At 42.7% G+C, this 144,179-nt stretch overlaps 2 protein-coding genes across 2 annotated transcripts; one reads left to right on the top strand and one right to left on the bottom strand.

Annotated features, from left to right (window-relative positions):
• Nucleotides 1-92,734: 92,734 nt before the first annotated feature.
• Nucleotides 92,735-111,696, top strand: LOC115467992 (A-kinase-interacting protein 1-like). The gene is made up of 5 exons (XM_030199499.1): nucleotides 92,735-92,765; nucleotides 99,260-99,433; nucleotides 104,533-104,613; nucleotides 109,474-109,596; nucleotides 111,061-111,696. Exons 2-5 carry the CDS (start codon nucleotides 99,260-99,262, stop codon nucleotides 111,217-111,219), a joined length of 537 nt encoding a protein of 178 aa, XP_030055359.1. The 5' UTR covers nucleotides 92,735-92,765; the 3' UTR covers nucleotides 111,220-111,696.
• Nucleotides 111,697-111,832: 136 nt separating this feature from the next.
• C4H11orf16 (chromosome 4 C11orf16 homolog) lies at nucleotides 111,833-143,925 on the bottom strand. Its single transcript, XM_030199498.1, has 9 exons — nucleotides 143,865-143,925; nucleotides 139,897-140,084; nucleotides 136,280-136,430; nucleotides 134,492-134,720; nucleotides 130,427-131,131; nucleotides 127,787-127,971; nucleotides 116,592-116,764; nucleotides 114,574-114,823; nucleotides 111,833-112,593 (listed from the first exon to the last, which is right to left on the bottom strand). Exons 2-9 carry the CDS (start codon nucleotides 140,064-140,066, stop codon nucleotides 112,468-112,470), a joined length of 1,989 nt encoding a protein of 662 aa, XP_030055358.1. The 5' UTR covers nucleotides 140,067-140,084; nucleotides 143,865-143,925; the 3' UTR covers nucleotides 111,833-112,467.
• Nucleotides 143,926-144,179: the final 254 nt, after the last annotated feature.

Below are 144,179 nucleotides of genomic sequence, written 5' to 3'. Positions count from 1 at the left end.
ATGCCCCCAGGTACACATCTCACCATTACTCCCTTATCTTGTCTGCTGAGCCCCCCAAAACCCACCCCAAACCCACTACCCCCAACTGTACACCACTATAATAGCCCTTACGGGTGAAGGGAGCACCTATATGTGGGTACAGTGGGTTTCTGGTGAGATTTGGAGGGCTCACAGTTTCCTCTACAAGTGTAACAGGTAGGGGGGAGATATGGGCCTGGGTCCACCTGTCTGCATTGCACTGCACCCACCACTAGACTACTCCAGGAACCTGCATGCTGTTCTAATGGACCTGAGTATAACATCCAAGGCTGGCAAGTAATGTTTTTAATCACATATTTTAAGGGTGGGAGGGAGTTAGTGACCACTGGGGGAATAAGGGGAAGTCATCCCTGATTCCTGCCGGTGGTCATCTGGTCATTTAGGGTACCTTTTTGTGCCTTATTCATTATAAAAAACAGGCCTAGCTCAAAACATCTTAGTTTTAGTCCTGGACGGTTTTGTTTTGTTCCATTATGGTTGAAAAACGTCCAAGTGTTAGGAAAGCCCAGATCCCACCCTTAACATGCCCCTGACATGCCCCCTTGTGATTTGAACACACTTCTGATGGACTTCATAGAAAAACATCTAAAAATTGGTTTTGTGAGAAAAAGGTCCAAATGCAGATTTATACCAGTTTTTGGACGTTTTTCTCTTTTGAAAATGAGCTCCAAAGTCTTACACTCAAGTATTCCATCTTACCTCTCAGCCTTTATTTCTCCCTACACCCACACTAGAGTTCTCCATTCAGCCCTCTCCTCATGACTGGCTTTGCCCCCTGTACATTGTTCCTGCCTTGAATTAACCCCCCCCCCCAATTCTGCTTTTTACTGCACTGCCCCTGCCCCTCTGGAATGCTCTTCCAACAGATCTCCAATCTGAACAGCCTTATTCTCATTTCAGATCCCTTCTGAAAACGTATTTATTTTGCCAAGCTTTTCCCTATTCTTGCCCCTACTATCTGCTGTACTATCTGCCCTGGAAGAATGCTATGCTACTTTATTTGCTATGTTAAACTTTGTCTTTCTACCTCTATCCTTTAACATAAAAGTGAGTTCTTTTTCATTTTGATTGGTTGTTTTATTGTACACTACTCTCATTTGTAATGAAAGGCGATATATCAAATTCAAATATACTAAGCTAAGCTCTCAGATTTGTGGCATACCTAACTTATATGGCACCTGGGCGGAGCACCCTCTCCCACGGACATCTTGCACATCCCCCTGGGCAGCACACATACCCTCCTCCAAGCAAGGGGGTGTGCGGAGCAGGCTTGCGGCTGTTGGCTCTGCCAGTCCCCTGTCCCCTCTGACATCAACTTCCTGTTTTGGGGCAGGGGACTGGCAAAGCCGACAGCTGTACACTATACTCTGTGCACCCCCTTGCTGCTGGCACCCAGGGTGGACTGCCCCTACCGCCCCACCCTAGGTATGCTAGAGGGCTTACCAGACACAACTTGAACCTAACATAAATATTGTTATCTTTTTCACTTACTAAATAAAAACATTTGACATAACCAGAATGCTTAAATGTCAAAGACCCAGTCATCTTTATCACCTCGTGTTGCACACTTGAACAATTTCACTCAAAAGGAATTTTGCTGGGAAACCAGAAACAGCCCAATAATGGGCCTAGTGACAAAAAGAAAATCGGATGGGTTTCAAATTTCTCCCTGGGTCCCAGCATTCCTAACACTGGCCCTATCAGGAGAAGGCTATTCCATAACAAAATAAAGCTAGCTAGCAGAGAATCTGCACCATGCTTCAGCTGTAGCTGTTGGTGTGAAAGGAGGTGCGTTACTTGGAGGCATCAGAACTGTTTCAGGCCCAGGGTATAGTGGTCCTTCTTCAAGATTCATGTGTGTAAGTACTTCTACCTTTCCACCCTTTCTATATTATCTAAAATACCAGATGTAGCTATAATCAAATAAAGAAGTCATCCTCAATATCTTTATTTCTAGAGTTTTGTGTACTGCATCAATCAGTTCTTCCCTCCCTCTCTTTATTCCTCAAGATAACACGAAGGACAAGAAGTAAGAAGAGGCTTCTCTCATTTAACATTTAGGGGGGAAATGCTTAATATCTCTAGCCACAAGAATGGCATTAGACTCAGTTCTTCAGAGGACTATCTAACCCAGTTCCTGCATAAAACATTCAGAATTTCAGATACAGAACAGAACAAGCAGACCCCTCTGTCATAGAGTCTCTCTTTCACATTTCAAATGGCGCCAGCCTGATGGGCTGATGATCAGAAGTAAATGCAGGCGCTAGAGGCTATTAGCGCCATACTGGCGCCTGCATTTGCTACTGCCCCATGATCAGAGCCCCCGAGGGCTTTTAGCGCAAGTAGCATGCAAATACATGCTAAACATATTCCTCCCCAATGATCAGTGAGCTGCACGCCAAACATTGGTGCGCTATCTGCGGCAAACCCTAAGCCAGCTCGGAGCTGGCATTAGGGTTTGCAGACCATTGGGGAGGAATGGTGAGCCCTGTCCAGCATGCATTTGCATTCTAGCAGGCCCCCCATTCCCCCCAATACAGCCCCCCACAGAAGCAGGAACCCTGACCCCCAACCCCAAGCCGGCAATACGGGGGCTGAAGGTCTGGCAGACCTCCAGTCCCGACCCCCCCCCCCAACACAAGTTCATGGGGGACTGGAGGTCCACTGGGCCTCCAGCTCCTGTCAATGGCTTGGGGTGGGGGTTCAGTGGGGGCACTAGGCCACCAGGACCTTGTTATATGGGGTCTGGTGGTCCCATGGACCTCCAGCCCCTGTGTTTGACAGGTCTGGGCTTTTGACAGCCCGGACCTGTCAAACTAGCGCGGGAGGATTCAGGCACAATCCTCCTGCATTTTACTCTATAATCAGAGATAATAGCGCTATTTTTAGAGCGCTATTTGGAACAGCGCAGGGCTTTTGATCATCTGGGCATGAATTTTAATGTAAGGGCATTTAGATCTAGCCAGTACAAAGGAATATACTTGCCTAATCTTATAACATGGTAGTAGGTTAATTCCAACTGGTGACATGTCGGCCAGTGCCAACTTGATTCTGACCAGAATCCAAAATATGGAGGCATGTGAGAAGGAGACTGGATGAGAGGAAATGTCTTTCAGTTCTATTGATGTGAACAATAGTCTTTAATATTCTTTAATATAGATGAAAATGTTACTGTTATCTCCTAAAGGGAGAGTTTCAGACTCCAAAAATATTATTAGAATAATTTTTTTATTTATTGCATTTGTATCCTAAAATTTCCCACCCATTTGCAGGCTCAATCTGGCTTACACAGTACTGTAACGGCGTTCGCCAATTCCGGTATAAACAGTTACACAGTGATGTTGTGGTAGAATAAGGTTCATGTGGAACAAACATATTAGGGAATTGTACAGAGGAAGAGTTTTGTTATGTCCGTTATGTGCTTTGGATTCATGGAGGGGCATAATCGACCAGAAATGCCTATCTCCATGGGCGTTAATCTCCGAGAACGGGTCCGTGAAGGGGCGGAGTGAACCGTATTTTTAAAAAAAAATAGACGCCCATGCTTTATTCGCCAAGGTGTGAGCTGGGCGTTTTTGCTTTTCACCGATAATGGAAAATGAAATCGCCCAGCTCAAAAACGAATAAATGCAAGGCATTTGTTCGTGGGAGGGGCCAGGATTCATAGTGCACTGGTCCCCCTCACATGCCAGGACACCAACCGGGCACCCTAGGGGGCACTTTTACAAAAACAAAAAAAAAGGTAAAAGAGCTCCCAGGTGCATAGCACCCTTCCCTTGGGTGTTGAGCCCCCCAAATCCCCCTCAAAACCCACTGCCCACAAGTCTACACCAGTACTATAGCCCTAAGCGGTGAAGGGGGGCACCTACATGTGGGTACAGGGGGTTTGGGGGGGTTGGACGACTAGTAGCATTAAGCAGCACAATTGTAACAGGTAGGGGGGGGATGGGCCTGGGTCCACCTGCCTGACGTCCACTGCACCCCCTAACAACTGTTCCAGGGACCTGCATACTGCTGCTTGGGAGGAGGGTATGACATTTGAGGGTGAAAGTAAAAAGTTGTGAAACATCATTTGTTGTGGTGGGAGGGGGTTAGTGACCACTGGGGGAGTCAGGGGAGGTCATCCCCGACTCCCTCTGGGGGTCATCTGGTCATTTAGGGCACTTTTTGGGGCCTTATTCGTCAAAAAACAGGGTCCAGGAAAAGTGCCCTAAATTCTAGCTACAAACGCATCCATTATCGGCGAAGGGCGCCCATCTCTGTTCGGGTGATAACCACGCCCCAGTTCCGCCTTCACCACGCCTCCGACACTCCCCCGTCAACTTTGTCCGCATCCGCGACGGAGTGCAGTTGAAAGCGTCCAAAGTTCGGCTTTCGATTATGCCGCTTTATTTGTTTTTGTGAGAAGAACGCCCATCTCCCGATTTAGGTCGGAACTTGGGCGTTATTCTCGTTCGATTATAAGCAGGATAGTGTTTCAGGGTTCAGGTATTTAAGTAGGGTCGGTAGGGTATGCCTGTTTGAACAGGTAAGTTTTTAGTGATTTCCGGAAGTTTAGGTGGTTATACGTTGTTTTCATGGCTTTAGGTAGTGCGTTCCATAGTTGTGTGCTTATGTAGGAAAAGCTGGATGCATAAGTTGATTTGTATTTGAGTCCTTTGCAGCTTGGGTAGTGGAGGTTTAGATAATTCCTGCTATGGGCCCAGTCTGATGGACATCAAGGTCATCTAAAATGGTATCGGCCTAGTCGGTGCTAAGCACCAACTAACTTGGACAAATTTATCAATATATTTCTGCTATAAGGTATCTGTGGAAAGGAGCTTACTAAATCAGGCCCCTCTCCTTTTCAGGAACAGGCTGAGCAAGTCCTGATATTCAACCACTGCATACCTGGATCTGTAGTCCTGCCTTCCTTAAAGAAACAGTAACTACAAGATCATAGATGCAACGAGAGAAAACCAGGACTAACTCAACCTCTCCCTGATGACATGGAGCCCACTGGTATCCTTACGGCAAAAAGTATGCAAAACAGTGCCAGGCTGCTTCTTCCAATGAGGAGTCTATGGCATTGTGTGCTTCCTTCTTTTACAGGTAGTCATTAACCCCCTAATTCTACATATAGCGCCCAAACTGTGCACGCAATTTAGTTACTTAATGAGCCAATTAATGCCAATAATTGGGTGCTAACAATCAATTATCAGAGTTAATTGGCAAAAATTAGAATTTATGTGTACATCTTTTTAGTCACTATTCTATAAACATGTGTGTGTACATTTTTCCGTGCAGATCTGAAAAGGGGCACAGCCATGGGAGGGGCATAGGTGGGTCAGGGTCTTTTCTAGGATTTGTGTGCAGTGTAATAGAATTTGGGAGATTTGCACCTAATTTAGACACAGGGATTTAAACCAGGGTTCAGTTGGTGTAAATCCTTGTGCCTAAAATTCAATTTTGAGCACCGTTTATATAATTGAGTCCTAAAAGTATAACTTGAATTAAAATGAAAAAGGATTTGGAGTAGAATTCCACTCTATAGCAGCAACTAAAATCATAGATGCAAACATAATACTGTCCCCATTTAAGTTAGTCCACCAATGAGATTGAAACCAATTTTAAACTAATTGTAAAGGTATTTCTAACGTAAATGAAAACTTTTCATTTAAACAGGTTTCAAATTCATTTGGTGAAGAAAGTTAAATGAACACTGTTCTACACTATAGTGTAATTGTGAGCAGTGGATGGTCCCATGCATGATGCAAAATCAAAAAGTATATTTCTGTTAGAATGTTCACCTGAACCCACAGCAGGTTCCTTCACAAGTGAGTGTAGACATACAATCTCCAGCTAAGTAACTGAATGTGGCCAGGCAGTTTGCCACATCCCTATACTTCATGTTGTAGAATTATGGCATAAATAATATTTAATACACACTGAACATCTATAGCGAGGGGGAAAATCTAATTTTCAGGTAGAATGTTCTGTTGTTACTTATATTTACTTGGTGGAGTTAAATTTATTTTCTGGACAAACTTGACAATAAACTGATTTGTAAAAAGTGTTTTTTCCATTCCTTTCCAATGTCTTTCCTAGGCCAGGTATCATTAAGTAGTGTTCATAATTCACGTGTTCCCCCACCTATTCTGACCTCATCCTCCCCCAGACTGCTCTTACAAAGTCCAGGAATTAACAAACTCCATAATCAGAAGGACTCGCTGGGATATAAGAAGATAGTTTATTTCAATCTTACTAATAGCAATACAGGCAAATCAGGTATTCGTATGGTTTGAACAGCAGTCCACGTCACGTCTGTCACCCTCCTTCTCTTGTAGCCTTCCTTCTGTTGTCTGCACTAATACCCTTCTGACTCCCATTTTTATACTATTTCACCCTATTCATTTCAATGGACCCTAGCTTTGTCACCAGGGTTCTTGGACCTTATCAGTTGATCAAAATGACTTCACATACTATCAAGCTCTAAGTATAAACAAGATATGCTCAGAGCGCATCTTATTAGATGACTTTGCATTTTCCCCAAACTTTCCCTAGCCCCCTCCTTTGGATGTTCTCACCCGGGGTGCAGCTGACCCAGTACTATCTCTACATAACCATGGCAATCTTGCTCATGACGTCTTGTAGGTGCCAGTCTCAGGATTGTTTATAGAGTAGATTGCCCCCACCCTTGCCAGCTCTCAATGACCTCATCTCAGCACTTGCCACAGTGAAATGTAACTGTGTCAAAGCTAGCTCTCTTTTGTATCAGAGATGATTTTGATTTTAAGAAGCCTATCTCTTATTATGAGATATTGGCCTGTATTTTACTGAGAGCAAGGGCTAACATAACTCTTCAGTAGGCACTATCATTCGGTTTCAGAACTCTTTTCTGGTTTTATCATCATTAAACAGAGGCAGGTTCTGGTCAGTTTCTTCCCACAGTAAGTGTACAAGACCCCCAACTCCAAATCATGATGAGGAGCTCAAAGGAAATATACTTGCTGATTCTATCAAACAGAACACTTGTTGATACTTATCTGCACTGATAATGCCCACTCATTTATACATGGAAAAGGGCCCTTTACTAAGGTCTATGCTACTCCCGGTGAAGGACACATATGGCCCTAGACCCACTCTGCCTGAAAATCTTTAAAACATTATACATACAGCAGAAAACTGTAAAAATGTGTTATTCAAGAACACCTAGAAGTTATAGTCCATGTGAGAGATCATTTGTTAATTGCTCTAATAGAGTATGAAAGGGAGAACATGACCAGAATTGAGGTCATGTCTTCTTTCTGCACCTAGTCTGCCTCCACTGCATTCAAATCTCGCTCATGAAAATGCATTGTGGATATCCTGAAAACCTGACTGGCCGGGGTGCCTCCAGGACCAGGTTTGGGAACCACTGCCATATGTGCTGTTTAGCAATAAAGAAGTGCAGGCAATGAAACACGAATACCTCTGAATAAACCAGGCATGCTGAAAATGCTTTCGTTTATGGAAAACCTCATCTTTGGTTAATAATTTTGGAATATGATAACTATGTAGGATGCAAATGTTTTCCTAGAAGAACATATTTTTACATTAAGAGCACATAGGGGAACACCGTCTACAGCAATGGATGTTGTCCAAGACTGAGCTCTTTACAGTAGGGACACTTTGCCTCACCACCTGTTTTCTAGCTCTCAGGAAACCACAGTGAAGCAAAAGCTCTCTGCAGTGACCAGTCACAGAATTAAACAAAAGAAATTGTTTGTGAAAGGTGATTAAATTTAACAATACAGAGAGGTTGGCTTGCTGGCTCAGGTGAAAAATGCAATGCACTGTCTTAAATGAAAGTCTCTGGTTTAATTCCCAAGTTCAAACATCCACTGCTTCATTTAGCTGAAGGTAGAGATGCCTGATTCCACAAAACTACATATGCATGGTGGCCATTAACTAGCAAAGCCACCCAAGGGTTTATTTTTATTATTTTTTTATATTTGATGCAGTTAACATCCTAACCAAAATGAGCAGTTTTATAAAACTTTGGCATATTTTGGAGTTGGTGCAAAAGCCGACAGAGAAATATATGAGTATTCCCATTCTGCAATGGGAAGCAGGTGTATATTTATTTATTGGGATTTATTAACCACCTTTATGAAGAGATTCACTCAAGGCGGTGTACAGCAGGTACAGTTTTACATAAAACTTACAATTTTGTTATCAGCATAACAATAGTAAAATAACCAAGACTAAACATAAATATAATAAATGAAGTAAACTTGAAAACAGTAAATTGAAACCTAATAACAGAACTAACAATATATATTTTTGGTCCATCCAAATCACACCCCCTTGAAATCTCTGCATCCCGGACATCTACACATGTAAACAGTGACTTTCCAATCTATGCATATAAATATGTTTTTAATGTGTGGATGCCTCTAAAGTAACCTCATAAATCTCTTAGCATTGGAGAATACATCCAGTATTAATACCTAATGAACAATATAACTAATTATATTTTAAACAGGTCCTTTGCATGTGATTAACACTGCCACTGGAGAATGCGCATGTCAATAGAGCAGGTTAACAAGCTTTGTACATGAACATTAACTAACAACCATATCAACAAATGCAATTAATATGGGTGTTCATACTAATCACCATTAGTACACATCACATAAACATTTAATCACACTGGGCACTAATATTCAGTTCAATTAGCTGAAGTGTCTCAAATTTATTGGTAGCCGATATACAGAAAATTCATCACCTCACTGAATTCATTCCAACTATGATACCACTTCATGATAAAGAACACTTCCCAACTTACAAGGGTTGAATAAACACTGCTAAATTACACATTTTTGCATGGAATTGTTCAGCAACAACCTGAGTTTCTCCTTCAGTCTTTAAACATTTAAAGATCCTTGCTCTCTCTGAAATGGTCATTTACAGAGTAATATAGTAAAAGAAAATAACATAATACATTATAGCAGATAAAGGCCTGCATGGTTGTGTGTGTGCATACGTGTGTGTGTGTGTCCTACACCTTTTTAAGTTCTATCACCGTTTTCATCCCCACCACCTCCTGTGGAAGAGCATTCCAGGAATTCACCACCCTTTCCATGAAAAAGTATTTCCTGTTATTGCTTTTCAGTCCCCCCACCCCCACTTGCAGCTTCATTTCATGTCCTCTAGCTCTATAGGAAGCAATTCTACAAATGGGTGCCTCTATTTAAATGCCACAATGCCATGCAGTGGGAACATATTCTGTAATGGCACTGCGGTATCCACATTCTGTTATAGAATACAATAATATAACCTGCTATCAGCACACCTTACATTTAAGGTACCTGCAGTTAGATCAGCCATAAACCTGCTATAACTGTAGGCTCCCAAAGGCGGGACAAGCGTGCATAACTTACTATAAATGGCAGCCCCACACATGCCCCTCCCGGGCTCAACCAACCCCTTGAAAACCAATCCCTTTATTTACATGCTATCCCCTGGATTTTATATAGGTCACCAAAAATTGGGCACCCAAATTTGAGCAGAGATGCCAGATCCATGTGCAACCTGATTAATTAATGAGCCATTAACAATCAATGATTGGTTAAATGGCACTTATTTGGGTTTATGTGTGGATCTGCCCTTGGCCCTATTCAATAAAATGTGCACCTATTTTTATAGGACACAACTCAAAAGGGGGTGTGGCCATGGGAAGGGCATGAGTGGGTCAAGGGCATTCCCAGAAAATTAGGTGTACTGTTTTAGAATATGGCAGTGGTTCTGGTTCTGGAGGCACCCCAACCAGTCAGGTTTTCAGGATATCCACAATGAATATTCATGAGATATATTTGCATGCAGTAGAGACAGTGCATGCAAATCTCTCTCATGATTATTCATTGTGAGTATCCTGAAAACCTGACTGGGACCAGGTTTGGTAACCACTGGAATAGGTAATTTATGTGCCCAACTGCCATTAATCGCGTACCAGCATTTACATCAGGTCTTAGCAGGTGTAACTGCGGTGCCCAAATTTAGGCACAAGATCTGTGCTAAACTAGTATTCTATAAAGGGTGCTCCATGTAAAGCACTTGTTGTAGAATACTAGTTTACTGCAGATCTTCCCAGTACCCAATGTTGGGTGTCATATTTCGAATCCCCCCTATGCCAGTTACATGCGTGCTTTTACAGAATAGCACTTAGTTGTTTTGCTGCCACTTATAGATGCTGGTTTCTGTACATTTACTAATTATAAGCACCCTGTTATAGAATTACCCATATGTTTGTTCATTTCTATATTTCAAGCATTTAAATGCTTGTATCATATCTCCCCTATCCCTCCTCTCCTCCAGGCCATATTCTTCTCATACCATTTTGGTTGCTTTCCTCTGAACCACTTTGAGTCTTTCTAAGTTTTTGACAAGATAATGGTGTCCTAAACTGAACACGGTACTCCAAGTGTGATTCCACCAACGACTTATAGAGGAGCGTTATCAAGTAGCAGTGTGGGAAACACTGAACCAAGACTAATGAAAAGTCACCACAGGCTATGGAGAAGGACAGCAAGCAAGAACAACTTTAAAGTTGTAGCTCAGACACACTTTAGATATTTCCATTTTCTTGCAGAAGCCAAAAACTTCAAAGCAATTAGAAGATGAACATGAATAACAAATACTAAACCACAAAGGTCAAGCTTGTACAACATCTAAAGGTTGTCCTATGTTGGCAGCGTTCTTACTCCTCAAGCCCTCCTCCTCATTCTTGGTAATGTACAATCAGTGTCACTTCAGTTCTTGCAAAACATACTGCTTATTTTAGAAGTGCAATTTAGATATTTAGATTGCAAAAATGTCTAAGGGGCAAAGTTATCAACATGGCACTGCTAGAATGAGGCATTATGACATCACAATGTCAGCTCTGGTTACCAGACACTGAAACTCTTCATACTATGGGGGGAAGTTATCAAAGTGGGTTACCTTTATGACGTGTTATTTTACTCCTAACATGTTATTTCAGCACAGGTCCTATTTTATGCAATGAGACCTAGTTACTAATCACTGGGGTTAATAGTAGAATAATACTTCTTAATGGTAGCCCACATTGATAACTTCTCCCCTTAACGAAAAAGAAATGTCTCTAGAAATCAAAATTACTGCTATATGTAAAAAAGTGAGACAAGTGTAGGGCAATCAAACCATTGTGACATCACTGATAAGGCTGGCTCTTAGGCATTGGTGGAATAAGGCATTATGACATTACAATATCAGCTCTGGTTACCAGATACTGAAACTCTTCATACTAAGGGGGGAAGTTATCAAGGTGGGCTACCTTTAAGACGTGCTATTTTAACACTAACTCGTGTTATTTCAGCACAGGTCCTATTTTATATAATGAGACCTAGTTACTAATAACTGGGGTTAATAGTAGAATGACACATATTAACAGTAGCCCCTAAATCTCAATGTTACAAAGCTAGGATATACAAGTCTGAAGTTCAAAAATGTGCATTTAGCAAGGTGGCATGGTCTGCACTTGTTTTGAGTGGGCCTAAAAAAATAAAAATGTATTCCTAATTTCAAAAGGAGAATGCACGTGTCCAAAAAGATTAGCACTGGGAAGTCTAGGTTTCAGAAAAGTGCTTGTATTGGGCAGCCGTCCACTGGAGGGATTAGAGAAGGTAATTCCCTTAATCCCCCAGTGGTTCATGTTCTCCCCACCCCCAAAAAAGGGAAAGGATACTGGGCTCTGTGACAGCTTCAGAAAAAAATATGCATTTATCATTTTAAAACGCCCAACATAAATATGTATGTTCTGGTACATACACATGTATGTTGCTATTTCATACTTCTAAGTGCTTGTGTTGATCCTACTGACATTTTAAACATTTATGGTTATAAAATGGATGCACCCACCATGGGTAACCTGCACATAAATGTCCATTTCACAGTGCATTTATAGAACAGGATCTATGCCAGCAGATCCTGTTCTAAAATACTAGTGAAACATAAGACAATTTTCTGATTTGTATATCCTTCCTAAAATGTTGCTCCGTACATATATCAAAGGGGATCCAAGCTACATAAAAGCCTAGTGAAGCCCTCATAAACTGGCCTCATTTGTAGTTTCTTTGAGCTGCCTTCTGTCTTTCAGATGTTCAGACCACTTCAGATTTTTAGATAAGCGGAATATAAATCGTTTCAATTGGGGTTGGGTTGGTTATTTTGTACCTACATATCATATTTTTGTAGTAGTTTGAACATGTGAGGGGGTATATAGAACACCCTTAAGAAGGATCCCTCACATTCTGCGAGCCACCTTAAAACCCTTAGCCACGCCCAGGGAGGAAGTGAGATGGGAGGGGTGGAGCCGAAACAAAAAACTATAAAAGGCAGGTACAGAGTGGGGTTTAGAAGGCCCAGCAGGAAGGAGCGAAGGCTACTGCATATACCTTCACCAAATGCCTGTGAACCGGAACCACAACAGCCAGGTAGGCCAAGTTTAACTTGGACCTTGTAGCTTTGCATGTTGGATCCAGCCTGAGGCAGACTGGCCAGTGGAGGAGTGGCCTAGTGGTTAGGGTGGTGGACTTTGGTCCTGGGGAACTGAGGAACTGAGTTCAATTCCCACTTCAGGCACAGGCAGCTCCTTGTGACTGTGGGCAAGTCACGTAACCCTCCATTGCCCCATGTAAGCCGCATTGAGCCTGCCATGAGTGGGAAAGCGCGGGGTACAAATAAAAATAAATAAAATAAATGTTAAGAACTGTACTGATAATTCTGGGAAGCCAGCCCAAAGCCAAGAGAAAGTATGGCTTTACCAAGAGACTATAATGCATGCAGTGGTCCTTCAGGGGCAGGACAAGGAGGACATTCTTCTGTTAGTTTAAAACAATTTTTATTGATGACATTTCCAAACATACAAATCCAACATTGTAAATAATATGGACAAATTTCGTTTGATTTAGACCAACATCATCATCAATTTTTCAAACTTTTGTATGTAATCTGATAATAAAGTTATCAAAAACAGCATCCATTAGTTCCCAACGCAATATAACATCCTATCACATCCCTTAACAAATCTACAGAACATTAGATGGTGATTCTCAACATGAATTAAGATGCCCCCTCCCCTCCTCGTCCATTATCCCGTTTAACTTATTGTACTTCTTCCCTCCCCCCCCCCCCCCTTTTCCCCCCCTCCCCCCCTTTGAAGCATCAGTTTCTTAGTCACAGGGATGTAAGGCCACCTTTTTTATGTTACAGAGTTTGTCATGTAGGAATGCGAGGGTCCCCCAACCTGTTAATAATATTGCTACGGGCGCGGGGCGCAAGGGCCTGTAAATAGTTTTTCCAAGTAAGATACAATTCTTTTTGTCTTTTGAATCGCAAAGCGACAGCTCGGACTTCCATCAACAATAAGGCATGAAGTCTATTACGCCATTGCCAGTATGTCGGAGGCTCCTGTGTAACCCAATTGACCAGTATGCATTTTTTCCCCACTAAACAGGCCTTATATATCAACAAATTATGGTGGACAGCACCAGCCCCCAACATGTCGTCCATCCCCAATAGGGCATGTTCCGGTTTCAGCGAAATGCTCTTATGTTCCAAGTATCCTAAAAACCCAAATATTTTAGTCCAGAACTGCTGGATCTCCCGGCACTCCCACAGAGCATGGTAATATGTACATGGCGCACTTCCACATCTCCCACAAGTTGGTTCTCCCACCCCTCCCATTTTGAAAAGCCGTGATTTAGATGTATAGGCCCTAAAAATCACCCTTCCTTGACATTCTCTTAATTCTGCGCTATCTATTCGTCTAGGGATCTGTCGTAAACAACTCAGCAACATATGTGATGTCACCTCCCTTCCAAGGTCTGCTGACCATTTCAGTAGAAGATGGCTCATAGTTTGATGTATCTTATGTTGTAAAAGCCTTTTGTGAAGGAGTGATATTGATACTGCTTCCTCAGTAGGCATTTCATACAATTGATCTATTTTATTGGGCACATCCGCAACAAGAAATTGTTTGGGAATCCCTACTACATAGTGAGAGATCTGTTGATATGCGAAGGCATCCATCCACGATATTTCTCCTATCCCCAATGACTCCACCCCTTTCAGCCTACCTGTAGAGTCTACCAGGTCTTGTATAATTTTAAGCCCTTTTTGCTTCCAAATTTTAAATCTAAAATTATCCATTCCTGGAAGGAAGTCTCCATTCCCCACTATAGGTAGTAATCCACTCTGATGTGCATCAAACGCCCATTGGCGGCTCAATTCTCTCCACACCAATCTAAGTGGTCTAACCAACAGACTGCTCTTTATATGTTTTGGCAGTGAGGACTGTTTGGCCTGCAGCACATAATGTAAATGCAGCGGGTGAACCCACCTCTCCTCCACTGCTCGCGGTGTGTGGTAAGACGTCTCCTTGAGCCAGTCCCCCACATGTCTCAATACCCCCACTCCTCCTCTTTCCCAAGAATCCAACATATTTTGCCAATTTATCTGCGGCCGTTTATGATTCCAAAAAAACTTTGAGAGCATGCTCATCAGTTTCCTCCAATCTTTTTTTAAAAGAAATAGTGGTAAGACCTGAAAGCAATACAGCCACTTCGGGAAGAGTATCATATTGAATAAAGAAATGCGGCCTAGCAAGGATAGCGGTAAGTTAGTCCATCTGTCTAATAGGCGCTTTGTAAACTCAAACAATTTAGCTATATTCATCTGGTATAGTTTGGAAGGATCCCCAGGCAGTTGTATCCCTAAATATTTAAATGAATTGTTTGCGCGTTTTAGTGGGCATGTTAACTGAGACCACTCTGTTTCTGTCAAATTTATCAATTGAATCTCAGATTTGTCCAGATTAAGACCAAAACCTGAAAAGTCACCAAATTCTTTCAAAGTCTCTAGGACCACTGGTAAGGATATATTAGGTTGTGTGAGGATAACTAACAAATCATCCGCAAAGGCAGATATCTTAAAATGCTCGAGTCCTATATGTACCCCCTGTATCTCTGGTGATTCCAAAATATCCCGAATTAGAGGGTCTATCACCAGCACAAACAGAAGTGGAGACAAAGGGCACCCCTGTCTAGTGCCTCTAGCTACCTCAAATCGTCCGGATGTCAGTCCATTTGTCATCACCTCCGCCATGGGGCCATTATACAATGATTTAATGGCCTTCCCAAAAAAACCATTGATCCCATATGCTTCCAATACTCCAAACATAAAGTCCCATCGCACTCGGTCGAATGCTTTATGTGCATCGAAACTGATCAATATGGACGGGTCTTTACTCAATGTTATGTGTTCCAATGCTAACAAAATTTTTCTCAGATTTTTTGTTACTGAGCGGCCTCGCACAAACCCCACCTGTGGATCCAACACCAAGTGGGGCAAAAATCTAGCTAGTCTATTTGACAGAATCTTAGCAAACAGTTTAGCTTCATAAGCTATTAAAGAGATAGGTCGATAAGATTCTGTTTGAGTTGGGTCTCTTCCCGGCTTCAATAACACAATTATTTGCGCCGTTTTCAGCGAGTTTGGGAGTTCACCTCTTTCTACATACAGTGGTGGAAATAAGTATTTGATCCCTTGCTGATTTTGTAAGTTTGCCCACTGACAAAGACATGAGCAGCCCATAATTGAAGGGTAGGTTATTGGTAACAGTGAGAGATAGCACATCACAAATTAAATCCGGAAAATCACATTGTGGAAAGTATATGAATTTATTTGCATTCTGCAGAGGGAAATAAGTATTTAATCCCTCTGGCAAACAAGACCTAATACTTGGTGGCAAAACCCTTGTTGGCAAGCACAGCGGTCAGACGTCTTCTGTAGTTGATGATGAGGTTTGCACACATGTCAGGAGGAATTTTGGTCCACTCCTCTTTGCAGATCATCTCTAAATCATTAAGAGTTCTGGGCTGTCGCTTGGCAACTCGCAGCTTCAGCTCCCTCCATAAGTTTTCAATGGGATTAAGGTCTGGTGACTGGCTAGGCCACTCCATGACCCTAATGTGCTTCTTCCTGAGCCACTCCTTTGTTGCCTTGGCTGTATGTTTTGGGTCATTGTCGTGCTGGAAGACCCAGCCACGACCCATTTTTAAGGCCCTGGCGGAGGGAAGGAGGTTGTCACTCAGAATTGTACGGTACATGGCCCCATCCATTCTCCCATTGATGCGGTGAAGTAGTCCTGTGCCCTTAGCAGAGAAACACCCCCAAAACATAACATTTCCACCTCCATGCTTGACAGTGGGGACGGTGTTCTTTGGGTCATAGGCAGCATTTCTCTTCCTCCAAACACGGCGAGTTGAGTTCATGCCAAAGAGCTCAATTTTTGTCTCATCTGACCACAGCACCTTCTCCCAATCACTCTCGGCATCATCCAGGTGTTCACTGGCAAACTTCAGACGGGCCGTCACATGTGCCTTCCGGAGCAGGGGGACCTTGCGGGCACTGCAGGATTGCAATCCGTTATGTCGTAATGTGTTACCAATGGTTTTCGTGGTGACAGTGGTCCCAGCTGCCTTGAGATCATTGACAAGTTCCCCCCTTGTAGTTGTAGGCTGATTTCTAACCTTCCTCATGATCAAGGATACCCCACGAGGTGAGATTTTGCGTGGAGCCCCAGATCTTTGTCGATTGACAGTCATTTTGTACTTCTTCCATTTTCTTACTATGGCACCAACAGTTGTCTCCTTCTCGCCCAGCGTCTTACTGATGGTTTTGTAGCCCATTCCAGCCTTGTGCAGGTGTATGATCTTGTCCCTGACATCCTTAGACAGCTCCTTGCTCTTGGCCATTTTGTAGAGGTTAGAGTCTGACTGATTCACTGAGTCTGTGGACAGGTGTCTTTCATACAGGTGACCATTGCCGACAGCTGTCTGTCATGCAGGTAACGAGTTGATTTGGAGCATCTACCTGGTCTGTAGGGGCCAGATCTCTTACTGGTTGGTGGGGGATCAAATACTTATTTCCCTCTGCAGAATGCAAATAAATTCATATACTTTCCACAATGTGATTTTCCGGATTTAATTTGTGATGTGCTATCTCTCACTGTTACCAATAACCTACCCTTCAATTATGGGCTGCTCATGTCTTTGTCAGTGGGCAAACTTACAAAATCAGCAAGGGATCAAATACTTATTTCCACCACTGTATTTGTTAAAGACCTTAGTTACACATGTCCCAACATCTTCAATTAAAATTTTGTATACCTCTGAGGTGAAACCATCCACTCCTGGCGATTTATAGAGTGGACTATCCCGTATACACCATTGGACTTCCTCCTCCGTTATGGCTGCATTTAAAATGTCTTGTTGATGGCTTTTGAGCTGTGGGAGTACCTGTCCCCCTAAATATGAAGTTGCCTCCAGTCCCTCATCCTCTGGTTGAGAATACAAAAGATGTCAGGAAGTATTTCTTCACAGAGAGGGTGGTGGACGCTTGGAATGCCCTCCCGCGGGAGGTGGTGGAGATGAAAACGGTAACGGAGTTCAAACATGCATGGGATATGCATAGAGGAATACTGTGCAGAAGGAATGGATCCTCAGTAGCTTAGCTGAAATTGGGTGGCGGAGCAGTTGGGGGGAAGAGGGGGAGGTGGTTGGGAGGCGAGGATAGGGGAGGGCAGACTTATACGGTCTGTACCAGAGCCGCTGATGGGAGGCGGGACTGGTGGTTGGGCTGGGCAGACTTGTATGGTCTGTGCCCTGAAGGGGACAGGTACAAATTCAAGGTAAGGTATACACTTATAGGTTTCTCGTTGGGCAGACTGGATGGACCGTGCAGGTCTTTTTCTGCCGTCATCTACTATGTTACTATGTTACTATGTTACAAGCGGGTGTAAAATTCTTCAAATACTCTATTAATATCCTCATTAGTATGAAATCTAACCCCTTTCTCATCCTGAATTTGTGTTACCCATCTCCTCCCCCCCACCTGGCAAACCAATCTCACTAAAAGTTTCCCTTGCTTGTTAGCATGTTGGTACAGCTGGTATTTATAATACATCAAAGACTTTTGTGTGTGAGAGTGAATCAATTGGTTGAGTTCTACCTGCGTCAGCAGCAATAGTTTCTTATGGGCATTGGATTGCGTTCCACCATATAGTTGTCGAAGCATTCGCACCCTTTTCTCTAATCGTGCCAACTCGGCTTCTCTCATTCTCTTTTTGTGGGTAGAGTATGATATTATATGCCCCCTCAGTACGGCTTTAGCTGCCTCCCAAAAAAGTATTGGGTCTAATTCATAGCTTTCTCTATTAAATTCCCCATACTCCCTCCATCTATCTTTCAGAAATATATGAAATTGGGAATCATAATATAAAGCTCTTGAGAACCTCCAATAATATGGTCCCTTTGGTTCAGCTTCCCATTTCAAGGTCACCGATATCATTGCATGATCAGACACCAGGGTGGGACCAATCTCTGCCTTCTCCAGTAGAGTCGCCGTGCGTTGTGATATTAACAGATAATCTATACGTGACTGAGTGCCATGGGCTCTTGATAAATGGGTATAATCACGGTCCCCTGGATGTAGTAGGCGCCAGGAGTCCAACAGCTCCAGCTCCGAACACACCCACGGCACTCCCCTGGAATAATTCACCGGTCTTATCCGGGAGGGGCCAGTGCTATCCACCAGGGGATCAAATACTTGGTTAAAATCTCCTCCGATTATTATCGGCATCTGGTCAAAGCTTTGTACATGTTTTAGGAGTGTCTGAAAAATTTTTTTGTCATACTGGTTTGGAGCGTATATATTAACCAGTAACAATGGCCTATTGTTTAATGTAATATGTTGAATAATATATCTACCTTGGGAGTCCTGAATCTTTCTGTGCTTCACACACTGTACCCCTTTCCTAAATAAGATGACTACCCCCGCTTTTTTGTTTGAAGTTGGGCTATCAACTAGGTCCCCCACCCACCAGCGGCACAGTTTTTTATGTTCATCTGCATTCAAATGCGTTTCTTGTAACATGACTATCTGTGCCTTGTGTCTATTCAGCGCTTGTAAGATCTTTGATCGTTTGATGGGTGATGATATTCTCCCCACATTCCATGATAGTATCTTAACCATAATTGGTTCTATGAAAGCTCAGTATGTTAACTCTCATTAAACACAATTTTTCTGGAAGGCGGGAGCATCCCAGCTTACCCCCGTCCCCAGCTATTAGGTGACTCCCTCCAATCCCCGTATTCATATCCATATCTTCACAATGTGATCCTCTGTGTTGACCTTTCAGCTTTCCCCTCCCACCCTGCCCCTGATCCCAAACCCTCCTCCCTCCCTCCCCCCCCGAATACCCCATTTTCCCCTGTCCTAGTCCCATTCCCCCCATGTAGTTCTTATAGAACCGGTCACGTATAGGTACCCCACCCCCTCCCTTACTAGTTTGATTATAGGCCCCGATTATGACTATATTCTCAGTTATATTACCACTCTTATTGCAATGTACCTTGTACAGCAGTCGGATAATACAAGACAAGAATGTTGAGCAGTTAGTGAGACAGAGCCTTCTATTAGGCCGTCTTTAATCTAAAGTCTCAAGTCGCCATCTCTTAAGTCTCATGTCACGAATACTCCATCCGTCCAATTTCTTCATCTTCACCAGGCTATTATTAATCAACTGTTATTCTCACATTTTCTGAAACTCTCCTGCATTTCCATCAGCGCTCTCAGCGTATGTCGAATCTTCCATCTAGCTTTATAGCTCGCTCCGCTTTTCATTTCTTATAAGGTCCCTTTGTTGATATACAGTCTTGTTAGCCACATCTTCCAGTCATGGCGTTAACTGCCATGTGCTGTTTCATTTCGTTGCTTTAATTGGCAGCGTTTTCAGAAAATCTTTGGCTTTCTCCACTGTCTCATAAGTATGTTCCCCGCCATCATAAAAAATCCGTAGTTTGGCCGGATATATCTAAAAGAACTTAATTTTACGTTCATATAACTCCGCACATATTGGAGCAAAAGCCCGCCTCGCCGTCGCCACACTGATTGAATAGTCCTGGAAACATAAAATTTTTCTACCTTCATATTGCAATGGCTGACCTGCTCGAATAGCTCTCAGAATCGCCTGCGTGTGGCCATATTGTAAAAGTTTCATAATTATCACTCTGGGTTTGTCACTTGATTGCCGGCGAGACCCCAACCTGTGCGCCCGCTCAATTCGCAGTGGATCCTGCAAGTTGTTTAGTCGTAGCGTCTCCGTGAGCCAGCGTTCCAGAAAACCCACCAGTTCTGCATCTTTTAAATTTTCCGGTAACCCAACAAGTCTTAAATTGTTCCTCCTTGCTCGATTTTCTAAATCGTCTAACTTGTGCTCTAGGTCTTGCACCTTCTTTTGAAGCTCCGCTCTATGCTCCTCAGACTCCTGCATGCGATCTTCAATGTCGCTGATTCGCTGCTGCATGTGGTCGAGGTCTAGATTAAATCCATCTAATCGCTCATGGGCAGCTTCCGCCCGGTCATATAAAGCCTGCAGTTTGTTATCTAAAGCTGCTTCCACTGCCGCCGTAACCTCCGCGGTGATCTCGGCGGTCCACGCGGAGCACACCGAGGAGTCCGCCATGTTGGGATCTAGGGCGTTACCCTTTTCCTTCTCTTTCTTTTGAATTCTTGAGGCCATTCCACAGCGAGCTGTCGAGTAAAAGGTCTTGTCTCGTGCTCTCTACCCTCGGATGTATTACAAGAGGTATTCTCTGTGCTTAACTCATTTTGGGTGCCAATTTTGCTGATAAATATACAAGGAAGTGTGGGAGCTCCGCTTTTCAGCGACTGCTCTCCACCATGGTACCACGTGACCTCTTCGGACATTCTTCTGTTAAAAGACTAGTTTTTTATTGGAATTCTCCTTCCCTTGTGAATTCAACAGGACCCCCTTTTCAACACTTTTCTAGGCATATTCTACAATGCAGTACATGTAAATTGTAACACATGTAGTTGAAAAGGGGGCATGGCCATGGGTGTGGAATGGGCAGGTTGTAGGCGTTCCATAAACTATGCGCACTATTATGAAATACACCTGAGCTACGCCTAACTTAGGCACAGGTATTTAGGCCTGGTTTTAGGTGGCCTAAATGTGTGCATCTAAATTTTAGTTGCAAGAATGGCACGTAGGCATATTCTATGTAGTTTATAGAATCACGCTAACCATGTGGTTTTTCAGTACTGATTTTTAAAGTACCATTTATAGAATTTGGCCCAAATTGTTTTAACAAGCAAACAAACTAATTAACTAAATACAAGCAGATACCCCTGATGGTGTGGATAACATGAGTAGGGATCTAGTGAAGCTTGAGGAATGGTTCAGAATTTGGCAGCTATGATTTAATGCTAAAAAAATGCAGGGTCATGCATTTGGGCTGCAAAACCCAAAACAGAAGTAAAGTATAGGGGGTGAAGTTCTGTGCATGAAAGAAGAGCAGGACCTGCAAATAATTTTTATCTGATGATCTTAAGGTGGCTAAACAGGTATAAAAGGTGACAGTGAAATCAGAAAGCTATTTTGGTGCATAGGGAGAGGAATGGCCAGCAGGAAAATGGATAGTACCTTTGTGTAAATCTCTAATAAGACCTCATTTAGAGAACTGTGTACAATTCCGGAGACTACACCTTCTGAAAAATATAAACAGGATGAAGTCAGTCCAGAGGGTGGCCACTAAAATGGTCAGTGGCAGGGCCGGTCAAACCCGGTAAGCGGGGTAAGCGCCGCAGGGGGAGCCTGCTTTCAAGGGCTCCACTGCAGCGCCATACTGCGCCGCTCTTGGTGCTTTAAATCTTTAATTTACCTCTGTTCCAGCAGCGGCATCATTTGAAAGCCCTGCCCCGTCTCTAGCTTTCCCTCCCTTCGTGAGTTCATTCCGTAGTCCCGCCTTCTGATGCAGTGGCGTTCCTGGGGGGGGGGGCGGTAGGTGTGGTCCGCCCCGGGTGCACGCCGCTGGGGGGGTGCCGCGTGCGCCTGTCCTCTGTTGTTCCATGCTTTTTCTCTGCCCCGGAACAGGTTACTTCCTGTTCTGGGGCAGAGAAGAAGCATGGAACAACGGAGGACAGGCGCACGCGGCACCCCCCCCCCCCAGCGGCGTGCACCCGGGGGGGTTTCTTCGCGGGGGTGTCCTTTCACCAGGGGGGGCACTGCACCCGGGGGGCGGGGCGCATCGGCGATCCACCCCGGGTGTCAGCCCCCCTAGGAACACCACTGTTCTGATGTCATTTCCTCAAGGGCGGGACTTCGGAACAAACTCACGAAGGGAGGGAAGGCTAGAGACGGGGCAGGGCTTTCAAATGATGCGGCTGCTGGAACGGAGGTAAATTAAAGATTTAAAGCACCAAGGGCGGCGCGGTATGGCGGGGGATGGGGCGGAGACTCGCTGGACAGGGGCAGGGTGGGAGAAGAGAGAAAGGAGATGCTGGTGGGAGCACGCACGGGCGCCAACTCAGTCTGCAGGGGGGTGCCAGAGACCCTAGGACCGGCCCTGGTCAGTGGTCTTCATCAGAGAGTAAACTATGAGAACAGATTTAAATATCTCAATATATATATTTAGGAAGAAAGGCTTGAGATATTTGAATACCTTTGTGGCATAAATGCTGAAGAGGTGAGTCTCTGTCAATTGAAAGGAAGCTCTGGAATGAGGGGGCATAGAATGATATTGCAAAGTGATAGAAGTAATCTAAGGAAATACGTCTTTACAGGAAGAGTGATGAATTCATGGCATGGCCTCCTGGTGGAGGTGGTGAAGATGAAGATTGTATCTGAATTCAAGACAGAGTGGGACAAGCATGTAGGATCTCTAAAGAAGAAGAGGGGATAGTGGACAGTATGGATAGGTAAACTTGATGGGCCATGTGGTCTTTATCTGCCCTGATTTTCTCTGTTTCTAAGTATGTACAGTTCACTTTAAGTACCACATCTTCATGAGTCTGTGATAGAAGCACAAGGAAATGCAATGGATTTCTGTGAAAAGAAACCCATAATGATTAAAATTTTGGTCTTATCAGATGAAGAACAATTTAAATAAGAAAATAGTTCCTCTGTAATTTTGGGCTTGGTGCGCCAAAAAATCTCATGACTATTCACTGAGACTATTCTGAAAACCAGATGTGGTGGTGGTGACCCTTAAGGCAAATAACCAAAAGAAGCACCTGGAGTCTTCAACAGTGGGACACAGTTTCTTTAATCATATAACTTGAACATCAATTCTTTCCTTAGTGACCCGACACAGGCTGTGTTTTGGTGCACAGCACCTGCGTCAGGGGTCAATAGGTTGTGACATCTAAGAAACAATGGAACTTACTCGAAGATAACAAGTTGAATGAATTGTCCCACTCAGTACGATAAAATATACTTGATCGATCAGTAGAGTTAGAGCAAAGGTGATCCCTTCTTGCTCTGGTTCATGAGTCAAACAGTTTGACCCCTGACGCAGGTGCTGTGCGCAGAAACACGGACCATGTCGAGTCACTAAGGAAAGAATTGATGTTCAAGTTACATGATTAAAGAAACTGTGTCCTGATTTTCAAGGCTCCTGGTGCTTCTTTTTGCTATTTGAACTTTGTTCTTTACTTGGACCCTCTCTGTGGTGTTTTGGTGACCCTTAAGGACCAGGGTTTCCAGAAGCAAAGCCTAAATCCAGGGAGAAAATAAATGATGTTCAAACCTAGGGGTCTGTTTACGAAACAGCACTAGCAACAGTCCATGTGCTAGTGCTGACACGACCCATTTACGGCCCATGCAAAGTGAATTGGCCGTGTCAGCACTAGCGCATGGACAGACGCTAGCACTGCTTAATAAACCGGAGCGCTAATTTCTCAGTTTCTGCATATATAACTTTATATTTTACCATTATAAGACCTCAGTGAACATTTCATCCTTTTGAATGAGTGAAGTCAGTAATGCTTTTTAAATAGCTCTGTGGAGAAAACAAGACAATAGCCACACGAAGCATGCAAAATTCCCCAAGATAGAACCTTCTTTTTCTAGTATTCCACTTAGATTTCAGCTTTCAGTTTTCTTAACTACAGATCCAAGAGATGACTTCTGATGCACTGGAAGCAGTTTGAATTTTTTTGTGACACAATTGTTGGGCACAGGGCAGACTGACAGGGATTTGAGCCCTTGGGCAACAAGGGTCAGGGGCCCCTAATCTATATTAATAATTCTCAGCTCAAACATTCTGAAGCTCACTCTGTGGCAGGGAAACCCTGGAGCCCTGCACTTAGGCTGTCACCACTCACTCTCACTGATAGACCCACCCACAGCCACGCCCCTTCCGCACATAATTTGCTACCTCAACGTTCTAATGAAGCTGCAACTTCCGGTTTGTGAGGTGCCAGAGATCGGAATTTAGCCCCATTACTGTTTGCCCCGCCCTCGCGTCAAACATGATGATGTCGAGGGCGGAGCTATGACACTTGACCAATCGCATCACTCCACCCTCAACGTCATCACGTTTGACGCGAGGGCGGGGCAAACATCGATCTACTACGTGAGGACGAACGGAGGGAGTGAGCCAGGCAGGCTGTAGGTCACAGGCAGCGAGGGAGCCAGCCAGCCACTCTGTACGTCGCGAGGCGGGTCGCAGGCCGGGGCGGGGCAGGGCACCCACGACCACTCTGAAGCACGGAGGGTAAGTCCAGCAACAAGGGGAGGGGGATGGGAACGAAAGCGCCTTGCTAGCGCCCGTTTCATTGGCCTCAGAAACGGGCCTTTCTTACTAGTCACCTATTAAAAGGGATTAAACTATGTGGAGGCTAGGGGAGAGTGGGCCCCCTACTGGTGTGGACTCTCAGGCACTGCCCTATTGTCCCTATGGTCAGTCCGCCCCAAGTTGGGCAAATATTTTTGCTAAGACACAGCCCTGCTTTGGGAACTGTGCAATTCAAGTCATTCATCACAAGACTCTGGCTTACATGCATGTTGGTGCGTTTACTCAAAAGTAGGAAATACTTAAGAACATAAGAATAGCCATACTGGGTCAGACCAATGATCCATCTAGCCAAGTATCCTGCTTCCAACAGTGACCAATCCAGGTCACAAGTACCTGGTAGAAACCCAATTAGTAGCAGTGTTCCATGCTACCAATCCCGGGGTAAGCAGTGGCATCCCCCATGTCCATCTCAATAACAGGCTATGGACCTTTCCTCCAGGAACTTGTCCAACTTTAGGAAAGAGTATCACAGGGGCATAGCCAGACCTCAAGGTGGGAGGGAGCCAGAGCCCAAACTGGGAGAGGCTCATTTTGTTCCACTGCCCCGCCGCTGCCCCCCCTCTGCCGCTCTGCCACTTCCCACCCACTGCCGCAGCTGTACATATCTTGGCTGGCGGGGGTCCCCAACTCCCACCAGCTAAAGCACCGCCGCCGCAAATACCTTGGCTGGCAGAGGTCCCCAACCTCCGCCAGCTGAAGCCTTCGTCATATTGCCTGCCCTGCTCTCTCTTCCCCTTATCTCCGGCACGCTTGTTTTAATGAAATTGAGCATGTTATATCTTTCTCCTTTTTTTCCTGAAATGTCTACTCTTAATTGGATTGACTTAGGGAAAAAGTCACACTTTTTAAAAGCCCAGCAACTTCTTCCTGCTCCTTTAGGCTTTTAATTAAATCAGAACCAAACCCAGGCTGAGAAGATCCGAGAGAAGAGGTCATTTTTCTTGTACGTGAACACTATTTTGCTTTGTGCTTTGGGAACTTAAAGATTGGGGTTTAAAGGAGAAATTGTAGGTTAGTGATAGGCAAAATAAAATATAAAACGCAAATTTTATCAACTAATCTCCAAAGTCTTGTAAAGTAATTTGAAATATCAATTAAAAAAAATAAAAACTTTGTACCACAGCATTAACAGATAGAATCTAGCAGGCACTGCAGGATCTAGTTTAGTATTAAAGGGGAATAAAAAGAGAGAGAGAGAGAGAGAGAGAGAGAGAGAGAGGCTAGAGTAGCAGACTTGGTGGAGCTGAGGGAAACAGAGAGGTACATAGAAGATACCTACAAGGATGTTGTAGAGAAGTCTCACCTCCAGCTGGTAGCCCCTGTGCTACCTTGGAGGAGGGAGGTGTCTTAGAAGGAGAGCATCACCCTGGTGAAGTAGGAAGTACTCCTGTAGCCAGGACCTGCCCATCAGGGGATGTACTATCCTCTTGCACTGAGGATATGTCTCCAAGTGCTGCCCAGGAAGGAAAGGTTAGGACAGCTGTTGTAGTTGGTGATTCGATCATTAGGCATATAGATAGCTGGGTGGCTGGTGGACGTGAGGATCGCTTGGTGACTTGCCTGCCTGGTGCGAAGGTAGCGGACCTCACACGTCACCTAGATAGGATTTTAGATAGTGCTGGGGAGGAGTTGGCTGTCTTGGTACATGTGGGTACCAATGACCTAGGAAAATGTAGGAGAGTGGTTCTGGAAGCCAAAATTAGGCTCTTAGGTAGAAAGCTCAAATCCAGAACCTCTAGGGTAGCATTTTCTGAAATGCTACCCATTCCACGTGCAGGGCCCAAGAGACAGGCAGAGCTCTGGAGTCTCAATGTGTGGATGAGACGATGCTGCAGGGAGGAGGGTTTTAGATTTGTTAGCAACTGGGCAACATTCTGGGGAAGTGAGAGCCTATTCCGAAAGGATGGGCTCCACCTTAACCAGGGTGGGACCAGGCTGCTGGCATCAGCATTTTAAAAGGAGATGGAGCAGCTTTTAAACTAGAAATGGGGGGAAGGCTGACAGTTGCTCAAAAGCGCATGGTTCGGGATAAGGTATCTTTCAAAGATATCACCAAAACAGGGAAGATAGGGTATCCTGACAGTAAGGTTGCAAAAGAGACTGTAGTAGATCAGGAGTCCTTAAATAAAAATAAAAATCAGACAAAAGATTGCAAATTAATACTGTCAAGTACTAAGCATGATGTAAATAGGAACAACAAACATAGTTTGAAATGTCTATATGCGAATGCCAGGAGCCTAAGAAATAAGATGGGAGAGTTAGAATATATTGCACTAAATGAAAAATTAGATATAATAGGCATCTCTGAGACCTGGTGGAAGGAGGATAACCAGTGGGACACTGTCATACGGAGTACAAATTATATCATAGTGATAGGGTGGATCAAATTGGTGGCGGGGTAGTATTGTATATTAACGAGAGCCTTGAATCAAATAGATTGAAAATTCTGCAGGAAACAAAACACTTCTTGGAATCACTGTGGATTGAAATTCCATGTTTAAAGGGGAAAAGGATAGTGATAGGAGTGTACTACCGTCCGCTTGGCCAGGATGAACAGACGGATGCAGAAATGTTAAAGGAAATTAGGGACGCAAACAAACTGGGCAACACAATAATAATGGGTGATTTCAATTACCCTGATATTGACTGGGTAAATGTAACTTCGGGGCACGCTAGGGAGGTAAAATTCCTTGATGAAATCAAGGACTGCTTTATGGAGCAGCTGGTACAGGAGCCGACGAGAGAAGGAAAAATTCTAGACCTAGTCCTTAGTGGAGTGCATGATCTGGTATGGGAGGTAATGGTGCTGGGGCCGCTTGATAACAGTGATCATAATATGATCGGATTTGATATTAGCTTTGAAGTAAGTATACATAGGAAATCAAATACGTTATCATTTAACTTTACAAAAGGAGACTATGATAAAATGAGAAGAACGGTGAAAAAAAACTTAGAGGAGCGGCTGCGAGGGTCAAAAATTTACATCAAGCGTGGATGCTGTTCAAAAACACCATCCTGGAAGCCCAGGCCAAATATATTCCGCGTATTAAAAAAGGAGGACGGAAGACCAAACGACAGCCGGCAAGGTTAAAAAGTGAGGTGAAGGAAGCTATTAGAGCTAAAAGAAAATCCTTCAGAAAATGGAAGAAGGAATCGACTGAAAATAATAAGAAACAGCATAAGGAATGTCAAGTCAAATGCAAAGCGCTGATAACGAAGGCTAACAGGGACTTTGAAAAAAAGATTGCGTTGGAGGCAAAAACACATAGTAAAATTTTTTTAGGTATATTAAAAGCAGGAAGCTGGCAAAAGAATTGGTTGGACCGCTAGATGACCGAGGAGTAAACGGGGCGATCAGGGAAGACAAAGCCATAGCAAAGAGATTAAATGAATTCTTTGCTTCGGTCTTCATCGAGGAAGATTTGGGTGGGATACCGGTGCCGGAAATGGTATTCAAAGCTGATGAGTCGGAGAAGCTTAATGAATTCTTTGTAAACCTGGAGGATGTAATGGGGCAGGTCTACAAACTGGAAGATTGGAGAGTGGCCAATGTAATACCGCTTTTTAAAAAAGGTTCCAGAGGAGATCTGGCAAATTATAGACCGGTGAGTCTCATTTCGGTGCCATGCAAAATGGTAGAGACTATTATTAAGAACAAAATTACAGAGCATATTCAAAAGCATGGATTAATGAGACAAAGTCAACATGGATTTAGTGAAGGGAAATCTTGCCTCACCAATCTACTACATTTCTTTGAAGGGGTGAACAAACATGTGGATAAAGGTGAGCCGGTTGATATTGTGTATCTGAATTTTCAGAAGGCGTTTGACAAAGTACCTCATGAAAGACTCCAGAGGAAATTGGAGAGTCATGGGATAGGAGGTAGTGTTCTATTGTGGATTAAAAACTGGTTAAAAGATAGAAAACAGAGAGTAGGGTTAAATGGTCAGTATTCTCAATGGAGAAGGGTAGTTAGTGGGATTCCCCAGGGGTCTGTGCTGGGACCGCTTCTTTTTAACATATTTATAAATGACCTAGAGAGTAACTAGTCATTTAGAGTAACTAGTGAGGTAATTAAATTTGCTGATGACACAAAGTTATTTGAAGTCGTTAAATCGCAGGAGGATTGTGAAAAATTACAAGAGGAACTTACGAGACTGGGAGACTGGGCATCTAAATGGCAGATGACGTTTAATGTGAGCAAGTGCAAAGTGATGCATGTGGGAAAGAGGAACCCGAATTATAGCTACGTCATGCAAGGTTCCATGTTAGGAGTCACAGACCAAGAAAGGGATCTAGGTGTCGTTGTTGATGATATGTTGAAACCTTCTGCTCAAGTGTTCTGCTGCGGCTAAGAAAGCAAATAGAATGTTAGGTATTATTAGGAAAGGAATGGAAAACAAAAATGAGGATGTTATAATGCTTTTGTATCGCTCCATGGTGCGACCGCACCTCGAATATTGTGTTCAATTCTGGTCGCCGCATCTCAAAAAAGATATAGTGGAATTAGAAAAGGTGCAGAGAAGGGTGACGAAAATGATAAAGGGGACGGGACGACTTCCCTAAGATGAAAGGCTAAAGCGGCTAGGGCTCTTCAGCTTGGAGAAAAGGTGGCTGAGGGGAGATATGATGGAGGTCTATAAAATAATGAGTGAACGGGTAGATGTGAAACATCTGTTTATGCTTTCCAAAAATACTAGGACTAGGGGCCATGTGATGAAGCTACAATGTAGTAAATTTAAAATGAATCGCAGAAAGGTTTTCTTCACTCAACGTGTAATTAAACTCTGGAATTCGTTGCCAGAGACTGTGGTAGGGGCGGTTAGCTTAATGGAATTTTAAAAAGGTTTGGACGGCTTCCTAAAGGAAAAGTCCATAGACCATTATTAAATAGACGGGGAAAATCCACTATTTCTGGGATAAGCAGTATAAAATGTTTTGTACTTTTTTGGGATCTTGCTAGGTTTTTGTGACCTGGATTGGCTACTGTTGGAAACAGGATGCTGGACTTGATAGACCTTTGGTCTTTCCTAGTATGGCAATACTTATGTACTTATGTATGTAGCATGAGCCTTCATTCACAACTCCATGTAGAGTTTGGCTCCTATTTCATATTTTTTCCCAACTCCCAACAGACAAATTTGAGATAGCCCACAGGCAGTGTGACTCTACTAATAATTGCATCTACACCAGATGATCAAAAATTAGGCGAGGTCAGAATGAAACCTTCTGAGGGCAATTCTATAAGGGGGTGTCCACATTTAGGCACCTAGAGGCACCTATGTAGCAGTAGCATACCCAGCTGTCTGTTAATTTTTTTTTTTTTGGGGGGGGGGGGGTTAAGGGGTGTACTGGGGGGGGGTATGCATTTCCTCTCTGCTCTTTTCTCACCTCCCCTAGAAATGTTAAAAATCATATATTTGATGGCAGGGATGTCCAAGCCCTGCCAACCAAAGAGATCCACTGCCCAAGCCTTCTCTATGCTACCTTATTAGCAAGAAAGTCAGCAACATGCATACTGCTGTCGTAAAAATGACCTTACTGCTTGGGAAAAAAACCCATAAGGATGCTTTAAGGTCACTTTTCACCACAGCATAATAAAAGGACCCCTTTGTTCTGTACATATTCTGTGACAAAGATAAACATCCCAGCTTTCTAAGTTGTGATCTGAATCCTGGGGTTAGGTTCTTATGCATACTTTATAAACCTCCAGGGATCTGTCCATAAACAGAGCCACGAAACAAAATGTCAGACACAATAAATACTGTATTTATAGCCCAGATACTTGTTTGAAGGGGCCCAGTTGTCACTGAAGGGACTAGCATGATTGCACTTCTCAGTGGACAAGAGGAAATGGTCTTCCAGGGCTCAAGAATGCAACCACATGTGATGATCACCTCAGTGCATTATTTATTTTAATATATCCAATTAGAGTCCATCCTGTAATCTGTATCCTACATTCTACGGTAGCATTTTAGACTTGCAAGAACCATAAAGGGATACATTTCGTTTGTTTAGATGTTATGCTCTTCTTCCTAGGAGAAAGGGAAAGAGGGTGCCCTTTGTCCTCTTTTTCTGTTTGTCCCAGAGTTTGTTAATTAAGCATTATGTCTAATTGATGACACTGGGTGCAATAATCCAAATTCTCTGCTTTGGGGTAAATTATATGAGTAATTTTTACCCCCAGTATTTGTAGTAATGATCAAAGCAAGCCCAAATGGGCATTTTTGCTTTGATTATTGCCTAAGAATTTGCCCCTGCTTCTTCTAGGGACTGTTTTTGTCCACTAAAACCAATATGTATCATTCTCATGTCATGTATACCCTAGAGGAAAGAAGGGAGATATGAAACAGACGTTTAAATACTTGAAAGGTATTAATATAGAAACAAATATTTTCCAGAGAAGGGGAAATGGTAAAACTAAAGGGCATGAATTGAAGTTACGGGGTGGTAGACTTAAGAATAATATCAGGACATTCTTTTTCATGGAGAGGGTGGTCAATGTCTGGAATGCCATCCCGAGGGAGGTGGTAGAAACAAAAACAGTGACAGAATTCAAAACGGCATGGGATGAACACAAAGGATCTCTAATTAGAAAATGAATGGTACAAAAAAAAACCCCAAAACTGACATGGCTGCATGTATGTCAATGTGTCAAGTGGCGACGCCAGCTATGAAGAACTAAGGCCGGTGTCAGGCAGACTTGTACGGTCCAGTTTAGGATGTGCTGGAAAGGGCTTCAATGGCAACATCAGTAGCTGGACTGTGAGAACAGTGTTGAGCAGATTTTTATGGACTCTGTCCCGCAAATGACAAGACAAATTCAAATAGACTGGAGTGGGCTTCAACGGCAACTCCAGTAATTGGAACATAAAAACAGTGCTGGGTGGACTTCTAACAGTCTATGTCCCAGAAACATCAAGAAAGACAATAATCAAGTATTTTATATCACATTCATTGTTGACTTAATCATAAACTGATAATGAGCGTGACTACTGGGCAGACTAGATGGACCATTCAGGTCTTTATCTGCCTCATTTAACTATGCTACTTGGGGCTCATTTTTGAAACAGCAAAGCGTCTAAAAAGTGGCATAATGCAGCATTTGGACGGTTTTCTCACAAAAACATCCAAATCAGTATTTTCAAAACCTATTTTTAGATATTTTTTTCTATGAAGTCCATCAGAAGTGTGTTCAAATCACAAGGGGGCATGTCAGGGGCGTTTCAAAGGTGACATTAGGCGTCCCTAACAATTGGACATTTTACAGCCATAATGGAAGAAAACAAAAACATCCAGGACTAAAGACATATTGGTCTAGGCGTGTTTTCGGAATGAATAAGGCACAAAAAGATGCCCTAAATGACCAGGTGACCACTGGAGGGAATCACGGGTGACCACCCCAATACCCCCTAGTGGTCACTGACCCAATCCTACCCCCAAAAAATGTGAATAAAAATATGACTTACTATCCTCTATGACAGCTGCAGATGTTAAAGTAAAGTCTATTAGAGCAGCATGCAGGTCCCTGGAGTAGTGTAGTAGTCGGTGCAGTACACAGTGGGGGACCCAGATCCCTATCTCTCTCTACCTGTCACACTTGTGACCTCTCGTAAGGTAACCAAAACCCTACTGTACCCACATACAGGTGTCCCTTTCACCCATAAGACCTATTATAGTGGTGTACAGTGGGGGACAGTGAGTTTTGGGTGGGTTTTGGAGGGCTCGGGGGACAAGATACGGGAACAAAGGTGAGATGTGTACCTGGGAGCATTTTTATGAAGTGCACAGAAGTGCCCTCTAGGGTGCCCCATTGCATCCTGGGATGTCTGGGGGACCAGTCTACTAAAAATGTTGGGTTCTTCTACATCCCAATTGCATGAATCTCTACATTTTGCACTTATTCATTTTTTTTAAATAGACAAAAACCAAAATGTCCAAAGCACAAAACTTTCTTCAAAACAGTATTTTTGAAAAAAAAGATAAAACTTTTTTTTTTTGAAAATGACATTCTTTCCCATTTGGATTTTGGACATTTTGTGTAAAACATCCAAAATCAGACTTAGATGTCATATCGAAAATGCCCTTACTACTACTTTTCATTTCTAAAGCGCTACTAGACGTACACAGCGCTGTACACTTGAACATGAAGAGACAGTCCCTGCTCGACAGAGCTTACAATCTAATTAGGACAAACAGGACAAACAAGAGATAAGGGAATATTAAAGCGGGGATGATAAAATAAGGGTTCTGAACAAGTGAATAAGGGTTAGGAGTTAAAAGCAGCATCGAAAAGGTGGGCTTTTAGCTTAGATATGAAGACGGCCAGAGATGGAGCTTGACGTATCGGCTCAGGAAGTCTATTCCAGGCATATGGTGCAGCAAGATAAAAGGAGCGGAGTCTGGCGTTAGCAGTGGAGGAGAAGGGAGCAGATAAGAGAGATTTACCCAGTGAACGGAGTTCCCGGGGAGGAATGTAGGGAGAGATGAGAGTGGAGAGGTACTGAGGAGCTGCAGAGTGAATGCACTTATAGGTAAATAAGAGGAGTTTGAACTGTATGCGGAAACGGATAGGAAGCCAGTGAAGTGACTTGAGGAGAGGGCTAATATGAGCATAAAGACACTGGCGGAATATTAGTCGTGCAGCAGAATTTTGAACAGGTTGAAGAGGAGAGCGATGGCTAAGTGGGAGGCCTGTGAGAAGCCCTTCCACATTACTATTGCTCAAAGGTGACACCTAATGGCTGGAATCAGGGGCTCCTGGCCCAAGACCATTGCTCCACAGAGCAGATGTTTAAGAAAGAGAGAGATGGAAACTAGGGAGACATAATCTCAGGTACCAGATGTCTGCACTGGCTCTGATTGGGCTGGAAGCAGGAGAAAAGTGCTGGGCCACCCCCTCCCCCCCCCAAAAAAAAAAGAAAAACAGGTTTAAAAATTACATTTCTCTCACTAGTACTGAACATTAGCAAGTCTGGTGGCCTGTGACCCCTCACACTTGTATTTTAATTCAAACATGATAATAGTTATGATTTATAGAGCACTATGAGTGAAGACAAAATGCTAATATGAGTCAATTCCACTGTCCCTGCTTGAGTCACTGACACTCTGAGCATGGCTATGAAGAGGTTCAGTGACCTGCCCAAGGTCAAACAGTGACAGATGACTGGATGATGCAAACCAGAGTCGTACCGATCACAGCCCCGTGTCTTAAACATGCTTTCTCAATGTAGTATTATGCAGACAAACTAATTGTTAGTCTAGGCCTTGCCTTCCTAGCAAGGCTGCCTATGTACAAATGTCTCAGAGCTTACTTTTATAGTAACTGATTTGACTCAAGGCTTCTATCTTCCACAACAAAAAGAATGTATTCCAACATATTCAAGGACCAAAGCAATGTACACATTCACAGAGGAAATCAAACACCAGAAATGGCATTGCAGCACTAGTCACTCCACCTTCCGAATCTGTCAGTTTCCATCTTTAATTAATTTCATTTCGTTTAAATTCAAAACACTTATATTCTCCTTTTAACTTGATGGAGCTGAAACATACACTCTGCAGAAGAAAACATCAAACAAGAAAACAGAACTAACTTGTCTTTTGGTTCAGAGTCACTAGAATAGATGAGCAGTTTTCGGCTTCACAGACCAGTGAAGCTGGATGAGAAAAGCAGCTGCACTTGTGAAGAATAAAAGAGCTGACCCTGCAGGAAGAGTTTAACAGGCTTGGCATTACTATAGCATCCATTTTTAAAGCATCTCCACATGGAAATGGCAGTATTTACAAGAATAGTTCACATACATGTGTAAACAGAGATTTGAAAAAGATGCTATTTACATGTGGAGATCCACGCCACACAGAAATTTCAAGGGGATGTGGTGGAAGCGTGGTTTGGCAGGGCTTGGATGAGCAAACAGCTATGATGTATTCCCCATTTCACAAAGAGAATACAAGTCTATGGGTAAAAATATCCCTGTAATGGTTACACCAGCTCAGCGCATATGAACAACGCAAGAATTGTTTCACATGTACCCAGCAGAATCTCAAAAAGTAGCATCCAGAATCCCAAACAGTAACAAGATTCCAGAATCCCAAAGAGTAGCAAGATTCCAAAATCCCAAAGAGTATAAATATTCCATGCTACCAATCCCAGGGATAAATAGTAGCTTTCCCCATGTCTAACTTAATAGCAGATTATGGACTTTTCTTCCAGGAACTTGTTCAAACCTTTTTAAAGTTCAGCTATGCTAACTGCTTTTACCACATCTTCTGGCAATAAATTCCAGAGCTTAACTATGTGTTGAGTAAAAAAAATATTTTACCTTTAAGGAATGTCCCCATGTCTCTATAAACAAGTGCTCCTTTCATCAAGGGCTTTACAGGAGGAATTTAAAGGAGTTATTCTTCCTAATCCCCCATTGTTTATTTCTGTTTTCAAAAGGAAACCAAATTCACATTGTAGCCTCACTACTTCGTTGGCAGGTTTATATGTGTAGGTTTCTATAATGGGGCAGTTACATGTACAGGCAGCGCCACTTAAATGTGGAAATTGTGAAATCACCAGAGTTGCAACACTCCCACGTGGAAGCTGCTGGGTTTCTTTATCTTCTATGTACAAGGGAGCTTTATGAGTGCCTGCTACCTAGTGGAAAGAGGGACTTCAATCTGCCTACCCATTTACCCTAGAATAGGGTTTCAACCCCCTCCCCATGACATTTTCAGGATATCCACAGTGAATATCCATGAGACAGATTTACATGCATATTTGTTGTAGATATTCTGAAAACCCATCTGGCTGGGGGTGTCCCATGGACTGGATTGCGAACCCCAGTACTGAGCAACTAGGGAAATTCAGTGAGCAAAAGATGAATCATTTCTAGAACAGAACATCACTAAATGGAATGCAATTACATGTTGCTGTGCAAAATAAGGCCTTAAACTATTAAATAAAGAAGAGTGGCTCTGAGATAGGTGCTATTTTAGTTCCAGCTGAAGCAATTCCACTTGCTGGATGGTTGGAACAGAGCATTGTATCACATGGTGTCAGATGTGTAGCTTTCTCACTAGATTCTCATGAGAACCGGATGTTTGAGATGTTTTCCTATAGCATAGATCATGGGTCTCCACTTCAGGTCCACAGGGCCTGCAGATTGGTCTGGTGTTTAAGCTATGCACAATTAATATTCAACAGATAAGTCTGCAGACATGTGGTCTAAAACTAGCTTTTCATGATGCATTCACTCTGAAAACCTAACCTGGATATAGCAACTGAAGGATCAAAAAAAAAAACAAACCACCTCTGCAGTGTTATTTAAGCCCTTCCACTTCCCCAACACTGAATTAAGTTTTTCGGTATAGTCATAATGCATATTCATAAGAGAGATTTATATACATTGGCTCTTAAATTCATTCTATTTCATGCATATTCCTTTGGAATATCCAGATAATCAGACTCAGACTGGCTTGACTGTCAGCTAGGGTTTCCTTCCAACTAGCTCCAACTTTTACTGGCAGCCAGATCCAGCCCTGGTTTTCTTCCCTTTGTATGCATGGACTTGTAGTTCTGGTTTTCTTTCTAATTTAAATAGAGCTTTGACTGCCCTCTCCAATCTCCTCCCTTGCCATTCACTCCTGCCTCATGTGTGCCTTTGGTTCCACATCCTCCTCTGCTTTTTATCTGTCTGGCTCACCTCCTCATGCTCAGTCCTGGCTCTCATATTGGAAAGCATATGCCATCTGCTGTTCTCCTCTGGTATGCTCCAGTCATATGTTCCAACAACATTCCAATCCAATGTCTGCCATGCTGATGTTATCCCATGTGAGAACTGAGTACAGTATGTGCACTTGCTCCCTCAGGGGAGAGACACAGTTATTTTTGTGTAGGAGAGATCTAATTTAATTTAAAATGTATCAATTGCTTTTCTTGATTATCAAACCAAATCAAAGCAATGTACAGAAATATTAAACACATTTTTAATAACAAACTTAAACCATAACCAAGTAATAAAAAAAAAACTAACCACAATTTACGTAATAAAGCATGTTAGAAAGACAGAGTAAACAACCAACCAGATACTCTTCACAGACAAATTTTCTGCTTGCAATTGTTCTCTAGTTTAAAACCCCTCTCTCTATGTAGCATACCTGAGTGACTCACATACCCTCGCTGTTTGAAGGTTAGGGAGAAATTTCCTATGGTAACTGATAGGCAGATGATCAAAAGACCCGCGCTGTTCCAAACAGTGCTCTAAAAATAGCGCTGGAACAGCATGGGGCTTTACCGAACCTATGATCAGAGATAATTGCATGCAAATTTAAGCACGCAATTCTCTCTGATCATGAGGTAGAAGTGCGTGAGGATTGTGCCTTAGCGTGCACTGGTCAAGGCTGGGCACCACCATTTTGCAGGCACCGCCGATGGAAGAGGAGGGAGGCCATCTCCCTCCTCCAACTGCAGGTAGGGGGTGGGGAAGGGCCGCTAAACCACCAGGTGGGGGGGGGGGGGGGATTTACCCGCGGCCCATTGGGCCACCAGGGACATCAGTGGGATGCTGGGGGGGGGGGGGGTTAGGGGGGCTGGAGGCCCACCGGATCTCCAGCCCCCCTGAACATGGTTTTGAACATGAAAAGTCAAAGAGCTAAGCCATGAGTCTCTGCCTCCTGGTCTTTCTCCTGGTGTGATTTTTTTCCAGGCCTGTTGTCCTGATTGACTGTTTTCTGTTGTTTTTTTAACAGCATTGGAATAATACTTTAGAGGGACAATTGTTAGTTGTACTTTATAAAGAAATATGTAAAATCACATTGCTGGTTAGACACTAAAATTTAAACAACTTTTTGGCTAGATAGAACATTGTCTAACAATAGGCAAATTTCCCTCAGAGTTAGAGAATATAATTATAACCCCCATTCTGAAAAGCACCAAGGACCAGTGGGGATGGTTTCAAATTATAGGCCTACATTATTTATTATATTAATGGAGGGAATTGCTGCTACTCAATTAGCTCATTTTTTGGAACAGCACCATATCCTTCATTCCTCTCAACCAGGATTCTGTTCAAATTTTAGTACGGAAACCGTTATGGGTGCATTACTTGATATGGTTCAGGTATGGTTAAGGGAAAGAAAATTTTGCTCCTTCAATTTGATTTAACCAGTGCTTTTGGATTGGTAGATTTTGAAGTTCTCCTACAAATAGTAGATGCAGTGGGAATTACAGGAACTGTTCCAAGGTTTTCTTCTTCATAGCAGATTTAAATTGTCAACTAATTTGTTGGATAGTTGGAGCAATGTTTGTGGTGTTCCTCAAGGTTCTCCATTATCCCTTTTATTGTTTAATTTATATATACATTTTTGGGATTTACATTGGAGAATCTTGGGACTGTTTCTTTCAGTTATGAAGATGATATAACTGCTGTTCTTTCAATTTGCTCAGAAGTTTCCAAGGAGTTGCCAGTTTTGCAGGTGGTGTTTAGTACTGTTGAATGTTGGATGATGGCCCTTAGATTGAGATTGAAATTGAATACTGAAAAAACAAAGTTGTTGTTGATTATAGGCTTGAGGATCCTGCGGAATCCAATATTGTTATTAACCATTGGAATTATATTTTCTCCCCCTTTGTAAGGATTTTGGGGGTATATTTGGATTCAACAGGTACCATGGAGCTTTATGCCAACAAGGTAGAACAGAAAACTTTCCTCCTTATGCGTAAATTGTGTTATATTTGTAAATATTTTGAAGTTCATCAATTTCAATTGTTGGTTCAAGCACTGTTACTTAGTTCTCTGGACTATTGTAATATAGTCTATTTAGGATGTTCTCAAACATTAATTTGAAAGTTACAGACTAGAGAGTGACACAGGGACAAAAATTTGTCCCCATCCCCGCCCAGTCTCCGTGGGTTCTGTTGTCATCTGCAGAACCCTTGAACACTTATGATTTTATATTTAAATCTTTTTATTAACGTATAAAAAGGAACAATATGCTGTGCAACTGTTGTATATAAATTAGAAATAGAAAACAATAATAACAACTAGCAGCAATAATAACCCTCCCTCCACCACCACCACTCTCTACCCTTCCAACCCCAAGAATAGCTGACTTCTACTACCCCAAGGAATCCTAATCCACCCTAACTTGTCCAGGTGTACAAAATACAACTCATTATGTATGCCCTAGAGGGGAAACATATGCCCCATGAAGCACTGTTATAATTTTTTAATCTGTGGATGAATAAGAAGTCATCAACAATCTCAGGATTCAGTCTAGCTCTCCTATCTTCCACAGTCCGTCATGCAATAGAAGATGTCTTCTTGGAAGATGTGCTGTTAGCAGGATGTACAGGATCCCCCATGCAAATTTTGGAAGCTGTGGCCTGCATGTTTGCTTGTTTTTCCAAAAAATAAAAATATTGTCGTCTGCATCAATCAAACATAAATAGCAGTCCAGTTCATTAACAGGCTTCAAATTAGAAAGTGACACGGAGACAAAGTTTGTCCCTGTCCTCAGGGCTCTGTCCCCATCCCTGCCCCATCCCTGAGGGATCTGTCCCTGTCCCCGTGGGATCGGTTCCCGCCCCGTTCCCACGGGCTCTGTCCCTGTCCCCATCCCCACGTTTACTGCAAATCCCCATCCCTGTGTCATTCTCTATTACAGACTATTCAAAATACCACACTGAGGCTGATTTATTCTTTAAAATGCTTGTATCATTTAACAATGTATAATTCCAAACTTCATTGGTTGCTGGTGGCCGCTTGTATTTTTTTCAAATTAGCCTGTTTGATGTACAAAGTATCTTATGGTTTAGCTCTAACAAATTGTTTTTGTTTTGTCCATTTTAAGGCATAAGACCCGATTATCTAATCTGTTTTCTTTTCCGTCTTTAAAGGGAAAAATAAGGAAGAAAATTATAAATTCTTTAATATCTTACCAGGCTACCAAACTGGGTAAAGATATTTCTTCTTTAATAGTACAGGCATCAAGCTATGGACATTTTAGACGTTTGCTTAAGGCTCATTTGTTTTTGAATTTTAATAGGAAATGATGGTTAGCTTTTGTATGCATGTAACTTTGTATTTCTGGATTGTTCAGATTTATTGTTTGTAACCCGCATCGAACCGTGAGGCGTTGCGGGCTAAAAAAATAAACTGTCGTGTTTTACTGAGGTATGTGTCACTTTGTGTTCTTTGACTAGGAAGGGGAGATTGTGTGTTAGTGAATGCTGACTGAGCCAGATCAGTGTATAACAGGCTAGCATTACCTGCCAGCCAACCAGAACTGTGTGGCATAGCTACAAATAAGGTTGTAGTACCCATAGACAGGTCAGTAGAAGGACAGGAAGGAGAAGGTGTTTCCCTCCAAGACTGAAGTTCTGAGGATGGAGACAGCAGCATATCAAGGGCTGTATGGACAATGAGACTGCACAGGATGAAAATAGAGGGGAACAAAAATTGCTGCTAGCCCACTGTCTCCTCTTTTTGGCAGTGGCAAAGTGGGCAGCGCAGAGAGGACACCAGTGGAAAAGTTGCACAAGGTGCTATTATAGCTTGGTACGGTCCTGGGTGGAGAGAAGGTCTTTAATTGCAGACAGATGAGTAAGAGGGAATTAGGAATCTGCACCTGTCCATATTGCACATTTCTTTATATCAATGGCATGGTCTGACTTTTGGAACTTGCTTTCTTTTTAGTCTTTCCAATCCAATGGGATACTAGAAAGAAATTATATAAGGAGTCAAAAATGTCTGTCTCTCAACAGAATGGGATCGAATGTGGTGTGAGGGAAAACTGAACTGAAACACATCAAGTTCAAAAATGGGCCAGATCAGACCAGGGAGCTGCAGAAATATAGTCCCCTCAAAAAAGGCCCACTACTTTTCTATCGGAGAAGCAATTCCAGCAGTTGCAGCATAGAAATACTGATACACTGAAACACAATGATTACAGAATTGCTCTTTTCAAACTATCCCTCCTATCTCCTACTCTCTCCTGGTCACAGACACATACAGAGCAAACACACACATACACAGAAACACAGGCACAGACACAGAAACACACAAAGACACACAGAAGAATCCACTGACACACACAGAGGCACATAAATATGGATATACAAGGCATATGAGCAGAGAGACACCCACAGAGGACCTGAAAATTATTTAATAAGGCATGCTCTGAATGCATTCACCACCATGCCCCCCCACCCCAACTGCACTGCTGCCACATACCTATACTCACTGGACTGGCTGGTAATGATTCACACGTGTATTTCATTTTCTTAGTTGTAAATTCTACCACTAAGTGAGTGAACCATATAGCTTTCATACTGGCTTCTATGTATGGTGACTCCTAGTGATTGAACCATGTAGTTTGCTTCTGGTTGCTATGTGTATTGCTACCTAGTAGTGAAAAAGCTTTGAGATCAGTGTAAAATCTATCCTTTGAAATCTGTTGACAGAGACCTTTAATGGTTTGATGTTATCAAGCAGACCTGACATGGATGTGTTTCGGCATAATGCCTGCGTCAGGAGTCTTTAGTTGTCTGCTCTTTTCTTTCCTCCCCCTTTCATCATAGAAGTGCTCCTGGCTCAAGGTAACATCTGCTGCTCTGTTTCTCAGTTAAGGAACTGTCCAGTGCTTGATAATAAAAGGATTTATATTAATTGGCCTGTGACTATGTCTCTACTCCTTGGCCATCTCTGCTCTGTTTGGTTTTCCTGGTGTGTTTTGCGGCGATTTCCTCTTCTTTGTTTTTTCTCCAAAGCAGTAAAATTAAACATAAATATAACAAAGTAATGCGAACAATGTTAGACATGATTTAAGACAAAAGACATCATCATCTTAATTAGAACAAACCAACTACTGCTGGGAATTATTTTGATGAATATACTGAGATGGCTCTTTTGATGTCTGCAAGCTACTGCAATTAGCTACCATTGCTGTTTAAAATGCCTTAGTAAGTGGTTTAGATTTATGCCTCTCTGCAAACCATGTGCCGCTCCCAGTTACAAGGGCCCATTTTGCTTGGTGCAAGTCAGTCTCCATCTGGCTTATGTGGTTTTTCTTGAGGTGATGATGCACACAGATGGCAAATGGTTTTGCAAAACAAACAAAAAATCCCCCCAAAATGTCATTGGAATATATTTTTGATGACCCTGTCATAATACTGAAATTAATTATGCTGAGATAATAAAAACAGCGGCTGTTTTCTTTTTTTCATTTTTATGGGTTTTATTTCCTAAGGAGACAATTAGTATTTAAAGCTTTTTACTGCTCACCCCACCCCCACCCCATCCCCATTCAGTCAGATACTGTTCACCACCAGAATATCGCATACGACTAGTACTGACAAGTGGGAATTAAGAACACAAAAGCAACAACAAAAGTGGTTTTCAGGAAGAAATTGGTATGAGCTTTGATAAAAATTGCAGACTTTTCTAACAAGATAGACCTTTGTATGGCTGTAAGCTGTCTTGTACTGATCATTTTCAAGAAAAGGTGAGTATGTAATTAAATTGAAATGAATGCAGTTGTATGGATTCTGTTGACCTTTTCATTTTCTCTAAGTTTTGTCTTTACAATTAAGGAGTGAGTTTCTCCCAACATATTCAACAACAGAACCTCTAGGGTAGCAGAACCTCTGGAGTCTCAATGCGTGGATGAGACGATGGTGAAGGGAGGAAGGCACTAGCATTTAAAAAGAAGATGGAGCAGCTTTTAAACTAGAAAGTGGGGGAAGGTTGACAGTTGCTCAAAAGCGCATGGTTCGGGATAAGGTATCTTTCAAAGATATCACCAAAACAGGGAAAATAGAGTATCCTGATAGTGAAGTTGCAAAACAGACCGTAGTAGATCAGGTGTCCTTAAATAAAAATAAAAATCAGACAAAAGATTGTAAATTAATACTGTCAAGTACTGAGCATGATATAAATAGGAAAAACAAATATAGTTTGAAATATAGTAACATAGTAACATAGTAGATGACGGCAGAAAAAGACCTGCACGGTCCATCCAGTCTGCCCAACAAGATAACTCATATTTGCTGCTTTTTGTGTATACCCTACTTTGATTTGTACCTGTGCTCTTCAGGGCACAGACCATATAAGTCTGCCCCGCACTATTCCCGCCACCCAACCACCAGCCCCACCTCCCAATCACCGGCTCTGGCACAGGCACAGACCGTATAAGTCTGCCCAGCACTATCCTCACCTCCCCACCACCAGCCCTGCCTCCCAACCACCGGCTCTGGCACAGACCGTACAAGTCTGTCCAGCACTATCCCCGCCTCCCAACCACCAGTCCCGCTTCCCACCACCGGCTCTGGTACAGACCGTATAAGTCTGCCCAGCCCTATCCCCGCCTCCCAACCACCAGCCCCGCCTCCCGATCTTGACTAAGCTCCTGAGGATCCATTCCTTCGGCAAAGGATTCCTTTATGCTTATCCCACGCATGTTTGAATTCCGTTACCATTTTCATTTCCACCACCTCCCGCGGGAGGGCATTCCAAGCATCCACTACTCTCTCCATGAAAAAATACTCTATATGCGAAAGCCATAAGCCTAAAAAATAAGATGGGAGAGTTAGAATATATTGCACTAAATGAAAAATTAGATATAATAGGCATCTCTGAGACCTGGTGGAAGGAGGATAACCAGTGGGACACTGTCATACCAGGGTACAAATTATAACATAGTGATAGGGTGGATTGAATTGGTGGAGGGATAGCATTGTATGTTAAGGAGAGCCTTGAATCAAATAGATTAAAAATTCTGCAGGAAACAAAACACATCTTGGAATTCCTATGGATTGAAATTCCATGTGTAAAGGGGAAAAGGATAGTGATAGGAGTGTACTACCATCCACCTGGCCAGGATGAACAGACGGATGTAGAAATGCTAAAGGAAATTAGGGACGCAAACAAACTGGGCAACACAATAATAATGGGTGATTTCAATTACCCTGATATTGGCTGGGTAAATGTAACATCAGGGCACCCTAGGGAAGAAAAATTCCTTGACAAAATCAAGGACTGCTTTATGGAGCAGCTGGTACAGGAGCCGACGAGAAAAGGAAAAATTGTAGACCTAGTCCTTAGTGGAGCACATGATCTGGTGCAGGAGGTAATGGTGAGGACCGCATGATAACAGTGATCATAATATGATCGGATTTGATATTAGTTTTGAAGTAAGTATACACAGGAAATCCAATATGTTAGCGTTCAACTTTCAAAAAGGAGACTATGATAAAATGAGAAGGACGGTGAAAAAAAACTTAGAGGAGTGGCTGTGAGGGTCAAAAATTTACATCAGGTGTGGATGCTGTTCAAGCACACCAACCTGGAAGCCCAGGCCAAATATATTCTGCGTATTAAAAAAGGAGGACGGAAGACCAAATGACAGCTGGCATGGTTAAAAAGTGAGGTGAAGAAAGCTATTAGAGCTAAAAGAAAATCCTTCAGAAAGTGGATGAAGGAACCGATTGAAAATAATAAGAAACAGCATAAGGAATCTCCAGTCAAATGCAAAGTGCTGATAAGGAAGGCAAAGAGGGACTTAAAAAAAAAAGATTGTGTTGGAAGCAAAAACAGATAGTAAAACTTTTTTTTAGGTATATTAAAATCAGGAAGCCAGTAAAAGAATTGGTTGGACCGCTAGATGACCAAGGGGTAAAAGAGGCGATCAGAGAAGACAAAGCCACAGTGGAGAGATGAAATGAATTCTTTGCTTTGGTCTTCACCGAGGAAGATTTGGGAGAGATACTGGTGCCAGAAATGGTATTCAAAGCTGATGAGTCGGAGAAACTGAATGAAATCTCTATAAACCTGGAGGATGTAATGGGGAAGTTCTACAAATTGAAGAATAGCAAATCTCCTGGACCCAGAGTACTGATAGAACTGAAAAATGAACTTGCAGAACTATTGTTAGTAATATATAATTTATCCTTAAAATCGAACGTGGTACCAGAAGATTGGAGGGTGGCCAATGTAATGCCGATTTTTAAAAAAGGTTCCAGAGGAGATTCTGGAAATTATAGACTGGTGAGTCTGACGTCGGTTCCAGGCAAAATGGTAGAGACTATTATAGAGAACAAAATTACAGAGCATATTCAAAAGCATGGATTAATGAGACAAAGCCAACATGGATTTAGTAAAGGGAAATCTTGCCTCACCAATCTATTACATTTCTTTGAAGGGGTGAACAAACATGTGGATAAAGGTGAGCCGGTTGATATTGTGTATCTGGATTTTCAGAAGGCGTTTGACAAAGTACTACTACTACTTATCATTTCTATAGTGCTACTAGACACACACAGCGCTGTACACTGGACATAAAGAGACAGTCCCTGCTCGACAGAGCTTACAATCTAATTAGGACAGACAAACAGGTCAAATAAGAGATAAGGGAATTACTAAGATGAGGATGATAAAATAAGGGTACAGAACAAGTGAGTAAGGGTTAGGAGTTAAAAGCAGCATCAAAAAGGTGGGCTTTGAGCAAGGATTTGAAGGTGCCCCCTCCCTGCCCATCTTCAATTGCTCAAAGCCCACCTCTTCAATGTCGCTTTCGGCACCTAACCATTGTACCTCTATCCAGGAAATCTAGACTGCCCCCAATTTGATTGACTGCACTTTTTTGTCCTTTAAATTGTAAGCTCCTTTGAGCAGGGACTGTCCTTCTTTGTTAGATTGTACAGCGCTGCGTAACCCTGGTAGGGCTTTAGAAATGTTAAATAGTAGTAGTAGTAAGTACTGTCCCATTGTGGATTAAAAATTGGTTAAAATATAGTAAACAGGGAGTAGGGTTAAATGGTCAGTATTGTCAATGGAGAAGAGTAGTTAGTGGGGTTCCCCAGGGGTCTGTGCTGGGACCGCTGCTTTTTAACATATTTATAATTGACCTAGAGATGGGAGTAACTAGTGAGGTAATTAAATTTGCTGACGACACAAAGTTATTCAAAGTAGTTAAATCTTGGGAGGATTGTGAAAAATTACAAGAGGACCTTACGAGACTGGGAGCCTGGACGTCTAAATGGCAGATGACGTTTAATGTCAGCAAGTGCAAAGTGATGCATGTGAGAAAGAGGAACCCAAATTATAGCTACATCATGCAAGGTTCCATGTTAGGAATCACTGACCAAGAAAGGGATCTAGGTGTCGTCGTCGATGATACATTGAAACCTTCTGCTCAGTGTGCGCTGCGGCTAAGAAAGGAAATAAAATGTTAGGTATTATTAGGAAAGGAATGGAAAACAAAAATGAGGATATTATAATGCCTTTGTTTTGCTCCATGGTGCGACCGCACCTCTAATATTGTGTTCAATTCTGGTCGCTAAAACTCAAAAAAGATATAGTGGAATTAGAAAAGGTGCAGAGAAGGGAGATGAAAATCATAAAGGGGATGGGACGACTTCCCTATGAGGAAAGGCTAAAGTGGCTAGGGCTCTTCAGCTTGGAGAAAAGACGGCTGAGGGGAGATATGATAGAGGTCTATAAAATAATGAGTGGAGTGGAATGGGTAGACGTGAAGCGTCTGTTTACGCTTCCCAAAAATACTAGGACTAGGGGCATGCAATGAAGCTACAAAGTAGTAAATTTAAAATGAATCGGAGAAAATGTTTCTTCACTCAATGTGTAACTAAACTCTGGAATTAGTTGCCAGAGAATGTGGTAAAGGTGGTTAGCTTAGCAGAGTTTAAATAAAGTTTGGATGGCTTCCTAAAGGAAAAGTCCATAAACCATTAAATTGGACAAGGAAAATCCACTATTTCTGGGATAAGCAGCATAAAATGTTTTGTACTTTTTTGGGATCTTGCCAGGTATTTGTGACCTGAATTGGCCACTGTTGGAAACAGGATGCTGGGCTTGATGGACCTTTGGTCTGTCCCAGTATGGCAATACTTATGTACTAACAACAGACATCAAGAATTGGAGTTTCAGGACTATGTGGAGAGTGATGAAGATAAAGCGAAAATGCTAAACAATTATTTCTCTTCGGTGTTCACGGAGGAAAATCCTGGAGAAGGACCGCAGTTGGCTGCTGAGGAAACATCTGGGAATGGAGTGGATACTGAGCCGTTTACAGAAGAAAGAGTTTATATATAGCTTGAGAATCTGAAGGTGGACAAAGCTATGCGACCGGATGGGATACGAATGGTCTAAGGTTTGGCAATTAAAATTCAATGCGAAGAAATGCAAAGTGATGCACTTAGGGACTAGAAATCTACTGGAGACGAATGTGTTAGGCGGTGAGAGTCTGATATGTACAGACGGGGAGAGGAATCTTGGGGAGATAGTATCTGAGGATCTGAAGGTGACGAAACAATGTGACAAGGCAGTGTCCATAGCCAGAAGATTGCTAGGCTGTACAGAGAGAGGTGTGACCAGCAGAAGAAAGGAGGTAGATGCCTCTGTACAAGTCGTTGGTGAGGCCCCACCTGGAGTATTGTGTTCAGTTTTGGAGGCTGTATCTTGCTAAGGATGTAAAAAGAATTGAAGCAGTGCAAAGAAATGCTACAAAAATGGTATATGATTTGCATTACAAGACATATGAGGAGAGACTTGCTGACCTGAACATGTATACCCTGGAGGAAAGGAGAAACAGGGGTGATATGATACAGATGTTCAAATATTTGAAAGGTATTAATCCGCAAACGAACCTTTTCCGGAGATGGGAAGGCGGTAGAACTAGAGGACATGAAATGAGATTGAATGGGGGCAGAGTCAAGAAAAATGTCAGGAAGTATTTTTTCACAGAGAGAGTGGTGGATACTTGGAATGCCCTCCCGTGGGAGGTGGTGGAGATGAAGACGTTAACGGAATTAAAAAAAAAATGCGTGAGATAAACATAAAGGAATCCTATTCAGAAGGAATGGATCCTCAGAAGCTTAGCGGAGATTGGGTGGCAGAGCCGGTGGTGGGAGGCGGGGCTAGTGGTTGGGAGGGGGGGCTAGTGCTGGGCAGACTTCTATGGTCTGTGCCCTGAAAATGGCAGATACAAATCAAGGTCAGGTATACACATAAAGTAGCACATATGAGTTTATCTTGTTGGGCAGACTGGATGGACCAGACAGGTCTTTCTCTGCCGTCATCTACTATGTTACTATGATACTGAGGGACCTCAGGGAGGTCCTGTGGGGACCTCTTAAAGATTTATCAATAGATCTTTAGCGACAGGAGACGAGCGGATATGGTCCCTCTCCACAAAAGTGGAGACAGGGAAGAAGTGGGAAACTGCAGACCGGTAAGTCTCACGTCAGTGGTAGGAAAAATAATGGAGTCGCTACTGAAGGAAAGGATAGTTAACTTTCTAGAAGCCAATGGGTTACAGGACCCAAGGCAACATGGCTTTACCAAAGGAAAATCCTGCAAAACGAATCTTATTGACTTCTTGGACTGGGTGACCAAGAACTGGTTGAAGGATGTGAGCTAGATGTAATCTACTTGGATTTCAGCAAAGCCTTTGATACAGTCCCCCACAGAAGACTCATGAATAAGCTGAAAGGGTTGAACTTAGGACCAAAAGTGGTGAACTGGATAGGAAACTGGTTGGCAGAGAGTGGTAGTAAATGGAATCTGCTCGGTGAGCAGTGGAATTCCTCAGGGGTTGGTGCTGGGGCCTATTCTGTTTAATATATTTGTGGGAGATATTGCTGAAGGGTTGGAAGGAAAGGTTTGCCTTTTTGCAGATGACATGAAAATAGCCAATAGAGAGGATACCCTGGAGGGAGTAGAAATGATGAGAAGGGATCTCCGAACGTTAGAAGAATGGTCGAGGGTCTGAAAGTTAAAATTTAATCAATTGTATACCCAAGCTCTCAAATTCAATATGAAAATCCTACCTCATAGCCTGAAAGCTGCAAATATATATATATATATATATATATATATATATATATATATATATATATATATATATATATATATACACACGTTTGTCGCTTTGAACATTTCATAATAATAAGTAGTGGAGTTTTTTTTTAGCTATATGATGGTGCGCCGGGCCCACGCCTTAGAGCTGGATAATTCAGACTGGCTAAGTGGCGTTACTGAGACATTTTTTTCCACTTCTTAACGGCTGGGTTGTGTTTGTCTGTCTGGGTCACATCGAGTGTATAAAAACTACTAGTGTCTTGCATAGTGGGAAAAAAGTGCATCCTAAATCATTGGGTATTGGACATACCTCCCTCCTTCTGGTATTGGAGAAATAGGCTGCACCAACTCATGCTTTGGGAAGCGAGAGGGGCGAGATTGACACCAAAGCGACAGTTACGGTTCTTGAGTGTGTGGGGACCATATATAAACAAGATATTGCCCTGAGCGCGTAGTCAAGTGCTGAATGGACTGCCATGGGGACAAGAGGAGAGGAGGCAAGATCAAACATAATGCATGCAAGCAGGAATGGGGGGAGGGAGGGATGGGTGGGTAATGGGGGAAGGGGATTAAAATGAGAAACTATTGGAGCTCTGGATATTAGTTTGTATGGTATTAAATGAATGTAGTACAGTTTATTGTTCTCAAATTTACAGCTGTAGTTATGCTGATGTAACAGTTACTAAAGTTCCAATAAAAAACGTTTTCAAAATAAATAATAAATAAATAAATAAATAAATAAATAAAACTACTAGTGTATTTGCAGCTTTCAGGCTGTGAGGTTGGATTTTCAAGTTAAAATTTAATGCCAAGAAGTGTAGACTAATGCACTTGGGGTGCAGAAACCCAAAAGAGAGATACCGGATAGGAAGGGAGAGATTAGTAAGCTCAACTCAGGAGAGAGACCTTGGGGTGTTGGTGTTGAGGATCTAAAGGTGAAGAAACAATGCGACAAGGCGACGGCCATGGCCAGAAGGATGCTAGGATGCATAGAGAGGGGTATAACCAGCAGAAGAAAGGAGGTGTTGATGCCCCTCTACAAGTCAATGGTGAGGTCCCACTTGGAGTATTATGTTCCATTTTGGAGGCCGTATCTTGCTAAAGATGTAAAAAGACTGGAAGCGGTGAAAAAAAAACCTACAAAAATGGTATGGGATTTGCGTTGCAAACCATATGAGGAGAGATTTGCCAACATGAACATGTATACCTTGGAGGAAAGGAGAAACAGGGGTGACATGATACAGACGTTCAAATATTTGAAAGGTGTTAATCCGCAAACAAACCTTTTTCGGAGACGGGAAGGCAGTAGAACTAGAGGACATGAATTGAGGTTGAAGGGGGGGCAGACTCAGGAGTAATGTCAGGAAGTGTTTTTTCACAGAGAGGGTGGTGGATATGTGGAATGCCCTCCCGCAGGAGGTGGTGGAGATGAAAATGGTAATGGAATTCATACATGCATGGGATAAACACAAAGGAATCCTGTTTAGAAGGAATGGATCCACGGAATCTTAGCGGAGATTAGGTGGCGACGCCAGTAATTGGGAAGTGAAACTGGTGCTGGGCAGACTTCTACAGTCTACGCCCTGATCGTGACGGAATAGATATGGATGGGCTGGAGTGTAAATTTTAATAGGTTTCGACGTTAGCTTCAGAACTTAGTACAAGAACAGTGCTGGGCAGACTTCTACGGTCTGTGCCCTGAGAATGGCAAGGACAAATCAAACTCGGGTATAAAGTATCACATACCAAGTAAAATTAGTTTATCTTGTTGGGCAGACTGGATGGATCGTACAGGTCCTTATCCACCGTCATTTACTACTATGATACCCTCAGTGTACATCATCTATTACTTTTTCAAATCCTCAGGGGGGTTAGAGAAGATTTAATTGCCTTCCAGTAAGTGCTATTTTCTTTCCTTTTCTCCTTATGGAGAACACATCCATGGACTATGGAATGAGAAAATAACCCTACCAGTCCTCCAATTACTCTTCATACTGACATCTTGGTGCTGTTTGGCTGGTGATGGACTTGGCCGACCACCAATGTAAAAAACCAGGATAAAGAGGCTATCAAGAAACACAGCAGGCTGCCTTAATTCTCCCTGAACAAAAATACTGTTAAAAGCTAGGAAAACAAATTGGTTTCTGGAACGCTGCACTAGACACATTTTACATCAGCGGTAACTCGAATTTCAAGTGATCCTGCATGAAGAGAAAGAAAAACCCCCAGATGCATCTTTTTGCTGAGTGTGCAGAGGAAAGGCTGTGAACTGGTTTTATTCCATTGCCACTTAATGTTAACAAAATGCTGCTCTTACTTGTGGGACATTTTTTTCTCCTTCCTTGCAAAGTTAGATCTGGTAATTCCTTCCTCCTCTTCTAACGTGGCATTCTCCCACTTGCCTGGCAGCTACTTTCTTCAGCTATGGAGCAAATAATGAAAGGAGGACTTTTGGTGCTCTGTCAGTGACACACCCTACATCAGAGCTTCCCAAACTGTAGGTTAGGACCCCAAATGGGGTCACAAAACCCACATTTGAGGTTATGACCTGGTCAGGCTCTACGTAGGTGCATCATTATTCCACCCTTCCCTGGGGATTACATAATTTTATTTGGCCACAGCCACATGAATATTGAAAAGCACTGCCATACATGATTCATTCATATAAAGGCTTTCTACATTTTGCATCCCCCACATAATAAGCAGATCTGACAAGGTACTTTTAATGGGGGAAACCCACTTACCTTTACAGGTGAACTGGTGAAGCAGAGGCATTGCTAGGTACTCAAAAGATCTGAGACATGGGCACATAGGTCCTTGCCCCCTCCACACATTTTGATAATTCAAATAAAAAGGAAACAGTGAGAGGAGAGGGTGTCTCCACACTTCACTTCTCTTGTGGTTCCTACATTGGCCCACAGCCATGGAAGTCCCATCCCTAGAATGACACACTGTAGAAAAGGGCCCAGAGACGGCGCACACCATGCACAGAGACACCAGAAATCGGGGCAGTCTGACATGTGGGAGTGATGCAACAACCCTACCTATGAAAACACAGCTTTGTGTATATTACATTTATTTATTTATTATCTCATTTGTACCCCACACTTTCCCAACAGTGTCAGGCTCAATGTGGCTTACAATGCACCACAGAGGCAGGCGCCAATGCAGTAAAATGAAGCTAATACAGCAAACCTACAAGAGATAATGGGGAAGAATAGGAATGGGTGGAAGGAGAGGGCAAATTTTGAGGGAAGTGGGAAGGGGGATATGTCCAAATGTCTCTAGATCAGTGTGCTTCCAGCAGTGGAGTCACTGGGGGAGTCCGCAGGGTAGGCACTTCTGAATAACATGGTCTTCAGTGATTTCTGGAAAGTTAGATGATCTGCAGTGGTTTTGATGGATCTCGGTAAAGAGTTCCAAAACTGAGTGCCAATGAAAGAGAAGGAGGTAGCGTACGCAGTCTTGTACTTGACTCCATTGCAGTTCGGATAGTGAAGGGTAAGATATGAACGGGAGAGCTGGAAGGTATTCCGAAGCGGTAGGGAGATGAGATCTATCATATAGTCAGGTACTTCAACCATAAAGGATTTGGTGAACTAGAGAGCAAAGTTTAAAGGTGATGCGATCTGTGACAGGGAGCCAATGTAGCTTCTTTTGAAGGGGCGTGGCAGACTCGAACTTGGACTAACCACAAACCAATCTGGCCGTTGTGTTTTGGGCTGTCTGCAGTTTCTTAAGCAGTTGCCGTTTACATCCAGCATACACTCCGTTACAGTAATCCAGGTGGCATAGTACGATGGATTGTATGAGGTTGCGGAAGACCTCTCGAGGGAAAAACGGTTTTATTCTTTTTAGTTTCCACAGTGAGAAGAACATCTTCTTTGTGGTGGCGTTAACGTGCTGCTCGAGTGAGAGTGAGTGGTCCAGGGTGACTCCTAAAATTTTGAGGTTATCTAGTATAAGGAGGGGTAAGGTGGAGGTGACTAATGTGGGAGGCCTGTACTTGCTGTGTTGAGAAGATAATAGTAGGCAGTGGGTTTTGTCAGCCCAAATACACAATACCTCCCTCTTCACCATCCATCACCATCAGACCGTCTGCAAGTCCAATACCTATGAAGGAAAGTACTGAAACCCCACAATCCTTCCAGCAAAGAGCAAAATCCAGCTGTTAATTATCACAAAAAAAGCAGGGCATCCTGTATGTCCTATGAAACAAACCATCAGTTCCACTCTTCTAGTACATACAGAGATGCTGTGGGTGGCCTTCCATATTCTCCTCCAATCAGTGGAGTCTAATTCAAAATTAAGGCCCTTAGTCATTTTAGCTTTTGGATTCGGGGTAAACCCAGCAGAGCTTCCATGTTACCCAGTTCCAAAAGGGAGATTTTAGGTTAGTCTTGGATCTCTGTCAACCTCACCCTGATGCATTATGGGACTTACAGCACTGATTTCAATGGGTAGCATCAGGGACTACAACATTGCTTTGGGATATAAGTTTGAAACCTGGACCAGTCAAAATGTCTCCATCCTAGAACTGGGTAAATTGGCAGCTCTGAATCAGTCTTATTTACCTCTCAGAATTCCCTGTGGCATATCACATGGAACACGTTGCAACAGATATCTGGAGCACTAGGTCCTCAATTATGGAAAATAAACTTTCTATGCAGGAACAATTTTTTCCTAAAACAATATTATACATTCCTGAACTGCTAAGGTACCAAATTCCAGAAGCGAGAATTTTTGGCTAGTCCTGGATTTGAACTTAGCTTACGGTATTTATAGTTCCTGATCTTACTGAAATAAGAACGGAAGATCCCATAATACACCAGCATGGGGTTCAGAAATCCAGGACTGGACCAAAATATTTGACTGGCAAGGAAAAAACAGTTTCCCAGAACTGAGAAATATTCAATAGTTTTCACAAATTTAAAATTTTTTGGCACAATTAGGTTGCCTGTTTATTAAATCTAAACAGGCTTCCTTGGATCTCCTAATTGAAATTCAGCTATTTGAATCTATGGACATTCCCTATCAAGAAATTGTGCAACTCCTGCCTTATGAAGCATCCCTTCATAATCTGCAAAAAAAGTACATTATGAAACTAGTTTCCCTAACTGCTGGCAACAAAAAACTTCCCTTTCAACAGCTCCAGACTAATAAGTACTCAGAAGCAGAGTTTTATTAACTTTTCAACTGCCGATTATAAGGTTGCCCTGAATGGTTCAAATTCCCTCTCACCAATGTCATGGAAACCCCAGCCTATCATATTGGCAAGCAAACGTTTATTCAGCTTGCTATCACTGAGGCTGCTACAACAGCCTATGTCACAGTTCAACATCAACTTATTCCATTTGTATTTCAAATTATTGTGACCTTCAAACATATGCATTTAGGCCATAAAATGGTCCTTTTTAAAAAAATATTTGCATAATAGAAGCATTATTAAATATAGTCTAGACCAGGGGTTCTTAAACTTTTGTGGTTCCTGCACACCTTTAACTGATTAATGAAACCCTGGCACCCCTTTCCTAAACCATGCGTTCACTAGTGACTACTGACAGCTACATATGCTACTAACTCCACTAAGGGCTAGATTCTATATATCACACCTAAAATATCAGCGCCGAAAAAAATACACCTAGGCATATTTTATAAAGTATGCCTCAATTTAGGTGCACTTTTTAGAACACGCCTAAATTTCCATTTGGTTTATAGAATACGCTGAGTGCCCATCCACGTGACTAAATTTAGTCGTGGGCAGTTATGCCAAGTACAACTTGGTGTGAATGCCAACACCGGACCGGGTGTATTCTATAACAACGTGCATAGATTTTAGAAATACCCTTGACCCACCCATTCCATGCCCATGGCCATGCCCCCTTTTCAACTATGTGACTTAGAATTTACGCGCATCACATTACAGAATATGCTTAAGACAGTTGTGCGTGTAAATTCTAATTTAAGCCAATTAGTGTGAACAATTGCTTGTCAATGGGCAATTATCGGCACTGATTAACTCGTTAACTAATTAAGTTGTGCACACAAATCCAGAACACAACTGAATTTGTGCGAACAACTTAAGTTGTGCTATATAGAATCTGGGGGTAACAGTGCTAACTTCTAACATGTCACTAGAATTACAGTAGTACATAGTTATACTGCCAATAATTGTCCTAATAACTGCCTTCACTCTGTCTAGAAAGTTTCAATAAATTGGATCAGATTTCAAGACTTTTACCCCAGGGGCGTAGCCAGGCAACAGATTTTGGGTGGGCCTAGGCAAGAAGTGGGTGGGCACCAAGTATTCTCCACACCACCACCACCAAAAAAATATCTAAGCTGGCAGGAAAACGCTTCTTTCCACCTTGGCAGTCTGCAGAAGGCATGCGCTGAAAACTGAGCATGCGCAGGTTCCGGTATCATTGAGAGTAGCGTTTTTGTTACCATTAGACGGAAGTCTTCAGCTGACGGGGCTTTGGGTCCCCACCAGCTACCGCTAAATGTGTGCTACTGTTGGGTGGGCCTGAGCCCTAGGTGGGTGGGCCCTGGCCCACCCAGGCCCACCTGTGGCTACGCCACTGTTTTACCCACACCCTTTTAACCTCCAAGGCACCACTAGTTAAGAATCCCTGGCCTAGACAAAAATGTCCTTAGCATGTCTTACTGGAAAGCTGTTTCATAGATGCAATGATCTTATTTTCATGCACCTGTAAGCTATGGTCCTTCCTCACACTATACTGCTCCACAGACTTTACAGATGTCTCCACTATAACAGGAAAAAAGAATCAAACCTATCTGTGTTTGAAAATTCAACTTAGGTTTTATGGTGCTTATACTCCTTATCCTATCCATGGGTCTTCTCGGCAACCATGACACATTATTGTATCAACAGAAGACTTATCTGGAGATGCTGCTACTCATGACCTTCTGTGACCACAGCTTCATCATGACCAAAAGCAACCTCAGAAGAGTCCTATTGACAACTCATGCAAAGTTAATTCTTACGGTGGTCCCAAAGTTACTCCAGGCTACTTACTGCCATCAACAGGTGGTGCCACTGAATGAGATCATCATGAAATCAAACAAGAGGTTAAATTGCCCTCTGTCCGCCAAGTGTCCCCATATACTGAAACCTAAGAATGCTTATTTTTCTGTAAAAGCAACTGAGATATTTTTGTGGGTGATTCTCCTTCACAGTAAAAACTATTGGCAGCAAATTATTTAGGAATGCTTTGGAAATAATTAGCTTATTCCAGTGGTGAGTTCCACTGTGCAAAGAGCAGAAAAAAAGAATGAAGCAGGCAAGGATTACTGGCTCTGTTTTCTGAACAATCCTTTCCATTCCATTTGGGTCTGTAACATAAAACTTTAGGGAAAGAGGCCGGGTATTCAGAAATTGTGCATTTCACTGTGATGGAAATGAGCATCTCAAGGCCAGAAAAATTAGATCATTTTAATGGCAGATGCCTTCCACCTGGTGCTAAGAGCTTGGAACACATACCCATCCAACACTGTAAATGCATCTGTGCTGCATGTCATTTGATGCTGGATAAGCATATGGCCAGGACTTGGTGCAAGGATTTTGGGCACCCTAGACAAACTTTCAGCCTTACGATCCCCTCTAACTTATCTTTCAGGTCCCCTAATCTGCTCCACTAGTCATAATGGGGTCGATATTCAGAGTGAGTTAACTGGTTAAGAGAGGCTTTTACCAAGTTAGCTCATGATATCCAAGCCCTGAGGGAATGTACAGTGGCATTTACCCAGATAGTGCCCCTGAATATCCCCTCCAACTGCTAAAGTCAAAACTGGCTACTGCGTAGGCTGTCCAGGGACTGGGTCGAGGCACAGTCAGCACTTAACCGGGTAAGGCCCAATATTCAGCCCTTAACCGGTAAAGTTAACTGGCCAAATTGGACCACAGTTTCATCTTTGACCGGTTAAGCAGTTAAGGGCTGAATATTCGGTTAAGTGCTGTCTGTCTACATATAGCCAGATATTTAATGTCAGAACTTGGACATGGCCCAGCACTGACTATCTGGGCATAATTTTAATGGCAGTGGTCAGCATTTAAAAAACACCAATTGCCGTTGGCTGAATATGGACCCTGATGTTTTTAAATATTAAACCTTGGTATGTGTGTCTGTGTGTCACACACATACAAAATAATGAGAGCAATTTCCAAAATTGTCCATCCTTCCTTCAGGTACAAGTATTCATTGATGGCTCTTTCAATTTGTCTGGCTATCACGATCTATTGTTTTGCATTGGCTGCATCTGGTTATTGCTGTCCCCCCCCCCCCCCCCCCCCCCCCGAAGCTTCTATCCTAGAAGATTGTCTAGTTTGGCCTAATGGTTGAGCCAGCTCTGCACATGACCTCATTGCTTATCCAGCTGCGCTGGCTTCCAGTTTCATTTAGACTGATGTTCAGGCTTCTGGGTTTCATGTTCAAGGCACTACCCAATGGGACCCTGCATTACCTGGCTACATTTGACTGACTACCAACCTATTAGAACTTAACGATCTTCACAACAGGTTTTATTATAAATTCCTAGCCCTTATGAAATTTGTTTGGACTTCACCAGAAAGGGAACTTTTAGTTATGTTCCTCCGTTATACCCTGAGAAGCAAATTATTGGATGCTACACAAGTCTTGGCTAGCTCATCTGGCATTCCCTGCATGTCGATGGGGTTTTGAGAAGGGTTGGCAAGGAGATGTCAATAGGATGGCATAGAAAAGCAAGGACTGGTGTTTAAAATGTTGATTGTAATTGTACATTCTGCTTAATTATTTTATTGTAAAGCATGTTGATTTGGTTATGAGAAGAGCAGGGTATCAAATATCAATAAATAAATGAATACAACTGTCCTGACTAGACTGTAAACTCCAAGAAGCAAGGACTGTCTCTCATGTGTCTCCATACAGCATTGAGAACAACTGGTATGTGTTACTGTTAACAATAATAACTTTCAAAAATGTTCAGCACTCCATTTAGGCATCTAAGTTTTAGGTGCCTACATTTATGGAGCTTTTTAGTTAAATGTAGGCTTCTATGGTTTTGGCTGAAAATATTCCTCAATTTAGGTCTGCAATTAATTTGCTTTGATTCAGGTGCCCAGCACTGAAAATCACCAAACTTTTTCCCTGCCCTTATTCTGACCCATAGCTGTCCACCTTTTAGGTGCTTGAATTAAGGATTTAGTCAAGGTGGCTCCCTAAACTCCTTGAAAATAGTTGCCTTATCCTCTTTAAAATGTAAACTTTCTGGAGGAACTGAATAAATACACAGATATGAAAAGTCAGCTGTCTCAGAAAAGTCAGTGAGTTTATCAACTTTGGTGTGCATTCTGTACTTTCCTGGCTCATCTTTATCAGAAGAAAAGAAAACATTGTTACCTCTCTCAGGGCAAAGAGTAACTCTCTAAAACATATACACTATCAAATTTTAACTTATGGAGGATATTTTATAAAGACATTTCCACGCACAAGTGACTATACATGTACATAAACCCCTGAATTCTGTAAAAAGCGCTAAGAATTGTGTGCACAAATTTGGACATGTGCCCAATTCGCACTCACAATTTAATTGAATGAGCTAATTAACAATTAGAATTAGAATTAAACAATTAGAATTCAAATTAATTAAAATGTAAGTGTATAAATTTACACACAGGATCTGTGCCTAAATTTTATGTACATGGGTAAAAAAAAGGGGTGTGGAAATGGGAGGGTCATGGGTGGATCAGGGTGTTCCTTTAAGTTACGTGTGTAATTATAGAATAAGGGCATATGCACCTAAATTTATGCACAGGAATTTGTACCACATTTAATTGGTGCAAATGATTCCCGGGCATAAGTAGTATTCTATAAACTGCACCTAACTTTAAGTGCGTTTTATAGAGTAGCACTTATTCTGGCACCATATATAAAATTTAGTCCAAAATGCGTCTTCTAAAATTATCCCATATGTAAAAGTACATGCAATGAAATGAACACATGCACATTTACACAGCTCAGGTATAGATATGTCCTGGGACAGAATCTGTGCGGAGCACGGGCAATACTTTAAAATATATGCAAGCTCCCGAGCAGATGTAAGTGTCCATGGTTTCATTTTAGCTGCAATGTATTCCACCGTACTGTGCTAATTTTATACAGGCACATTATGGGGTCTTTTTACTAATCGGCTGTATGGCACTTAACGCACACTAATTCATTAGCATGTGCTAAATCCGTTAGCATCCCTTAGTAAAAGGACCCCTATGTGTCTTTGTAAAACAGGTTAAAATAGGCATCTATTTAAACTCCAAACCTAGGCAACCTGTTTACCCTCTTAGTTAAAGAAAATCTCTGTATATCTATATACACTAGAAATATCTACATATCTATATCTTATGTATCTATCTATTGATATCTACTATCTACTGTACATATCTATGTATTTACATACCTCATTCTCTGTCCCTGTGTACATATGATTGGAGCAGTAGTCAAGTAGTTAGAGCAGTGACCCTGGAGGCATCCTAGCCAGTCAGGTTTTCAGGATATCCACAATGAATATTCATGAGAGACATTTGCATGCACTGCCTCCACTGCATGAAAATCTCTCTCATGAATATTTATTGTGGATATCCTGAAAGCCTGACTGGCTGGGATGCCTCTAGGACCAGGTTTGGGAACCACTGGGTTACAGCTGGGGCTCAACATCCAGGGAAACCTGGTCCAAATCCTACTGTTGCTCCTCCTGATCCTGGGCAAGTTACTTAACCCTCCCATCCAAAATTAGATTATGAACCCTCCGGGGACAGGGAGTCAATATTCAGACCATTTGAGTTATCCCGGCTAAGTCCCACTAAACCTGGATATTCAATGCCAGGCCGTTTCCAGTGACCAGCATTGAATATCTGATTTATTTTTGGCCGGTTAGAAGATAACCGGCTATGTTGGTATTCAGATGTAGCCAGTTACCTTCTAACCGTACAAAGATATCCCACATATTCATGTGGCCAAATATAGCTGCTAAAGTGGGGCTGAAAATCAGCAGAGAGACGGTTATGTCGGCCGATATAACTGGCTATCTGCTAGCCATGAACCAGTGATACTCAGCTTGAGATAGCCAGCTATCCTGCTAAATAGCACCGGATAGCCGGTTATGGGGCCCTTAACCGGCCAGGTGTCAATCCTGGCTGGTTAAATGCTTTTGAATATTGGGGAATTGTACCTGAATATAACTCACCTTGAAATACTACTGAGAAAGTTGTGAATAAAAACCAAATATATACATATATATCTTGCCTTGAACCCTGAAACTAAGGGCTCCTTTTACTAAGCTGCGGTAGTGATTCCCGCGCAACAAATACAATGATGCCCGTAGGAATTAAATGGGCTTCTTGGCATTTACTGCACTGGGAATCACTACTGTGGCTTAGTAAAAAGGAGACCTAACACCAGTTCCTCATACCTTATTTAACTGCTTATATAATTTGTCCAAGCATCTATCTATCACAATGACTCTGACTATTGGGCTCATTTTCGAAAGAGAAGGACGTCCATCTTTCAACATAAATCGGAAGATGGACGTCCTTCTCCCAGAGACGTCCAAATCGGTATAATCGAAACCCAATTTTGGACGTCTCCAACTGCAGTCTGTCGCAAGGACGTCCAAATTTCAAGGGGGCGTGTTGGAGGCGTAGCGAAGGCAGGACTTGGGCGTGCCTAACACTTGGACGTCTTTGACCCATAATCAAAAAAAGCAAGGACATCCCTGATGAACAATTGGACGTTTTCACCTGGACGTGTTTTTCTTACAAATAAGGCACAAAAAGGTGCCCGAAATTACCAGATGACCACCGGAGGGAATCGGGGATGACCTCCCGTTACTCCCCCAGTGGTCACTAACCCCCTCCTACCCTCAAAAAACATCTTTAAAAACATGTCGTGCCAGCCTCAGACGTCCATGACAGTGCATGCAGGTCCCATGAGCAATTTTAGTGGGTACTGCAGTGCACTTCAGACAGGCGGACCCAGACCCATACCCCCTCTACCTGTTGTATTTGTGGAGGAAACAGTGAGCCCTACAAAACCCATCACAAACCCACTGTACCCATATCTAGGTGCCCCCCTTCACCTGTAAGGGCTATGGTAGTGGTGTACAGTTGGGGGTAGTGGATTTTGGGGGGCTCAGCACACAAAGTAAGGGAGATATGTTCCTGGAAGCATTTTATGAAGTCCACTGCAGTGCCCCCTAGTGTGCCCGGTTGGTGTCCTGGCATGGACCAGTGCACTACAAATGCTGGCTCCTCCCACATCCAAATGGCTTGCATTAGGACGTTTTTGACATGGACGTCTTTGGTTTCGAAAATCGCCAAAAGTCAGAAACGTCTATGTCTAGGGACGTCCAAATCTAGGGACGTCCAATTGGACATCTCTGACGGTATTTTTGAAACAAGCAGAACACAGACCACCCCTTACCAACTGCAGAATAAAAGACAAAAAATTAGAAATCACAAAGATGGCAAATTACTCAGTTCCAGGCTTGAGATTTTGTGCAGTCCTGATTTAAACTTTATAACCCAAATCAGTGTGGGATTTGCAGTGCCTGATTCTGCCCATGGAAATCAGTGCTGCAAGTCCCATAACAATAGAGTGGTCAGAAATGCAAGATAGTCCCAAAATCTCCAGCCTGGAACTGTAGCCTGGCATCAAACCTGCCCTTCCCCCTCCCCCATAGTTTGGCATCAGCTCTGTTCTCTCCCCCCCCCTCCCCACAGAGATTGTCATCAGCTTTGCTCCCCCCCCCCCCCCCCCCCCGTGTTTGGCATCAGCTGTGCCCCTCCCCCCCTCCCCGAGTTTGGCATCAGCTCTACCCATCCCTCCTTCCCTCATAGTCTGGCATCAGTTCTGCCCTTCCCTCCCACTCCCCTGGCCTTCCCAATCCCCATCCAGAAGCCCAGAATATAGAACATTTTTTAAAACCTTGGTTCCACAGAGCCCACTCCCACCAGAAGCTCACCAGGTGGTTCCTGAGGACTGCGTTGAAAACCACAGATCTCGGGTGCATAATTCAGGGCTTCAAGTCTCTTCTCATAGGTTTTTTGGCAGAAACCCCATACCATTTTTGTCACTCTCTTCTGGAGCAAGTGAGACCTCACCAGGGACCTGTACAGGTGCAAGCTTCTCTTACTTACAAATGTGTTTGCTCTGCAGCTCCTCATTATCTATCTTCTCTCTCCCTGCACCTTTCCTTGTGAACTCCATTCATCAGGCAAGTCACACTTACCTGTGCTAGTATGTCTTTCTCTGTTTCCAGCTCCCAACTCCTTTCACACGGGCAACTCCGCTCCCCTATGCCGCGTCCATCCGGCCCTGTCTGATGCACTTCCTGTTTACATAGGGCCAGATGGATGCGGCAGAAGGGAGCGGAGCTGCTTGTGTGAATGGCAGTGCTGCGCGACGAGCGAAAAAAAAATGCAGAGACCGAGGTAGCTGAGCGGAGCCTGGGGTGAACAATTTCAGGGCAGGCAGGCAACGCTGAACGCTGCCTCCCGGACAGCCGTACCCGGAGCCGCGGGAGAAAAGGCAGCGACAGCAATCAAAGCAGTGGCGTACCTAGGGTAGTTGATACCCGGGGCTGGTCATTTTTTACCACCCCCCTCCAAAATCCAGTACTAGGCATACTGAGAATACAAAACACTCAGGACCTATAGAGCAATTCTAGCATACCATAAGCAGTCATTTCTACAAGTCACATAAGGAAAAGGAAAGCATCTTATACACTACAGTGAGCACTAGAACATCAATTCACCTATTGTAAAACGAAACCAGACAGAATAGTACAGATTATTGATCCTGCACAGTCAATGCCAACTGAAAGCCATGTCTTTTTCACAAACACAGATACACCCTAATCCACTATAGAACAAGTAATCATAAACTTTCTATTTAGACAAAAATTAAACTGAATCCCCAAGATGCCAGACTCTGATTACAATGCAACACCACAGAAACAGAAAATGTCCCCTAGTAATATGCAAAATATAAAGACAGCAGATGTAAATTTGAAAAATACTAACAAATACTAATCACCACTTTACAAATTAACAAATAGAAATAAAACAAATATAGAAAATAAAATAATACCATTTTATTGGACTAATACAATTAGCTTTCAGAGGCCAAAACCTCCTTCCTCAGGTCAATACAGTATAGTGCTGTTACAGTATCCTATCCTGACCTGAAGAAGGGGGTTTTGTTCTCCGAAAGTTAGTCAAAATGTATTAAAATTAGTCCAATACTACTACTACTACTACTTAGCATTTCTAAAGCGCTGCTCGGGTTATGCAGCGCTGTACAATTTAACAAAGAAGGACAGTCCCTGCTCAAAGGAGCTTACAATCTAAAGGACAAAAAGTGCAGTCAATCAATTGGGGCAGTCTAGATTTCCTGAATAGAGGTATGGTGGTTAGGTGCCGAAGGCGACATTGAAGAGGTGGGCTTTGAGCAAGGATTTGAAGATGGGCAGGGAGGGGGCTTGGCGTATGGGCTCAGGGAGTTTATTCCAAGCATAGGGTGAGGCGAGGCATGAAGGGCGGAGCCTGGAGTTGGCGGTGGTGGAGGGATTTGTCCTGTGAGCGGAGGTTACGGGTAGGAGTGTAAGGGGAGATAAGGGTAGAGCGGTATTGAGGGGCTGCAGATCGCGTGCATTTGTAGGTTAGTAGGAGAAGCTTGAACTGTATGCGGTATCTGATCGGGAGCCAGTGAAGAGACTTGAGGAGAGGGGTGATATGCGCATATCGATCAAGGCGGAAGATAAGACGCGCTGTAGAGTTCTGAATGGATTGAAGGGGGGATAGATGGTTAAGTGGGAGGCCGGTGAGGAGTAGGTTGCAGTAGTCAAGGCAAGAGGTAATGAGAGAGTGGATGAGAGTTTGGGTGGTGTGCTCAGAGAGGAAGGGGCGAATTTTGCTGATGTTATAGAGAAAGAAGCGACAGGTCTTGGCTGTCTGCTGGATATATGCAGAGAAAGATAACCTTATTTACATGTTCTATTTATAAGCATTTATTAACACATCTACAATACTACTTTATCCTAAAGCAAAAAAATAAAAATGTATATTTTATTTACAGTTTGTTGTCTCTGGTTTCTGCTTTCCTCATCTTCTTTTCACCGTCTTCCTTCCATCTAGCATCTGTCTTCGCTCTCTTTCTGCCATCCAGTGTTTGCCCTCTCCTCTCTCCCCTGCCCTCCCCTGCATCCATGTCCAGCAACTCTCCTCTTCCCCTGCCCTCCCCTGCATCCATGTCCAGCAACTCTCCTCTTTCCCCTGCCCTCCCCTCCATCCATATCCAGCAACTCTCCTCTCTCCCCTGCTCTCACCATCCATATCCAGCAACTCTCCTCTCTCCCCTGCCCTCCCCTGCATCCATGTCCAGCAACTCTCCTCTCTCTCCTGCATCCATGTCCAGCAACTCTCCTCTCTCCCCTGCATCCATGTACAGCAACTCTCCTCTCCCCTGCCCTCTCCTCCATCCATATCCAGCAACTCTCCTCCCCTTCCCTCCCCCATCCATATCCAGCAACTCTCCTCTCTTCTCTGCCCTCCCACCATCCATGTCCAGCAACTCTCCTCTCTTCCCTGCCCTCCCCTGCATCCATTTCCAGCAACTCTCCTCTCTCCCCTGCCCTCGCCTCCATCCATGTCCAGCAACTGTCCTCTCTCCCCTGCCCTCCCCTGCATCCATGTCCAGCAACTCTCCTTTCTCCCCTGCCCTCCCCTGCATCTATGTCCAGCAACTGTCCTCTCTCACCTGCCCTCCCCTGCATCCATGTCCAGCAACTGTCCTCTCTCCCCTGCCCTTCCCTCCATCCATGTCCAGCAATTCTCCTCTCTCCCCTGCCCTCCCCTCCATTCATGTCCAGCAACTGTCCTCTCTCCCCTGCCCTCTTCCCCCATCCATATCCAGCAATTCTCCTCTCTCCCCTCCCTCCCATCCATGTCCAGCAATTCTCCTCTGCCCTCCCCTCCATGTCCAGTGATTTCTCCTCTCTCCCCTGCCCTCCCCTCCATGTCCAGCAATGTTCCTCTGCTCTCCCCTCCATGTCCAGTGATGCCCCAAACCCCACCTGCCCCCCAAGTTCCAGTTCCAACCCTCCCTGCCCGCCCTCTTCTCCCTCAACAGCCCTCCTTGCCTTCCTGCAGCCCAGCCAGCACTTAAAACTCATTTTACCTGACTGAAGTCGTGACTGCAAAAGAAGCAGAGTAGAGCAGGCTCACCTTTAGCCTTCCCCTTCTCTCTCAGCATTCCGCCCTCATTTCCTGTTTCCGCAAAGGTGGGACATTGAGAGAGAAGGGGAAGGCTGAAGGCGAGCCTGTTCTACTCTGCTTCTTTTGCAGTCACGACTTCAGTCAGGTAAAATGAGTTTTAAGCGCTGGCTGGGCGGCAGGAAAGCAAGGAGGACTGTTGAGGGAGAAGAGGATGGGTAGGTCGGGCTGGGGACGTTGGAACCGGAACTTCGGATTGACTGACAGCCAGGAAAATATTGGGGGTGCTCGAGCACCCACAGCACCCACGGAGTTGGCACCTATGAACTTAGGCATGGGATCCATGCCTAAAATTTACACATAGCCCAAAAATGGGGGAACAGAAATGGGAGGGTCATGGGTGTTTCAGGGTGGACCAGAGATGTGGTTTTGAGTTACACAAGTAATTATAGAATATGGGTGCTCTGTGCATAAATTTAGGTGTGGGCATTTGAACCGCATTTTCATTGGTGTAAATAACGGTGCCTAAATCTATGCGTGGCCTCTCCACTTATGCATTATTCTAAAACCGTGCCAAACTTTAGGTGCGGGACATAGAATGCCACTTAAGAGGGGTTTTTTCAGTGCCAGGTGTTCATAAACCTGAACAATAGTGCAAACATAAAAAAAGATCTTCACCAAGCACACACAGAGCCGCTATTACACATTTCAAATATACAACACATTTTTTTGGGTGGAATTAACATCCCAACACCACCCCTTCCCTATTCCCCTCCCCGGATAGTGAATATGCCAACACCAAGTAAACTCTACTAAGATCACAAAAGTCCTTTCAAGACTTTAGCAAGAGATCAGTGTTATATTATTCTGTAATGTACGTGTGTAAATGTGCACCCACCCTAACTCAAATATATAGGGGCCCTTTTACTAAGCTGTGCTAAAAAGAGGCCATGCACTGTGATTAGTGCTTGGGTTTCCCCTTGTGCTGAGGCCACTTTTAGTGTGGCTGTAAAATGGCTGCATTTCTATTTTTTCCATTAATGGCCAGGTGCTAATTTCTAAATTAATGCATAGCCATTAGTTCATGAGCCCTTACCGACACCTATTTAGTAGGCGGAATGGGCTCATGTGCTAACCATGTGTTAATCAGTTGGCATGTGGCAATGTAGCTGCGCTAACCAACTAGCACTGGACATGCCTACTCTCTGTCCCCAAACACAACCCTGGTACTTAAAAATACAAAGTATTTTTTAGCTCTGGGGAAGCGTGTGCAGATGCCTGAACTACCACAGGGCGCCTGAGCGCGCCTCGCAGTAGTGCATTTTGGCACATGGGAAGCATGCAGTAGTGCTTTCTGCCACTTAGTAAAAGGACCCCATAGTTTGCAGACAGAATATGGTCATTTAATCATGTAAATGTACACTTACACATGTATATGACCAGAATACGGATGTGTACATGTGTTCCTGACACCTGAACCTTGGCAGCTCCTTACAGAATTACCCCATAACTGTCACGCCAACACGGTAACAATTTCCATGACTGTACGCTACCAATCACCTTGTGCTAATTCAGGACTAAAGTGGCAATTCTATAAGTGGATGTCTCCCTGTAGGTGCCCTGATGCCATGTGGGCAGTGATTATTCTACAATGACATCTGAGTGTCCAGATTCTGTTAATAACAGCATAACCAAACATTGGCATGCCTTACATTTAGACATCCACAGTTACACCAAACATAAAGCAGGCATAACTGAGCATGCCCGAATGCGGCAAGAGTGCATGCAACTTATAGTATTTTATGTTACGTGTGTAACTGTGAGACACACCCATGATCTGCCCATTGTTTATTATTTCATTGTTTATTGTACTCCTAACAATGGCACACCCATTCAAGGTGCATGTGTTCCATACACACCCCCTGTCAGTTCCTCCCTTCTCCCTCCTGCTGCATCTCTCCCTTCCCGGCTCCACCAAGCTCTTGCAATTCCATCCATGTCTTAAAATCACCTCAAGTCTTTGCCTAACTCTGTCTCTCAGCGACCCTGGTGGCAGCTTTCAGGAAGGAAATTTTATAAAGGTATCTAGGCTCTTACGTTTATAAAATCTTGAAAGATTGTGTAGATACTGGGAGAATGTTTGCGTCATTGTAGGATCAGGTCCTGACGCAGCTTAGCGAAACATGGCATGTTGGCACAGGTCCGAGATAATTAAGAAACTAATCAAGATGAACTAAGATAAGTGTTTCAAGTATTTTAGCATTTTTAATACTTAATAAAAAGTAAAAGACCATTGTGAATATTTTGAGACTGATGATGAGATAAGTGAGTTGTCAGGCAGTGATCCTGACATGAAATGCCAAAGTCTCTATTTCAAGGTCACTACTGGACTCATTTTAATTAGGGATGCTCACCAATTAAAAGTATTAATCGTGTGATTAATCACTATTAGAATTCTGCACGACTAATCGCGTAAAGTGGCTCCCTCACATTTTCACCTGTATAGTGCAAAATATAGACTGCAGATGTCAATTCTGAAAACTGAAATATTGTACTTCAGTTACTAAACTGAAAATAAAATCATTTTGCTTACCTTTGTTGTCCGGTGATTTTACTTTTTTAATCATCTTATTCCCTGTCTCTGGTTCTGTTCCTCTGTCTGTGCTCTGAACTCTATTTTCAGGGCCTCCTCTATCCTCACTATTTCTTTTCTCTCCTCCTCCCTTCTTCACTTCCCCTATAACATCTTTCTCATCCAACTTTCTGTCATTTTTCTTCCTCCTTATAGGAGAGAGCAGCATGATGCGATTAATCGAGTTAAAATTATTTGTGTAAGTTAAAAATGTTAATGCCCTAATTTTAATATATTTAGGCATATTGCATTGAGTTGTTTATTATTATTTATAAAATGGGTGCAATATACATACAAGAAAACAAGCCTGTAGAAAAAAGCAAGTTTGGCTTTCTCTCCTGTGGTACATTTCATGCCCCCATGGGCTTGCTGTAGACACTATCCCCTAGATTCTACAAATGGCACTTTCAGTTGTGCATACAAATTTGTGTGCACAACTTCATTGAATAGCAAGCCAATTAGCGCCGATAATTGGTATCCTAATAAGCAATTATTAATGTTATTTGGATTTAATAAGCAGTAAATTTAAGTGTTGGATCTGCACCTAAATTTTACACGAGAATGTGACAAGGGGACAGAGAAATGGGAGAGTCATGGGTAGTTCGGAGGTGTTCCTAGAATTTACATGCATAGTTATAGAATAAGGGGAATCCACGCCTAATTTAGGCATGAGGATTTGCACCACATTTCAGTTTGTAAAAATGAGCGTGTCTAAAGTTAGGTGTGATTCCCAGGTGTAAGCACTATTCTATAAATTGTGCCTAACTTTAAGCGCAGTTTATAGAATAGTACTGAGCGTTGTTATTTTTGGCGCTGATTTTTTAGGCACTATATATAGAATCTAGTCCTATAGGCAGCCAACAGGATGGGCAACAGGGACCACAACTTAAACAACTTTATGCCCCACATGACATCAGCAACTAGGACAGAAGGATTGGTTTGTTTGTACCCCCCCCCCCCCTCCAACCAAAAGGTATTCTGCTGCCCCTGGTAGCTGAGTGGCTGTGCTATTGACTAGAGATTACTGGGCTTACTTACTTTGAACACAAAGAGCCACATGTCCAGTCAAAAAAGTATCATTTCCTGGAAACAAACTGCACTGGCTTCCCATAGCAGAAAGACTCAGGTTCAAAGCTGCTTGTTTAGTTTTTCAAATCCTACAGGGCTTCACCTCTGAACTGCTAAGACCGCTTCGCTATGTCTGGTCCAGTCTAACAGACTGAAACAACAATTGATGCTAGCGTTCGTTCCAAAACACAATTACAAATCAGAAGATTTTCAGCTCTCTATTCCACGTTCTTGGAGCCAAAATATGGAACTCTCTACCTATTCCCATCAGAACAGAAAGCAGCTACCTCTCTTGCCAAAGACTGCTTCATAATAATTCATCATGACTTCTACCTCCTAGTATCATCTGTTATCCTTTCCTTAATATCTTTAGTCTTGCGAATTAATCCAGTGGTCTCTAATGTTTTCATACCTCACATTAACACTATTTGCTTTTGTTTCACCTAGAATGTAAACCACACTGAACCTTGGAAAGGGGATATTAGCGGTATACAAGAATTGATTTGATTGGATTGAATTGAATGTCCTTCCTCCTCCATGCTTTCAAATCCAATAAGCAGAAATAGGTCAGAAGGTGCAGCTTAATGCTTAGAACAGTGGACTGAGCACCAAGGTTCAAATCCTATTTCTGATCTTAGACAAGTTGCTTATTGCCTCAGGTAGAAACTTGGGCCTCTTTTATCAAGCTTCACTAGCAGCTTCTGCATGGCAATGTCAACGGAGCCCATTCAAAGTGGAATGGGCTCACCAGAAAAAGTGTGAGTTTAATCCAAAATTCCATTGCCTTTCCCAGATGGTGGCACAGAATCCTCACTATGCACTATATCTATTTATTATTTTTATTTATTAGGATTTATTTACCGCCTTTTTGAAGGAATTCACTCAAGGCGATGTACAGTAAGAATAGATCAAACATGAGCAATAGGCAATTACAGCAGTAAAACTATTCAAATAACAGTACAAAGTATGGCATACTATACTACTTACAATGTCAACACAATACGTAACAGAATATTTTAATTGATAGTGAAGGTTAAAGCAAAGATGTACACATTTCTTTTTGTACAGGCCATTCTACATGTTAGCCCAGTGCAAATTATCTCCACCAGCAATTCTTCAAAAACAAACAAGAGAAAAATAATTGTAAAATATGCTGTACTGGTTCTCTAACTAAACATCAGGAGTGGAAGAATAGCCTAATCGGTATAGCAGGCTGAGACCCAGAGAACCTGGTTCAAACCCCAGTGCAGCCTCTTGAGATCTTGGGCAAGTCGTTATGCCTCAGGTACATACTCTCCAGGGACAGGAAAATAGCTACAAGTGAAAAAGGCATGAGCTGAATCCAAACTCTCTTCCTGTCAAAATGACAGAGAATGCTTTAAATTAAAACCTGCTGACTTTGTTTCTCCAGACTGACCCAATAAAGCGTGCACAGCCCTCAGAAGCCTGGTGGTACCTGCATGGTGTGGCAGCTACAACCTTATGCAGTAGGCATATGATTGAATCAGGACTCCAAAAAGCCAAAATGTTGATGGATTTTGGTTGTTCTTGTAGGGCTGTTGCAAGGGTATTAGAAACCCTAGATAAGTGTTCAGCCTTGCACCTATTATGTATTTATTTGGATTTTTACCTTTTCAGTGGTAGCTCAAGGTGAGTTACATTCAGGTACACTGAGTATTTCCCTGTCCCTGGAGGAGGACTCACAATCTAAGTTTGTACCTGAGGCAATGGAGGGTTAAGTGACTTACCCAAGATCACAAGGAGCAGCAGTGGGATTTGAACTGGCCACCTCTGGATGTCAAGATTGGTGCTCTAACTAGTAGGCCACTCCTTCACTCCATTATCTTTCATGCCTCTAGGCTACCCCTGAGATTTCTTATAATTAAACTCAACAATCATAATTATTCCAACATCATTCATCCCAGAACAACCATGTAAAAATGCAGAGATGGTAAACCGACTATTTGAAATTACCCACTCTCTAAAAGAATGTGATGAAGGTTCCATTAATTGTCTCTCTAGTCTATCAGGACCTATTGTTGTGCTTCCACTGCAGCTGCCCTTTGCTACCTCACAGAATCTGCCACCTTAGGTGACTTCCTCAGGTGCCTAATGGTTAAGCCAGTATATGAGAAGAGAGTTGAGAATCAGGTGCAAGACATGAGCAAGAGAGGAGTTGGTTTGGGGTTTCATTTAGAAATGTTTTGTGCACATCTATACATTTAATTTAATCCCTTCACATTACACTTAATCACAAAGCACAAGACAGATTACAATCATCATCGCAAATATTACAAACATATACAAGAAGATGAATCTATACCAGGTGGAGTGGCTAGGCCACTTTAGTTTTTACCTTTCATCACTTATTATGGGGTCAATTTTATACTTTGGTGCCACAAAGTAGACATCACACCAGGGCAAGCTTACGCCGGGTTCTATATAGCACACCTAGAGATCCGTGCTGAAATCCAGGCAGATTCCAATACAACGTGCATAGCTTAATTGGCTTAACAAGCTAGTTAGTGTTGTTAATAGCATTTATCAAGCAATAATGAGCATTAATTAGCAATAATTAGAATTTACATACACAACTCACTAAATGTATTCTGTAATGCACTGCGCTTAACTTCTAATGTGCACAGACAAAAAGGGGCATGGTTATGGGCAGGGAAATGGGTGTTTCATGTGCATTCCAAAATTTACGCGTGTAGTTATAGAATATGGCCCTCTGTGCCTAAATCTATGCACCAAGATTTAAGCCATGTTTTCATTTGTGAAAACAGACGCATGTAAGTGCTGGGATTTCGACTAAGCATATTCTATATACTATGCCTAAATCTAGGCACCGCTTATAGAATACGCTTAGGCAAAAATGTTTTCTGTGTGGATTTTTTAGGTGCCATATATAGAATCCCCCCTCAGTGCCAAGTCTATAATGGCACTTAGGCATGCCTAAGTCATTATAGGATACTAATGCAAACCAACTTTGACACACCAAGAGTTAGGCACAACCACTTACACCAGATCCACGGCCACTATAAGTGGTCTCGCCTAGGTGCACCAATCAATGTGTGCATCTGATAGTATTCTATAAGTTGTGTGTGTTGTTTGGCAACATGCTCATGGCCTGCCCATGTATATGTCCCCCTTACAGTTTCATACTACAGCACTTAGGCGCTACCTTACAAAATAATACCTAGTGCATATACTATTGGTGCCAATGGCTTACATAAGTAGCATGCACTTTTAGGCACCAAATTATGGAATTGCCCCATATGTCACTAAGGGGTCCTTTTACTGAGCTGCGGTAAAAGGGGCCTTGCGCTAGCAGCAGGGGACGTTTTTGTCACATGCTGAGACCCTTTTTACCACAGTGGGTAAAAAGGCAAAAACAAGAAATGGCCATGCAGTAAGATTTCACTTACCGGGTGGTTAGGTAGGGGGAGAGCGCTCATCGCCAGCTATTGAGGTGGTGGTAAGAGCTCCAATGCTAACCGGGTAGAGGTTAGCTCACGCAGAAATATTTTTTAAAATATTTCCACTAGCACTGGAAATGCCGCACATTGGGGGTTGGGCCGGCGGTAGCTCCAGATTGGCACACAGTAAGCCCATGGTGGGCTTACCACCGCTTTGTAAAAGGGACACCTACTGTCAGTTTTGTCCAATAAGAAGACATTACCTACAACTTCTTTACCGACCCCAATTTCTTCATATTCAAATTGGTCCAAGCATAGAAACAACAGCATGCACCAAAAATGTCAAAAACAATCACATTCTATAATCTTGGACTTTTGGTAAGCAAAATATATGTGATTCAAGAACCTCAAGAACAGTTGTCAAGGTTCTTCAGGTTTTACGTCACAAGGTAGACCAAGAATAGAATTAGCATGCAGCTTGAATAATCTCTTTTGGTGCCCTTTATTTCACAGATTACTCCACACTTTCAGAACAGCAGAGTGTCATTCCATTTAGTTCAAATTATGCAACTTTACGCATCACTGTTTAATGCCACAGCCATTTCTGACAGTTCACAACTGAAGGTAGATCATAAATTTCTGGTCTGGTTAAATTTTCCAACATTTGCCTGCCAAGTATTGAGAAACTCAGATCTGCTGTTCATCTCATAAAAATAAAATATTATACCCATGGAATTCTAAATAAACAACAGTTCCTGCCATAAAAGATTCCTCTTTCACTAAAGCAATTGCCTCAAACAGTGAGAGTTCTATCATTTGATCTTTCTTTTTGACCTGAGTTCAGTGGAGGTATGTGATCGATTATCTTTTGCAGTGTCCCATGGATACAGGTTAAATCAGAGCAGTTACCAGTATTAAACCACCCTACATAAGGTTTATAGCTATGTGAAGTTAAATTTCCATTTCATTGTTCAAGACTGAAAAAGATAGCATGGCTTTTACAAATGCCTGGGGGTAACTTTATGTTTTAGGCTTTATAAGGCCCATTTTAGCAGTAAGGTTCCTTGGCCTAAAAAGCACACGATGCTCCTATGAGCCCCATGCAAAATCAGAATAAGTCTGGAGAAAACACCTCTGAACTAGATATACAGCCAACTCAGTTTACACTGAACTATGAAGACCAGAACTAGCTTCTTTGGAGGACTAAAGAATAGATTTTGCCTGAGTCAGACTTCAGAATAAGGCTCAGTCTAAGCCAGATAGAACAGGTTACTCTGCTTCTAAAAAGAAAAGAATATTTACTTAGGCTTAGCTACACCAAGAGCAGGTGCTCCCCAGGTCAGGTAGAGGTAGGCATAGCTTATGCTAACCATATGCACCAGACCGCCCCTGCCTTAAAATAATCTCCCTTTAATCTTCACACAGGCAGCGACAGGGGCACTCATAGGTTGCCTGCAGCCTGCACCTGGATGTTCTCTGTGAACCGTCCCGCCCTTTCTAATGCAACTTCCTGTTTTGTGAAGGGCAGGACGGTTCACAGAGAAAGCCCCGGTGCAGGCTGCCTATTAGTGCCTCTGCTGCTGCCTGGGCAAAAACTGGAGAAGAGTGAGGTGATTTTAAGGCACCATGGAGGCCATGGGGGACTGCAGGGGACCCAGGGGGTGCACCCCTGTTAAAAATTTCTGCCTATGCCACTGCCATGTACTAATTAATAAATAAATAAATGAGCACTTAGCACAGGACCACTTACCGCTTCCTAAACAGGAAGCACTAAGTACTTCCATGCTAACTGCAATCTGAATACCACACACTAATGAGCATTTTAATGCGGTAACTGCAGCTTACATGCTGGACACCCCCCCATTAGGTACAGCATTAATTTTGCATTTGGCCCCTGTTAATTTCCTGTGTCAAAGCACATTATGTGTAAAATCTAACACACTTTAATAAAATGGCCCCTAAGTTTGTACTTGAGGCAGTTGAGAGTTAAGTGACTTGCCCAAGATCACAAGGAGCTGCAGTGGGATTTGAATCTGGCTCCCCTGGCCCTTAGCCTGCTGCTCTAACCATGAGACTTGGCTCTGGGAATGGTTTCTGTATATCTACAGAGGACAGAAAAGGCCTAGAGCATGGATATTTGGTCTAACAAAATATTATCAAGGTCTGCATAGTTCAACTGAAGTCCCTCCCACATTCATTCCACTGATTCTATTATTTTATTGTCTGGTCCGTCTCAAGGTTGTTAACAGTCCAATGAGGGATGTTCATCTTTTCCAGCAAATAAATTAAAAATGTGACTCCTTGAGCTCTCCTAGTAAATTGTTTTTAAAAGCAAGAATTTTTCCAGGAAACTCAGGTGACTTGTCTTCTCTTTCTATTATCTGAAACACAATATTTATCTAAACTCAGATACAAAGAAAAAAGAAAGCAACATTTCTTAAAGAACGTTGAAGGCGCAGTATCGTATAGAAACAGGACATAACAGCAGAAGAAGAACATGCGGGCCATCAAGCCTGCCCATCCACACCAGCTGCTGAGCTCCACAAGCCTTTCCTCTCCCTCAGCGATCTTTGCTGCTTGTTTCATACTTTCTTGAATTCAGATAGTATCCTTGTCTTAACCCTCTCTGCTGGAAGGCTGTTCCATGTATCTACCACCCTCAATAAAGAAATACTTCCTCAGATTGCTCTGGAGTTTAGCCCTTTCACCCTTATCTTATGACCCTTCATTCCAGAGCTTCTGTTCAGCTGAAAGTGGCCTGCCTTCTGTGCATTTATACCTGGGAGGTATTTAAAGGTTTCTATAGCCCCCCAATCCCACATTTCTTCACCTTGGGACACAACTAGCAAAGTCAGGTTTTCAAGATACCCACAATGAATATGCATGCGATAGATTTCCACACAAAGGAGGTAGTGCATCCAAATTTATCTCATTCATATTCAATGGGTATCCTGAAAATCTGACTGGCTAGGTGTGTCCCAAAGACTGGGTTTAGAACCCCTGCTGCAGAGTGTATGTTTACATCTTTTAAGTCTATCCTCATATGCTTTATGACAGAAGTAGGCAACCTTAGCCCTTGAGGGACGCAACCCAGTCAGGTTTTCAGGATTTCCCCACTGAATATGCATGAGATCTATCTACATACAGTAGAGACTGTGCATGCAAATAGATCTTCATGCAAATTCACAGGGGAAATCCTGAAAACTTGATTGTGTTGTGGCCCTCGAGGACTGAAGTTGCCCACCCCTGCTTTATGATGAAGACCAAAGACCACTTTAATAGCTACCTCTAGATCAACTCCATCTGATTTCTAACTTTTCGAAGGTGTAGGCTCCAGAACGTTTCACAGTAATCCAAATAGGTCTCACCAGAGACTTATAAAGAGGCTCTATCATTTCTTCTTTCCTGCTGGCCATTTTTTTCCCTGTGAATGCACCCAAGCATCATTCTGACTTTTGCCATCTTCTTATCTACCTGCTTGATAAGCTTAAAATAATCAGATACCATTATTCTTTCTATGTGTTGCTCCCTTGGTTGACTTTTTTTTCCCCGTGGGGGTGGGGGGTGTTTGTTGTTGCTGTTTATTTGTTTTTTGGCAGTAAATTATTCCTTTCTCTAGCAAATATGATGAAAACAATCGTTACTTTCTACCCTTCTATCATCCTTGACATTGTGCCAAATCTGACTTCTTAAAAACTGTACTGTCACATATGATTTGGCTTCTTTCAACAGTTTTTAGCGCTTCAAATATCCATAGCATAATCAAAGAAAACACTGCTGGACTATGAAATATAGACAGAGATGGGGCCAGATGTTTGAAAAGGGATTTCTCCCATGCTTGACTGTGGGAAAAGTGCTGGCACATCTGGTCTGTAGAGCTCAACCAGCGAGTAGAGTAAAGGCGCCCCCTTGCCCTCCACAGATTATTCCGTCTATAGCTAAAGGATTAAAATGCTTCCCTCCTCTTTCCAAGCATATTGTACAATGGCCAGGCAGACAGCGACAAAGGAGCTGGTATTCAGACAAAACAGTGCTGACAATTAAAAATAGTTTCAGAAGAGATTATAAATATCATAGGATTTACCTAGATTTAAAAAAAGCAACAACAAAAAACTATTATATCCAAATTTGCATACACATGAAAGAACATAAACATTTCATCTTCTTCTCATGGGTCAGAAAAACCAGCCTGCTTCGTGATCGAAGTGGCAGAAAATCTGATCATACCCCCTGTATGGAAAGCTCCACTGGGGAGCAGGGAGCAAATTCTGCAATAATCCATCTCCTACCTTCCACATCTGTACCAGAGTGAAGAAATCCTGAATGAAAAATCTCTTACCTTTGCAGCTTCTGAGGAAAACGTAGAGCCCGGGCTCCTTCTTTGCTCCCTCTACTTTCTGCTCTGCTTTCCCTGCCTGAAACTGAATTTTGGAAAAAGAAAAAAAAATGCAAACACAGGAAGTGGAGACAGACCGTCAGTGGGAGATGAATGTGAAACAGTAACTTAACCCCAAAGCATCAGGAAGAGGAGGAGGAGGGGAGGGGGTTATTATTTCTCCATCTCTCAGAGGCAGGAGGAAGGGCAGGCAACTGGTTCCAAAAGAATAAAGACAATTATAAAAATACAAAAATAATTTTTCAACTTTAGTCTTTCCTTTTTTTTGCTCTAAAGAAAAAGACTCCTACAGCTTAGCAAGTTTTGTATTTGCATTTCCCTGCTGAAATGAAGGGATAGCTATTTGTAAAGATATATTAAGGGCTATTTACCCAGGAAAACTGTGATCTAATTTTCCCCAGGTAAAAATAACCTGCTCTCTATGGGCTTGATTTTATAATGGGAGGCCTATATGAGAAGTCCAAAAAAGATGCCTATTTTATAAAGGTAATATTGGTGCGAATGTGCCTTTTAAAAATAGACTTCTAGGACTACTACTACTACTACTATTTAGCATTTCTATAGCGCTACAAAGCGTACGCAGCGCTGCACAAACATAGAAGAAAGACAGTCCCTGCTCAAAGAGCTTATAATCTAATAGACAAAAATAAAGCAAGCAAATCAATTAATGTGAAGAGGAAAGAGGAGTGGAGGGTAGGACCAGCCTTAATAGTACACAAATGCACATATTAACATCCAGCAATGTAGCAAGGGCTGTGAATAGCTGGAATATGGAATGCATGTACGTCTGAATATATGCACCAGATATTCCGGTCATTTATGCACGTTCTTGGCACCTAAATGTTGGCATGTTCTTTACAGAATTACCCTCAAATGTCTGTCTCATGTAGTATTGAGCTCTGCCAATGTTTTGAAGCGTAGGACCTCTTCTGGAAGTCTATTCCAGGTGTCCACTGAATGAAACAGTATTTTCTCAAATTTCTTTTCTGTTTCCCATCCTTCTGTTTGTTTGTTATTTATTTATTTAAAAAAAAAAAAAAACAAACACTTCTATCCCACACAATCCCAGAGTTCTAAGCAGATCACAAATTTCACATATATAAAATTTACAAAATACAACTCATCACATAACATACATAAAAATCTCTAAAAAAAAACCCCCCGAAATCAACTGATAAAGTACGATCCATTACAAAGGCAAATAAACCACATTTTAATTGACTCAATCATCAACCCTAAGAAAAAGAACATTTCTAATTCTTTTTTAAACTCTTTCAAACCCTGAATTTGATGTCCTCTTGTTCTTGAACTTTCCATTCTATGGAAAAATCTACCTTCTTATGATTTATAAATGCCTGCTAGATTTTAGATGGGGTGTATCTTAAAGCCTAGTGATTAGTGCAGTGGACTTTGATCCTGTGGAACTAAGTTCAATTCCCACTGCAGCTCCTTGTGACTCTGGGAAGTCACTTAACCCTCCATTGCCCCTGGTACAAAATAAGTACCTGAATATATGTAAACCGCTTTGAATGTAGTTGCAAAAACCTCAGAAAGGCGGTATATCAAGTCCCATTTCCCTTTTCCACTTTTTGCTTCCTGAGAGTAGATCTTTAGCTCCCTCACTCTTTGGAGATACTTTGTCCTAGAAGAAACCTATCTGGCTTAGAAGTGAGTCTCGGGGGAGGGGAGAATGTCTCCAAATGGGTTACTTTTGTGCATACCATGGCAATAATGAACCTCATTCAGTACTTGCATTGTGCCAACAAGAGCCTCCCTCTTCATAAGATATTACGTGTATAGACAATTTATTCAGGTGCACTTGGAAATTCTTTTTAATGAGAGCTGTGGCACCCAAAACAATGGGAAATATTTCTGTATCCTTCTGCTACATTCTCTTGGCCTCAGAGGCTTGCAGTGTAGTATTTGCAACATTTTGGGATTCCCCCTTTATATAGGGCCCCTTTTACCAAGCTGCGGCAAAAGGGGGCCTGTGCTGGCGTTGGCGCGTGTTTTTGACACGTGCCGAGGCCCCCTTTTACTGCAGCGGGTAAAAGGTAGGTCTTTCTTTTTTTTCAGGAAATGGCTGTGCAGCAAGTGCTTTTCGGTGTCGATAAGGGCTCCCGTGCTAACATAGTGCTAACCCGCCAGGTACACACCATTTTGGGATCCCTCCTTTATATAGGGACACACTGAAAAATGGCCTGCGGTAGTTTAGACACAGGTTTTGGGAGCGCGCATAATCATTTTTCAGTGTACCTACAAACAATGCATTTTTTAAATTTTTGCCGAAAATGGACGAATAGCAAAATGAAAATTGCCACACGTCCATTTTGGGTCTGAGACCTTACCGCCAGTCATTGACCTAGTTGTAAAGTTTCATGCGGTAACCAGGCGGTAATGACCTATGTGTGCCAAATGCCACTTGGCATGTGTCCGATACGTGCGGCCGAAAATAAAAATTATTTTCCAGACACGCATATCGGATGTGCACCAAAATTTAAATTACCACAAGAGCCACATGGTAGCCGGGCGGTAACTCCATTTTGGCACACGTTGGGCACGCGTAGATGCTTACGCAGCTTAGTAAAAGGGCCCCATAGGGCCTGCTCTGGCATCAGCTCATGTTTTTGAAACATGCTGTGGCCCCCTTTTACTGCAGCAGGTAAAAGGTAGATCTTTCTTTTTTTTTTTTTTCAGGAAATGGCCGTGCTGCAAGTGAAGCAGCACGACCATTTCAGGAGGAACCCTTACCACCACCCACTGAGGTGGCGGTAAGGGCTCCCGTGTTAACCCGCCAGGTACAGACCTGCACTAGAAAAATAAATATACGGTGCACTGGGGTGAGGAACTACTTCCTTTTTAGTAAGTGGTAAGCCCACATTGTAAAAGGGGCCCATAGTGCTATAAGATGTCCACAGAGCTGTAAGAAACAGTACCTGATACTTGGAACTTACAATCTAGTGAGGACCAAGAAACTGACTGCACAGTTGAGTGTTGGGGGAGACAGGTCAAAAGGTTTGAAAGAGAACAAGTTTGAACTGATTCTAGCATGTGTCCAATAGATGGCTGTGTAATGACAAAAGAAGTGTTTATTTACCTTAGGGGTCCTTTTACTAAAGTATGCTAACAGATTTAGCACATGCTAACAATTAGCGCACGTCAATAGGTAATTACAGTAGTAAAAATATTCAAATAACAATACAAAGTATGGACTAGTATACTACTTACAATGTCAACACAAAATAGAACATTTTAATTGATAGTGAAGGGTAAAACAAAGATGGAACATATAGAGAGGTAAGAGAGTAAGAAGAGTTAGAAAGTAAGGTGATTAATTTAAAGAAAGTTGCACATGAGGTCAGAGAAATGGTTAATATTATCTCAGCTAGGGTAAGAGTGGATAAACATGTCCTGCTGCAGTATGTGTAGCCTGTGTCACTCCTTGTGTATGTGAGCGAGACTAACAAGTTAGTTACTTCTTCCATTAAAGGCCTGGTTGAAGAGCCAAGTTTTCACCTGCTTCCTGAAGTAGAGATAGTCTTGTGTTAAGCAGCCTTTCAGGCAGTGCATTCCAGAGTGTGGGGGCTACCCCAGAGAAGGCTCGCTTGCGGGCATCACATCGTGTAATGTCTTTTGGAGAGGGTGTGGTTAGTGAGTCCTTGAGAGGACCTTAGTGTCTTTGGCGGTATGTAGAGGATCATCCTATTTTTCAGGTACTCAGGGCCATTTCCTTTAAGGGCCTTGAAGATCAGACATAGATTTAACGTGCACTTAAATCTGTTAGCGTGCCTTAGTAAAAGGACCCCTTAATTAGCTAAGGCATGCTATTCTGGACCTGTGCTACAACAAGAATAAGGAATTTTGCTGGAGATAACCGCTGACAGCGTAACCTCTTATAGCTGGGAAATTTCTTGCATGCCAAGAAGGGAGAACGTGTTGAACTGGTACTAAAAGATCGCTCTCCAAAATATTGATCCACAAAAAATTGGACACTACCTCAGACGTTCCTGATTAATGACGTTTGCCATGATATAGAATAAGCAAACTTCTCATCCAACAGCAGCATCTGAGAATGGAGGAGTAGCCTAGTGATAGTACAGCAGGCTTTGAAGCTGGTGAACTGGGTTTAAGTCCCACTGCACCTCCTTGTGACCTTGGGCAACTCACTTGACTCTCCATTGCCCCAGGTACAGAAACTTAGATTGTGAGCCCACTAGGAAGTGGGACAGAGAAAGTGCCTGCATATGAGGTGTACAGCACTGCATATGCTATAGAAATTATCAGTAGTAGTAGAGAAGGTTAGTGGGTGCAAAAAACATGAACAAAATTCAAGAAGGCATAAAGAAAGAAGAGTCAGAATAAACATCTACAGTCGATGAAAACGTGAGAGCAGAGGCCAAGTACACTCTGTGGTAGTGAAAATAGGAAACTAGATGGGCCTTGTGGTCTCTATTTTCCATTGTAGCAGAAGGGGAAAAGCAGACCCATTCTGTCTGCCATATCATACCTAGTTCAGTACCATAGACCCCAGATAATCATTGACTAAAACAAAAACCTGTTCCTCTGGTCCAGGGACAGTTTATCACAAGATGTTATAGAAAATCATGTTTAATATAGGCATTTTGCACAAAAGACATTTTTTCTTTGTGGCTACAGTTGCTGGCTCTAGTAACTACTTCCTCACATACTACTACAGAACATGTGTACAGTGCCGAAGGGATTCATGTGAGAAACAGCACCTGCACAACAATGGAAGACACCATGAACAAATCCAAATACAGCCAGTGAAAACATTTTTATTTTTCAAATGCAGCATATAGGAAGCACTGACAAGTAATACCCAACACTGGTCGTGTTTCGGCACACAGGCCTTTGCCAGGTGTCCTGTTAACCAGCAAGCCAAACAAATGTGCTCAGCTGTATAAGCATAATAAAGATACATATGAGGTAAAAAGCAGTGCACCAAGCTTAAAACTGTCAGCGGCGTAGTGATAAGACAGCAGCATCTCCTCTCAAAAGAAGACACTGCTGTCTTGTCACTATGCCACTGACAATTTGTTTTAAGCATGGTGCACTGTTGTTTACATCATATGTACCTTTATGATGCTTATACAGCTCAGCATATTTGTATAATTTGACTTGCTGGTTAACAGGACTCCTGACGAAGGTCCGTGTTGGGTATTTCTTGTCAGCACTTCCTGTATGCTGCACTTGAAGAATACATTTTTTTTCACTGGCCATCTTTGGACTTGTTCATGGTGTCTTTCACTCTTGTGTTGGTTCTTTAACTTTTTGTGGAAGGTTTGTTTTCCCTGTTTTTGCTCTTCAAAGGAACAGCATCTGTTGCATGTTGCTTACAGCCTATAGAAGGCAGAAAGACTGACCAGACAATTAAGGGCAATTGTATAAAGTGATGCCTAGAGGTAGGCACTGCTTACAAGTATCTTACCAAGTACTTGTAACCTGGATTGGCCACTGTTGGAAACAGGATGCTGGGCTTGATGGACCTTCGGTCTGTCCCAGTATGGCAATACTTATGTTCTTACCAAGGTTGCACGGAATTGACAGTTAAACAATTCAAAGTATCCCAGTGCTCTAACAGAATTTAAATTGATTTTATCCTACCATTCAACATTTGACATGGGCCATGTTTCGTTGACTGCATCAGGGGGTGATCCTGCAAATAAATAAGCCATTGAAAGCAGTGAATAGACTAAATAATTGAGAATGTATCTGTCATGGAACACTTAGCACCCACCTGGGGCTAACTCAGCAGCCACCTAGAGGGTCTGTCCCCAGCACTGCTCAGGCCTGCCTGTATCTGTGCATGTGCTTTATACTAGCCAACCCTCCACCCCACGTACTAGGTTCCACTTGCCTCTGGGCAAGTCTCCCACCTACAAGTTATTCCCTGGTGATTTCTAAGGATACTGGGGCCACACACTCCCAGGGGTCCCACAGTTCCTAGAAAGCACCCAAAGACTCAACACACAAACTACCAGGATTCTTAGTCAGTCCAGGATAACAGAGCTAATAAACTAATGGGTTTATTATCAGAAAAGTAGAACCGAGAACGATATAAAATAGATAGAAAAACAACAAGCAATAACAAGTAACTGAAACAAGGATCAACATTAAACTGTCTAAACACTTTGCTACTACCTGGGTAGCACCTGGGGAGTTTCAGGAAAAATAACTGCTCACAGGTCTTGAGCAGGGCCTCAGGGCAGACATGCTTACCCTCTGCACTCCCTATCTGAGACTGGGGAAAATCCAGTACCTCCTGGCTGGAGTTTGAACTCTAGGGCCAATCAGAGCCCAGAGCACCAACTTTGAAAGTATCTGGCCAATGGCACTGCAGGTTACCTTTCCACAGGGCTTAAACTGAAAAGAAAACAGCCTTTTCTGCAATAGCTTTAAAACAGAGAACAAACACCACCTGCTGGCCAAACAAAGAGAAATACACTGCATGAAAATAATACTATTCACAGGCTTAAAACCCCATTTTGCCACAGTATCAAACATTACACCTATCAAAATATCTTTATTCCCACCATTACCTGCAACACAAGTTCGTTTGTCTCAACTCCAACTTATTCCAAATGGCACCAACATGAGAACACCATTATTTAAACAGATCAGGTGATAGATCAGAACCAATCATATTACAAAAAGGTTAAAGGAGGGATGCCTAACCTAACTCTAAATTTAATCCCAGTGGAGCAACCATATCCAGCACAAAAATCCATCTTTGTTCAGCATTTGTTTTATGTTGCCACCCTCCCACACCCATCTCAAATTTATCCAATACCTGAGCAGATGCTGTTCACTCTGTTTATGGCTCTCTCCTTTCTAAACAAAAACAACATAAAAAAAATAGACAGAATAAGCAGCTAAAGAGACTTTTTACCTGTGAGAATCTTCTCCGATGTAGGTTTTGGAAAAGATTTTGATTTATTCGTCGTTTGGAAATTTTACCTGAGTGTACTAGTTAGCACTGAGAGGGACCTTTGCTGAACTAGAGCCAGACCAAAGTACAGATTCTTCTGGACTAGAGTGTTTCCTGGAACTCTTGAGATCAATTTGCCAAGAAGACATGTATAGTATGTATAATGTATATCTTGGCATAAATATTAATTACCAAAAACAGAATGAAACAAGCAATAGAAGGATAAATTATCTGCATTCCAGCTTTACTTCTGGATAGACAACAAGAGATAAAATCCATACCATATAACTCTATTTAATCTTGTTGGGTCAATATTCATTAGTTTTACAGCACAAGACAACTACAGTACTTTCATGCTCTAAAGAGAGGAAATGAAAAGGCCAAGCTGTCCTTCAACAATCAGAAAGGAAACAATGACTCATGAAGAAAAGACTTGTTTGAAAAAATTCTGAAGATGTTTGGTATACAAGTTATATAATTTGGTCAAGGTCAAATTCATGTGACTAGCTCAAAAGGGACATGACTTAAGCCAACACTGACCTTGGCTGCATTACAGGGATAATATTCTCAAAACGATAAACGTCTCTTAAACCATCTCTCTGATATATTATTTGCAAACTGGCCCAGGCCCACCCAATTTCAGCTCAGGCCCGCCCACCCAAGCACACACACACTGTGCAGCAGCCTAGCGACCAACGCAGAAACGGCACCCGCTCGCTCTGGCTCAGCTGAGCTGATCTCTCCAGGGCAGGCTCCAGCCCGATTTCAGCCCACCCACCCAAGCGGCAAGCGCAAACACTGCAGCAGCGTAATGCCCCCCCAAACGATGATGACGACTTACCCGAAGTCGCTTCAGCGAACTGGCGGGCGGGGCACCAGTAGTAAAAGCAGCAAGCAGGCACGCTCGTCTCCGTCCGCTTCCCTGCCCTCTCTGCGTCCCGCCTTCCTCTGATGTCATTTCCTTTCGGGCGGAAGGGCGAGACGCTGAGAGGGCAGGGAAGCGGAAGGAGACGAGCGTGCCTGCTTGCTGCTTTTACTACTGGTGCCCCGCCCGCCAGTTCGCCACTGGAGTGGAAGTGCTGGCTCCTATCTAGCCCACTGTAAGGAAGGAAGCCATTTGGTAAACCTCTGTTTCCACTCCCCCGCGCAGCTGTTGCCGTTCACTCAAAACACAGCAAACCTGTGAGCTGCTGCGTCCTCGTTGCCATTCTTTATTGTTGGTCTGTCTTGGGGGAGAAGCTGAATAGAATGAGCCTCAGCCTGGCCCTGCCCTGTGGAAACGTGGGAATTGGAAAGGTTCAAGTCCGAGATCATTCGAGTCGAGAATCGAGTTCCTGCTAGTGTCAGCCCAGCCCCAGCCCAGTAGGTAATAAAATTGTAAATGCTTTTTTTTAAATCAGGGGACTTATATCTGTTTGGCTTTTAAAATGGGACATATATTGCTGTTGTATATATTCACTGCTGCCTTTTTAAAGGTATTGTTATTCATATTTGTGTGTTCAGAATTGGTGGTGTTAAGGTTTGCTATATAGGCTCTAAGAAGCATCATAAGATTTAGTCTAACTTCACAAAGAATCTGGCAGGGAAGGGATTTTGACAATGTTGCTATTACTGAGGTCCTACCAGAATTTTAATACCCTTTTTTTCCCAATGGAAAACTTTAAGAGAAAACATCTTAGCTGTGGACTATGATAGATCTGCTAAATATTTTTAGGCCAATTTGCCATTTTTATCTAAAGTTTTAGAAAAGGTGGTTTTAACACAGTTTAATCAGGCATTTACATTTGTTATAAAGCAATGTTTGATGGATATGTGCCATTGTTTTAATTATTTTGCAGGATACTGTGATGTTAGGATGTTTGCCAATATAGTAGACTTATGTCTGGTCAGGTTTGTTTGTCTAGTAATTGCCTAAATTGTGGGATAGTGCAGGATAGAAATTTTTTAAATGGTGGTGTTCCATAAAGTATGTATGCAGTTTATGTTGACACAGGACAACTGTTGGGCAGATTATTTAGTTAGAAATCCTTCATCAAGTGCACTCTAAGGCATTATTTTGTAATATCCCATGAAACACTACTCGTACCTGTATACATAGTGCCCACCCATATTAGCTCTGGGCCCACCCAAAATGTCAGGTCTGGCTACGCCACTGTTCTATACAACTGTTTACTACAGTCAATGGAAGGGAAATATTATTTGCTTACTGGGTTACATCACATACCAACTAAATCACACACACACATCAATCAAAAAACACCTGACTCAAAGCCACCCTACTCAAAAACAAAACATACCAACCATGTGTCCAAGGGCACCAGTGTATATATTATTCCAACTAGACAGATTTTTGCTCATTTCTTTTTCCAAAATCTTAGACTCAAGATATTTTGCTTTCCTTTGTTTGTTTGTTTGTTGTTGTTTTTTGTACCACTGTGTTTAGGACATAGCCTTTGGATATTTAATCATGTTCTCACTTTTCAAGTATAACCCTTCTCCTTATATAACTTGAGCATAGCCTGAGATACGGGTTCTCAGAACATCAGAGTGTTATTTTCACATTATGACAAGCAAGATTTATACTATGATTTTCCCACATCATAGTTAAAAAGCAGAGGTCAATGCCTCAGAATTTATTCTGTAAACAATTGTAGGAAAATATGTGTACAGTCCATTGTGGTCCATCTTCTACAATGCCTGCTTGCAAACTAATCAGTCTCTTTGGGACTACAGCTCAACCATGACATTTACAAGAATTATCAATAAGGCATAGATAGTTACTGACAAGAAGCATTTTTTAAAATGTCCATTAAAAAAATCTATTTGTATTCTTTTTCTAGCAGTGGCATTTCTTTTGATTAAAACAGGAAGAAGTCTTTAAAATCAAATCTTAATAGCTAGTGCATGACCCTCCTGCTACAGTAATCTGTGCTGCGCATTCCATTCAGTTGTCTAATCTATCTGTATATATACAAGGGCTAAGGTGAAGGGGCAGGCAGAGTGGGTCTATCCTTCTTATTGGTTTTGTTGGGTTTTTTTTAAGGTGAGAGTTTAGGTGGTAACTTAGAGCATAGGGGCATGAATTTCGATCCATAATGATTCCAAAAGGTCATTTGTTTCCTTTAAAATTTTCAGTCTATTTGATTCAATGCCCTCATTAATATACAATGCTACTCCTCCCCCAATCCGGTCCACTCTATCACTGCGATACAATTTGTAGCCCGGTATAACAGTGTCCCACTGGTTATCCTCTTTCCACCAGGTCTCGGAGATGCCTATTATATCTATTTTCTCATTTAGCACAATATATTCCAATTCTCCCATCTTATGTCTTAGGCTCCTAGCATTTGCATAAAGACACTTCAAGTTATTCCTAGTCACATTATGTTGATTACTTGACAGTATTAATTTACTATCTTCTGCCTGATTTTTATTATTTCTGTTTACAGACGAATCGATTACGGTCGCCTTTGCAACCTAACCATCAGGGACCCCCATCCTCCCTGTTTGGGCAATATCTTTACAAGCTACCTCATTCCGAACCATATGCTGTTGTGCGACTAGTTTAAAAGCTGCTCAATTTAGTTTTTAAATGCCGATGCCAGCAGCCTGGACCCATCCCGGTCAAGGTGGAGCCCATCCTTTCGGAATAGGCTCCCCCTTCCCCAGAATGTTGCCCAGTTCCTAACAAATCTAAAATCCTCCTCCTTGCACCATCGTCTCATCCACGCATTGAGACTCTGGAGCTCTGCCTATCTCTTGGGCCCTGCGCGTGGAACGGGCAGCATTTCAGAGAATGCTACCCTAGAAGATCTGGATTTGAGCTTTCTACCTAAGAGCCTAAAATTGGCTACCAGAACCTCTCTCCCACATTTTCCTACGTCATTGGTACCTACATGTACCAAGACAGCCGGCTCCTCCCCAGCACTATCTAAAATCCCATCTAGGTGACGCGTGAGGTCCGCCACCTTCGCACCAGGCAGGCAAGTATGTAGCCACCCAGCTATCTATATGCCTAATGATTGAATCACCTATTAGAACAGCTGTCCTATCCTTTCCCTCCCGTGCAGCACTGGGAGACACATCCTTGGTGCAAGAGGATAGTACATCCCCTGGTGGGCAGGTCCTGGGTACAGGAGAACGTCCTACGTCACCCACTTGCGGTCCTCCCTACAGAGGACTGCAAGTCTGTAGGTGGGACCTCTCTACAACATCCCTGTAGGTCTCATCTATGTATTTCTCAATCTTCCTCATCTCTACCAAGTCTGCTACTCTAGCCTCGAGAGAACGAACATGCTCTCTGAGGTCTAGGAGCTGTGTGGAGTTTTATTTGAAATGCGTTTGCCCATGAGTCAATGATATTCAAGCTGAGCTTCAATTTTAGATTTTAGTCTAAGTAATGATTTTGTATAACTTTTGAAGATATTATATATTTGTAGGACTGTCCCTGCTGCAGCCTCGAAACAGGGTCCTGTGCGTTGGGGCAGGTTGATTTGACTCCTTGTGATCTGGGTATGTCAATTAACCCTCCATTGCTCTCAGGTACAAAATTACCCCTAACCCTCCTGTTTACTAAGTCGCGCTAGCGGCTGCCGTGCAGCAATGCCGACACAGCCCCTTCAAAGTGAATGGTTTGTGTCAGCATTAGCGCACAGCAGCTGCTAGCGTGGTTTAGTAAATGGGGAGTTAGACTGTAAGCCCTCCAGGGACAGAAAAACACTTTGAGCTACAACTGAAAAAGGTGTGAGCTAAATACAAATAAACAAATGTTGTGAGCAGTAGTATTAGTAGTGAATACTTCAACTGCAGCCTCAATAATCAGTGCTACCATTCACAAGATTCAAATTTATGCAAATTCAGTCCTTTTTTTGTATCTGTTGCTGTGTACAAAACACACACACACACACACACATATTTTTCAGCAGAAATAACATAGGGCTCCTTTTACAAGGCTGTGCTACTGATTAGTGGCGTGCTGAATGTGATGAAGCCCATGGGAATAGAATGAGTTTCTTCGCATTCAGCATGCTGCTAATCGGTAGTGCGGTTTTGTAAAAGGAGCCCAAAGCGAGTGGACAGGTCTGTTGCAGTCAAGGAGGTTGGATTAGCAGGAGATGACATGAGCCTATATAGCCCATTCTAGGGCCCTTTTACAAAGGCGTGGTAGGATCTATGCACATGCGTGTGCCAAAACGAGACTACTGCCTGGCTAGCGTGTCCCCTGGTGGTAATTTCGGATTTGGAGCACGCCCATAATGCTGAGACAAATGATTTCCTACCACGCATGGTGTTTCCAGCATTAATCCTATCATCTAAAGCAATTATTGATCCACTTCAATCTGGCTTTCGCCCCCGTCATTCAACCGAAACGGCGCTTACTAAAGTCTCCAATGACCTGCTCCAGGCCAGATCCAAAGGGCTTTATTCTATCCTCATCCTTCATGATCTATCTGCTGCTTTTATAGGGTTACCATATGGCTCCAGAAAAAGGAGGACGGATTGAGCCAGCCGGGTTTTACTTCCATTGCTGAAAGCAATGGAAGTAAAACCCGGCTGGCTCAATTACTTCCATTGAAAGCAATGGAAGTAAAACCCGGCTGGCTCAATTACTTCCATTGAAAGCAATGGAAGTAAAACCCGGCTGGCTCAAGCCGTCCTCCTTTTTCTGGAGCCATATGGTAACCCTACTTTTGACACAGTGTGAAGAGGAGGACGAGGGGGTGGATAAAATGGAAGTGGAAGAAGAGGAAGTGAAGAGGGCCCAGAGGAAAGGGAGACAGAACAGAGCCTTGCCTTTGCTACTGCCGCAGAGGGAGAAAAGAAAAGGGTTCCTTCCCATTGAAAAATGGAGGCTGGAGAAGAACTACAATACCCATCAGCCCCGGGGAAAACCCTGGTATAGAAACTATCCTCCCCAGCAGCCTCCAGGGGAGAACCATGACAAAGCAAGGGGCCTGGGGTTAATCAGGAGGAGGAGAGGCAGCTGGGGAAAGGGTGGGATGAGGAACCCATTGAGTGGCAGGAGGCTGGGGAGAGAGAGGAGGGTGAGACCAAGGAGGAGCCCATGGACATAGCAGCATGGGCTCAACCATTGGGAAAAAGGCTGAGGAAGCAGGTGACTTCTTGGTATGGAAGCTGGACTGAAAGGGGAAAGGGTCATGCGGGAGGAGGGTCAGTGATAGTGAAAGTGAAAGTGTGACCCAGAAAGGGTGGGACCCTTGTATCTCCCCATGGAGTTCAAGCTGTTCTGAACGGTGCGCTGCTGAACTACTCAGAGTGAAAAGTGTGTTGTTTGTGTGGGGGGGGGGGGGGGCTTATTTTGTTTTCCCTGTATGAACTGCTCAAAGAGAAAGGGAGATGTTTTTTTTTAACTGTTTGCCATTGCCCCGGAGGAAGACGGGTAGCAGTGGTTTTGCCTTTTTGAACTACAGCCTACAGGCGCTCCCTAGAGGTGTAAAGAGCTGGGCTTTAGGATGGTTTAAGGGGAGAGGATTGAGTTCTGGAAGCAGTGGGGTTTACGCTTCTTTTTACCCTGCTGTGCTGAATCCACTGAAGAGTGAAAACGGTGGAGACTGTGTTTTTGTTCTTGTTTTGTTTTGAACTGCTGGACTGTGAGCACCAAGGAAATAAAACTTGCTGTTTTTTTTTTTTGAACTATTGATTACCTGAGTCTTACCCTGTGGATTACAGTAGGTTATGGGGCTGGGCATGAAGCCTTGCCCATAGCCGAAGTCCCAAAAGAGGAGACAGGATCCTGAGAACCCCTAGAGGAGGGGTGGATCTTTCACAACAGTCGATCACAGCTTACTCCTCGATACACTATCATCACTTGGTTTTCAAGGCTCTGTTCTTTCTTGATTTTCTTCTTCTCTCTCCAAACGTACTTTTAGCATATACTCTGGTGGATCCTCCTCCTCCTTTATCCCGCTGTCAGTTGGTGTACCTCAGGGATCTGTCCTGGGACCTCTACTCTTCTCCATCTATACTTCTTCGCTTGGTACTCTGATCTCATCCCATGGTTTTCAGTATCATCTTTACGCCGACGACTCCCAGATCTACCTCTCTACACCAGAAATCTCAGCAGGCATCCAGGCCAAAGTTTCAGCATGCCTGTCTGACATTGCTGCCTGGATGTTTCACCGCCATCTGAAGCTAAACATGACCAAGACTGAGCTTCTTATCTTTCCACCTAATCCGACCTCTCCTCGCCCCCCTTTCTCTATTTCTGTGGATAATACGCTCATCCTTCCCGTCTAATCAGCACGTAACCTTGGGGTCATCTTCGACTCCTCCCTCTCCTTCGCTTCACATATTCAACAGACTGCTAAAACCTGTCGTTTCTTCCTCTATAACATCACCAAAATTTGCCCTTTCCTTTCTGAGTATGCAACCAGAACCCTCATCCACACTCTTATCATCTCCCGCTTAGACTACTGCAACTTGCTTCTCACAGGTCTCCCACTGAGCCATCTCTCTCCTCTTCAATCTGTTCAAAATTCTGCTGCACGACTAATATTCTGCCAGTGTCATTATGCTCATATTAGCCCTCTCCTCAAGTCACTTCATTGGCTCCCTATCCGTTTCCGCATTCAGTTCAAACTCCTCTTACTGACTTACAAATGCATTCACTCTGCAGCTCCTCAGTACCTCTCCACTCTCATCTCTCCCTACACTCCTCCCCGGGAACTCTGCTCACTGGGCAAATCTCTCTTATCTGCACCCTTCTCCTCCACCACTAACTCCAGACTCCGTTCCTTCTATCTTGCTGCACCATACGCCTGGAATAAACTTCCTGAGCCAGTACGCCAAGCCTCATCTCTGGCCATCTTCAAATCTAGGCTAAAAACCCACATCTTCGATGCTGCTTTTAACTCCTAAACCTAAACCTTCAACTGTCCCCTATCCCTGATATGTCCTGTCTGTCCTAACCCTTATCCCTTACTTGTCCTGTCTGTCCGTCATAATTAGATTGTAAGCTCTACTGAGCAGGGACTGTCTCTCCATGTTCAAGTGTGAAGCACTGCGTACGTCCGGTAGCCCTATAGAAATTATAAGTAGTAGCAATCGGCAGTTGCCACACACCGACCGTTCACCACGTGTGTAGCACGTGAGCTCTTACTGCTAGTCCAATGGGTGGCGTTAAGGGCTTAGGCCGTAAATAGGCGAGTGCTGGTTTCAATTTTACCACAGGCCCTTTTCCTGGCCCATTGAAAAAAAGCTTTTTCCCAGACGCGGTAAAAACTGGATCACCACGCGCTAAATACATATGCCTACACTACCACAAGCCTCTTTTTTGCCTCGCCTTAGTAAAAGGATCCCTGTATGAGCTGAAGCCAGTGAACAGAGATTGCTGCCATCTTCGTTTGTTCAACACAATAGCAAACACCATTGAAAATAATAGCAAACTAGATTTTGCATTCTCTCCTTTAGGAGAGGATAAGGGGGAGAGAAGTAAGGGGGAGTTGGGGGGGGGGGGGTTAGGGAGCATTTGTGGTATCTGTGAAGGTGGGAAGCAAACGAGATGCTGTCACTGTCACAGAGCTGGGCTGCAGGCTGCTTTATTATTTCTCACCTGTCATCTGTGGCTGAATGAAATTGCTTGACTCCTGAGGCAGGTGCATGAGGTATCGAAATGCAAGACTGCATCCAGTCATTTTAGCCATTACCTATATAATAAATCAATAAATCAGGTGTTTTTGAACCACAGCTGTACTCCCTTCATTTTGTTTGTTGTGTTGTGTACTGTTGTTAGTGGGACGTCTCTCTTTTTTTTGGGGGTTAATTAATCTCATGCATATTCATTGTGGATATCTTGAAATCCAGATTGACTTGGTATATCTCACACTGTACTGAGAGAACCCTTGTCCTACAATATGTCAGTCACAGATACTTTGTGCCCATGGCGATTTTCAAAGCTAAAGTCCTTACATACTTCCGTTTGAAAAAACAAACTTTGAACTGTGCATCAACGGTGACAGTGTGAAACCTGTCCCAAAATAATTTAACAAGGGCCTCTTGGAAGTCCTCTCCTGCTCCTAATGCTTCTGCATGCAATTTGTAAGTAAGAATTCAGCATTTACAGCTGGAGTCAGATCAGGTCTCGATGGGCGTCAGCGGCTTAGCGTCACTGGACCTGATGTGACTTTTTCGAGCTTTGCTTTGCCGCGCGACAGTAGCTACTGGCTAGAGTGATTCCACCTCCTCTCACCACTCAGCATCTAGCGGGCGCACAGCCGTCAACTACAACTCCCGGCGTGCAACGGGCGGAGCGGAAGCGTTCGCTGGACGGGAGGGCGGGGCGCAGCCGGCCTCGGGAACGTTACATTATGACGGAAACGTGAGCCTGTGTTTAGCCTCAGGCATGCAACGGGAGGGGCGGAAGCGCGCGCTGGACGAGAATGGGGAGTGGGGAGGGGCGCAGCCGGCCTCGGTAATATTATGACGGAAACGTGAGTTCGTGTTTAGCCCCATAAAAGTACTGGGGGCTACTGTTGCCTTCCCCCTGAGCTCAAGGCACAGTGCCTTGGTAAGTGCACTCTGAGGAGCCGCCAAAAAGAAGCGATAGTCATTATCCACATAACGGTGCCCTGCGGACTTGCAACCGGAGGGGGAGGACCTGGGCATGCAGGACACTGGGGAGGAGATGCTGAGCGTAGGGTGTAAGGATGGGGAGTGCATGCTCACCACTGAGCCTACTAGGTAGGACTCAGGAGGGGACATACTGAGCAGCACATGGAAGGGGAACTGGGAGCATACAGGATAGGGCATGCTGGAGAAGAGCATATTGAATATGAATACAGAGAAGGAGAGCGTGTGCTCATTGCTGGGCACAGACGGAAGAGCATATTGAGTATAGAGAAGGAGAGGGGTGTTCTGATCCCGCTGTATCCGTCTTTTACCGAGGAGAGAGTGTGCTCATTGCTGGGCACTGACAGAAGGGCATAATGAGGGTTACCATATGGCTCCAGAAAAAGGAGGACGGATTGAGCCAGCCGGGTTTTTCTTCCATTGCTTTAAGCAATGGAAGTAAAACCCGGCTGGCTCAATTACTTCCATTGAAAGCAATGGAATAATGAGTACAGAGGAGAGGGGTGTGTGTGCTCATTGCTGGGCTCAGGCAGAAAGGTATGCTTGCTGCTGTAACTGGTGAATTCAGGTAAAGGTCGCGTGCAGGACGTTGGGTTTCTGAAAGAGAGCACTCCGCTCTTGGAATTCTTCAGTAGTAGCTCCAGTTGAGCCAAAAAGTGTAGCCACTTTTAACTTCCTGGCTTTTTCTTAAGTATCTTCTTTAATTCACTTTCCTGGGCTAAGTCTGCATCCTTGAAATTGTTTAGAAGTAGTCAGATTTCCCTTAGAGAAATGGAATTTCAACTGGGATGTTTCTAGGTGTGATAGTGTTTTGACTTCTGTTTCTCTAATAAAGTGACAAGCAGACTGTGTAAGTAAGTGGGTAATTTGTGGTTATTTGTCCCATGCACTCCCAGAATCAGACACTGATGTTTTTGTGGGAAGTACACAAATGTGAATATATTAATATAGCTTTTTACAATGTTTAAAAAATGAGGGAAACATATTTTTGCATTACAGCAATGGTTCTGCAAGCTTAAGTCCTGCTAAGTAAATATGTGGGTGCATTTCATGTAGCAGCCGGGAAATGACGTTAGAGTGAAATGAGAGAAACAGTAAATGTCTGAAACTCAGTGGGAGCTGGAAGTGGAAAATAGAGACACCATAAAAATAAAAAAAAAGAGAGAGAGAGAGATGTATTCCCTGAGCTCTTCAAAAATCATTCCTTAGTGCTTTGGCTTTGAGTTTCTCTCACTAAAGTCCTCCTGAAGTGCTGGGTCATTTGGGCTGCTCAGTCTGCTTTCTCAAGATGAATCAGGTACAGAGTATCTGTTTCCCAGACTCCACATTTATATCAAGTGATCTAATTGATTTAGACATAAGTGAAGTTCCACTGTAGACTAATCATCTGTTACACACAAAACAATTGCCAACACAGTCTCATGATTCTGTTAATTGCTTTTGTAAATGGAATCTTTGTGATGAATGTACGTTTAAGGCTGTGTTAAGCATTAGGTAATGCAGTGCAAAGTGAAAGGGATATACTTGATATACCACCTTTCTGTGGTTACAATCAAAGCGGTTTACGTATTATATACAGGTACTACATTGTCCAGGAGGTTATTTGTATAACGTTCAACAAGTGCTGTTCACCTCTTTTAAATACTGTAGTTAAATCAGGTTGGCAGCCTATTGTGCTTAACGTCTGTGACCTTTGGAGGGGGAGGGTCAGTAGAGACCTTTCAAGCATATATAGCTTCTTGATACCAGAAGATTCAAGGTACCTCTCCTTATAATGGATATCTGCCAAGTGTCTCACCAAAACAAATCGTAGTTTCTCTTCTTTTGGCATTTCATTTTGTTTCTGTCCATTTGGGCTTCCAGTTCAGTGGGAACAGCTTCTATTGGGCTGCAAATCCATAAGTCTGAATTTGCAACTCCCCGTATCATTGTTTTCTATTTTTTTTTCCTGTTCTGTGCTTCTTCATCATTGTAATTCAGCAAAAGGTCACACACCACAATTCCTTCTAGAACCTGCCTAGTTTAGTCACTAATTCTGGCCACCGTGTCACTATTAAGTAATTACTGGATTTCCTTCTCTCTGCAGGCTGTGAATGCTGTAGTTCTTCCTTACTTAGCATGAGGAGTAGAAGCCTTGCCTAAGAATTAGACCTGACTTTGCTGTACGGCAGTATACAGAACTTGCCACTGGATAGCCCACAATGTTGTTTTACTAGATATGCCTAGAAAAAAAAGTTTGCACTTTGTTTTCAGAGCCAGCAATTTCCTCTTGCTCCTTTGTACCTTCAGCTAAATCAGAACCAAGGTGATGCTCTGGCCCCAAAAGCCTTCATTTGCGCTACTCTGGTCATTATAGCAACAGTCTAGGGCCGGGAGCCATGAACCAGGGTTCCTTTTGTAACCTTGCAATCATGGGGTCCTGAATCCAACCAGTACGTGTCACCCTTAAACAATAACCACAGCTTCTTTATCAGGGGTTATGAATACTGCCCTTACCACATTCCAAGAAGTTTCACCCAACTCTGGGAGTAGAAGACCGTATTTAGTAATAGAGCGAGAGACCTGCATCTCTCTCTCAGTGAGCAGCAGCGCTGCTTAGAATCACTTGAGCTGGGCTGGGCTTTGGAACAAAATATTCGCATGTTGCTATTTAATGATTGTTCTGACATATTTACTGGTGGTTAAGTCTATGAATAGATCTCTTAATAGTGATGTGCATAGGGGAAGATTTGTTCTTTGTGAACTGAAGTCCGGGCTTAATTAGGTTGCCTCATTTCTTCTTACCTGACTAGAACATGGCAAGACTTTTTGTTTCTCATTGTGTTGTATTTATGATTAAATTATTGAGGTAATTTTCAAATCAGTGTGCAGGCAGGTGCAAAGTCCACGGGTACTTTTGCCTGTAGATTTTGCACCATTTCTCAAAGAGAAAATATGAACTGCTTTCCCTTTGAAAATTGCCCAAGGAAATTTGTCCCTGTTTTCTGAGTACCTTTTCCAGAAAAAATGATATGTATAGTTCTGAAAGTGTCCAAATACTGACGTTGGTTGCCTTCTCTAGTCTAATGGTGCTCTTGGAATGCCTCCACTACAATGTGGGTAAAGGTGTGTGCAATGTGGAAGTTCCTGCCCACAATGGCTAGATTCTGTATATGCCCCCGGATTCTATATATGTTGCCTGAAAATCTGCATGTATTCTATAACAATGCATATAACTTAATTGGTTAACCTAATCAGCGCTAGTTAACCTGTTAATTACATGTTAAGCAATTATCAGCACTAATTGGCATTGAGACTTTCGCACACAACTAGTGTATTTTATAACATGGTATGCCCACATTCTAAGTTGTATAGTTAAAAAGGGGCGGAGCAATGGCATTTTTAAAATCTATGCGTATTATTATAAAATACACCCGATCTGCTCCTAATTTAGGCTCGGGATTTACACCAAGTAAAACGTGGCCTAAATGGACGTAACCAAACTTAGTCATGTGGTGAGCTGCGCAAGAATACACCTAGGCATAATTACAGATTTTTAGGCGCCATATAGACTTAAATTTCTGCACGTTATTTTTTTTTTTAATTATTTTATTTATTAATTTCAATATAATTAACAAGCATAACTTGTTTATGAAATACAGCCAAAGAAATTATATCATCTAATTAATTAACAAAGGAGGAAAAAAAAAATTTGTTAGCTTCCTCAGACCACAAAATAAAAAATGGAGGAACAAAAGAATAGAGAAGATTACAAAGTAGAAATAACTATTAAGGAAATATTCGCTGCATACTCCCAATCAGAATTATTTATGTAGATGTTATTTAAGTTGCTTTAAATCTAAAAAAGATTTTAACTGTTCTGGTGAATAGAAAACATACTTATTTAAACCCAACTTAACATTACATTTGCATGGATAGGCAAGAAAAAAAGAACCCCCTATCTCCAATGTCCTCTTTCTCATTGCCAGGAAAAGTTTTCTTTTTTGCTGGGTCTGCTTTGTAACGTCCGGGTATATTCATATCCGTTCTCCTCCGAAAGGAGTAGTGGAATTTTTGAAGTAGTTTCTCATAATGGCATTCAAGTCCTGCTCAAATACCAGAGAAACTATGAGGGTCGCCCTGTCAGTACATTTATCCAAAGTTTGTTCTAATAGAGCAGATATGTCCAAATTACCATTTGTTTGCTGCTGATTCTGTTTTTCACCAATCTTCTCCATAGGATTTCCAATATAATAGATTTGATTTACTGGCGGCATACTTTCAAGGGGAAACTTTAGAATCTCATTTAGATATCTTCTAAAGAGATCAGAAGGAGAATTTCCTAGGAGTTTGTGGAAATTAAGCAATCGTAGGTTCAATCTTCTATTATAGTTCTCAATCTGTTCGATTCTGCGCCGAACTTCGCCACTATCTCTTATTGCTGCATTCTTAAATTCATGGAGAAAATCTACTTCTTTCTGAATATTCGTGATCTTTGTTGATGTTTCTGTTTTAACTTGCTCTATCGTTACTTTCAACTCCTCAAATTTTTCATTCATGACATGAACTTCCCCAGACGTTTTTAGCAACGTTTCATTCATTCCATTCAACATAGTCCAAATCAAATTTAAATTTACCTCCGGTTTTTCCCCCGAAATAATCTTCTGAGGGCTCGGCAGCGAGTATTGCAGCTCAGGTCCCTCAACTGGCGTCTCTCCAACCACACTTCCGGTGGTATATGGGGTCGCCCCAAGGGCTGCTGACGCTGCCGGACACGGAGGAAGCAACTGCGATGGAGGAGACAGGGAGGTTTCATCAACCGGTGGAGACTCCGCTTCTCCGGTACGTTCCACTATGGTACTACCTTCCCTTGATAATTGGGAGATTGATGTCAGAAATCGATCCAAACTTAGTTGGGTTGGTGTTGAGGTAGCGGAAGGCGAGGGAACCTTCTTCACCACCCCTTTTCTCTTTGTCTGGGGCATTTTAAAAGGGGAAAATCGCTTTGCCCAGATAAGTTGGAACGCTGTTACAACAGCTCTATGCAGCGGCAGCCATCTTGTTCCCCCTCTGCACGTTATATAGAATATGCTGAGCTCACCATGTGACTAAATTTGGTCACGTCTGTTAGGCCACGTTTTACTTGGTGTAAATCCTGATGCATAAATTAGGTGTGTGTAAATCTCAATGCCAGTTAGTGCTTATAATTGCTTGTTAACATCCATCTAACAGTGCTGATTAGATAGTTAACCAATTAAGTTATGCACATTGTTATCGAATACGCTTTGGTTTCTACAGATTTTCAGGCACTATATGTAGAATCCGGGAGAATGTGGGCACTTATCCAAAAAGTCTTTTTCACCCAGGTAAATAGGACACATTTCAAAAGCTGTGACTGATTATCTAAGAATAATACATCTTTTTAAATTGTGCAAAAGCCTGAGCAGTTCTATGTGGAATACAATTCTTAAGAAGCCAGATATTTCTGGGAAAGGACACAGAAATACCATAACTACTGATGCTCCTAAATACAATAGAATGAAAATTAAAGTAGCCTTAACTAAAATCCAGTCAAAAACTTTTTAAATAAGAATTTCTAAATGCTTTCTGAATAAAGAGTAACTTTGTACCTAAGAAGATAACATGGTAATAAATTCCAAGATTTCCTCCTCCTAATATGGTAACCCTAATTTGAACAGCTTCTTGAAATGGAGCCCTTTAACCAAAGGAAAATGTAGATATCTCATTAGACAACTATACCCACTAACAGAGAATAGTAGCTCAAATGCGTACATATACGGTAAGAAGGAGCTGAACCTTTCAGAATTTTAAAAATCATTGTACAGGTTTTAAAAATAAACCTGACTTCCTGTGGAAGCCAATGTAATTCAATTATAATGGTATAAAAAAAACAGGACCATGGTAACTAATGGAAAATGTATAGCTGTTGCAGTATCCGTGTGGTCCTCTTCATAGCTTTCTGCAGATGGGCCACTTATTGATTTCAGGTTACTGTGTTACCTCCAGAGTAATTCCCTGGTAATTATGATAAAATGTCTGCGTAAGCACTGTTCCCTTTTAAGGTGAGCAGGAGTCCTCCAACAGCATTGCTGCCAATAGGGGATGATGCTTCAATATTGTGTTTTTAGTCGCTAGGGACAGGTAAGTTCCTTGGATTCCTGCAGAGCTTGCTTGTTCCTTGCTATTGAAAATGTTATAGTGAAACAGGAGTGTAGGGGGAGGACTCCCACTCAGCTTAGAGAAAGCAGTGTGTGTAAGCACAATGTAGAAGAAAGGATTCAATCCATGTGTTTTTGTCATTTATGGGGTTTTGTTTGTTTTTACATGATATGGCAGATGGAGACTAACCTCACATGGATGAAGCATTCTTTAGAGCGAACAGGTAAACTGGGCCAGGAAGTTCTGCAGCGTGCGAAAAGACACAAGGTGAATTGGTCAACTGTTAATCCCTCAAGTAACTTTAGGGACAGAGTTACAAATCAAGAGGAAGTGACAGCAAAGAAGATGAAGGTAAGTTTCAGTAAATCTCATTCATCCAAGTTTATGAAAGTTCCACCAGCCTCATTATAGAACACTAGTAAAAAAGGCCCGTTTCTGACACAAATGAAACGGACGCTAGCAAGATTTTCCTCAGCTCCCCTGCAGCCGCCCATGTCCAGCGACCCTCCTCTCTCCCCTGCCACCCATGTCCAGCTACCCTCCTATGGACATGGATCAACTGTGAGGCATGTTTTTTTTTTCCTCCCGGGTTCTGAAGTTGACATCATAATGGCTACGGTGATGTCAGCCTGATCTATGGAGCCTAGCAGACCAACTCGGAATGAGCCACGGTCCCAGGCAAGTCAGAACGTTGGAGATGAGAATCAAACATATAAATGGCAAGTGACCGACTGACCTGCAAATGCGCAGTAGAGACTTCCCTCTCTGTCTCGCCCTTGCGTCAAGACGTGATGACGTCAGAGGGCGGAACAGAGAGGGAAACAGAGTCGGACTGTTGGACGCTGCCGCTGAAGCCTGGAAACGAACATCGCGCGCACCAACCTCCACACTCTCCCCCCATCCCTGCTGCTGCCCCCCTCCGTATCGGGCCCCCTGCACTGACCTGACAGCGCCTCTCACCTCCGTGTGGATCTGCTTCTACCTGCAGCGCTTTCACACGGACGTGAGAGGCGCTGTCAGGTCAGTGCAGGAGGCCCGGCACAGAGGGAGGAGGGTAGCTGGAAATCTCGCCCGTTTTAACGGGCTTAACAGCTAGTTATTATATAGGATATAAAAAGTAGTAGTTATCGTAGGCATTATGCATGCAATATATGCAGATTTATGAGACCTGCGCCATACCACGTAGAGATCGGAGATAGAGTAGATAATCATAAAATTAGATATAAATAAATAACTTAGGGGTCCTTTTACTAAGCTGTGTAAGCGTCTACGTGCACCCAACACACGCCAATATGGATTTACTGCCCGGCTACCACGTGGCTCTTGTGGTAATTTCATTTTTGTTTCGCATCTGAAAATATTTTTTATTTTCTGCCGCACACCAAGTGGCATTTGATGCGCGTAGGTCATTACCGCCCAGTTATCATGTGAGACTTTACCGCTAGGCCAATGGCTGGTGGTAAGGTCTCAGACCCAAGATGGACGCACGGCAATTTTCATTTTGCTGCATGTTCATTTTTTGCAAAAGTTTTTAAAAAAGGCCTTTTTACAGGCGCGCTGAAAAATAGATCGGCACACGCCCAATACCCGCTCCTACACTACCACAAGTCAGTTTTCAGCGCGCCTTTGTAAAAGGACCCCCTAGGGCTGTCATTCTAAGTAGCAAATGGACTAGAAGCTCATAGATTTGTACTAATTTCCAACCTGATGCTTCAAATGCAGTGGCGTAACAAGGTGGGGGCGGTCCGCCCCGGGTGCAAGTGGGTGGGGGGTGCTCCGCTCCCGCCGCCTCCCGTGGCCGTTCCCGCGGCGCCGCACATTAAAAAAAACGGTGAAGCAGCGTCGCAGGCAGCGCCTCGTGCCCTGCTTGTAAAAAAAAAAAAATCAAATCTCCTTCCCCTCCTTCTCCTCGTCTTGACGTCGACTCGGGCCTTCCAATCAATTTGATTGGAAGGCCCGAGTCGACGTCAAGACAAGGAGAAGGAAGGAGATTTGATTTTTTTTTACAAGCAGGGCACGAGGCGCTGCCTGCGACGCTGCTTCGCCGGTTTTAACGGGACTGAGGTGGGGAAGGAGAGGGGCGAAAGGGACTCGGGTGTGGGTGTTCACAGGGGAGAAGGGGACTGGGGTGGGGGTCTCAGACAGGGGAGGGGAGAAGGGGACTGGGGTGGGGATCTCAGAGGGGGAAAGGGAAGGGGAGAAGGAGACGGGTGGGGGTCAGAGGGGAAAAGGGGAGGGGAGAAGGGGACTGGGGTGGGGATCTCAGACGGGTGGGGATCTGAGGGGAGAAGGGGACTGGGGTGGGGATCTCAGAGGGGAGAAGGGAAGGGGAGGAGAGAAGGGGACTGGGATGGGGCGTTCAGAGGAGAGAAGGGGACTGGGGTGGGGGTCTCAGACAGGAGAAGGGGACTGGGGTGGGGGTGTTCAGAGGGGAGAAGGGGGCTGGCACTGAGGGCTGAAAAAAGGGGCAGAGAGAGAGAGGGGACAGATCCTAGATGGAAGAGGGAGGGCAGACCCTGGATGGATGGGAGAGGGAGGGCAAATGGTGGATTGAAGGGGCAGAGAGAAAGGGCAGGCGGTGGATTGAAGGGGCAGAGAGAAAGGGCAGGCAGTGGATGGAAGGGACGGCAGAGAGGGCAGACACTGGATGGCAGAGAGAGAGAGAGTGAAGACAGATGCTGGATGGAAGGAAGACGGTGAAAAGATGATGAGGAAAGCAGAAACCAGAGACGACAAACTGTAAATAAAATATATTTTTTTATTTTTTTTGCTTTAGGATAAAGTATTGTAGATGTGTTAAATGTTTATAATAGAACATGTAAATAAGGTAATCTTTTTATTGGACTAATTTTAATACATTTTGACTAACTTTCGGAGAACAAAACCCCCTTCCTCAGGTCAGGATAGGATTCTGTAACAGCACTATACTGTACTGACCCGAGGACGGAGGTTTTGGCCTCTGAAAGCTAAATGTATTAGTCCAATAAAATGGTATTATTTTACTTTCTATATTTGTTTTATTTCTATTTGTTAATTTGTAAAGTGGTGATTGGTACTTGTTAGGTTTTTTTTTTTCAAATTTACATCTGCTGTCTTTATATTTTGCACAGTACTAGGGGACATTTTCTGTTTCTGTGGTATTGCATTGTATGCAGAGTCTGGCATTGGGGGTTCAGTTTAATTTTTGTCTAAATAGAAAGTTTATGATTACTTATCCTATAGTGGATTAGGGTGTATCTGTGTTTGTGAAAAAGACATGGCTTTCAGTTGGCATTGACTGTGCAGGATCTACGATCTGTACTATTCTGTCTGGTTTCGTTTTACAATAGGTGAATTGATGTTCTAGTGCTCACTGTAGTGTTTAAGATGCTTTCCTTTTCCTTGTGTGACTCGTAGAAATGACTGCTTATGGTATGGTAGAATTGCTCTATAGGTCCTGAGTGTTTTGTATTCTCGGCATGCCTAGTACTGGATTTGGGGGGGAGGGGGGGTGTTAAAAAATGACCGGCCCCGGGTGTCAACTACCCTAGGTACGCCACTGTTCCAATGTGCATAAAATATGCAGCTCAATCTTTAGAGCTATAATGCAAGCAAGCGTTAATATATTTGCATATTGTTTGCCAGTCTAAGCTAAAACATTCCTTGTAAGTTTAGTTAGAAAAAGATGCAGGAAATGCAAGGCCTTCCTAAGAAATGTTAAGGTCATACAATGTAACTACAAAGTATCTTTGCATTGTGCAGTGCAGTTTTGTTGTTTTGCCTTTATCTGTACTTGTCACGCTCGGTGTTCATGTTTTGAAGATTAGAAAGCTTTCAAAAGCAAAGATGAATTGGTTAGTCATTCTCCAGGTCAGTCTCACAAGAGAGAGAGAGAGAGCACAAGTACCTCCTAGAGATTATTTCCACTCCCCCCCCCCCCCCCCCAAAAAAAAAAAAGCAATAAAATTTTTTGCCACATAAGTTCTTTATTCCTATGATTTTTGTGCATTTTTAAAAATCCAATTGGGCCTGTTTCTCCCACTGTTCAGTGTCTTCCATGTATGGAGGGTACTGCTATCTTGTTAATTATTAATAACTCTTTACAAAAGCTAAAGAGAAGTTCATTCCTGTCATGGTATACACAAAACGGTTCCATTTGGTACCATGAAAGATTAAGGAGAAATCTTGTATTTGGCCAGTCTGTAGCAGGCAGCTGGGATGATCTGTTATGTGGATAGGAGTAGCTAACTGCGGAGTGAATGGACTGAATCCTTTTCTCATTAAAAAGGAATGTGTGAAAAAGCAAATTGTCTTTATATATAAGAGGAGTGGCCTAGTGGTTAGGGTGGTGGACTTTGGTCCTGAGGAACTGAGTTCGATTCCCGGCACAGGCAGCTCCTTGTGACTCTGGGCAAGTCACTTAACCCTCCATTGCCCCATGTAAGCCGCATTGAGCCTGCCATGAGTGGGAAAGCGTGGGGTACAAATGTAACAAAAACAAAACAAACATATAGAACAACTGTATCATAGGTGCCAATCAGTAGCTGTAACATGTAGGCTTCTGTTTGGCATCCTTTTTGATGAGTGATTTTGGGCTTTAGCGGAGTCTTGATGCATTCTTTCTATGTATAATTGATGCCAGAATTTTTTTGCAGGTGTTTTACTGTATTGCCAGGTAAACTGGAACAGTCTGGCAGCTATGTCTATAGCAGATTCTCATAGATTATTCTTGCACATCTTTCTACTAATCCTGAGAAGAATCGGGATGAGAGAATTAACCAAGTGAAATAACTTGCCATCAGCTTCAACTTGGATGTGGTTCTTCTTTAGTACAGAATCTGTTTGTTTGTTTGCTTCTACCTTTTTTCTTAGAGATGCCTTCTAAGGGTGTTATGCTTTTAAGTTTATTGTGCATTGCGGTGTGTTTTGCAGACACTGCTTTGAAAGTGAATTTTACTACAGTGGCAAATTTAGTAATTATTCACTGTGGTCTATTCAAGGGCAGTGTTACTGCCGATTGCCTTCACAGATGTGAATTTGGAGATGTTTGTACATGGCATTGTGAAAAATGCAGGAGAAAGGGGTCTGGATGTTGTGTGAGTGGTTGTGTGCAAGATAGGTAACAGAATGCCATGTGGTTGAGCTCAGCCAGCTAATTGTTTTGCCTGCGAACAGTTAACATTGCAGAAGTCGCAAGAAGGTGTTATCAACTTTAAGAGTCAATAAGACAAGAAGGATAACTGCTACACTGAAATAGTCATCACATATCCCAATGCAGAGCTTGGACAACTGGCCCAACTAGTAATTTTGCATTGGGTAATCCTGCCTTTCTCTGGCTATTTCTAGGCTCCTCTGGTATTGGTAGCAGTGTTTTATCTTTCTTTTAAAGATTATAGGCAGCAGCCAGTAATATAAGGTCAGATGTGTCTCTACTGTTTCTACATTTAACATGGTTCTTGTTCTAATGCCAGGCTGACCCCGAGGACCCAAGACTTGAGGCTTCATTTGCTACCATTATGGACTTTATGGTTCGCACCACTGAGCAATGTGAGGTAAATATGAGTAAGGAAATCAGTGCAAGCCATATGTAGCAGATCCTGTAGCACGCTGAATAAAGAGCAGCACAAGTACTAAATTGTGGCTGTTCTGCCTACGTGCTGTTATGAACTTTGACATTTAGGAAGTAATTTTTATTAAGTTTTATTTTCATGCATATATGCCATATTATGAAATTATCTCAAGCATAAAAATATACACACTCGTTGTAGGTGTGTTCTTTGGGTGGAGTCACAATTTACACACATACTTTGCAAATACATTTGCATATTCATATGAGGCTTATAAAAACTAAAAAGTAACTTCTCAGCTGTTATACTTGTGGCTGGCTGCTCATATGGGAGCAGCAGGTGGCAGTACAGTCTCAGTAAAACACCATTAAAATTCCTTCATATCACAGTATTGGATGCACCATCTATGGAGACAGACTCCAAGAACATTTTCACATAGGTTAAGGCAGAGCTTGAATTTTGGTGCTGGGGGATGGTTTTTCTAGCCTTGGCTATGCTGCCAAGACTCTTTGCCCACTCCCTCTTCCATACTTCCTCTGGCCTTGAGTAAAATACTGGACCCCCTTTTGCTCAGGCTATGAAGGCTGTGCACACTGAGGACCCAGTGCACAAAGCTTACTGTGCTTGCAGCATTTGCTTTACACCTGTTGTAGCCAGTCTAAAGCAAATGTTATTTAGCGTCTAATGCACAAAGGGGTTCTGCATCCCTTTTACCGTTCGCCGTAGCAGCTACCGATAGCCATATGCAAATGTGTTAAACGAACTCATTAGTATTAAAATGAGCACTCCGAGCAATACACAGACATTTCCATGCACTGAGCCCTTATCTTTAACGTGCAAAATTTTCCGGCATGTATGGAGCTGTCGCTGTATGGGGTTGATCTGGTAAAGCAGTCTGCTTGAACTACAGTTTGCTGGATGTAATGTGCTTGTTTTAAATTACCCAGCCCTCAGCAGATAGAGGCAGGCAAATTTTAACAAGGCAAAAAAACAAAAGACCCCCCCCCCCCCCCCCCAAAAAAAAAAAAAAAAAAAAAAAAATTCAACTGAGCAAACATGAAAGCATTTTCTTTGGCTTGCAGAGATAAGTGTCTAATAACCTGTGAGAAAGGTCTATTGTTTTAAGTTGATGGTTTCCTGTTTGTTTAGCTCTACTGTTGCATGTTATTGCTGTACCCAGAGTTAAAATAACACAGTAAATATCAAGGGAGGAGAAGAACCAGTTGACTTATCCAGTCTTCCCAAATATTCCCAGCCACCCTGCCAGCCACAATGTGTCTGTCATTAAATATTAAAGGAGTTTGTCCTCTTCCTTTTCTGATTGTACTGATGATTATACACAAGGTTCCCCTTTCTCCCCATGTCTAATCCCTAAAGTTTTGTAATATTGCATCCAGGAAAGCTGCAGGGACCTGTAACCTGCTGCACTGATGTACTCCAGACTCTGGAAAGTTGTAGCCTTCTGCTGTTAGGAATAATGGGCTGCTTAACATAGTAGATAATGGCTGATAAAGACCTGAATGGTCCACCCAGTCTGCCCAACAGTCACACTCATTATCAAATCATGATTAAACTGTACTTGATCTGATCTTTTTGCCATGTTTAGGGGCACAGAGGCTGATGCAGAAAGCTTCCTGCATGGTTACTTCAGGCTTTACTCATTACTGTGGGATAGCAGAACAAAAAGGGTTTCAGCCTGGATGTTAACTTGCACAGAAACCTTGACTGTACATCACATTTAAAATGAGTTCAAATGCAAAGCATTTGCTATCCTCTGGCATGCAAAATAAAAATATTTTAAAAAGCTTTGCCTGTGTGTCACGCCCCTCACCCTGCCGGTAATGGCACTCCCTCCGTCGGTGTAGGGCCAGGGTTCCCTTCAACAGCATCTCTGCCCTGCCTCCTTGCTCCATGGGGAATGGATACCCATGACTGGTGTTCTGGTTGTCCATCTCTCAGCCCTTAACCTATGGGCTCTCTGCCCCGCCGCCTTGCTCCATCGGGATTGGATCCCCGCGACTGTTGTCCATCTCTCAGCCCTTAACCTATGGGCTCTCCCTTGCCTTCTCTGCTCTGTCCCTATTGGATGCCTGGTTGCTTCCCTTACTCTCCTTCTCAGCTGTTTCCAGTGAATGCCTGATGTCAGCACTATTTCTCAATGCTTCGGCTTCTACTTTGGTAGGTGTTACTTGTTCTGTAGTTTGCTTCTTCTCTACTTTGTCCCCCGTTGCTGACTTTGCCTGCACCTGGATTACTCTCTTGCCTGCTGCCTGCCTATTGACATTGCCCGCACCTGGACTACTCGCTTGCCTGCTGCCTGCCTATTGACTTTGCCTGCACCTGGATCACTCTCTTGCCTGCTGCCTGGCCGATATGTTCACCACCCCGCGTCCAGCTCCGTCTTGTAAGTCCTGCAGGCTGCCCGCACCTATGGGCTCAACCTCTGGGGAACGGCGGTCAGCGCATGTGAAACCCGGGGTTGTCCGGCTACCAAGCAGAACCTGGTCCAAGTACCAGGCTCAGCAGCGCTCTACTTAGTACAAGAACTCACAAGTCTGAAACTGTACAACTACTACAAGAAACATTATGCCAAGCTCCAGGGCAGTGTAGAAAGGTTGGTTGAGAGGGGTGGATGTCTACCAGCACACCCTCTTTTCCCTCAGACTTGACCTCCCTGCCCCAGATAACTGACATCAGTCCCCCTGGTGGTCTAAAAACCCCCCTCTTTCCCCTCCCTGATGACTGGATCCAACATGAAGAGAGCCCCCCCTTAAAACATTCACGTGGCCCATGCACCCTTTAGAGTTGCTCTGCTAGTCTAGTGGCCCCCCTCCTTCCTCCCCTGACAGCCCCCAAGTTTATATCTTAAAGGAGACAGGAACACCTACTGCCTGTGCCCTGCCTGTCTGCCATATTAGGGAATTTTTCCCTTATATGGTAGATAGGCCCTACCCAGTGCATCCCCAGGATGCACTGAGCAAGACAGAGCACTGCCATTTTTTCCAGATGGTGGCACCAGAGGCAGGAGGGAGTGGACATTGCTCCTGCCTCCCTTGAGGTATGAACTTTCGGGGGTACACTAGACACTAGGGAAAGGGTTTTTTCATACGGAGGAGATTGGGTTGGGGAGTGGGGGTGGGGGTGCACTAGACATCAGGGATATGTGAAGTCTTAGGGCTGTTCATGTGACACTCAGGGCTGATGCAGACTGCCGTGACAATTTCTTTTTATGTCACCTTTTCTTTCAGTGCCTGAGTCAGGCACTGACAGGAAAGAAGACATGTTGCAATGAGTTGTGGATTACTGCTGCGATTTTAACGTGGTGGGTAATTTGCATGCTCATTGATTATAGTATGATGCGGTAGTTTTGCTGCAGAATTTCGTGGTAGAACTGTGACTCTACAGCAAGGCTTGCTGCATCTGCCACAGAAGTTCACCCAGCTCTATCCTTATGTCCCAACTACTGGAGTTTGTCAGTCTACTCCAGCTGATCCTGATACATCTTGCAATAAATGGAATGCAGACCATGCTTGGTGGTGGTTGTATGAGCCAAGAATTCTGGAATAAATTATTCCACCCCAATTCTCAACTGACTTTATTTATTTATTTTTTTTTTACAAAAAGTCAACTGAACTGCTTATATGTGTCAGTATCGGTGATGGAGCCTAAAAATTGGATGATGATAGCCTTGAGTGAACATATAGTGCAAGAGCAGTCTTAGTTTCATTAAACAGGGTGGTGGCTCTGGTCGTTTTCATCTCAAATGGGCAAATTATGGGTTGCGAAAGTAAATCTCCATTTGGCCATTGGCAACAAGGTGCCTCCTGGCTTGCAGTGGTGAGAGCATATTTGCTCCCAGTGCTCCTTGGCTGCTTGGGGGGAAGGATAGGCTCTCATCTAGGTCAGGCTGCTGATGTGGCCCGTGGGACTCCAGGACTAGATGCTTGTGTCCCTGTAAATAAGAGGTTCTCAATCTAATCCTTGGGATACACCTAGACAGTCAGGTTTTGAGGATACCCACAATGATTATGCATATGAGAGCACATGTAAATTTATCTCATGCATATTCATTGTGGGTATCCTCAAAACCTGACTGGTTAGATGTGTCCCGAGGACTGGATTGAGAGCCCCTGTTGTAGAGTGGAACACTCTTTTATTTAAAAAAAAAAAAAAATCAAATTACATTGTCTAGAATTTAGTGAGGTTAGGTGATACTGGAGGAATGATGAGGGAGAAAAACAAATGTTTTGTGCATTCAGTGGATAATGCCCAAATTTTAAAAACAGCTAATTTTTCCCATGGGTGACTGATAGCGTTCTTGAAGTGTATATTGAAAAAATACTGTTTTTGTGATCTTTGATTCTTCCTTGTAGTCTTTGTGTCCCCTTTCTATCTTTTTGTTCAACCTGTTTATTAAAAACAAAACAAAACAATAAGTCTCTCCAAAAACCTGAGACATAGATCACAATAATCTTTAACCGGTTTGTTAAATTTACATTATAATATTGCACTGGGCACCAATTAACAGTTAGAGCTCATATGACTGAGGGAAAAATATATTTTTTTAAAATGCCGTCTATTCATTCTGTTCTGACGGAGAACATAAGAATTGGCATAGTGGATGAAACCAAAGGTCCATCAAGGCCTAAGACAGGATCGCAGAATGTAGCTGGGTTCCATGCGGAATGGGCCCATGGTTCTGATGAGTTCATCCTTCATGAGGGTTTTTTTTAATTACGTGAAAGATTTGACTTGCAGCTGACTAATGCCCAGTAGTTAGTTGTGGCATTAAGATGTTTGGGCGGCTTTCTGGCGTTATAATCTGATTTTGCTTTCCTTTTTCAGAAGTATTATGATAATGTTCCAGCCAGTAACTGCAATACAAATGAAGTTAATCACATTTGTCAATATCACAGCAGAAATTCAGTGGAAAGATTCATTAAGTCGACAGCAGATCCCTCCAAAGATGTAAGTGTCATGATTGCATTTAAGCACTGAATGTAATTTTTCATTCATGAAAATTGAAAAATCATATATTTTCTCTGACCCCTATATCCAAGGGTTCTGGCTGTGTAGCACCTGTGTTAAGCTCAAGATACTACACCTATTCATTCTCAGACCAGGCAGCAAGCTTGCAGCCTGTAATCGTGGAAGTTTGGCTTTATATCTGCAGAATGAGAGGCCATTCTGTGTATGGGAGGAGCAAGTCTGATTTTGGTGAAAATGCCCATTTAAAACAAACCAAGAATAAATTTTATAGAATTGACTTGTCTGCTTTTTAGATGATTTATATTCTGTCCTTATGCATAGTGCATCCACTCCAGCCATTTGATAATTTGTATGAGAACTCTTAACAAGTAGATATTAACAAACTGTAACTAGCTTCTGCTCCATCCAGTGCCCAGACACACATTCTTTGCCACATAGCTTTCTTGCTATTACTCTCAAATCTTGCAAAGTAGAAAGGTCACATGCTTCTTTCTCCCTGCTCATCTTGAAAATCTGTTATACCATTTTATAAGTAATAAAGAGGGGGGTCTCATGCAGCCACTGTAGCTGTAAAATACAAAACATTTGTACAGTATTTTAAGTCTCTCTGGAATGGATAAAGCCAAGGTAAAAAAAAAAAAAAAAATCCAATGAAACTCCCATATATAACATTTGGTATGCTTTACTACTAAATCATTTCTATAGTACTACTGGACATATGCAGCGCTGTACACATTATATGCAGGTACTTTCGCTGTCCCTAGAGGGTGCACATTGGTAAGTTTTTGTACCTGGGGCAATGGAAGGTTGCCCAAGGTCACAAAAAGCTGCAGTGGGAATTGAACCCATGTTGCCATCATCAAAGCCTGCTGCAGTAACTGTTAGGTTACTCCTCCACAATTTTATTTGGACAGTACAGCTACTTCTTGGGGGTGGGGGTGGGGGTGGACGCTGTTTAAAAAAAAAAATTCATTTACAAGGAAACAACACTACAGTGTGTATTACAAGTGTCTTTAAAACTACCCTATTTGTTCCACTGGAAGCAACATCCTTCTATTTATCTGCCAAGCAGAAATAGAGCAAGCTTCCCCCAGTGCCCTAGTGATGTATCTCAGGCATGATCTGAAAAGGAAATTGTCTTCAGGTTCTGGGAAGCCTTGAGCTGCTAGACTGCAGGCAGTTGTGCCATTTGATGGCAAACTGGGATGGTGGTTTATCGAGAAGAGACTGGGACCACCAGTACCTTTTCTCATAGGCCTTTTTATGTTTACTGGTAGTCTAAGCGAGATGTGACCCTAAAGTTGAGACTTCTGAATTGTATCTCTTTTTGTTTCAACCATAACTGGTATTAAACTGAAACTAATAAAAAACATTTTGAGGCTTTCATTTTACTGTGTAGATGCCAGTTGAAGTAGTTAATATTCTTTGTTTTTTCCTCTATAGCAGAAGACTTTTGTTGTCCAAGAAATCACTCCTACCTGTAAAAGGAATACCTCAAAAAGCTTTAAATTTGAGGGTACCTGTACTGTCACAGAATGCCCAGAGAGCAACGTAGAATACATTCCGCCAGACCAGAGTGTGGACTTGCCATTCACTTTGTGAGGTTTTCCAAATTGCATCAATACAAGGAAGAACAGATTTCAGGCAGTAAGACTATCCAGCATGAGTTAACCAGATACAATTCTGGGACTGTGGAGCTTTACCACTCCTTATGTATACAGTGAAGCTTGTACTTGGTGGCCCATAGTTACTAAGACCATTGTTTGGATATACCAAAGTGTTTACCAGGAAATGCACTATGCACTGTGATCACCTGCCTGTAATGTAAAATGCCAATTGTTTTCCTCCATAAAAATGTATTTCTAAATAAGTACATCTGTCATGAATCAGAAAATATGTGAATCAAATTATAACTTAATCAGTGTTTAGGTGCTATAGGAAAAGACGGGTTCTACTGTAACACTTTTAATTTTCTTTTTCTCTTAAATACAACTGAGAGTATAACACATTTTAACTGGCTGCACAACCTTGTATTCACGTTGATTTATATATGAAAAGTATAATGTTTTTTATATGGAAGAAAATAAAGACTTTTATATATTTTTTAAAGAATTTTGTTATCAGATGTGAGTAATTTTTCTTTCTGGTCTGTCCCAGATTCAGAAATAGTGTGGGTTCCCTTGGAGAAGGATATATTTGAAACAGAGTTGATGCATTTGTAAAATGTTGTTTTATGACTGGACAAATGAGCTAGCCACTCTTGCACAAGCAGGGTTACAACCGTATTACAGAAGATGGAGCAGCTGAAGAGAATGAGAGTTCCTGAGCTATCACTATGAACCCGACCTCATCCTGCATGTGGTCTTATAATGGGTTGAATTATAAAGAATGAATTTGTGGTATGGAAATTGTTAGAAAGTGTGACTTGTATTGCAGCAGTTCACATTTTGAACTCCAATTTATTTTCATATCAGTTTTACAACCGGATAAATTAAAAGCAAAGATGTTGGCATAATGGGGCTGGTGTTTAGCAAGCTTGTAAGGCTTTATTGGCTGAATTTTGTATTGGCTCTTAGAAATAACAGGTATCAACTTGCACAAGTGGAATGACAGTGGACTCCGTCACTGTACTGGATGAAAGTTTCAAACTGTTGTGCTCCTGCAGAATTAAAAATGTGAATTCTTCCTCCTAGTACTGTAATGAAGTAGAATCAGCTGAGAAGTTATCCTATCCGCCAATAACTCGATTTGTGGTGAGCCATCTCAAATGAGGTTCCAGTGCCTGCAAACCTGTTACCTGTTGTGAATGCCAGAGAGTATTAGGGCATGCAGAAGAAAGGTGAGCTCGCATCACATCGATCGCACCCTTGCTCTAATTCTTTGCCTGGCACTTTTGGTCTGTGCCTGTCTTTCAGTCTCGTGCAGCTTTTCAGCCAAAAGCTTGTAGTGGGTATCCACACGTTTTCTTCTGGCCTCCTGAAAACAAAGGAGCATGCAGTTCTGCGTTAAATCTTAATGCTGATGAAAGACAGCAACTCATTTTATCTTTAAGTGGTCAAATGTTGCTGATCGGGGCAGCAACAGAACACTGCACGGAATTCATTCAGCATTTTGGGGCTCTATGGATTAACCCCACTCCAGCTTCTCAGCTTATAACTTGTGTCAAGTAGTACTGCTGTTGCTAGTCCTGCAAGGGAAGGAAGTGTGACTGACCTATTGCCGTTGTCATTGCTAGGGGTGTGCAAAGGCAAGAAAAATGTTGGTTAGTTTTCTTTCTATTTCAGGTAATAAATAAGTAGAGGAGTGTGGTAGCCGTGTTAGTCCACTCTTAAGGTTATCAATAAAAATCAAACAAAATAAAACATGGAAAAGAAAATAAGATGATACCTTTTTTATTGGACATAACTTAATACATTTCTTGATTAGCTTTCGAAGGTTGCCCTTCTTCGTCAGATCGGAAATAAGCAAATGTGCTAGCTGACAGTGTATATAAGTGAAAACATTCAAGCATTACTATGACAGTCTGACAGGGTGGGAGGTAATAAATAGAAATAAAAGTAAAACAAAACAGAGAAAAGAAAATGAGATGATACCTTTTTTTTGTTTTATTTCTATTTATTACATTTAAAAGTGGACAACACACAATTACCACACATTTTATTTCACAAATGTTTTCTAATTTTTCTGTGTGGTTTTTGTTTCTAGTTTTTAATGCGTCGTAAATTGATTTAGCACATATAAACTAAATTAAGGCAGAGTAAGTCAATTGCTGAACTAAGGAGCCTTTTTTTATTAAAGCTTAGCATATGCTAACAGACATTAGTGTGCACTAAGGGACCGTTTTACAAAGGCGTGTCAAATAATACTGTAAAATTATATAATATTTCCCTCAATCTAGCTTTTATTTTTGCCAAGATCCAAGAGACGAGTGAAGGGTGTAATCTGGTGATGAAAGTCAATTTTTTTTTTCATTGTACTTGGAATGGAGAGGTACTCTATTATTGGGGGTAGTGCTCCTAGTACTGCAGTATTAAATGTTTGCTTTTGTTTCAGCAGAAACATGTTCATAACAAAGCCTCAAGTACTGATGTGATGGCTTTATCCTGGCTGGAGTTGTCATAGCAAATTCTCCAGTCTAGTTCTCTTCTCCAGTTTGTATAAAATAAAGAAAATTCAAAAACTCATGAAGTTTATGCAAAATATGACTAACATGTACAGATATTGTTTTTAGCCTACCTTCTGAAGGGATGAAAGCTGTGTTCCCTCTCCACTTCCTGCCTGCCTGTCTACTTTTATGGGATGTTAAAATAATTTGCATGGCAATAATCAGCCCCTGACTTTACCCATCTCCTTCAGCATTCACAGGGCACACACTTTTACCCCCCCCCCCCCCCCAAAAAAAAAAAAAAAATATATATATATATATATATATATATATATATATATACATTGCCTTATCTACAAAATAGCCCAAGGCGATTTACTATGAAAGTGTCCCACATCGCTCAATTAAACCCTACTACCTTCTCATCCCAACTACACAAAGCATCCACAATACCACAAATCCATCCCATCAGGGCCAGCCCTACCCTTGAACTGTGTGTTTCACACATGGCCCTGCTTTTCAGCCCTACTGACTTACACAAATGCAGCCTTACAGTGAGTCTCTACATGGTCCCAAATCCTCTTAACATCATCCTTGCATCCCATCTCTCTTAAACTAGCTAGGAATTTACATTCATTTAAAATAACGTAGGAAATGTCAACATATCCTATATCGTTTAATATAATGGGCAAATGAAAATCAGCAGAAAAACATTAAATTTCATGTTTTTCCTGGGCTGTCAGTAGTATGCAGTCTTTTGAAAAAGCATGCCTTATTCAGTAAGGGTGCACTTTGCGAACAGCACGTGCTGGTTTGGATTTGCCAGTTCTGTGTATATGTGTATAACGTACCTGAACATGCCTTTCCTTCACCTCCTCCGCTGTGTGTTTGTGAAACTCCTTCTCATCCAGTTTCTGTCGAACGTGCTGCAGGTGCGCCTGCCTGCGCTCTTCCTTCGCCCTGTCATCTTGTGCCATAGTCTGCCTTTGAAGGCTTCTTCGCAGCTGTGTCAGCTGCTTCACTTTCAGTGTGTGATCTTCCTTTTCTGCTCTCTCTTTGATCTTTTTTTCCTCCTTCTGCAGTTGTTGTAACATCTTCTTCCTGAAAAAGCCCATGGATTCACTGTTTGGTGGACAGTTTAGCCTCGTCTTCTTTTGAGAGCACATAACTGAGAAACTTCATACAGTGAGGCAGGGGTTCTCAGCCCAGTCTTTGGGACACAACTAGCCAGTCTGGTTTTCATGATATAACCACTCAATATGCATGAGTTAGATTTGCATGTACTGCCTTCATTAGCTTGTGCATATTATTCATTGGGAATATCCTGACAACCAGACTGGCTAGGTGTGTGTCCTCTAGACTGGGTTGAGAATCCTACCTTGCCTGCTGTTTGTCCATGACCAAGGAGCCCTTTTACTAAAGTGTGGTAAGTTTTGCACTTTAACAGCAAAGTGAACTGCAATGATGGTGCAGAAACTGTTGGTATGTGCCCAGCATGTCCTCTGCAGTTACTGCACTGAAACGCTCTTTAGTGCAAATTGAGTATTCACAAGTATTTATTTATCACCTTTTTGAAGAAATTCACTCAAGGCCATGCACAACAAGAATAATCCAGACATAAGGAATAGATAATTTCAGCAGAAAAAGTATTCAAACAGTAGTACATAAGGAGGGGCATTTTCTACATGACGTCTAAGTCCGACTTTCGACGTTTTGCAAAAAACATCCAAAATCTGAATAGGAAAGGAGGTCTCTTTTGTTTTCGAAAATACTGTTTTGAACGAGGTTTTGTGATTTGAATGTTTTGTTTTTTGGTCCATTTTCAAATAAAAAACATCCAAGTGCAAAACGCACAAAATCAAGCCATTGGGATGTAGGAGGAGCCAGCATTTGTAGTAGACTGGTCCCCCAGACATCTCAGGAAAGCAACAGGGCACCCTAGGGGGCACTGCAGTGGACTTCATAAAATGTACCCCAGGTACACATCTCACCATTGCTCCCTTATCTTGTGTGCTGAGCCCCCCAAAACCCACCACCCCTAACTGTACACCACTACCATAGCCCTTACAGGTGAAGGGGGCATCTATAAGTGGGTATAGTGGGTTTCTGGTTTGGTGGGCTCACAGTTTCCTCCACAAATGTAAGGTAGGGAGAGGTATGGGCCTGGGTCCACCTGTCTGCAGTGCACTGCACCCACCACTAGACTATTCCAGGGGCCTGCATGCTGTTCTAATGGACCTGAGTATAACATCTGAGGTTGGCATAGAGGCTGGAAAGTAATGTTTTTAATCACATTTTAGGGGGGGGTGAGAGGAGGGAATTAGTGACCACTGGGGGAGTAAGGGGAAGTCACCCCTGCTTCCCTCCAGTAGTCATCTGGTCATTTAGGGCACCTTTTTGTACCTTATTCATTATTTAAAAAAACAGGTCTAGCTCAAAACGTCTTAGTGTTAGTCTTGGACAGTTTTGTTCTGTTCCATTATGGCTGAAAAACGTCTGTGTTAGGAATGCCCAAATCCCACCCTTAACACGCCCCTGACATGCCCCCTTGTGATTTGACGCACTTCTGACAAACTTCATAGAAAAATGTCTACAAATTGGATGTTTTTGTGAAGAGAAACGTCCAAATGCAGATTTATGCCACTTTTTGGATGTTTTTCTCTTTTGAAAATGAACCCAATTATGGCATAGTATGCTACTTAGGATGTTAACAATATGCAATAATAAAACATCTTTAAAAATAGCATATGTGAGTTTATATTAAGTTTTGGTGGTGTTTTCTATATTTTAGATTGTTTTTAGATTGTGAACCACTCTGATTTTGTAAATAGAAGGATAGTATATTAAGTGGATTAAACTATTACAGTACCTGCGATGCTCCTGAATGCTGGTATATTCCTGCTCGGCCTTCTCCTCCCGTTTTCTCTCCCATTCCCGCTGCTGCAGCTTAGTTTTGCGTTGCTGCTCTATTGCCTCTTGCTCCCTTTTAAATTGTTCCCTTTGGCTTTCTCCTAGCTTCTCTTGTACAGGGGCAGCTGGTGCCTGCAAGAGACGCATTGTAAACAAATTAGACAATTGTTCCTGAGTTAATAGATTCTTGTTTTATGTGAAAAACTGGTGCACCTGGCCTAGTTGTGTTTATAAATGCCACTGCTCATCTTTTCATTCTCTAAATTGTGTTGCTGTTGTATTTTTCTGATTTTTGGCAGGTTATGTAAAGAGGTTTATTTGGTAATGTTTTTGCTGTGGAACCTCAATATAAATGTGGCATGGGAGATAATTGTGTTACCATTTGTGGTGCAACTTAACACGTTACCTATTGCAACATTTCAGTTTATATACTGTGAGGCTTTCACATTTTTAAGGAGTCTCAGGATTGCCATCTGATTTAACTAGTTTACAAGAGGCTAATCTGGTGATCCCCTAAATAAACACAGGGACTTCCTGTAGTCTGAAGAAATGTTCTTCCTATGGACAGCAGCTACTATTTCTAGAAGCTGAGTGGAACATGTAACAATAACATTAACAATAAATTTATATTCCACCATATACCGTTCGGTTCAGTGCGGATTACATATTTCAAAGAAGCAGGACATTTCCTGGAAGTACAACCTTAATGATAAAACAAACAGCAAGTTAGCCAAATGAGCCCTGCAGTTTGAAAAAAAGCTCTCTAAATAAGTAAGTTTTAATTTGCTTGCAAAATTAATTGTAACTTGTCACCGAGATAACAAAATTTGAATTTCTTTCTCTAAGCAGGCCACTCGATATGAGAAAAGATTAATAGTCTAGTTCTCTTTAAATTCTTTAAGGATGGAAATGTGAAAGGAGAACAAGTTCTCATAACTCTAGTTTTTTACATAAAATTATGTGATCCAAAAGATATGATGGAGCTAAGCCATAAAATATAGATGAAACAATAAAATATATATAATATAAAAGGTTCTCTTTAGGCTTCTAAGATTGGTGTCATGGATTGTCTGGGTCTTGCTGCTGGTTTTCTTCAGGGTGTGCTGTGAGGTCTGCAGTTATATATATATATATATACTAGTAAAAAAGGCCCGTTTCCGAAACCAATGAAATGGGCGCTAGCATGTGTTTTTTTGTGTGTGTGTGTGTATGTGTCAGAGTTATTTTGTGTGTGTGTGTGTGTGTGAGGGTGCGGTGTGTGTGCAGGTTGTTGATGTGTGTCTTTTTTTTTTTGTTTTTGTTTTTTGCTTGGGGGTTGGGGGATGTGCTGGCAAAGTGGGTTGGATTGGTGTGTGGCTTTGAGGGTGTGTTTCTGTTGTATTGTGTGTGTGTGGTTTTGTCTGTCAAGGAGGTTTGTGGAGGGGGGTCTTTCTGTTGGTGAAATGTAAATGTGGTTGTAGGGGGGTCAGCCTTTGTTGAGTGTTGTTTTTTTTTTTCCATGTTTTTTTTTTTTGTGTTGTGCTGAGGCAGCAGTGTTTTTTTAGATGGGTGGAAGGTAGAGGAGCACGTTCTGTGTCTGTCGGTATTTTTTGGCCGTTTCAGGGCTGCTGTAGGGGAATGCTGGAAGTGAAATGTGCTGTTGGAAGCAGCGCCATCTTTTTCCATCGGGCTGGGGTTCTGGGCATCCTGGAGGTGGGTGACGGCTTGCCTGAGGACGGGGAGGGTTGTCTTACGTTGGCGGAAGGGAGAAGAGCACGGTCTCGGGCCGTCGGGGGGTGATCCGGTATGTTTGGTCCATTTCAGGCCGGCTGCAGGGGAATGCTGGAACATTTATGCGCTGCAGGAATCAGCGCCGTCTTTTTCCAGGTGCTCGGGGAATCCCCGAAGTGGGAGACAGCTTGCCTGAGGCTGGGGATGGTTGGGCATGTCCTTGGCCGCTTCGGCAAAAGGGGAAGAGGAAGGGGGTGGGGAGTTACCTGCAGCCGCCTGAGAAACCATGTATTCTTTGTTTGTTTTGTATTATTAGTTTGCATTTCTGTTGAAGAAAGAGTGGATGCCTTTCGAATGATGGAGGTGGTGCGTCGGTGTGCGGTTGTTTCGTTAGTTTGGCACCCAGTCTCCAGCGATTCCTAGGCAGGGAAGGAGTACTCCTCCCCCTTCCTTGGTCGCTGTTTGCTGCTGGCTGGGTCGCGGGTAATCCTTCCAGCTGGGCCGCAGCTTGTCCTGTTCGCCCACATCCCAGATAGTGACGGGCACGTTGTTTTCCGACTCCTCTGACTCCATGTCAAGCGATCCCAAATATAGTCTGTGCTATAGGCCCTCTGGCACTCTTCAGTACTGGCATTAGGCATTTAAAAATTTCTCCCCCCCCCCCCCTCCCCCGGTCTATTTTTGCACATACCTACAGCAGGAATATTCTTCTCTCGTTCCAGCGGTGGTTCTGTGCTCTCCGTGCTGCACAGATAATGAGCCATTCTGCTGGGGAATGCTCCTCCCTTATTGTCACGTAGTTTCCTCTGATTGGTCCGTCTTACGTTGCCTAGTGTTGCCTGGGAACGGTGTTGTGATGGTCCTTTGTGTTTCAGAATGTTGAGGGTGTTTTTTCTGATTGGTCCGTCATGCGAGGGCAGGGCAGAGAGACATGGTCAGTGTTGTGGCTTCACCACTATGAATCCATGAACCCTTCAGTGAGTGACTGAGTGACTTCAGAACGTTGAGGGTGAGTTTTATTATAGTAGATATATATATACACATACACACACACAGTGCACTCCATTTAAGTGCATGTCGGATACGCGCATGCTCTGTTTAACTGCATGCCGTACTTCGGTCCTGTTTTTGGCGCCCATCAATTTCTATGGGGACAAACTTCGGTTTAGCGCACCACTGATAAGTGCAAGATTCGCTTATATGCATGGTTTAAGACCGCTCCTCTGCAGGAAAGACTCCGCATAAGCGCACGCACGGAATATGGAAGCCGATTGGCGCGTGACAGCCAACGGTATTTCAAATTTACTGCCCCTTTAACTGCCACAGGCAGAATAAGTGAAAGAATGTTGTTAGAGCATACACTGGGGTCGTCGTCATCGCCGCGGCGTAACTATAAGACTTTAACACTGGCTGAACAAATAGAAGTTCTTAAAATTAGAAAACAAACAAAGTCAAGCATCTATTGCTAAAGAATATGGTGTCAATCCCAGTCAAATTTCATGTATCTTGAAGCAGAAAGACCAGCTTCTGGAATACTGGCAAAACAATACAAATCCACACCGGAAACGTAAATGGGCGGGAAAAGCTGAGGATGTAGAAGATGCTCTTTGGTGGTTTTCTCAAGTCAGGAGCAGACAGTTTCCTGTCAGTGGTCCACTACTTATGGAGAAAGCTAATCAGCTAGCTGAAAGTCTTGGACTAACTGAATTCAAAACCACTGTTGGATGGTTGAAAAGATGGTTGGAAAGAGAGGAACAACATCAAATTCAAGAAACAGCACGGTGAAAAACAAAGACGCTGATGACTTTGGTGCTGAAAATTGGGTTCTTTCAGTTCTTCCTACCATCTTGAACGAGTTTGCACCTCGTGACATTTTCAATGCTGACGAAAACGGTCTCTACTGGCGAGCACTTGCATTCAAACAAGCCGAAACTACAGGAAGTAAAACGTCGAAGGACCAACTGACGATCCTCCTTTGCTGCAATATGGATGGGAGTGAGAAGTTAGAACCACTGGGCAAGATGGCGTCTGAATAGGACGTGTGTGAAACAGCTCCTCACTCAACTCCCTCTTGCTGTTTTTTTTTTCCTTAAAAAATACATTTCCATGCCCAAGAGACGGGGCAAACAGAGGGCTTACCCTGCTCCCTCTGCAAGACAGGAATTGGGACCGATGGACCGTTTCACTGTTCCCAGAGTAGCATTGACTGGGCAACAACCCTTGCTGCAGGAGGGATCGATGAGAGGAGAACTGACCTACCTGCCTGAGGGAGAGACCACTCTGAGCCCAGAGGAACAGAGTCCTCCTTCGATGCCGGCAATGCTGGCAGACCAGAGCCCTGGATTGACTAGACCCGATGAGGAGATGTCTGATCTGGGAGCAGGGGCAGACTCTGCTAGCAGAACGCCGAGTGCAGCAGTGCTGGTGGTTACTGCTGAGAATACCGAAGGAGCAGGAGTTGAATCACAAGAGAGCAAGACTGGCTCTAAGAAAGGAGTTCAGGAAGAGGTAACATTGAAATTATTTCCTAAAAAAACGGAGAAAATAACCCTAGAAAAAATTTGGCATGCTTTGGAATGTTTAGAAGATTCTTTAACCCAGAAACTATCTCCAATAGTTAAAGTTACTCAATCAAATCAAGCTAAAATAGCAGACTTGGAAAAACAGTTGGAACAATCTAAAACTTTTGAACAAACAATTATACTTGAAACAAATCAAATTAAAGAGAGTCAAATAACTTTAATAAAAGAAAATGTATACTTACAGAGGAAAATAGAAAATTTAGAAAATTTACAAAGGATGAAAACATTGAGATTTATAAATTTTCCTAAAGTTCCAGCAGTGGCTCCTTTAATAACATTCAAAAGATATCTTTCTGAAGTATTAAAAATTACTGAACAATTGTTTCCACCTGTAGCAAGGATTTATTATTTGGTTCCCTATGTTAAGAAACCAAGTGAGCACATAATACCATCTATGGAAACCCCATTTGAGGAGCTAAATTTGAATTTATCACAAACAATTGAAGATGAACTATGTGGAGTACAACCTGCTACATTAATTATAGACTTTGTTCTACAGCCGGATCGGGACTGGATCTTGAAAACTTTCTTTAAACATAGACATGAAGTCTTTCTGAATTGCAAAGTCAAAGTATTTCCTGATATTGCTAGACAAACTCAGAAAAGACGTCAGTCTTTTTTGAAACTTCGTGATCGTGTATTGTCACAGGGGGGAATTTTCTGGCTTACTTTTCCTTGCAAATGTGTTGTTAAATTCCAATCAATTAAATATGTTTTCTTTGAGAGTGATCAGTTAGCAAAATTCCTGGACTCCAGACAAGAACCAGCCGTAAACTCTCTTGTGCTTCCTCCATTAGTATCTACTCCGTGATAGGATAAGTGGGAACATGTTCTACTCATTTTTTCCTATGTTAACCAATTTTTGAATTGTGCCTTGCCTACAATTGTGGACTTTAGCAGTAATTATCATTTAATAGATTTTCTTTATAAAATATTTTCTTGTATGGTATGGTAATACTCCTTTTCTGTACAAGTGTATCTTGTAAAATTCATTAAAATTACAAATAAAAAAAACTAAAAAAAAAAGAAGTTAGAACCACTCGTCATTGGAAAGAGCAAACAGCCCCGTTGCTTCAAGAATGTTAAGCGACTTCCTGTGTCATACGAGGCTAATGCAAATTCATGGATGACTGAGGAAATTTGGAAGCAGTGGCTAAAGAAGTTAGACACTAGAATGCGGGCACAAAAGCGTCAGATTTTGTTGCTTTGTGATAATTGTGCTGCACACAGGGATGATGTCAGGCTGTCTAACGTCAAGGTGGTCTTCCTGCCACCAAACACTCCCTCTCTGATCCAACTTATGGATCAGAGTATAATAGCCAATTTCAAACAACATTATCAGGCTCTTGTGCTACGTCGTCTGATGAGCATTATGGATGACCAGATTGGCAAGGATAAATGTGCTGTTGAACTGGCTCGTAATCTATCACTGTTGGATTCCCTACATATGCAGAAAGAAGCCTGGAATCATGTTACACAGGCAACCATTGTGAACTGCTGCAAGCGGGAAAGCTTTGTTAGGGATGTGGAGAGGGACGAAACAGATGCAGCTGTTGCAAACGCGTCAGATGAACAGGCTATTGACATCCCAGCCAGTGTTACTGAAGAGGAGTTTCATTGCTATGTAGCTGTTGATTACAATCTACAACCAGCTGACGACAGCAATGATGTCGAGATATGTGCCTACATGCAGGCAACGGCTGATGATGAAACAGATGATGAAATGAGCAGTGAGGCACATTCTGACGAAATTCAACAACCTGTCACTTTTGCAAGAGCGCTGGACAGTCTCAACACCATGCGGGCCTATCTGGAGGCCACTGGATGCCAGTGCTATGACAGCTTTTACCGTCTGGCAGATGTAGTCTATGGAACTCACAGACACAAGAGTGTACAGAGGACTATGACTGATTACTTCAAGTAAGTAACGTCAGTTAACGGAGACTGTATACTGTACGTATAATAAACAGTACTGTACATATGTTTATCAGATGTCAAGCTTCTTTGGGTCACAACGGTTAAGTGCACACTCCGGTTAACTGCATGTATTTCTTTGGTCCCAGAGCCTTGCACTTAAGCGGATTGCACTGTGTGTGTGTATATATATATATATATATATATATATATATATATATATATATATTAGTTACCTAATAAAATCTGCTTCTCAATGTTTTTTAACAGACCTCACCTCCTACTTAAACTATATGCTCCAACATGGTTTTTTCCCGGTGGATAAAGGTAGTATTCTGCTTACCCCAATTCCCAAATACTTAAAGAAAACATTAAATATTATAAGTAACTACCGCCCGGCTGCATCCATTCCTCTCATCGTCAAATTAATGGAAAGTCTAGTTACTAAACAGCTTACTGACTATTTAAATAACTTTTCAATATTACATGTATCTCAGTCAGGATTTTGATCTAATCATAGCACCGAAACACTGCTATTAACACTCTTAACAAAATTTAAACAAATTATTGCAGCTGGCAACAATGTTCTCCTCTTACAATTTGACATGTCTAGCGCATTCGATATGGTTAGCCATAATATTATATTGAACATCCTAGAATATTTTGGAATTGGAGGAAATGTATTGAACTGGTTTAAAGGCTTCCAAACCGCTAGAAATGACCAAGTGCTTTCAAATACTATTACATCTTCTCCATGGGAACCCGAATGTGGAGTGCCTCAGGGATCTCCACTTTCACCGACTCTCTTCAACTTAATGATGACACCACTGACAGAATCATTATCCAATCAAGGACTCAATCCTTACATCTATGCTGATGATGTCACGATATACAGTGGTGGAAATAAGTATTTGATCCCTTGCTGATTTTGTAAGTTTGCCCACTGACAAAGACATGAGCAGCCCATAATTGAAGGGTAGGTTATTGGTAACAGTGAGAGATAGCACATCACAAATTAAATCCGGAAAATCACATTGTGGAAAGTATATGAATTTATTTGCATTCTGCAGAGGGAAATAAGTATTTGATCCCCCACCAACCAGTAAGAGATCTGGCCCCTACAGACCAGGTAGATGCTCCAAATCAACTCGTTACCTGCATGACAGACAGCTGTCGGCAATGGTCACCTGTATGAAAGACACCTGTCCACAGACTCAGTGAATCAGTCAGACTCTAACCTCTACAAAATGGCCAAGAGCAAGGAGCTGTCTAAGGATGTCAGGGACAAGATCATACACCTGCACAAGGCTGGAATGGGCTACAAAACCATCAGTAAGACGCTGGGCGAGAAGGAGACAACTGTTGGTGCCATAGTAAGAAAATGGAAGAAGTACAAAATGACTGTCAATCGACAAAGATCTGGGGCTCCATGCAAAATCTCACCTCGTGGGGTATCCTTGATCATGAGGAAGGTTAGAAATCAGCCTACAACTACAAGGGGGGAACTTGTCAATGATCTCAAGGCAGCTGGGACCACTGTCACCACGAAAACCATTGGTAACACATTACGACATAACAGATTGCAATCCTGCAGTGCCCGCAAGGTCCCCCTGCTCCGGAAGGCACATGTGACGGCCCGTCTGAAGTTTGCCAGTGAACACCTGGATGATGCCGAGAGTGATTGGGAGAAGGTGCTGTGGTCAGATGAGACAAAAATTGAGCTCTTTGGCATGAACTCAACTCGCCGTGTTTGGAGGAAGAGAAATGCTGCCTATGACCCAAAGAACACCGTCCCCACTGTCAAGCATGGAGGTGGAAATGTTATGTTTTGGGGGTGTTTCTCTGCTAAGGGCACAGGACTACTTCACCGCATCAATGGGAGAATGGATGGGGCCATGTACCGTACAATTCTGAGTGACAACCTCCTTCCCTCCGCCAGGGCCTTAAAAATGGGTCGTGGCTGGGTCTTCCAGCACGACAATGACCCAAAACATACAGCCAAGGCAACAAAGGAGTGGCTCAGGAAGAAGCACATTAGGGTCATGGAGTGGCCTAGCCAGTCACCAGACCTTAATCCCATTGAAAACTTATGGAGGGAGCTGAAGCTGCGAGTTGCCAAGCGACAGCCCAGAACTCTTAATGATTTAGAGATGATCTGCAAAGAGGAGTGGACCAAAATTCCTCCTGACATGTGTGCAAACCTCATCATCAACTACAGAAGACGTCTGACCGCTGTGCTTGCCAACAAGGGTTTTGCCACCAAGTATTAGGTCTTGTTTGCCAGAGGGATTAAATACTTATTTCCCTCTGCAGAATGCAAATAAATTCATATACTTTCCACAATGTGATTTTCCGGATTTAATTTGTGATGTGCTATCTCTCACTGTTACCAATAACCTACCCTTCAATTATGGGCTGCTCATGTCTTTGTCAGTGGGCAAACTTACAAAATCAGCAAGGGATCAAATACTTATTTCCACCACTGTATATCCCGTTCAGAAATGATTTAACAGAAATCATAAAGAAAATCAATCACAGCTTCCAAATAATGAATTCATGGGCCGATGCATTCCAACTAAAGCTTAATGCTGATAAGACTCAATGCCTTATCCTTTCATCGCAATATAACAAGGTCAATTATGCTAATATTAACACTCCAAACCACGTTCTTCCTGTCTCGGATACCTTGAAACTTCTGGGAGTCACAATTGATCGAAATCTTACCCTAGAAATCCACGCAAAAAATGTAACAAAGAAAATGTTCCATGCAATGTGGAAACTTAAAAGAGTTAACCCTTTCTTCCCAAGGGAGGTTTTTCGCAATGTGGTGCAGTCAATGGTGTTAAGCCATTTGGACTATTGCAATTCCATTTATGCCGAATGTAAAGCACAAATCATTAAGAGACTTCAGACAGCCCAAAACACTGCAGCCAGACTCGTATTTGGAAAGGCGAAATATGAAAGTGCCAAACCCCCTAGAGAAAAATTACACTGGCTACCATTAAAAGATTGAATTACATTCAAAATCTGTACCCTGGTCCACAAAATTATTCATGGTGAGGCCCCGACATATATGTTTGACCTCGTCGATTTACCAGCAAGGAATACAAAAAGTTTGTCACGTACTTTCTTGAATCTCCATTATCCCAATTACAGCGGACTTAAATTTAAATCAATATATGCATCTAGTTTCTTCTACATTTGTACACAACATTGGAATGCACTGCCGAATGCCATAAAAACAACACACGATTTGGCAGCCTTCCGGAAACTATTAAAGACTAACCTGTTCAGAGAGACTTATCAAAAGTACCCTTCTTAAAAACAGGACATCAGAACTGTACCAGAATTAGTTAACATTGAATTATTCTTATTTTGGTTACTTTATCACTTTGTCATTATTGAACGCTTTTCACTACCCTTGATTTCAGCACCTGAAATGTATTGATTACCGATTTTATTCTAATTTACTGTGTACTCTATATACTCTGATTGGAACATTCTTCTGTATTTCTTATTCCGGAATTGCCACTACGGTATTTGTAAGCCACATTGAGCCTCCAAAGAGGTGGGAAAATGTGGGATATAAATGCAGAAAAGAGATATACCTGGAAGCTTTTATGTGAAGTCCACTACAGTGCCCCCTAGGATGCCCAGCTGCTCTGCTGGGTTGAATATGGCAGGAAAGTCAGTTGGTCAGATTTGAACTAGAGGAAAATTTTGTTGGTCACAGTTCTGACAGGAAATGAGGCTGGAAATCATACATTCATACATTCAAAATAAATTTAGGGCCTGTTTTACAGAACTGCATTAGCGATTCCTGTGTGGCAAATGAGAGGAAGCCCATAAGAATTGAATGGGCTTCCTTTCATTTGCCGTGCAGGAATCACTAACGCGGCACTTTAACAGAGGCCCTTAAGAGCAAAAAGGACTGGAACTGAGGAAAAACATCTCCCTCCCAAAGTTTTTGGACTAAGTAGTACAGAAATTCCTTCCCCTCCAGAGTTGGAACTTTTCTACTGAATTTCCAGCCTCATTTCCTGTCAGAACTGTGACCAACAAAATTTTCCTCTAGTTCAAATCTGACCAACTGACTTTCCTGCCATATTCAACCCAGCAGAGCAGCTGGGCATCCTAGGGGGCACTGTAGTGGACTTCACATAAAAGCTTCCAGGTATATCTCCCTTATACTGTATAGCAAGACCACCAAAAACCTACTCTACCCAACTGTACACCACTATACTAGCCCTTATATTTGCAGGGGTCACCTATATGTGGGCACAGTAGTTTTTTTTGGTGAGTTTGGGAAGGCTCAATGCTTTGTACCATAAATGTTAGAATGGGATATGGGCCTGGGTCCTCTCTACAGTGCACTGCACCAACCACTTGGCTACTCCGGGGACCTGCTTGCTGCTGCAATAGGACTGGCTATAACATCTGAAGCTGTCATAGAGGCTGGTAAGTACTGTTTCTTTTAACAATCTTTGGAGGGTGGGAAGGGGTCAGTGATCACTGGGGGAGTAAGGGGGGGAGTCATGCATTAATCCCTCTGGTGGTTATCTGGTTATTTATGACACTTTTTTCTGACTTAATCGTGCTAAAAACAGGTCTAGACCAAAACGTAGAAATTGTAGCCCTGGACATTTTTGTTTTGTTCCATTATGGCTGAAAAATGTCCAAGTGTGAAGCATGCCCTAATCCTGCCCCCTCGTGTTTTAGATGCACTGCAGACAAAATGCATAGATAAACATCTGCAAAGTAGGTTTTGAAAATACCGATTTAGACGTTTTGAGAAGAAATACGTCCAAATGGCACTTTATGCCACTTTTTGGACATTTTTCTGTTTTGAAAATGAGCCCCATAATGTATTTGCTAACTACCTAAAACAAATTTGTTTTCTACAAATGAATTGCAGCTGGCAAGTGATAACAAGACAATGATACCATACCCCCTTGGATAGTGTGACATCATTGTGACTTAAGACTTCTTTTACTGTGAGTCGCCGGGTTGGTGCAGATGTGATGGCTTCAAACATGGCACTCTGGTTGCTTGGTCCGACAGGAGTGAGGTCCAGCCAAGAAATGCTGCACTCAGACTTCTTGTCTGTAAAGCAGTTGCTGGAAACGCTGCTCCCTGAAAAAATGTAGACACAATATTAAATGCAGTTTTAAAATTCACTGGGAAAATGAAAAATGAAGAGAGTGGCAAGGAGACGGTCACTGGGTTATTACCAAGTATGGTCACAATAGCATTTGGTTAACTGACACTTGAAGAGGCTGCTCCATGAAAATATTAAATCTATAGAAACCGTAAACATGGACACGGGGTGAATATCAAATGATAAACTTGTTTAGAGGATGCATATCTTCATGTAACGATACAGTAAGCTATGATTTGCTCGTGCCTTACTGAGCCAACCAATGGTCCATCAAGCTCAGTGGCTGATCTAGCTAATACACACCTTTGCAGGATCCCAAAGTAAAGAGATTCCGCGCTGCTTAAACCTTCTCCAGGTCCAGTTGGTTAAAAATAGGATTGTGCAGGCCACACATTTCCATTTTGTTTAGTTTCCCATGTTTTTACAAATATTCATTTTGTTCTGTTTATTATTATTATTTCTTAGCACTTTTTTCAATAATATGTACTACTTGATAACTGAATGTACACACTATCAAGAAATAAGCCACACTCTCCACAAATAATACACACCATTGAAAAAGAATGCATGCTCTTCAAGAAGAGTGTGCACTATTTATGACAGGAACAAAAACGCTAATTTGGGGATCTTCTCTGCCATTTTGGGCTAAAAGGGAACAAAATTACATGAGAAATACTGTCAACATTTTCACATTCTTTCAAATAAATGTGCACTCCTCGTTAACACAGTTTATGGACTCTTCCCACCAGAAACTTATGGAGATCTTTTTGTTAAACCTAGTTATGCTGCTTTTTACTACATCCTCCAGCAACTAATTTCAGAACATAATTAGGTGTTAAATGAAAAAAACAGTTTCGCTGATTTCTATTAAATGTCCTAGTTAGTAACGTCATGGAATGTCCCCTAATCTTTGTTGTTTTTTTGAAAGGATGAACCAGTTTCTGTTCACCCATTCCCCTCCATTCATTAGTTTATACATGTAGGGCTAGGTTCTATATATGGTGCCTGAAAAATCTGCACAGTAAAAAAAATAAGCCTAAGTGTATTTTCTAAAGTACACCTACATTTTATAGAATAGGCTTAAATTTCCACATGGTATATAGAATATGTTGAGTGCCTCTCCACGCGACCAAATTTGATTGCATCATTTAGGCCATGTTTTACTTGGCCTAAATCCTGACGCCTATATTAGGCACAGAGTAGGTGTATTCTATAATAATGTGCACAGATTTTAGAAATGCCCATTCCATGCCCATAACCACGCCTCCTTTTCAACCATGCGACTCAGAATTTATGCACACCATATTACAAAATATGCTTAGGGCCTATTTAACTAAGGCGCGCTAGCATTTTTAGTGCATGCTAAAATTTAGGGCACACTAAATGTTAGTGACAACCATAGCAATATGTGAATGTTGCTAACTTTTAGCGCACCCTAAAAGTGCATGCTATAATTGCTAGTGTGCCTTAGTAAAAGAACCCCTTGAGTTTTTGCACATAAACTGTAATTAATGCCAATTAGTTCTGAGAATTGCTTGTTAATATCCAATTGACAGCACTGATTAGCTAGTTAACCAATTAAGTTACTCACATTGTTATCGAATATGCTTCAATTTCCACGCAGAAATTAAGGTGCGATATATAGAATTTGGGGATTAGCCATCTCTCCTCCATGCTGAAGAGCTCTAGCCTCCTAGCCTTCCTTATATGAGAGTTGATCCATCCCCTTTACCACTGAGGTCACCCTGCTCTGTAGTTTTTCTAATTCTGTTCTATCTTTTCGGAGATGCAGCAACCAGAACTGCACATAATATTCAAGGTGCAATTGCACCATGGAGCAATGCAGAGGTATTATGAAATTCTTCGTTTTATTCTCCATTCCTTTCCTAACAATTCCTTACTTTCTGTTTGGCATTTTGACCACTGCCACACACTGCCCAGTTGTCCTCTAGCTTTAAAAAAGTGATGCTATGTTATGCTTTTAAAAAGCCAGCTAGAGGCATGTTAAAGGGAAATTCTGTATATCTAAATATAGATAATATAGATATATTAGGGCTATGGATTAATCATGTTAACTTTCTTCAGTGCTGTACTTCCAATCCACCTGCCCCCCCCCCTCCCCCGAGGTCTTGCTAGTTCTCTTTCTCCCTTCCCTCCTCCCCCTCTGGCTGTTTTAAAAACTTGTTGTGTTGCAGGCTTTCTCCGCTAGTCCAGGAGCCTTCCTGCCTTCTTGGAAACTTCAAGTTGCATCAGAGGAAGTGGGATGCAACTGCAGGAAAGCTTTCGGGGGGGGGGGGGGGGTCAAAGGTGCCCTTAACTCAAGATTAATTTTTTTAGATTGTGAGATTAATTGGGATTACAAATTTTATTCATCCAACAGCCTATATATCTATAGTAACTCCACAGAAAGAAAGAGATGCGATATGCTACCTGGCTTTTTGTGGTTTGGCTCGGGGCATGACCTCTTCCAGTACTTCCAGTCAGGCTTCACTTGCTCACTAGAGTTTATCTTGGTCATCTCCCATAGGCTGGAGTCTGTATTCACTGCGCTGTCTACCATTATGCTTTTACTTAAACATGTTTCCTTGTCACTTTCACAGTCTTCCGACAATGAGGAGGAAGAGGAAGGTGAGGAAACAGCAGTGAGGTCTTCTTTTTCAGCTTCCTTTTTAGGCTCCAGGCTGAGTAGAGCAGGTTTATTAACCAGCTCAAATTCCTTTGTGTCTTTTACATCTTTTGTGGTTATAGAAGCCAGTGGCCACCAGTGTTGGCACTTGGGTTGGCAACAGAGGGTGCTTCTTTCTATATTTGTTGGGAAGCAGCTGGTCCTCTGAGGACCACAGTAAGAGTGGAGCTGCCTGTAATAAGGGGATGCAAAACAATATGGCCATCTGTGCTTGCATAAACCATCAAGATGACACGTGTGAAAAGGGAGCGTGGGTGCACAATCATTAAAAATGTATGCGGTGGTATTTTGAGGGTACTCTTTAAGCTTTGGTCGGGAACTGATAGGCAGATGGAGCCTTTCCACAATCCTTTCCCATACAGCTGATGGAATCCAGACAGCCACACCAGGGGGAACTTTGATTTTCTTGCCATTCCAAAAACTGACTGTTATTTCTTCATCTTCAATGACTATAAAAAAGAAAAGACAATTAAACAAACTAAGATGTAATTATAGAACTGCTCACCCTCACCCCCACATTTTGTTACAGGTGCAAACTCCCAGGTTTTGTCTGTGTGATACAAAGCTAGTGTGTGTTCACCTTGGTGCAAATTCTCAAGACCAGTTTCCTGGTAAGAACAGTGTTCATTTCAAGAAGCTGAGGCCACAGAACAAAGAGGACAAAAATGTATTATTTTTGGTGTAGGCAAGTTCTGATTGTTTTATGTGACATGCCATGGTTCATCTATCCATTCTGTATGTTGCTGTGCTATTTTGAGATTTAGGGGCCCTCTTACAACGCTGTGGTAGAGCTACTGCAACGTTGTCCTGCACCAATCCAGTGCTACCAACGGCTTTCCGCAGGAGCCGGCAGTAGTGACACTCCCAGTGTACACCAGGAATTGTTTTTTTGTTTTTTTTTACTGCTGGGTTAGCTCGAGAACCTGTGCTGCTTCCTTAAAAGGTGATGGTAAGAGTGTGATAAAGTCACATCCAGGATAGTTGGGTTAAGGCAGCTTCAGTCTGAACTACAAGTCCCAGAAGGCATTGCAGGCAAGGAGCCAGGGGGTGAGATGAGGAACCCGGACTGGACTTCTACCTGCAATAGGGTAAGACAAGGGAATAAGCTGACAGGATGTGTAGATTGGCTGCCCTAGGGGGAAAGAGAGCTAGGAAACCCTGTGTGCAGGAGCTCCTCATTAGGCTCATGCTCAACTCAGCTGGTATGGGGGTGTAGAGAAGCTAATGAGTGGAGAATGATTGATTGTGAAGGCAGAAGCCAGGGCTTGATTAGGCAGGTGGGAAGGAGTATCGGCAGTTCAGTTCAGGGAGAGCAGCAAGGAAGGCGAGAAGCAGGGTTGCCAGGTGGAAATTTTTTTTCCAGCCCAATCCAGCCCAAAAAACAGCCCAAAACCCGCCCAAACACAAACCCCGCCCCTGACACCCCCACCCCCGCGTCATCACCCCCGCCCCCGCCGTCATCAACCCCGCCCCCGCCGTCACCGGCCCCGCCTCCCACGTCATCGGCCCCGCCTCCCCGTCATCGGCCCCGCCTCCCACGTCATCGGCCCCGCCTCCCACGTCATCGGCCCCGCCTCCCACGTCACTAACCCCGCCCAAAAAACGTCACTAACCCCGCCCCCCGCGGCCGAAAAAACCGCCCTGAAGCCCAAAAACAGCCCAAAAAAACGCAACCCGCCGCGGGCAAAAATTTCCCGCGGCGGGTCGCGGAAAACCGCCCAATTGGGCGGTAAAACCGCCCACCTGGCAACACTGGCGAGAAGCAGTTGCAGGCTGAAAACCCTTGGGCAGGGAGGTCCCTAAAGTACTGAAGTCTGAGAAGTATTTGCAGGCTGAAAACCCTTGGGCAGGGAGGTCCCTAAAGTACTGAAGTCTTGGAAGTATTTGCAGGCTGAGATCCTTGGGTAAGAAGAAGTCCCTAAAGTATTGACCTTACTAGTGAAGCTGTTGCAGGGGGAATCTCTTGGGTATGAGAAGTCCCTAAAATATGGAGCTCATTATGAGGGTGAAGAGAATAGAAAGTATAACTGCTGCTTTGTGAGTTAACTATGGTGATGAATTGAATGGGCTGCTGCTGTTTGGAATTGAACTAATGTTTATGGTGCACTGGATAAAGAGCCTAGACTGAAGCTGACTGTAGCCTATATTGAATCCTGACGTGCTAGGAGCCTTTGGCTTAAAGGGGACTACTGGCCACCCACTTTCAGGTGGCTTATATGTGTTTAAGATTGAAGGTGAATGCTGCTGTTGGAACTGTGTACTAGAAACCTGCATGGAATAAAGTCCTTGAGTTTGAAGTTACTGGTGGATATCTATTTCTTCATTGTACCGGGAGCCTGTGGCTAGAGGAGATTGTTCTATCCCTGATTGCACAAGAGAGGCGCCTGGTTACAAGTGCTCCCCCTGGAAAAGGCCATGCAGCAAGTATGCACTTACCGTACAGCTATTGCCTTTTACCCACTGCAGTAAAAGGGGCCTTGGCGCGTAGCAAATCCACATGCTGCCGCTACCACAGGGCCCTTGGTAAAAGGGACCCTTAGTCTTCCTATATTTTGATATTTAAAAAATCCAACTGTTTAATTTGTCAGTTTGAAGGTGAGACTTGGATTTTTTTTTTGTAGTCTAACTCACCGTGCTTCTATCCAAGCTTTGTTACAAGTAACATAGAATGAAATTTTAAGCAACATTTATGACCATATAATCATTTGAATGCTGGTGTTGATTTTAGGGCCATTCCCAGCACTTGTGGAGCATGGAATTCAGTTAAGTACACCTCTGAAGGTCTGGCTACCTGCACGACATTATCTGCTGTATTTGCAATTAATGCCCAGTAATGACTTGCTTGTTAAGACCACCCATAGCACACCCTCTAATTCAAATGTGCACACTAATAGTTAATGCAGCGCTGTCCATGCATGTTAAATCCCCCATTAACAGTGTTGGCTTGTGGCGTTCTGAGCTAACTGTTGTGTTGGTGCCCCTCCCCCGTCTGCATGGCTGCTTCCACACCTCTCCCTATTGACATTGACTCTATCTTTCACAGCGATGAGAGTATGTCATTTAGCTCTCCTCCATGCTCCGTTGCTGGCACTGCCCATGGAAGCACCTGTTCTTACATTTAAACCTGTGCTGGTGCAAGTGGACATGCAGAGAAGACAGTACAGTGGTGAGAGCAAAGCATGTTCCTGCCACTGAGCAGTTGAGCTGGAGAGGTAGGCTTTTCTAGAACTAGATCTGCTCTTTCATCACCTGGCGAGGTTTAGCAAATGCAACTCTTGGGTCATAAGACCTTTGGGAACAGAGAATTACTTGTGTCTGAGCTGCTAATGAAAAGGTGTGAGCAAAAATCAAAACAATGAGGTTTTCTTTTAAAAGTGGTATTTTACTACTGTTTAGGTTGAACAAACAAAACAGAATAAGAAGGCTTCCTTGCTTAGAACCAAGGGACAATCTTTACACAAGGGCTGTTCTGATTTAAAATTATGTGGGGATGGAGTAATTTTCTGCTGTGGTAAGTAAAGGTGGCTTTGCTCCCAAAATCTGTGCAAAATTGCTCCAGCCCTGAGTGTGTGAGCTTTGTTTTGTGGTGGTGAGAGAAAGAGAAAATGATATTATAGATGGAAAACTTGCTGACAAGTGCGGTTCAGAAAATTCCCTTCGGAGAAGTCTTTACATATCTCTGCAGCTGATACCTTCTTGCTGTGTTCAGTTCTTTCTAAACAGTGATAAGTGTTTCTAGTACAGCATCACAAATCATACTATTATGCATGCTGATCGTCTGCCCCTGATTTCAGTGCTGTGATGCCTACCTCTCAGAGGATCTCTCATTTCAATTCCCAGCACCACCGTCCCAGGACCATATCTTGTTAACTGGGGCTCCCAGGGGGCTAAAACCTTGGCACCAGGCACTATGCAGTGCCTCATTGCATCAAAGTATTGGATGATGTCATCGCTTGCAGTTCTCTGCAATCCAGTTTGGTATTTTTCTCCCTTGGGGTGTGGTCTGTCAAACTCCACTAGAAAAACTCCTCTTTCCTCCTAGGGGCAGTAGATAAAAAGTGAAAGGTATTATTAAAATGGGAAGGCCTGTAAAGTAGACAGAATTGAAATATGTAATTCAACTCAGCCAAAGCTTGTGTCTCACATGGCCTATTCTGCAAGTGACTGACTTTACTACACATCACAGCTCATTTTAAGGTGCAAAAGCTTTTATAGAGCATAATAAAAATGTATTGCATACAATTCAGCCCTGTGGCTCAAGGACCATGCTGAATCCCTCTGGGCACAGGGACCTTGGCTCAGTTGTCAGATTGGATCTTCCACATCCTGGATTCTGGGGATGCTGTGCAGATAGGGCTCACAGCCTCTGGGAGAGCTGGGGAAGGGAGTTGTGGCCATTGTTAACGTATTGTTCCAGCTCAGAACTGGGGATGATATCCAACAGTGGGAGCCCTCATTCAGAATTACCTGGGGATCGTAGTGGATCCAAATCCTGAAGCTCTTTACAAATCTCTACAAGCATAGGGTCTAAATCTAGTCATTATGTGACAACTTTATGCAATAACTAGGACTCCCTCCTTTCCATGGACTGCCTTCACAGACCAGCCCAAGTTGCCATACAGGGCTTGCCTGGCTCCTAGGTGGATTAGGTGTCCACCTAGGGCAGCACAATTTTGGAGGTGGTACTGACATGACAGCATGCTTATGGAAGACAACATGTTTGACTAGGAATCTTGAGCATCCATACATGTTCAAGGCCTGTTGGGTCCTGCCCCTTCCAGCCTTCCTGTTTGACCTGGTGGGCCTTGAATGTGCAAATGCTCAAGGCCTCGCACCAACCACAATGAGTGCTGAATAGGCATGCTGATTGTTGTGTCAGTAAGGAAAGGAAAGGAAACTGTTGGAACACTTTGGGGCAAGGAGAAGGGGAGAGGAGATGCTGAACACCATGGGGATGGTAGGGAAGGAGACAGATGTTGGACCCCAACAGGGGGAGTAGGAAAGGAGAAATGTTGGACATCATGAGGGGGAAAGTAGGCAAGGGGAGAAATATTGGACACCACAGGAGGAGGGGTAGGGAAAGGACGATTCTAGACTTTAGTGAGGAAGGAAAAATGCTTGGTGTGAGTAGGGTGGAGGGAGGGCCTTGAGCCATCCAAGGTGGGGATCCCAGTCCACAGGTGAAGGTTTGCCTAAAATGTTAGATACTCTTGGACCTGCCCTACTATTACAGAGAGTGGAAGAGCTGACTCAGCAATCAAACCCAGGTCCTCCACATGGCAATGCTGAGCAGTACCACCAGGCCACCCACTTCCCTTAATCTTGTGAAAAAGGAACCTTAGATTCCAGCAGCAACTTGACATATATAAACAGTGATTTTATTTATTTTGTAATGACTATCCTACTCAGACAGCCTTGTATGTCACACAGCAGACATCCCATGGTCACATCTTTCAAAAGTGATTAGTCATTAGACATCTCTTCCATGGCTCCTATGGTTTTCAAAGCTTTCTAATTATTAACTACATTTAAAAAGAAGCTTGTTTGTTGGGCACAGTAAAAAATAAAAATGATAAGCTTCAATTTCATCAACTTACCTCCAACTCTTCTATTATTGTAGCAAGATAGTAAAACCCATCTGGCTCCCTCCTTGCCAGAACTGGGGTGTTTGATGTTCGAGGGGCAGAACCTATGAATCTTGTACAGGCAACATCTGAGAAATAAGGGCAGTGGCCAGCCCAGGAGCACCTTAAATAAAGAAAAGGATGCCCTCAACAATGGTGCTGCAAGATGCCAACTACTAATTTTATATGCTGTGCAATTCCAATAACAAAGTGCTCCATGTCAGGTGTCTCCAGGATTTGATTGTACCACAGAAACGTGGTATATCAAATCCATGACCCTTAAAGGCATACACCTCTTTATAAGGCAAGATTGCAGAACATTTAGGAGCACTTGACAAGAGGGCGCCAGTGCCAGACATCTTTGGAGAGAACTCAGAACCCTTAGAAAGTGCTAGTCTGAAGCTCCAATCATGTGGCAATAACTCAAGTTCTTGTTTCCCCAGCTATTGGTCCACCATGACTTGAATGATCTAGAGGTTTGAGCAGCAGGCTGTTAACCAGGAAAGCCAGGGTTCAAATCCTACTATTGCTCTTTCTAATCTTGAATGAGTCACTCACCTCCATTGCCTGAGATACAAACGTAGGCCTAGAGTTACTAAACTGTGCTTCTGCATTAGTGCATGCTAGCACAATTAATGTGTGTTGTTAATAAATAGCCTCATTCTATAAAGTAGGATCGGTGGTGATTAATAAACAGTAACACATTTTAGTAAATCTTGCCTTTAGATGTTATATCCTCTGAGGACAGGGAAATAACTGCCGTACCTGAATGTAACTCACCTTGAGTTACCAATGAACAAGTATGACCAGAATGTTGGATTGGGGGAGAACACTAGACGTGGTGTATTTGAATTTCACAATAATGCCTTTTTGGCATAGCTCCACATAGGCAACTTACAAATAAACTGAACCTCATTGTATGGACTCTAAAGTGATTGGATTAGCAACGAATGGGAGGTAACAAAGGGTTGCCAGTGGTGTGCCACAGGGTTGGACCTTGATCCAATTCTTTTTAACATTTTCATAAGAGATATTGTAGGAGGTCTTTTATAAAAATTTCTGATAACATGAGAAGAGATCTAGCAAAGCTTAAGAAATGGTATAGATTTTAGCTGCTTAGATATAATGCTAAAAATGCAGTGTCATACATTTGGGTTGCAAAAACCCAAGGAAGCAGTGAAGCATTGAGGCTGAACAGAGTGGTAAGGTATTGGTGAGAAGGGGAGTGTGTGTGAATTAGGAGTGGATACTGGGGGTAGTCGTATCTGATGATCTTAAGGTAGCCAAACAGGTAGATAAGGTGAGAGCAAAAGCCAGAAGGATGCTTGAGTGCATAGGAAGAGGAATGGCCAGCAGGAAAAAGAAGGTAATAGTATCTCTTTGGTATATGTCTCTGGTCAGATCTTGTGTGGAGCTTGCATCTTCTAAAGGATATAAATTAGATGGAATTAATCCATAGGATGGCTACTAAGATAGTCAATAGTCTCTGTCATTAAGCATATGGACTCAGGCTTGAAGATCTAAATATGTATATTCTGGAGGAAAGATAGAACAAGAGTGATATGATCAGTGGCGATCCTAGCCAGCATGACATCCGGGGCGGAGTGCCGATGCGTCCCCCCCCCCCCCGTGAAATGACACCCCCCCCCGGGTGCATGCCGCTGGGGGGGGTGCCACGGCGCGCGCCTGTCAGCTGAGTTCGCTGACTTCGCTAACTTCGCTGCAGCTCCCTCTGCCCCGGCTGGAACAGGAAGTAACCTGTTCCGGGGCAGAGGGAGCTGTAGCGAAGTCAGCTGACAGGCGCGCGCCGCGGCACCCCCCCAGCGGAGTGCACCCAGGGTGGACCGCCCCCACTGCCCCCCCCCCTTGGTACGCCACTGGATATGATAGAGATATTTAAATAGCCCAAGGAATAGATGAACAGGGGGTAAGACTCTTAATTGAAAGGAAGCTCTAGAATGAAGGGTCATACAATGAGGGTGAAAGGGGGTAGATTCAGCAGTAATCTAAGGAAATACTTTTTTAGAGAAGGGCTGTGAGGCATGGAATAGCCTCCCAGTGGAACTGGTAGTGACAAAGTGTGGAAGAAGCCCAGAGCAGTGGCATTCCTAGGGGGGCTGACACCCGGGGTGGATCGCTGATGCGCCCCGCCCCCGGTGCAGCGCCCCCCCCCCCCCGGAACAGCGGGCCCCCCCCCGGTGAATGAATCCCCCCCCAGGTGCATGCCGCTGGGGGGGGGGGGGGGGGGGTGCCGCGCACCTGCCAGCTCTTCATTTTCATGCTCCCTGTGCCCCGGAACAGGAAGTAACCTGTTCCAGGGCAAAGGGAGCATGAAAACGAAGAGTCGTCAGGCGCGCGGCACCCCCCCAGCGGCGTGCACCCGGGGCGGACCGCCCCCACCACCCCCCCCCCTTGGTACGCCACTGGCCCAGAGGGTCTCTTAAGGAGAGGAATGGATTGTAGAACTGAGGAGCTGGTGTGGGTGAGCAGACCAGATGCCATTGTTATATGGTCTTTATCTGCCATCATGTTCTATGCTTCTATGTAAATTATGATATGAATACATATTAAAAATAAAACATCACTTAAGCTGCTATGGCATTCTCATTTTCAAATAGGTAAAAAGAACTAAGAACTGTATTTTGCTGCTTGAATAAACACTTAAGTGATGATAACGAATTTCTGGCTGGTTAAAACACCTGTTCTTGGCTAACCGCTAATTTTCAACAGCATTCTGATGGTGGAGTCAGCACTTGGATATTCAGAGCTTAATCATCCATGTTAACTGCATAAATAGGACCACATAAAAGTAACTGCTATTTTTGTGCAGTAATCCTTAGCTGGCTAAGTGCTAAATATTGCATTTAAACGGCTATGCATTAGCTGGCTCTGGAAACCCTGAAATTCAATGCCGGTGCCTGGATATGACTTGGCATTGTATTTCTGGGTTTAATACTGGAAATGGTCAACAAAACGCTGATTGCCACTGGCTGAATATCAGGCCCATATTTACCTTGTTGTTGCAACAAATAATAACTGTAGCCAAATGTACATATACCCCGGGATTCTATATAGTGCGACTTAAGTTGCGTGTGCAAATCCAGTCGTATTCTGGATTTGCACATGCAATTTAATTACTTAACAAGCCAGTCAGTGCTAATAATTACCAATTAAGAAGCAATTATTGACACTAATAGGCATTAGAATTTACATGCAGAACTGTCTGAGCATATTCTATAACATGATTTGCATAAATTCTAAATTCATAAAGGAGGTGTGGCCACAGTTGTGGAATGGGTGAGTTGTAGGCATTTTTAAAGTCTATGCCCGTGGTTATAGAATATACCCAATCTGCACATAATTTAGGCGTCGGCATTGACACCAAGTTTTACTTGGCGTAACTGCCCACAACTAAATTTAGTCGCACAGATGGGTACTCGGCATTTTCTATAAACTGTAAGCTTATTCTATAAAGAATGCCTAAATTTAGGCATACCTTATATAATTTCTAGGTGTCATATATAGAATCTGGTCCATCTAGGCTAAAATCATGAACCATGACGTATTTCTTTTCACTAACTCTGTTTTACCGTTGATGAATGGGTGATGTCCTAGTCCAGGAATGATGAGCAAGTAAGGGGCAACTAGTTAAAGCACAAGAGTATGGAGGCAGCAGCCTGTTGCAAGGGGGTTTGTTCAGCTCCATCATCACACTGCAGTATTTCTCATCGGGGCACTGTGGTCCCACTGAAGGATTCATTTCCTGAGAAGTCGCACCCTATAAAATGACAGCAGAATTTCTGAGGGTACTTCTGAAGTGAAAGTTTCATGTCAGCAGCTTTTCAGGAAAAAACACAATGACTAATAAAGTGGATCCCTGGATTTATTTATGTTGTTATAATATGCTAATAGACAATGTTTTAAATGTGCTAACGTTCTCGCAAGCAATAGGATCTCAGTAATTGGGTCAGGTCATGCATTTGATATACTGCCTTTCTATGGTACTGTTATGATTCTGCTAAGACAGGCAAGAGAATGACTGGGACTCGATTCTGATTGACTGCCGCCCCCGCCTCCTTCGACCCCCCCCCCCTTCCCTCTGCCGCCAACCCTCCCCCGCCACCATCGGGTACCTTTGCTGGTGGGGGTCCCCAACCCCCGCCAGCCATAGTCCTCTTCAGTGCCAGGCTCCGGCACGGCTGCGTTGCTGATCTGTGAGTCTGACATCCTGATTACCATCAGGTTAGTGCGTGAGCCCTTATTGCTTACCAAATAGATGGTGTTAAGGTCTCAGGTAGTAAATGGCCACACGCTAATTTTGATATTAGCGCATGGCCATTAATGACTCCAACATAAATAAATGCCTTTTTCACACTGTGGTAAAAAGTGGCCTCAGCATGCGGCAATTCCACACACCAACACTACCATGAGCCACTTTTTTTGGTTTAAAGCAGTAGTTGGGTTTCTTTGGGGTCTCTGTGAATGTTTTGAAACATGAAAATCTTCTTTTCTGATCTTGGCCTTATTGGTTTTATGATACATCATTTAGAGACTTAATTTTTGCTGTTGCTGTACAATTGATTTATTTCTTGTATTTTTAAACTGCTAAGGTGGATCCTAGTCTGATTGGCAGCATAATAGATACACTCACCTCATAAATATCACTCTCAGCCCATAACCTTAGTGCCCACGCTGTCCAATTACTGCCAGGAATGCCTACTCCCCACCCCTGCGCTAGAAAATAAAAACAAATTTCTAGTGCAGGAAATGGTGCACAGCAAACTCAGAACTACCACTGGGCAGTGCCACGCAGTAGCCCTACCGCTGCTTGGTAAAAGGATCCCTAAGTTTTTGTACCTGGGGCAATGGAGGGTTAAGTGGCTTATCCAGAGGCACAAGGATCTCCAGTAGGAATTGAACCTAAGTCCCCAGGTTCTCAGGCTGCTAGGCTACTCCTCCACTTTCTGTGTGAAGAACTGAGCCATACTATTAAAATCCTTCTGTCAGGATTCCTTATTCTCAGCTAGGTGACCCTCCCCCAAAGTTCCTTTACTATTCTAAACATCTCTCTCTCTCTCTCTCGCTGTATTATTAGCTTTTGAAATCTCTCATTTATTATTTTGCAATTTGTTTTTCTATAGTTATGGGTTTTATTAGGAGTGCATGTAAACATGTACACTGATTGATTTTATAAGGTGGGGAATCAATTTTACCTGAATGAATGGGCATACCAAAAAAATCATAAATTTCCTGACACATAATCCAGTTCTATATTAAAATTCATCACATTGCAATTAACCTGTCCAATGTATTTAGCACAAAATCTCCCTGTTACGTCACTGATAGTATGAATGAATTAGTCAGTCTTGGGAATTTCCATAAACAAACTTTGATATATAACATTATTTTTAAAAAGGTACTGTACTTCAAGTGAATGTTAAGCTTGAAGTAACTGAATGCTTATTAGATGCTGAACCTCTTAATTTGGATTACCCTAAAAAAAAAATGTCAGACCACTTCTATCTCCAAGATGTGCACTCATTTTTGGAAGAGACCTTTTACTCCTTAAAAGAAAGAATGGCTTCGGTAACAGAAACTACATCACTAAAAAAAATTAACTGCAAATTTACAAGAAAAATTGGTATTTACAAATATGACAACCTACAAATATATCCCCCCCCCCATTTCATGCACCTTTCTGACACCACGTGCAACTTTCTTTAAGTTAGTTTTATTCTATCTTATCTGTCTATATGTTCCTCCTTCATTTACACCCTGTGCTGTCTATTAAGATGTTTTATTATAAAACAACATAACTTAACATTTTGATAGTCCAGGCATCTAGTAATGCACATTTTAGATGATCACCTATTTGCTTCAGAATTATGGAAGGAAGAGATTGTATTAGTTTTTAATGAATAATGTTTGTTATTGTACTTCCTGGTTTGTCCAGCTTCTTTGTATGTAACCCGCTTTGAACTGCGAGGAATTGTGGACTATAAAAATAGTGTTATGTTATGCTCCACCGTCATTTACACCCTATGCTACCTATTAAGATGTGTTATTGTGTATTATGTTGACACTGTATGTACTGTTATCTGAATATTTTTTCTGTTGATATTGTCTATTGTCTATGTCCAGATTGATCTTGTTGTACACCACCTTGAGTGAATTCCTTCAAAAAGGCAGTAAATAAATCCTAATAAATAAATCATTTTATAATTCTTTTTCTACTTCTCTAGGTACTATGTTATGTGAACAAAATAGAATGCTTTAATAATTGTATACTTCTTACTTATTTTATTTGATTAATTGCATCTTATTCTCTGTTTATTGTGATATTTCTATTTTGCAATCTAAGGGACCATTTTATCAAGCAGCAGTAGGGCTACTGCACGGGTAGTGCATGGGAAATCTGCAATACCGCCGGACGTGCCCTGCGGTAGTTCTGATTTTGCTGTACACTGTTTCCCACCCCATAAAAATTATTTGTATTTTCTAGCATGGGGGGAGGGGGAAGAAGGCATTGCCAGCAGTAATCGAGTAGTGCACGGCCATTGCCACGCACTGCCCCATTACCACCAGATTAGCACATGAGCCCTTACCACCTGCTAAATAGATGGCGGTAAGGACTCAGGCAGTAAATGGCTGCACGCCAATTATAATATTAGTGCATGGCCATTAATCGAAGAAATAGGAAAACAGTAGCTTGGTAAAAAGACCCCTAAGATTGTTCTTATTTTCTTGATAATTAAGTAACAGAAAAAAGACAATTGGGTGTCTCTGTATCTTGAATTGATTGTAAGTTCCCTGGAGAAGGGGGCTGTCTCATGTGTGTTTCTGTACAGTACTGACTACATCATAGTTGGGATCATCTGGATTTGTACAAGGCATTGATATCAGACTGTTGTATGGCTTCTATTTCAAACTGTTACAATGTTAACGTTCCGTCACATAGCAAACAAGCAAACGTATTTCTGTTTATTTTTTATGTTGACTTCATCATGTAACATTTTCTCCCCAGAAAATATGTCACTGTTTTCTCCAGCAGCTTCAGCTGAGTATATGTAATAAACTTAAGAGTGTTCTTTCTAATGTTAAATCAAGGTTATATTTGTCACTGTGAATTAATCCCCCTCACACACCTCTTTTTCTCACACTCTCTATCAACGAGATTGTGCCCAACATAGTAGGAAATGCCAAATGTTCAGCAAAAATGTCTAAAATGAGTAGAGGAGGACATAAATGATGACCAGCCATGGGGATGAATATAAGAATATTCTTATTCATCCCCACGGCTGGTTGTTGTTTGTCCTCCTCTACTCATTTTGGACTTTGTGTTGCTGACGTAGAGGTTTTTTCATGTTTGTGCTTCAGCAAAAATGTCTGACAGAGTACACAGAAATGACTAACTTTCCTCCAAACTCTGCTTATTCCATTGTTGTCTGTAGCATTATTACATATCCTGCCTTACAGATATTACAGGATTTTCTCTTTTGGACGATTGTAAAATCTCTTTGGAGCTCTTTGCAGGAACACTTGCCTAAAGATTACTTACCAGCTTTCTTGGAAGCTTCTGAGGCTATAGGTGTCCTCCCTCTGTGGTCCGCGGGAACTCACTCCCATTACATTGCACTTGATCCCTAATGTTTGTTGGTTGCCATAGACACATTTGAACAGAAGCTGAAGGGCCAGAGCACAGAGCACAGGCACAGATATGAGCTTACAAAGTTACAATACAGGGAGAGGTCCTATGCTAGGTCTGCTTTTCAACAGATCAAAATTGACACAAACATAAATATACTCCCAACCCTAGGTTGTTATTATTATTACCTACAATGTGTTTGTGGTGGCATAAGCCCACATTAATTAT

This window comes from Microcaecilia unicolor, chromosome 4 (assembly GCF_901765095.1).
Source record: "Microcaecilia unicolor chromosome 4, aMicUni1.1, whole genome shotgun sequence".
Classification (NCBI taxonomy): Eukaryota; Metazoa; Chordata; class Amphibia; order Gymnophiona; family Siphonopidae; genus Microcaecilia; species Microcaecilia unicolor.
The sequence above is the reverse complement of the archived record's forward strand: the minus strand, read 5'-3'. Positions and strand labels throughout refer to the sequence as shown.

Excerpts from the sequence above, each read along its gene's own strand:
- LOC115467992 (XM_030199499.1), top strand. The coding sequence starts at position 99,260 with ATGGAGACTAACCTCACATGGATGAAGCATTCTTTAGAGCGAACAGGT. Across the intron at positions 99,434-104,532 it reads TGACAGCAAAGAAGATGAAG|GCTGACCCCGAGGACCCAAG; the intron begins GTAAGTTTCAGT and ends TTCTAATGCCAG. Across the intron at positions 104,614-109,473 it reads GCACCACTGAGCAATGTGAG|AAGTATTATGATAATGTTCC; the intron begins GTAAATATGAGT and ends TTCCTTTTTCAG.
- C4H11orf16 (XM_030199498.1), bottom strand. The coding sequence starts at position 140,066 with ATGAATCCTTCAGTGGGACCACAGTGCCCCGATGAGAAATACTGCAGT. Across the intron at positions 134,721-136,279 it reads CAATAATAGAAGAGTTGGAG|GAGGAAAGAGGAGTTTTTCT; the intron begins GTAAGTTGATGA and ends TACTGCCCCTAG. Across the intron at positions 116,765-127,786 it reads ATGTCACACTATCCAAGGGG|GCACCAGCTGCCCCTGTACA; the intron begins GTATGGTATCAT and ends CGTCTCTTGCAG.